Genomic DNA, 135097 nt, shown 5'->3' on the forward strand with positions numbered 1-135097 from the left:
TTTGCAGACTTTTTCCTGTTGGGCTTGTGTGTCCCAAAAGTGGGCCTGGGGACATCCATTCCCTGCACCAGCAGCTCCCCTCAGGGATAGCTCAGGAGCACTGAGCACTGGGTACCAGCTCCTGCTGTGGAGCTTTCTTAGCATCCATTGTCACTGCTCCTAGATCTGCCTCTTCACTTGATCTCAAGGCTTACACCAAACTGGTTTGGGGAACCTTGGTTGCATCTGCCGGCAGAACTAGGCTGGCCACAGAGGTGGCTGCACAGCTGCATGGATGAGGCTGTGCTCAGTCAAGCTGAGTGGCAAACAGCCTTCACAAACAGCCTGATGCACTCAGCAGTAGTAGCCACGGTGGAGGATAGAGACCTCAGTGGTGCTGCTCGTTAGTGTTTTGTTGCAGACAAGCAGTGAAGGTTTAAAACTGCATCTGCCCTGTGTTCTCCACCTGAACCCCAGAGCCATTTTGGTTCCACAAACTGCTGGGTCACAGGATCACAGGATGTCAGGGGTTGGAAGGACCCAAAGAGATCATCAGGTCCAACACCCCTGCCAGAGCAGGACCAGGATGACTTAAGAAGATGCAGCCTGACCTTATCCAAGTCCCCCAGGCATGGGAGCAGGCTGGGGCTCATAAGCCCCCCTCAAAGCAACATACAGTGAGAGAGCAGCTCCTCACCATAGCGTCACACTTCAGGTCCACCTCCTCCCCACTGTACCACTTGGAGACAAGGAGGGTGGTGCAGCCCCCAGGGGCCCTGCTGGCAGCCTTGGCTGGTGGCACAGCTTGTGGTACAAGGTGGAGGGTCTGAGTCCAGGTGTTGCCAGCACTGAAGGCTCATGTATGCTTCTCACCTTAGCAAAACAATTCATTAAGAGCTGCTCATGCCCTATTGCTATCGTCCACACAACCCTGGGAGGCTGGCACGGAGAGAGAGGTGGATTTATCTGGAGAGGAAGTCACAAAGCAAGGATTGCTCAGGCTTCATAAATAGACCCAAGGAGAAAAAAAAAATTAGGTCAAATCACATTGAACTTCCCAGTGAAACAAGCCTGTTTGAGTGCTGGGCCCCAGGGACAAGCAGCAGCCAGTGGGGAGGGGGACAGCAAGCAGTGCACCCTGGGGAAGGTGGCAGCTGACAGGGCAGCAGCTCCTTGGGTTGACAGCCTGAGTCCACAGCTTCAGGGGACATGCCTTCCCCCCAGCCCCGCCTGGCTACAGCCCACCACCCACCCACGCTTGTGCCTAGAGCTTCTCTGGGTGCAGGTGCCAAAGGAGCCTGTCTGGGCTCAGAGTTGGGGTCAGTCAGCTGCAGGAGGGCTCCTGTGGAGGTGCAGGGTTTGAACAGCTGCAGGGTGGAGGTGCCACAGCCTCTCCAGGCAGAGTTTAACCACACTTGCAGGGAAAAAAAAGGTAGTTTCTTCTGTTTAAACAGAATTCCTGTGTTTCAGCTTGCATCTGTCACCTCTTGTCAATATGGCACTGTCCTTGTGGCACCCTCCCTTTGGGTATTCACCTGCATTGATAAGATCCCTCTGAGCTTTCTCTTCTCCAGGCTGAACAGTCCAAGCTCTCACAACCTTTCTTCATGAGAAATGCTCTGGTCCCTTCATTGTCTTTGTGGCCCCTTCTCCAGTACGTTCGTGTCTGTCCTGTACTGGGGGAGACCAGAATGAGAGTCAGGACTCTAGATGTGGCTTCACCAGTACTGAGCAGAGGAGAAGGATCACTTTCCTTGGACAGAGCTCTCGGCAATGGTTTGCCTAATGTAGCCTGGGAGACCCATTCGATGCCTCTGCCCCAAGGGCACATTGCTGGTTCATGGGCAACTTACTTTCCACCAGGGTCTTCAGGCCCTTTTCCACCAAGCAGCTGGTCAGCCCCCAGCATGTACTGGTGCAAGGGGTTATTGTCACACAGGGATGGTCTCTGCAGGGAGAATGGCAGCTCCCCTCATCACATAGCCCTGTGTTCACAAGAGCAGGCCATTCTGTCCCAAGACTTGCAGCAGAAGGCTGGAATGCCCCTGCGCTTGCACCAGAGGTGTGCTTCCCCCTGGCATTGCTGGTGTGCCCTGTCCAGTATGGCCAGAGTGTCCTGCTCCAGCACCAGAGGTGTGCTTCCCCCTGGCATTGCTGGTGTGCCCTGTCCAGTATGGCCAGAGTGTCCTGCTCCAGCACCACCAGTGTGCCCCTCTCCAGCACTGCAGTCCCACCGCGACACAGTCAGTGCCAGCGCGTCGCGGTGGGACTGCAGCATCTCTGTCCATGAATGTTAAACAAAATAGAGCTTTATCTTACGTAATAGTCTTTAATGTTTAATGCTGCTACTTACAAGGAGGGCATTAGGCAGGCACAGCGCATGCACCGGAGGGCTGCCACTCGCTCATCCTCATCCCCAAAGAGGCTCAAGTGGCCTCTCTAATCCCTTCCTCGGGGTCTTCTCTGCTTTGAAGGGTCTTGAGTGGAGGTGTGGCCTCCTCTCCCTCCTTCATCCGGCTCTCACTTCAGCCATAGGTTTGGGTTCCTCTGGCTCAGTTCATCACACCCTTGCAGCAGGCTCCAAGCCATGCATCTCCTTTGTCCCCCTCGCCTGCTTAGACTCCCAGCCACTGGAGGGCTCAGCTCCACCCAGACCCTGATGGGTTTTTTTGGCAGGGCCTCTCCAACCTCTGTCCAAGAGCTGAGTTGGAAGCCAGGGTGCACTCCTTGCTTCCAGCAGCCATTTCCTAGTCCCAGCTTGCTCACCTCTGCCCCCAAAGAGCAGGGTTCAGGGCTGAGATACATTGGTCAGTCCATTGGAGTGGGCTATTGCTCTAATGGCCCTTCACCCTCTCCCCAGGACGCTGACGGATCTCCTGAAGCAGCCAGGCCATGGCCCCTCCGAGCACATGGACGGCCTCATGGGAGGTGTGCAGGTCCCACTGGGTGAGGGGCTGCCCCAGGGGCCCCCCAGGAACAGCACAGGTAAGGCATCAGCACAGTGGGGAAAAATAAGCTCCCTTGGGTGAATGAAGACAGTGAGAGGACACTGCCCACAGTTAAGTCCCCTGCTTGCCTCTGTCCCCTCAGACAAACCACCCCTGAACAATGCAGTGGTCATAGCCCCCTCCCTGGGGCGGCCCCACAGCCACAACAAGCGTTTGCCACTGAGCAGCAGCCTGGCCGTGCCAGCCCCCACCTATGCTGCCTACGCCACCCTCAAGGCTGGAGGTGAGTGCCACTATCACATGGGATGGGAGGGCAGCTGGGGGTTGTGTGCCCTGTGGACCTCAAAGGCAGGTGAGGAGGGGTAGGGGGAAACAGTGCAGCCAGGACAAGCAGCCCAGTGCCCCAGGGCTCCCGGGCGGAGGTAGAGGACCTGCAGCTCCCCCATAGCGCCGGTGACCTGCTGCACTGCCCAGCTAATCAGCACACAGGATCCTACAGGGACCCACTGCGCTGCTCAGCCGTGGAATTCAGGATCCCTCACACACCCACTGCACTGCCCAGCCAGTCAGTGCTTAGGGTCACCCCCAGCCAACCTCGTGGTCAAGATCCCACCTCTCCTCAGCCAGTCAGCACCCAGGATCTCTCCCCCAGCCTCCGCAGCCGCTGCCCCGCTCGGGTTCCCATGCTGGCAGACGGAGGGTGTCCCTGTGGGGGTGACACTGCGCCCCTGTCCCCACAGAAACTGCTCCTGAGGACTTCTACAGGCGGTTCGGGGGGTCAGAAGTACCCCCTGCCAGCACCTTGTCCTTCCCTCCTGCGGAGAGCCCGGTGCTGCCCGAGGGCTGCCCCAAGGTCAAGGGTCCCAAGCTGCCGGGGGGCCCAGCCTTCCTGGGGGGCTGGGAGGGGGCCCTGCCCCGCGGCCCCCGCCGGCCTGGCCCGGCAGCCCTGCGCGGCGAGGGGCCGCCCGACGCCTTCCTGCCTGCCACGCCGCTGTACGGCCAGCCCCCCCGGCACCTCGCCACCAACAGCAAGACCGAGGTCACCGTCTGACAGCCGGCACCACCGGAGACCAGGGCCGGGGCTGTCCCCTCACCTGAGTGTCGCCGACGGCCTCCCACCGGAGCGAAGCAGCAGAGGTCTGACGGAAGCCACGACGGCTGGCCATGGAGCCAGCCTTCCTCTCCTGGGATGGGTGCTGCTGGCTCTGCTTCACCGTCCAGGAGGCGCCATGGGCCAGGCTGTTTCTCTCATTGGGACAAGTTTCAGCTGCTCGCAGCCCACCCCATGAAGAGGCTGAGCCAGGGACACGTTGGTGGAGCAGGCTGCTTAGGGGATGGAAGCTAATGACGGACACACCACAGCCCCCAGGGGTTGGAGGCACACATCCTGCTGGGACCAGGCACTCCAGCCTAGCTCCCACGGCCAGGTCGGGGAAGAGCAAGACAAAGCACTGTCCCATCACTGCCAGCAGAGCCCGAATGGCCTCCTTCCTTTCTCAGCTTCCCCTTTCTCACTGCCCCAGCCTCCACCTTGTCAATAAATAATGCATTAAACTGTATGGCCTTGGTATGGATTGGCTGCGGGACCCCATGCTGCTCTCAACCCCCCATCCCATTTCACATGGGCAGCAGGGTGCAAAGCCCACTCCTACAGGACCCAGGGAACCCCCGCAATGGGGGACATGGTGGGGACAGAGTTTCCAGGGCCAACTGCAAAACCCTTCAAGCAGCTACATAAAAACCAAACAGATCTCCTCTGAAGTTTAATGCTTCTGACAGTTTTACCAGGGGGAGTAGAGAAACATAGATGGAGCGAAAGGACATTGTTCCAAGCAAGGTCAGGTAAAAGCTTTCCTCCCACATAGATGCTCTAAAATTGCAGGCTTCTGGCCCAGCTCTACCTTGCCTGGCTCTACTCAAGCTCTCAGCTTCTTGAGTTGCTTCCAAAGGAGGAGAGATACATCACACTTGCTCCACCAAGGGCCCACCTTCTGTTGCAAGCCACATAACCTGGAAAATACAAGCTACCTGGACAAAGAACAGCTTCTTTGAGGTGCTGGTGTGGTTGGCTGTAAGGATGTTTCAGGCTCAGCAGAGTAGCTCTCAGTGGGGTGAAGAGGACTAAGAGAAAGAGGGCAGACAGGAGGTGGTGGTAATGTTCACCTTTATTAGGTAACAGATGCTCAGGAGCCCTGGAACAGGGTTTTCAGACAGCAGATATGTTCCCTGGGGAATCTCCCCACCACCACTTGCACCTCATTTCACAAAGCACCCCTACTCCAAACTCCATGTGGATAAATATACTTTCTTCTCACAATCCATAAATCAATTTCCTCCCACCCACAAACACAAGAGGTTACAGTACATACACACACATATAAAAAAGTTGTAGGGACAGATGGGCAGCAAAATTAATAAAACAGTATAGAAAAAACAGGGCAAAGATCCTCTGCCCTGGAGGCGAGAGAAGCATGAGCAGTGCTAGGACCCTCTGTGGATCATGCCATTAGCTACCAGGGTTTCAGAAGAGCAGCCTCCCACTCCCAGCCGAGCCAGTACTCTCTGCAAATCATCCCCCAGGACTTCAGTCCACCATTACCGACCAAATGAAGCCTCAGCATCTCTGTGCTCCAGAAATCTCACTTCCTCTTTTACTAAAGCACAAAAGCTCCCACCTGTTGAACACAGATCTGAGGAAATGCAAAATAAGGTGGAGGTTCCCACAGGTAAGGAGGTTCTGTATTGTGGGAAAAGTCCACGCCTGGGAAGACAGCATGAAAGCCATTTAAGAGGAGAAAAAAGTAGGAGGATGTGATCCGCCCCCAAAAAACAGGGTCATTGATAAGCTAGGAAACTTCCCATGGGCAACTGAAACCCACACAGACCCCAGAGCTGTTCTGCACACCCAGGATACCTGCTCAAACCAGTGGCTGCCACTAGAGCATCCCCTACACTGATCAAACTCTTAAAAAAACAACCTCTCACCCCCAATGGGATGAGCTCCCCTCTGACTGCTGACACTGGGAAGAGGGGACCCCCTGCCTACCAGCAGGGTGAAAAGCACAAGATGCTGGCCATTGCAGCTGGGTGTCCACCAACTATTCCCCAAATATAAAGTGGGGCGGGGAGGGAAATATCTTCTGGTCCCCATGCTTTTGTTCACAGCTGTAGCTCAGGATCACTGCTCACAGGCTTTGCAGGGAGACTGGTTCCTCCTGGCCCCAGTTTCCATCTTGTTGAAACCATCTAACTACAAGACTAGCATAACTTGTGTTCAATTCCTGCAGTACAACAAACCCCCCTCCCAGATGCTAAGACTTCATACAAAGCGAGACAACCACCCCCCTCTCTTTTTCCCCTCATTTTGGAAGGAGCTCAAGCTGTCACACCCCTCTGCAAACGCTGGATACAGGCAGAAGGTTCTTGCAAAACAGCGCAAGTTCTGATTTTGCAGGAGTCACTGGGTTGTACTGGCCTGACTGGAGCAGGACAGGACTGGGCTGCTGCCTGCATCCAACTGTTTCTAGCTGCTGACACTGAGCACACACCAGCTACGCACCAGGAGAAAGACCAATGTCTCCCTGACCTGCCAAAGGTTGGTTTCTACATTTGCACAGGCAAGAGGGCAACCACTTTGCACTTCTTTGGAGAGATGCAATAGGAGGGGCAGAGAGAAAGAGGGCAACCCGTTCCTTCCCTGTCCCCAATCTGCCTCCCCCTCTTGGAAAGTCACAGGCAACTCAACACCTGCAAGTCAAACTGTGCTGAATAGCAATGTTTGAGAGCTGGAGACTCACACCCTGAACCAGTGACTGCCTGTCCCTGCAGGAGCTGTTGAGCAGTTGGGGAAGTGAAGGAAAAACACCTGCAGACAAGTTTTGGGACTCGGAGTTGAGTAAAATTAAGGAAAAAAAAAAAAAGTTTCTAAAAATTGTTTCTGCATCAATCAGAAGGCACCAGAGAAGCATCCACCCTTCATGCTGAGTGCAGAGCACCAGATAACCAGGAATGCCTCAGCCTTCCATGAGGCTCTGCTTGTTGTAGGCTGCCACAAACCCAGTCCTCTGCAAAAAAAAAAAAAAAACAAAAACAAAAAACCAGATGCAGCCATCACAGGAAGGAGATGGATGAAATGGAGAGGAAGGGAAATTTGCTGCATCATTCCCTACATTTCTGTAAAGCCACAAACACTCCTATAAAAAAATCCTGTATAAAAACCGTAGAGAAATTTGCTGGGCAGTACTGGCCCCAAGCGATACTCCCAGAGCGCCTCTGTGAGTTGGGTCTGAAGGGCTTCAGTTTACTGACAAGCAGCGCAAGGAAAGAGAAGTTGATGCCTCCCTTCCTCAGGAACAGCCTCAGATCTCAGCAGCCCCATGAGGCAAGGCTTGAGCAGATCCTCTGCCCTCCCCAAAGTGTTTCTCTGCACAGAGGTGTTTGAGAAGGGAACAAGGTGCCCCTGAGGACAGACATAGGATGTGCCACTTCTCTATGTCTCAAAGCTTGCAGGTTTCTCCTGCCAGCAGGGATGGGGGCTCCGGGTCAGGGCAGCACTTCCCAGCAGTCCCAGGCATGGTCACAAACCCCACAACTAGACAGAGATCTGCTCCAGTGCCTGAGAACAAGCAAGGGGACTAATAAAGCTAGACTTGGGGCAAGGTTAAAAACAAACCCAAACAAAATCAAACCCCTCCCTCTCCCACCCCATCATGATCCCACCAGCACAGCCCTAGCCTAGCACTTTTTTTTTTTCTTTTTTCTTCCTCCTCATTTTTAAGCTCCAGAAGGGAAGTCCAGGCTGACGGGTGACCAGGCTGTCTTTGCACAGGGTGACCCCATGCCGGGGTTAGGAGGCAGCGATGGCTGTGCCCCCACTCAGCTTGACGATCATCTGCTGGCAGTCATTGCAGGAGCGTTTGTCCCCCACCTTCTCCAGGGTGCGGGCAGCCTCAGCCAGCAGCACTGCTCGCTGGCCTGGGGAGGAGAGGAAGGAGAGGGGGAGGTGGCGGCAGGCTAGCAGGATGGCTGTCGCTCGCTCCCTCTGGCCCGGCAGCGTGTCCAGTTCCCCTGCGCAAGAGAGAGCAGACAGAGAGCTCACCATCAAGATACCACCTGCAGGACAAAACCTGCCACTATGCAGGCACTTGACCGGCACCAGTCAGCACAGACATCTGTGCCTGGCATCCCCCAGCTATGTCCAGAGCTGGAGCCATCCTTTAGACCCCCAGGCAGGTCCTTTGGGCTAGCAGATGAGAAGAGTCTGAGAGGGATTAAGGCAGGGACTGGCAATCCTGTCTTCTTTACAGAGACTGTCCCTTTAACTTCACTTCCTAAAGACTGGATGAGGCACTTAGTGCCATGGTCTAGTTGATTAGTTACGGTTGGGTAATTGGTTGGACTTGATGATCTTAGAGGTCTCTTCCAACCTGGTCGATTCTGTGTGTTCTGTGTGACTATTCTGTGTGAAGGGAACGATGACCCCTAGGAATGCTGCCATTCACAGCTGTCCATTTTCTTAAAACCCCACAGGAGACAGCACCATGTCTCTTGGCTCTCCCATTTAGGGGTTGGAAGGGATCTCTGTAGATCATCTAGTCCAACCCTCCTGCTAATCCAGGTGCACCTAGATCAGGTTGCACAGAAACATGTCCAAATGGGTTTTGAAAGACTCCAGATACGGAGACTCCACAACCTCTCTGGGCAGCCTGTTCCAGTGCTCTGGTACCCTCAAAATGAAGAATTTTTTCCTTATGTTTATGTTGAGCCTTTTGTATTCTAGTTTGAACCCATTGTCCCTTGTCCTCTCACTGGCCACCAATAAAAAGAGCTCAGCCCCAAACTCATGACCTCCACCCTTTACATTTCTGTGCATTTATAAGATCCCCTCTCAGTCTTCTCTTTTCCAGGCTAAGGAGCTCCAAGTCTCTCAGCCTTTTCTCATAAGAGAGATACTCCAGACCCCTAATCATCCCATGGCCCTCCACTGGACTCTCTCCCATGGTTCTCTGTCCCTGTTGAACTGGGGAGCCCGGAACTGGACAATAAGTGCAGCCTCACCAGGGCAGAGTAGAGCAGGAGGAGAACCTCACTCAGCCTGCTGGTCACACTCTTATTAATTCACCCCAAAGTACTGCTAGCCTTCTTGGCCATGAGGGCACATTGCTGGCTCATGACAAGATTGCCCACCCACACTTCCAGGTCCTTTTCCACAGAGCTTGTTTCCAGCAGGTCAAGCCCTAACCTGTACTGATGCTCTGGGTTACTCCTTCCCAGCTGCAGGACTCTTACACTTGCCCTTGTTGAACTTTATGAGGCTCACCTCTGCCCAGCTTTCCAGCCTGTTCAGGTCTTGCTGAATGGCAGCACAGCCTCATGGCCTGTCAGCTACTCCCCTCAGTTTTGTACCACCAGCAAACCTGCTGAGCACACTGTTCCTTCCTCCTCCAGGTTGTTGATGAACATGTTGAACAAGACTGGATCCAGTAGTGACCCCTGGGGAACACTACCAGCCACAAGCCTCCAACTAGAACCTGCGCCACTGATCACAACTCTGTGCTCTGTCACTCAGCCAGTTCTCAGTCCACCTCACTGTCTGCTCATCAAACCCACACTTCCTCAGGCTCACCTATGAGGATGTTACGGGAGACAGTGTCAAAAGCCTCGCTGAAGCTGAGGTAGACAACATCCACTACCCTCCCCTCATCTACCCAGCTGGTCACACTAGCCTGAATTCTGCCTTTGCATTGACTGCCCTGAACTCCAGCCTGCCAACTATTGTGCATGCATGGCTGCACAAAGGCAGATGTTTTCCAGCCTCTTCCCCAATGCCTCTGGCCCAGGGCTGGCAGCTCATGTACAGAGTGTGGCAGAAGCATTGCTGTGAGCCATAGGCTGACAGGAGCTCCCTTCCCTGAGCCTCACATAGGGAAGATGCTGCAGGTGGTAGCCATGCTCCCCAGCTCTGCCTGAGTTCTGATCCCTTCAAGCTTCACAAGACAGTGGGTGCCTGCCCGGGGCCCTGACCCACCTTGCTTATTGCTCTGTGGTGTGCGTCGCCTCAGGCTGTGCTCCAGCAGCTGATGGGTGCGGGTAGGGCTGGCACCTGCCATCAGGCGCACAGTGGCCTCGTGGAGAAAGACCTAGAAGAAGGCAGGGTGGGGGTGAGAGGCAGGCTGGCACAGAGGTGATGCTGCAACTGAACTCACGTCATCCCTCAGCCACCACATTTCAAAAGCAGAGCACTGACACCTTGACAACAACAGAGACCTACTTCCCCCCTCATCCCTCATCTGCCCACCTGGGGAATTTGCAAGTCAGGGCAACTGTGAGGAGGGGAAGGGAAAAAAAAAAAAAAAAGAAAAAACTTTCGACATGTAACTGTGAGTGGCCTGGAAAGGAGGAGGAACAAAAGCAGAGAACAGGGCATAAAATTGGGAGAGCGAATCCTGGCACTGTGGCCCAAGCTGGCATCTCACCCGAGGCTGCTACTGCAGCACTCTGATAACAGCATCAAACTCTGAAACCCAGAGTTTAGACAATACTAGGACAAACCTTTTCTCCAGAAATGGGACTACACTTCCTCTACAGAGGCTCAACACTACATAGACTAAACAAAACAGAATGGGGGGGAAAAAAAAACCCAGAGAGTCACCTGGGGCTCTAGAGATGTAGAATGCATCTGACCCTCCAGAGCCAACATGGCCAAGGAAGCCTCTATCCACACTTCCTGAAGGGACTGACCCAGTCTGAAGCCATGTTAAGAGACAGGATGCCATTGTATCTGCTTGGCAACACAGCCATGCTGATGGCTTTCTAGGAAGAAACTAAGGTGGGTGCCTTCTCACATGCACCAGACCCCTATGGGAACCCCTTTGTCACCCACCAAGAGAAACTATGGAGGCTGCTGGTGGCAGATCATCCCACCCTAGGCATCCAAACCACTCAAACCAATGCATGCCCTACACTTCCCCCCACCCCCTCCAGGCAGGGCTGTAGGTAAGCTGGAGGTGGAACAGGGCAGAGGAGGCCCTTACCTTGCGATAGGCAGGCCTGAAGCCATGGGCCAGCTTGCGCAGGCTGCCCAGGTCCCGCTGGAAACCTGTGAGCTCGGGGGCTGAGGCATGGTAGGTCTCACCCAGAGCCTGGCTGGCGTTCGCCTGCTTCTGCCACAGGCTGGTGCGGAGAGAGAGCAGCAAGTCACAGGCCAGCAGCTGGATCATCTGCAAGAGCCAGGGGGCCCGGGCACACATGCTCATTAACACAACCCATCAGGTGAGTAGCAGGTCACTTGCTACACAGCTGCCAACGCAGCCCATGGGGAGGGCATCTGCAACACCTCCTCCCCACCCTGCAGGGTTCCCCAGCCCTCCCAGCTGAGTTGTGCCCCACCAGATGCACCAAAGGGAGTAGGACTTTGCTTTCTGCCCAAGTGGTATCTCTGGGGCTTGGCACCAAGAGGTCCAGCCTAAGGAACAAGCACCTGAGAAGTAGCTGTTCCCTCCAGGAGAGCTAACACCTCCACAAAGCTGGCCCAAACCCCACCCCTGACAAGATGTGTCCAAGGGAATATTGGGCCAGCAATGCCCTAGCCTTCTGCAGAGGCTCTCCTACCCAAATGGTGATACTAACTAGTGTCAAACAGCAAAGACAGCCTTGCTGCCTGCAGAGAAAAAAAAAGCAGTCCTGACACAACCCTCAGTGATTGCCCAAATCCCTTTTCCTCATCTGCTGAGGCCCCTGTGCATTGCTCCCTGTCCTAGCTGCTCTTAGAGGACTCTACCTGTGCTGCTGAAGAGGTGAGTGCCTCCGTACTGCACTGCAGAAACATTGCACAGTTACTGCCACTACATGCAATGCAACTACAATGCACTACAGCTGCCACCCAGGAGCGACAGAAGGGACCAGAACCATGTCCCATATGCCATGAAGGGAAGCTCCAGCTTTAGGTAAACCTGGAAAGAAGAAAACCAAGCCCCACACAAACTCAGGAATAGCACGGCACAGTTCCACTTTCGCAGAGGAAGGTTCACACACTTATGAGTGCTGCCTGAAACAGAGCAGGCTCGACTTAATGAGGTCCTGCTTTACAGGTGTCAGCAACTCCATTTGGAGGACAGAGATGGATGGCTTTCTGTGGGCAAAATTCAAAGTTGTTAAAGCACCAAAATGGGATGACAGCTACTGGCAGGAGAGAGAGGAAAGAGAGCTCAGCTCTCTGAGACCATGCCAGGGAAACAATGTACTTGCAGATCCGCTCCTTCACACAGCAGAGGAAGAAAGATGTCAAATGCCCTCTCCAAGAAAATAAAGTTTCCTCTCTACTCCCATAAGACACAGGATAGATGGAGTATGCAGACACAACAGGGAACTGATACACCCCAAGCAAGACCAGCCCTACAACCAAGACAGACCATGGATTAACCCAGGGCTTAGAGCTCTTACGTTGTTGAGGATGGTGCTGGAGACACCACTGCTCATGTTGAGGCTGTTCCATAAGTGACTGCTGGCCCTCTCACAGTGACCCAGGGAGCTCTGCTGTCCATCTGCCTTCCCAGACAGTGAGGCCTGCATAGCTTTACAGACGTAGAAGGTGGCTTTCACCAGGGCATTCCTGAAAGAGAAAGAGAGCACTGCTTTCAACAGTACCACATTATGCTGCCACAGGGCAGCCCCAGGAGCTGAGCTTGATCAAGCAGCAACTAGCATCAGCTTTCACCCTCCTATCTTCAAGGGCAGAGATATCACCATTTCTTAGACTGAAAAAAGGTGACAGTCACCTACACAGACTAAAAGGAAACTGGCAAAGATGCTTTTAATGCAAAAGAGCCAAGATGGTGACACCAGCCTTTCCAGCAGCACATGAGTTTTGCTGCTTGCCTTTGGAAAGCAGGAGAATGTGTAATTAGAATAAAGCCAGAAGACATCTCTAAAGAAGCAATTTTGACACTTCCAGTGCACTTCCAGTTCTAGAATCAGCCTACAAGCCTTGACCTACACATGAACTGCTGAGCACGTCCACATTTGTCACGTTCTTGCGTGCCAGAGCACAAGAGGTGTGCAATTGCAGAGCGAGGCAGGACTAGCCCTACCCGATGGCATTAGGGGAAGAGCCATCCCTGTTCAGAAGGGGCAGAGGTTTGGAAGCTGTAGGAGGGGGCCTACGCACTCTGACATCTCCAGGGACTTTGGCATGCGCTCCACGTCTGCGAAGTGTGACCTCACGGCCGCATCGTCCCCGCGCAGCCAGCCGATCGCCATCGCCACCGCCGCTGACCACCACCGGCACACCACATCGGGGCCTGCAAAACACAACCACAGGAGGGCTGGGGTTGGACAGGACCCTAAATATCATCTAGTTCAGACTCCCTGCTGTGGGCAGGGACACCTTCCACAAGAGCAGGTTGCTCAAAGCCCCATCCAACCTGTCCTTGAACACTTCCAGGGAGGGGGCGTCCGCAATTTCTCTGGGCAACCTGTTCTAGTGCCTCACCGCCATCATTGTAAAACAAAATTATTCCTAATATCTACTCTAAATCTACTTTCTTTCAGTTTGAAACCACTACCCCTTGTCCTAGCACTATACTTTCCGATAAAAGAATCCCTCTCCATCTTTCCTGTAGGCCTCCTTTAAGAACTGGGAGGCTGCTGTAAGGTGTCCCCAGAGTCTTCGCTTCTCCAGGCTGAACAACTCCTAGTCTCTCAGCCTGTCCTCATAGGGAAGGTGTTCAGCTCTCTGATCATCTCCACAGCCCTCTTCTGGACTCACTCAAGCAGGTCTCTGTTTCTTTCAAGCTGGGGGCTCTAGAGCTGAACACCATACTCCCAAATGTAAATTGTAAGCTGCAGGCCAGGAGAGGACACCTGGCTCCATCCTGCTCATCGAAGTGGGCAGGTGTCACCTATCCTTGCCAGTGCCTTCTGCTGAGATCAATGCTAATGATCCCAAACTGATCCCACAGGAATGCAGCCATCCAGGCAAACACTGAAATGTGATGCAGGAACGCAAAAGAACTTGGCAGCAGGCAAACACCCTGCACCTGACTGCAAGCAGAGTTTTCGATGCAGAGTTTGTATCTTGTCAACAAGAGTTTACTCTATCTACTTGTCTAGAAATCTGTTAACTTTCTCCCCAACAAAGATCACCACTCACCACTCCAAAACAACAACTCCACTTGTGTATACTGTGCCTTGGCACTCCTCACCATCAAGCCAGCAAATCAGGTTCCCTATCTAATTTTCTCTATTATTTAACATCCCCTTCAAAACTTCCCAAAGCCTGCCTAGAGCCAAAGCACATCTGCTGTGCTACTCTGTCCTGCTTTTAAACATCATGACACTACTGATCCAAATGTAGACTTCCCTTTGTACCAAAAAAAAATCCCTAGAAAAAGAAATACCTCGTTTTCCTTCTCTGATTGCTCTATACATTTTAGGTACAGCACAGTTAGCCTGTGTCTAAAGCTCCAGCAGCATTCAGAGATGCCCAGGTGCTGTCTGTACCAACACCAAGCATGACGAATACTTCAGCAGCCTGCTACCACCCAAACAAGCTCACAGCTCAGAGGGAGTCTACAGCTCTCATTGTCCTGCTAATATACATGAAAGGAGCAAACCAAGCACCTCCCAGTACATGCCCAGAGCTTGCCAACAGCAGGGACTGCAGATCTCTGGAGACTGAGGAATATACATGACAGCTGCTGTGGAAGTGAGGTCAACCTGTATTTGGTCCAATAGGTAATTAAGTGGAAAACTAAACCACCTTGTACCTCAACTGCAACACTGCTATGCTTATTCACACTCTTTACCCTTCTTCACACTTTGCACTGTCAGGAGCAAACTTTCAGGTGAGGGCACAAGGTTCAGCTTGGAACATGCCCAGCAATGCAAACAGCAGCAGCCCCACCTGAGCACTCAACATTATGACACAGTCAATTTGGAGCCTTCCCAACCACAATCTGAGCCACTGTACCACACTGTGGTGTGCTGCTGCTCAGCAATCAAGTCCCACTCCAGGGACTGCGCTTCTCCTGGCCTGGAATTGGAGAAGTTGTGCTATGTTATCAGCAGTAGCTCCTGCTACTGGGAGAGCTTTTGTTCTGCCAGACTTACCCAGGGCAGACTTGAGTACAGAACTGCTGGCAAAGGGTGGGGCTCCACTTCCCATCGAGTCCAAGAAAGAGTTGAGCAATTTCAGGTACTCCATGGCACTGGAGAACTCGCTGCAACAAGAAGCAAGGCAGACCTTTGGTACATTGCCAAACAGGAGGTACCAGAGCCTGAAGGCATCTCTCAGCAGTCACAAGGCATTTTTACACTAGGTTTAAAACTGTCACATTTGCAGAAAGCTCAAACTCCACAAGGCACACAACACTGCTGGACTGAAGAGACTACCCAAAGAGTGGAAGCACACAGACATGCTCAGGGAGAAACTGCCTCACATCTTCCCATGCAAGATGACCAGCACAGACCTAGAGTCAACCTCCAGAGCCTCACCTCAGCTACAGACATGCTGGACCTGACATATATTGCTCCTGACATATATGGCTCCTTTTTAATCACCTGACATATATGGCTCCTTTTTAATCACCACCTTCAAAAGAAGCTGAACTACACTTCTGTGAGTGACTATTTGCATATATGCAAATACACATGAATGCAAATGAGAACAAGTTCATCGTGTGGCTCAGAGGAAGGAGCACATGCAGCAATGATCTCATTTCCTGCAACATGCTCCAGCAGACCTTGAGCTCCTACCCCTGGAGAAGGGACAAAAAGTCTTGCTGTGTTACTAACGCTAGACCTTCCTATAAGGTGTCAGGACTCCCAGAACTATATTGACAATCCACCTCACTCAGGCAAGTCCTGATACCTTCTCTCATCATCAACAGCAGAATCTGATGGCAAGCATTTGTATTGTGCAGGCAATCAGACCCAAGTGCTGCTCATTCTCTGCAACGGTGCTAGAAAACAGATGCGAGACCGGGGGAAAAACAAAAAAAAGCTAAGCATGCAATATTTCCCTTATACAGATAGGGAAACTGGGTTATCTTCCCATCTGAGGCTTTTACCCACAATTTTGGGGACAGAATCCTTGCCTAGCTTCCCACGGATTTCTGCAGCATTTGCCTGCCATCAGCATATCTGGAGATTAGTTAGAAACTGTGCAGAATCACTGCTAAAGGCTGGGGCTCTGCTTCCCATGGAGCCTACAAAAGACCTGGGCATAGGTCAGTACAAAAAGCTGCTCTGATTCCAACCTATAGGCCCCTTTCATTTGGTCACAGAGCTTAGAGGCTGACAGTCTTGGCCAGCATCACCACTCATGCTCTTGCCACACATCAGTTTGATTTTTCACTGTTGGTAAATGTGGCACTTCGGTTAGGAGAATACTCCTAACACATAAGGTAGTGAGCTGTTGGGGGTCACTATCCAACCTGCCAGACCTTCACACTCTTAGAGCCCTGGATATATGTTCTGGTCTATAGAAGTGGCAGGGGCACATTCATTTTAGTGCTCCTGAACACTAAACTTTTTGTCAGCAGAGAAAGCACAATTCATCTAGCGCGGGAATTAACCAGTGTTATGCCAGCCACCACCAGAAATCCTTACTACACCTGGGTTCACTTTTGGCTTCAGAGGTTTTAAGGTGAAGAGGCAGAACTCACTGTTCTAAGAAGATGTGGTGGTCAGATTTACATTGTCATTTCAAGTCTTCAACAAGGACTAACCACTCAGTTTGCCCCTGAGCACTTGATCAATGGTTATGAGCTCTGCCTCAGAGCCTGCAGCTGCAGCCAGCAGACCCCAGCACAGGACATAAACTTACCATGGCTCCTCCTCCTCTTGTCCTGCTACCTCTTTCCTAGTCTGAGGCTTCACAAGTGAATCCACTGCTCGCTCTAGCAGGTTCTCACAAAATGCCTGATGAACTTGTGCAATAGGATCAGCTAGAGAGGAAGAAGAAACCAAAATGTTTCATTTGAATACAGTGATAGCCACCTCCTGATACAATCAAAAAGAAGAATCAAAACATAGGTGAGGGAAATTCTGGAGGAATTAATCTAAAGACTATGTTTTATGGCCCTTTTTAACCCTTTAATCCATTTATAAAGCCACAGCCCTTGGCCAAATGTCTCTCTGGCACTTTAGCCAAAGGGCGATGGCACGCAGCCAGGTTCCTGGTACAGAGCAAACAGTGATGGCATTTCTCTGCAGAGAATAAATTTTGGTCACCCCAAAGCCACCTCCCAGACATTCAGGGCCACATCCAAGATATGTTTCAGCATGTAAACACAAATGGGATGACATGGCACAATATAAAAAGATAAATACAGCAGGCTCGAGGAGATGCCTCTCAGCTCCACAACCCTTCTTGCCCACCAAGACCATAAGCAGGGTGAATATATAAGAGCACAGCCTCCACCAGAAGTGGAGAGACTGCCAGGCTCAAAGTGCTGGGAGGCCTCACGCTGAGGACACAAGTGGCTCTCACCAGGGTTCCTCTGGGTGCAGTACAGGCTCTCCTTTGCAGCAGACTTCACTGTCCAGCTTCGCTCCACAAAAAACTTCTGTCCCAGGGGGTGACAGAGCCAGCGCAATGAGTCAGGGATGGCACTCCGCTCTGAGCTGCACAGGCTTTGAGCCTGGCTTAGGAAGTAGCTCTGGGGAAAGGAGAGGCTAAGACTGAGAACCGCATCCAGGGAAAGCGACAGACAACAGGGGACAAAAGTCACATCGTAATTACAGCTCATAGTGTAATTGCAGCACATACTATAACTGCAGTGCCAGCAGATGCCCTGAGCTATGGCAATGCCAGCTTTCAGGCCTTTCTAGAGCTCTGCCTGGAGGTGTGACGGAAGAGGAAGCAGCAACTCACTGCCAAGAAGCCAAGTTTGCCTCCACAGCGGGTTTTCAAGCCGACTGCAGCTGTCAGGTGGATTTCTGCCATTGTGCTGGGTGGGATCTTTTCTTCTGCACACTCGGCCAGATTCACAGCACACAGGGCCATATGCAAGCCTGAGTAAGCTGAGCTGGAGGGAAGTTTACCTGCACCAAGAGAGAAAGGAAAAATGTTCACTTTCAGTACAGTAGCAACAGCTACTAAGTGCTGTGGTGACTTTGCAGGGCTACTATCCTAAAGAGACAATGACAGCCTAACTTCTGTTCAGGCAACAGAACAAAGCAACCAAGTCTTTCCTTCACAGATACCAAAGTTAGCACCCACAGCTTCACTTCTCCAAGACAGCCCTGTAGCTAAATCAGTTGTGATAAATGGGCTTGTAGCGATAGGACAAGAGGGAACAGATTGAAGCTGGAGGAGGGTAGATTTAGACAGGATATTAGGAAGAAATTCTTTATGGTGAGGGCAGTGGAACACTGAAACAGGTTTCCCTGGGAGACTGTGGATTCCCCCTCCCTAGAGGTTTTCAAGGTCAGGTTGGACAGGACCTTGAGCAACCTGGTCTAGTGGAAAGCGTCCCATGACCATGTCAGTGGGGCTGGAACTAGGTGACCTTTAAGGTCCCTTCCAACCCACACCATTCTATGATTTTATGAAAATCATCAGCAAATTTTGTCTTGTTATATTCATCACTATGTTAAAACTGAAGTCCTTTGCAGTCCACACCTGGACCTACACAGATGTTAAGGACAACTCCTTATCCCTGGTGGCATGGCTGCAATTGGCACAGCATGATTAGGCAGAAGGAAGTTCAGCTTGGATTTCTGATGTGCTGGGAGCCTATTAACATTGCAAAGTGGTTTGCCAAGGAAATGGCAAAAACAGCCATTCAGGAGGAACGCTCAAGCACTTCCTCGGAACACGTGCACATGCACAAGTTTTCAAAGCATATCAACACCAACTGGCAATCTGCACTCTACACAGCTTGGAAAAATATTTCCAAGCAATTAACCCCAGCCCCTGCCTCCACATCGCATTCCCCAAGCAATAGGGATGACACAAGCCTTTAACAGCAACAAAGAGTGAATGGACTCAATCAGCTGCTGCTTGGGGAAGGCTCTCAGTCACATCTGCAGACTCAGGGACATGCAACTTGTGCCAGGTTACACCCATCCTTGGAGGGGGCTGAAAAGAACCCAGCCCCCAGGTGGACAAAAGAAACCTGGATCCAGATGGGCAGAGAGAGAGATTTGGTCTTCCCCCTCCCAGGGGGAGGGGTCCCCTGGGCCAACGGTCTATTCTACTCCCCCTTCCTGTCCAGCAACCCTATTTAAAGGGGGCCGGTTTTTGGTTCACTCTCTTTCCCCCTGCCTCACCTGCTCGACAGAAGGGTCCCTGCTGCTCCTGCTTCCTGAGTTACCACGTGGCTTGCCTCCATGCTGCATCTGCACTTCTAAAAAGCTGAATCTATTTACATCAAGGGAATCCAATGACAGTTGGGCCTGGTTTTGTATATTTTCCTATTTACCCTTTTCCTTATACCTTTGCAACTTTCCCTGTTACTCAAATGCTATATATATAAATATATATATAGTTAAAATTACCTTTTTATTTCCAAACCAACTCCAGACCATTTCTTTCGTGATTTTACCTTTCCTTTCTCCTGCTTAATTTGCTTTCACCCTACCAGGAAAAAGGGGAAGAAATCTAAATCTGTTCCTTTTGGGCTTTTGGACTCCGGGAAAAGCTTTAAACCACAACACAAGTCACTGCTGTTGCTTCAGTTGTTCTTACAAAGCTCCTATATTGCATGAACCTGTTGGGTTTTAGGAAGTAGCTCCTGAAATGCGTCAGGCTGATATTCAACAGCAGCCCTCCCAGAGGAGAGAGGCCATCATGCTCTCCCTGTATCCCCCAGGATCAGCTCTGAGCCTCCTCATTCAGCACAACAAAGACAGCAGATCTGCCACCCCTGCTCCTACCTGTTATGTGGAGCTGATGGAGCTTGTGGTAGGCCAGAGCCGCATCCCGAGCGCTGGTCTTGGCCTCCTCCTCGAAGGCTGCGTTGGCCTCCCTTGCCCGCCACTGAGGAGAGGTCCTCTTCAGCAGCCACCGCACCAGCGCCAGCTTCTGCAGGCTATAGCGGATCACGTTCCAGGACAGGCTGCAGGCCAAGTCCAGGCGGGAGGCCGGCAGTGCCCGGCCAAGCACTGACAGGCAGGTCTGCAGGTTTGATGCAGCAGCAGAAAAATCCCCCTGCAAACGACACCACAGAAGGGTCAACAACCAGGAGCATCATCACAGAGACACTATGGGACCTCCTCAGCATAGGGAGAAAGACAAACGATGTGCAAACTAGGACAAAATGTTTAGCTGAAGGAAGTCAACACAGTCCTTCCTGAGCAGCATGAAGGCAATTCATAGCAGCTCCATCTGGCCCTACAGGTCTTTCCACACGTGGCTCTGGTCCTGCACTGCCTGTGAGACATCAGCACTGGATGAAAGGAGCTTCCTGCCTTCTCAAATGTGGAAGTTCAGGGTCCCCATAACCTTGCCTCAACAATGAAGAACAACTCCAAGAGGATGGAGACAAAGAGTCACAGTGCAGACCAGATTCTGGACTAAAACCAAGACCTTGCTGCCAAACATCACTACAAGATAACAGCAGCAAGGACAGAAGTTAGGAGGCTCTTACAGTGCTGATGTCCATGACTCACTAAATTAGTCTGATAGAGGACAGCAATCTGCTCAAGACAACCAAGCACCAGCTTCTCTGAAATCAACCAGAAAAATCCACTCAGAGAATATCATGCTCTTGCAAGTGCCAAATCATAAAATCATAGAATTTTTAGGGCTGGAAGGGACCTCAAGGATCATCTAGTTCCTACACCCCTGCCATGGGCAAGGACACTTCACACTAGATCGGGTTGCTCAGAGCCACATCCAGCCTGGCCTTAAAAACCTCCAGGGATGAGGCTTTTACTATCTTCCTGGGCAACTTGTTCCAGTGTCTCACCACCCTCATGGTGAAGAATTTCTTCCTAACATCCAATCTGAATCTACCCACTTCTATTTTTGTTCCATTCCCCCTGGTCCTATCATTGATGACGCCTTAAAAAGTCCATCCCCAGCTTTCTTGTAGGCCCCCTTAAGATACTGGAAGGCCACAATAAGGTCTCCTCGGAGCCTTCTCTTCTGTAGACTGAACAACCCCAACTCTCTCAGTCTGTCTCCACAGGAGAGAAGCTCCAGCCTTTGATCATCCTTGTAGCCCTTCTCTGGACATGTTCCAGCACCTCCAGATCCTTCTTGTAATAGGGGCTTCACTAGTCCACACTCACCCTCTCCTAGAAGATGCACTGGAAGCAAAACGACAAGTCAGCCTTACCCGTGCCAAATCCAGGTCTGCTTGCTTGCGGTGCCTCCAGAAGGTGACCGAGGACCTCGAGTGCAGCCGGGTCACTGGCTCCCCATGCACGAGGAGCTTGATGAACACGCTCAGCACAATCACTCCATTCACAAGCCACAGGATCAGCGTGGGCAGCATCCAGCCAAACCAACCACCCGCATCTGCAGGGGACATCCCGAAAGGGAAGGTAACAAAGCTAATTCAGACACCAAAAGGCTGGCAACAGGATGAACACAGACCCAGGGGGATAACAGAATTACTGAGGCTGGAAAAGACCTCTGAGACCATCAAGTCCAGCCTATGATCTAACACCATGACTTGCCACCAAGTGCCACATCCAACCTTTTCTTAAAGACCTCCAGTGATGGTGACTCTACCACCTCCCTGGGCAGTCCATTCTAGTGCCTAATCAGCCTTTCTGTCAGGAATTGCTTCCTAATATCCAACCTAAACCCCACCTGGTGCAGCTTCATACCATGCCCTCTTGTCCTGTCACTGGTTGCCTGGGAGAAGAGCCTGACCCCCATCTGACTACAGCTTCCTTTTAGGTAGTTGTAGAGAGTGATGAGGTCCCCTCTAAGTCTCCTCTTCTCCAGGCTGAACACCCCCAGCTTCTTCAGTCTTTCCTCTTACAACTTTCCCTCCAGCCCCCTCACCAGTCTCATCGCTCTCCTCTGGACCTGCTCCAGCACCACAATATCCTTCCCGAAGTGAGGGGCCCAGAACTGCACACAGGACTCGAGGTGAGGCCTCACCAGTGCTGAGTAGAGGGGCAGGTGCCTTGCTATGCTTGCCACATGTGGTATCAACTTCTGCAAAGACTGCATTCTGGTGAGGAAATATCTTTGTAGAATCATAGAATGGTCTGGGCTGGAAAGGACCTCCAAAGGTCATCTAGTCCAACCCCCTCTGCAGTCAGCAGGGACATCCTCAACTAGGTCAGGTTGCCCAGAGCCCTGTCGAGCCTCACCTTGAGCATCTCCAGGGATGGGGCTTCAACTACCTCCCTGGGCAGCATGTTCCAGTTCCACTACCCTCATGGTAAAGAACCTGTTCCTAACATCCAATCTAAATCTACTCTTCTCTAGTTTGAAGCCATTGCCCCTTGTCCTATCCCCAGAGGTCTTTGTACACAGTCTCTCTCCATCCTTCTCATAGGTCCCCTTCAGGTACTGGAAAGTTGTTATTAGGTCTGCACAGAGCCTTCTCTTCTCCAAGCTGAACACCCCCAGCTCACGCAGCCTGTCTTTGTAGCAGAGGTTTTCCAACCCCCTGATCATTTTTTGGACCTGCTCCATCAGCTCTTCATCCAATCTCCAAGCCACAACATTCCCAACCAAATATAAATAGCTGTTTTTACAAGACTGATTTCTAAAAACAATGAGCCAGCACTCGGTTTTCCTCAAGTACCTTGTACTCCCATTTTTATCAGGTACACCCATAAGTACTCAATACCCCAATGTCATTTCCTAGTCTTAATTAAGTCTACAAAACAACACTGAGGAAATTTATTTACCAGCCAGGGAAATGACAGGACGCCTACAGCACATCCTGCCCTCCCTAGATTGCTGCACTCCCAACTATGAACATTATGGAGCAAGTTTATTGAACAAGCCCCTTGGAAGACCCTACACCAACAGTGTTTCTGAAGTCATTCTTCACCTATTTATTGTTAAGTTACATAAAAAAAAAAAAAACCAAAAACAAACAACCAACCAAACAAAACCAACAAAAAAACAACCAAAACAGTCAGTTACCTTAAAATATATAGAAAGTGACCATGCTTCAAAGACATGAGGATGCCCCTTACCCTAAACTACTTTTTGAGAGTCTATGCTGAGAGTCCAGGCTGCTGGGCTACAAATGGCTGCCCCTTCTACCTCACCACCTCGAGCAATGGCTGATTTTGTAGGAGAACAGCTCTGGATGTGGATGTAAACTGGAAGTGTGTCCAAGCGCTCTCAGCTGGCTCTCTTCCCAAACTCAGCCCTGCAGTTACTGCCCCACCTCAACCATTAAACAAAGGTCATACAGCTCCTGAACACACAAAGCCACCCTCACCCTGCCGAATCAAACCAACAGTCTACCTTGTGACCTGCAGCTGTGACAGCTGGAGATGGTCTTTAGGGAGACCAAGTAAGCTTGGATGCTTTCTGTGGTCCAAACCATCCTCGTTCATTACCTGACTCAATGGTCAGCACGTTCCTGCCCGAGCCGTGGCGCACCAGGCTGTCAGACTCCGGGCTTCCTCGGGAGTCCAGGAGGGATGTCAGAGGATTGAAGGAAAGGCAAAGGAACGTGAGAGCACAGAGGAGCATGCGAGAGCGATCCACCATACCAAGGGCCACAGGAGGAGAGTCAGGCTCATCTTTAACCTGCAAAGGAATAGGAGTGAGAGAAAAGTAAGAAGAGGGGAAAAAAAAAAAAAAAAAAAAAAAAAAAGACTTCTTAGCATTCTGTAGACCAAAAAAAAAAAGTGCTTATGTCAAGAGAGGGGTAGGAAAGGAGCAGAAACAGAACACATTCTAAAATTTGCTTTTAAGATCAAGTTCAGCAAGAACTGCAGTGAAGCTTTCCCTAGCTCAGTAAGATAAAGCTGAAGCACTTGAGTGCCTTCACCTTCCTTCTGCTCCCAGTCATTTCAGTTATCATTAACTGGGTTACTGGCTTAGGCTAGGATTAACCTTTGCTGCCCTGACTCTTTTGAGGATCTCCCAAAAGACCCATTTCTCTGATATCCACAAACACCTGTCAGCTGAAGACAGCTAACAGCTTTCTGTTACTGTCATTAACTTATGGTCTCATTTTTAACCAAGCTGATGTCACCATCCATTTCAAAGTTCTCTGGCTTTATTCACTGGATATATACATCCCTGGAAAGCCATGTGCTCTTTGGGACGTGAACATACACTGTTAAGTCCACAGAGACTGTACAGGAGCTGAAGCTTAACTACAGTTCCTCTGGCAGCTAAGGTAAGGCACAGATAATACCGCTCAGGTAGTCAGCTCAGTCATTTAAGACATCCATGCACTTTCTCCAACCTTACAAAGGATCTCTGACTCCTACAGATCTACTTGCCAAGATGTCTGTTGGTTCTACTCTTGAGAAGTAGGAGAATTTATATTTTGCCCCTTACATAAGGCTGAAGTAGACATCTTGAATCTGACAAGTGGTGTCACAAATACCTTTGCATCATCAAGGAGAGGGCTTCCTGGCTCCGAATCAATGGAATAGGGAGAGAAGCCAGCTTGGGATCCCGAGTCAGAGGCTGGAGGAGACATCAGCAGCACATTCTGGTTGAATTCATCTATCTTCAGATCCACATCATTGTCAACCAGACTACTTAGGTCAATACCTTTCAACAGCTCTGCAAAAATAAGAGTGCATTATGTCCATGTTTCTCAGCCCTGCATCCTGCCAGTGTGACCAGAGTAAGACTGGGCACTATCAGTGCAATGTGTACATTATCTGCCTCTGTCACAGATAAGACACTGCAGGAGGCATCCTGTGTTCATGCTGACTGCCTCCCCACTGCTGCACAGCCTCCCCAACTTACTGTTTTTTTGGTTAGCCAGCTTCAGAACCATGTTCTCCTGCCTCAGCTTATGGTTGGCCTGCTGCAGGTACTTAATGTAATCAATGGCTTTCCTCAGGACTCCAGACTTGTGCATCTGCAAGGAATTAAGAGGTACAGAAAGTATGTATGAAGAGTGTCAGAGCATCACTTCTGCTGGTAGGGATGCCTCAACTCTTTGTATCATGTAGTGATGGAAAAAAAAAAGGGTGTAAAGGACCACCCAGCAGCTTCAAAGAAACTCACAGCAGGGCACACCATGGGCAAGGTATCCTACTGTGAAAGGCACACAAGGACTGGGGTTGCTGAAAGACCTCATAAAAACAGTACCATGGAAACAGATTAACATCCAAATTACAACAGAGTTCACATCTAGGTTTCAGCCAGAAAGAGTCCTTTGGAAGTCACAAAACCACTGGTTCTCTTCTGGGGTGGAATAAGCTACTGGCTGTTAACCACCATTCACTGTTTAATTCTGAGATAAGTGGTCCTCTCCTTGCCTCATTCTCTTGGCCATCCCCAAGAAAACATTTGCTTCCAGCAGCAGTGGACAAGTTTTGCTTCTAAACACAAGCCCAAAGTGCCATGAATCCACTGAACAGTACAGATGTTTTTAAAATTTAAGCTTCCAAATTCACCCAGCAACAGGAGGTGGCCTCACTAGAGCACACATTTGTACAGAGACCATGCAAGGTATCCAGACTACTACTCCCTGTGAACAGGACAACCCTGAGTATATGGTGTGAGAAACCTAATATTAGAGCAAGCAGGAGTTGTTGCAACTCAGTATCTAAACGAAACAAATTGGAAAGCTCTGTAAATCTTTGTCCCTGCTACAGTCACATGGAGAAAAACAACTTCAATTAAGCAAGCTCTGGTCAGGCAGACTTTTAGTCTGGAGAACAGAAGACTGAGAGGGGATTTAATAAATGTTTATAAATATCTGAGGGCTGGGGGTCAAGAGGGAGGGGACAGGCTCTGCTCAGTTGCACCCTGTGATAGGACAAGGGGCAATGGATATAAATTACAACACAGGAGGTTCCACCTCAACATGAGGAGAAACTTCTTCACTGTGAGGGTCACAGAGCACTGGAACAGGCTCCTCAGAGGGGTTGTGGAGTCTCCTTCTCTGGAGACTTTCCAGACCCATCTGGATGCATTCCTGTGAGATCTGTGCTAGATTCTATGGTCCTGCTCTGGCAGCAGGGTTGGATTGAATGATCTCTGGAGCTCCCTTCCAACCCTTAACATCCTGTGATCCACTTGGGTATTCCATCTAAAGAGCCTATTTAAGTTAGGCCTAACAGATGAAAAAAGGTAAAGCTTCTTTTCAACAAACAGCACAGTAGCACAGGACAACAGTAAAACGACTGCTTCATAGGTGACCCTTCCTGAATACCATCAGCAAGCTCTCCACTGCACAGCTGTCTCTCACCAGCCTGATCCCAACACACATGTGCACACTGCTAACACTTGCATGTGCCCAACTGCTTCATTTGGTAGAGCAACCAGCAGCTGAGAACCAAGCATCCATGACACTACATTTGCTCTTATGCCACATCTTCACCTTGGCATCCGTCCCCATGACGAGGTCCTTCAGCTCAATGATCTTGTCGTTGATGGACGACCGGTAACGCTTTTCAATGATGTTGTGAGTTGTTCTCCTCTCTCCTTCTTTAGGTGGTTCTGGCTGCTTGACACTCCCTGGAACTTGTTTGATAGGCATCTTTTCTTGTCCCACCATCACTGGCATTGTTGTTAAAATGGTCCCATTGCTCCCAACAAGGGTCTACAAAGACCATGTGTAACAGGAATCGTGAGTAATCAGCTGGTTTAGATAAGGGTTATAAAAGGAAATGGAGTAAATGCAAGAAAAATCAGGAGAAGTTTGTACAGCTCAGAAGAGACATGCCAGTTTCCTCCCATCTCCCTTAGATAGCATGAACACTGGCACAGCAGTCCACACAAAAATCTGCCACGCTGCCTCCTGCACTAGTCACTGTGGAGTCAGAGCATCTCTTGCTCTTCAAAAGCATCGACGCTCTTGCACCAATGCCATCTGCTAAACAGAGAAATGCACCAAGACTCCTCCTTGCTCTTAACAATCCTTACACCTCAAGTGTGCAAACCCATCTTTTCTGTGGACAAATATCATCAAATCAGTAACAGGCAATGCTACTTTTAATCTGGTAACAGCAACGTTAGAAGGGACAAGGCTATGGGAAACCAACCTTGACTGCAGCAACACAGTTGATCTGGTTTCAATTAAATGGGAAAAAAAGAAATACATAAGCTCTAAAAATCCCTGAAGATTAGAAACTAAACCAATGAGTGACATACACTGGTGTGAAAAGCTCAAACTGGGATGTTTAGATGCAGGACAAACCAGCTACACCAAACTAAAGCAGTATTTACTCTGTGATAAGAGGTGATGAACCTCACCAGAAGAGTTTCAGAAAGGGGCTCCTAGGACAGTTGGAATAAAAAAAGTTTAGATTGCTTCACCCAGCAAAACAAGGTTGAGAAGGGTACATGTGCTCTCTAAAGTACACAAAGGTTACACACAGCAAGAGTTGTTTCTGTCAAAAGAGAAGGAACTAGCTGTGAGCAACTTCAGGAGCAATTTTGACTCTGAAATAGTCTTCTCATTGGGGTATTTTAAATTAATTTATTTTCATTTCAAGCCGGAACTCCACAAATAAATGAATTTATGTCCTACACCTTTCCCTGGATAATTTCCACCAAATTCCAGTGTGTTCAAAATGCTTTACAGATTGTGTCTACAGACACTATGACATAAGCCTCACCTCTGGGTGAAACGTCACCTAAAAGCAAGCAGCTTAACCAAAGACTTCAGCCTGGCTGCTCACAAGTACATAAGAGTCCTATCGTGCTACGCAAAAGAAGTAAAAATTTCACTCCACACTTGCACTTTTATCTCTCACAACACATATTTGAACAGTGATATCTGTTCAGAATGTACAAAACTGTAAGAAATGTGTCTTTGGGGAGCAAAAGTTTCTCAGAGTTGATAAGAAGTAGAGGCCACGAAGCACAGCTGCCGTCTCCAAGGATTATAGCGAATCCTCACTGCAAATGCCCTCTGGAAAGTGGCTCAATGAGCTTCCACATTCAACATTCTGCTATTAGACACCACTGAGGAGGGCAAGAAATCTCTCAGGTATTCTGAGTGGGTTAGCTTTCCATTTCAAGTATCTTCCAGAGGTTAAAAACCAAATGGAATTTTTAAGGTCCTATTTCTCTCCTTGTAATACCAGAAAAATGTAAACAGAAACGTGCCCTTGGTCTTTGCTTACTGGCCATGGAAGGCTGCCAAACAAGTACAACCTGTGTGTTTAGCCTTGGCAGAAAGAGGGAATTACACACTCTGGATGGATCTACAGCAGCCATCAAAACCCTTCCCATTTGCACCCCAGCAGAAGGTTAAAGCCCAAACCACTTCCTTGCACTAAGAGGAAAGGACATCGGTGAGGAGAGAGGACAACTGCTCGGTACCTGCAGAGCCGTGGTCTGAATGGGAGCAGTGAGTGCTGTCAGCGCTGGGTTCTGTACTGCAGCCATGACAGGATTACCATCTGTTTTCAGGGTTGTCAGCACAAGGGAGTCTGTTTTTATGATCTGAGGTTGGACCAAAACCTAGGTTGAAAAGAGCTATAGGTGAAGGGGAGGTAAGTGTAAGACAGAACTGTAACTCTGTATCTCAATGGATGGCAAAGGCGGGAGGGGTTTCTTTCACCCAGTGCCTTGCATCACCCCAATGGGTTTTGTTGGCCCCTGATGCAAACTCTGACCATGGGACAGTTTGAACAGTTCTGCAGGGAAGAGAATCACCAGGACACTGGTTTTCAAATCAGTTACCAGATGTAAACAAATATGTAAAAAAAAAAAAAACAACCACAGAAAAGCTCCCTTCCTCTCTCCAATTACACCTATAGTTAGCTCTCTACACTATCTGGTTGAGTCTAACACATCTAGGCAGCCTGCCCTGGCAAGCACCTGTAGTAACTTCCTCCCCTCAAATTCACTGAAAGGATCTGTACCATGAATATCAAGCAGATCAAAACTGTAAGCCATGTTGCCATAACACAGCTTGCTCTTGTTTTTCCAAATACCTCAACAGCTCTCAAGTACAGAGAGCACTACAGATGGCACAGTACAACTCAACCAGAGCAACCTTGCCACATCGAGTCTCCTAGCAGTAAAGTTTTTCATCTAGTACAAAGACACAAAATACTTTTTCACTCTTGTGTGTGTTTAAAAAAAAAAAAAAATCACATGACATTATAGCAGCAAAAAGATCAAAGAAACCATGGCAGGAGAAGCAGAAGGAAACATTCCAGTATCAGCCAGCCCAAGCAAGCCATGGTGTTGATGGTGGACTTACAAAGTAGGCAAGAAAGGTCTCCAATCCGGTTTGGCTGCACCATGTTACAAAAAGTACTTCAGACCAAGTTTGGTGATGCAGCTGTTTTAGTGAAAACACCTTCTGAACAGTGCCCACTACCTGAAGCCACATCACAGCTTACATCAGGGACCCTCATACATGACTTGCATGAAGTAAAATGCTTCTAGAACATGGGCTGGCTAGAAATACCTCTCACACAAAAGCCATCCTAGCTAGGATGCCCAGCCCTACAAGCTTCACCACCTCTCCCACAGCAAGCCAGGAGACCAAACCAGCAAAAGCAATTTCTTCTTCTGCTGGATCCCTGAATCACTCCACATTTATACTTACTGGAACTTGCTGGACCTGTGGGGCAGCAACTGTCTGGACTGTGGCTGGTGTTAATGTCTGGATGGTACCATTGGCAGCCTGTGTTAGCACTCGCTGGGCCTGCACGGTCTGCACCTGCTGCTGGATTGTAACTGGTTGAACCTGGGAGGATGTCACCAAGCTCTGGACTTGAGGCTGGAGAACTGAAAATCAGAAGAGATGTCAGGAGTAGCCCAGAGACACAGGTCTCCATTCTGGAACCTGCAAATGCTCCTATGGTGCCTCCTGCAAGAGGACACAGCACCTAGAATAAAAGCCTTCAAGGAGACACAGAGGAGCAGCTAAGAGAAAATTAAGCAAAAGCCCTTTGGTCTGATAGCACAGGACTCATTATTTCAGTGACATGAGACAATTCACCCAATCAGCACTTGCCCACTCGTGCTGATCTTATGGGACTCTAAGGTCCTATTTATCATGTAAAGGACCAACACCTACTGAAAAGAATCAAGACAACTCACATCCAGTCATCATTAAATGTCCCTGCAAGTGTCTCTGCTCAATGCAAGTACTGCACTCAAGAGCTTGGTAGTTAAAATGTGCTTTGATTCCAGAGTGCCACATGGGACAGATTGGAGCTTCAGGACTGGATCTGCCTATTGCACCCATCAGTGGGAAGACAACATTGCCAATAACCATTTTTAGACATACTATCCTCAAGCCTCCCAAGAGGCCATAACAGGACAGCAGCAAGAAGACAACTCTGAAGAAGTCACATAAAAAGACTTAAGATCTCATTTATGATCATTTCTCATGCTCCCCCAACTCCAAAGCCACATAGGCAGGAGAAGGTACACCTCACAGGCAGCATTGAAAGAAAAGGATCATCAGGCATGTTGTGGCCAATAGCACTTCTGGAGACTGAACACTGTTTCACTGTGAGTGCAGCAGGCACATCTGTATCTTGAGCACCAAGAAACTGGAGGTGCACCAGGCAGTCTGAACCCCTTCAAGCACTACCTTGGAAGCTTGTGGCTGCATTCTGGTAGATCACTGGCTGCTGGATAATCCTGGTCTGAGGTGCAGAGCTGAACGTTGGTGCAATCATCACAGCCTGCTGCTGGAGCTGAGGCTGAGGCTGGAGCGGGGGCCGGGGCTGAAGGAGAGGGGCTGAACGTGGAGGGGCTGGAGGTGTTGCCTGTGTCGCTTTGACTGGTACAGTCTGGAGCTGGGGGGAGGCAGGGGCTGGTGGGAAGGGCTGGAGCTGCACCTGGCTGTATGACCGCTGCGGCTCCAGGGTCCCGCTGCTGCTGCTGCTGCTGCTGCCATTGCCCTGGAAGGTGCCACACAAGTGATCCGAAAACAGATCTGGGAAGTCCCCTGTCTGGTTACTGACAAACTGCAGCATCTCTGTAAAAGAGAAGAAATTGCATTTAATGCTATTTTACTGCCCATGCACTTTGACATCTGCCATTACATCAGGACTTGGAGTGATGGGCAGAAAGGAGCTCTGAGTCCTTCAAAAACTCCAGAGAATATATCACACAAACCTGGCATCTGCAGAGAGAAACCAAGAGGTGGCCAGCAGAAGGGCAGGACTGTCCTGCAACACCTTTCCCAGACTACAGGATCTGACCATAGACTAGAACTTAAAGCTGTCTCAAATGTATCTAAAACATCCGAGTCTTGTTCCATCATTGCTCCAGTCTAATCCTTGCAAAGGAAGATACCAAGCACCTCAGCAATTCCAGCACTAACTGATTTCCCACCCAACTTCTAGGCTGCTTTCAAGCCCCTCTCTCTCACCAAGTAGCTGAAAAACTTAGAAACAGGGCAAGAATTTAACTTTTTTTTTTTTTTTTTTTACTTTCAAGCACACCAGAAACTGGGGAAAAAACTCTAAAGAAAACAACATTTTATAGACCTGAAGGCAGGAGAAATCTATGCATGTGTTTAAACCAGCAGAATTTAACTTGTTTGTATTTTGGTGGCTTGGGGGGTGTTTTTGCCTATCTATCCCTCACCTGCAATCACTGCACAGCGGTTTCTCTCCACCCCACCTTCTCCAGGATTGTAACAGCCCACATCAAGAAGCTTCTACCACAATGATACAGCTCTCCCCCACAAGAGGGAAAAACTTCCCAACCAAGAGATCATTGTTCAGAAGTGAAGTTTCCTCTTCCCTCTGTCTAATCCAATTTAATCTGACTGGGCACCTTAAGCCACCTGAATGCTTCCCTTGATCTGCAGGTGTGTGGTGGCATGAGGAGTCAGATCTCAGCCCAGGATCTGCCCATGCAGTGTAGGCACTTTCACAGCTTTTTGAAAGTCCTTTTTTTTTTTCTTCCCTCGCTGCAAAGTAGGAAAAAAAGGGAGGGGACTCACACACATAATAGAGGGTTTATAACTAAATCATAAACTTGGGCTTAGAAAACAGAAAATAGATTTCTCATTTAGAAGGAAAATATGGCGAAGTGCTCCTGACAGCAGGAACTTTCTCACCTACGAGCCCAAGGGATATTGCTGCTGTAGTTTATGAAGGTGGTTCAAAGAAGCAAACTTTTCACCACATGTTTCTATGGAAATAGTCTCAGCAATAAAAGGGCTATTAATTTCCTTCTCCAAAATGCCACTCTCATGTTATCCAATTAACTGGTCTGACATTCCTGAGGCAGAGCAAAAAGATCATCCTCCAAGCTCCTTGCTCCCTTAACAAATGTTTCATCAGACTTCCCTATTTCTGTACTATTACTCTTCCCTTCTGACAGCAAGGCCTCCAAACCCTTCCACACATTCAAGCACTGCTTATGACTGCAGCTCTTAAGAATTCAAGTCTGTTGGATGGAGGAGCTTGGGACATGTATCCTCCTGATCTGTTTGTAGCCCAACACTAAGTGGGGATACGCAGTTCCCCCAGCACTGAGCAAGTCATCCTCAGGGACCATTTGGACCAAACCTTTGTCTCTGTTTTTAAAGACACAAATGAAAGATTTGGTTTTGTTTTTTTTTAATGCAGGGGCTCAATGAACTTTCACAAACTGTCACCAGAGCATGGAGAGCTGTTTAACAGTTCTGCATAGCATCAAGATGGATGTTAAGTTGCTTTTCATCGTCCAACTTGACTAGCAACTAAGATCATTCCAAATAACCTCCAACAGGATAAACCTGATAATCCCAATGACATCCTTCTCAAACATTTGGTGGTACTGATATTTCAGTATCAGGCAGCATTACTGCAAGGGAGGAATAAACACAAATTGGATGAGGCTTGCTCTGGAAGACTAAATTCCATGTAAGAGCCAAATTTCAAGTACTGTGGTTTTCCTTTAAAGAACATTGTGCTCAGTACAGCAGATTTAGTACCTTAGTAAAAAAAAAAAATAATCTACTCTTACTCTCACAAGTTAGATCACATCTTTATCACTGACTAAATGCAAAGAGTCTAAATTACAGAATATTAAGGTTTGGAAGGGACTTCCAGAGATCACCCAAGTCCAACCCCCTGCCAAAGCAGGATCACCTACAGCAGGCCACACAGGTGGGTTTTGAAAGTCTCTGAAGAAGGAGACTCCACAACCTCTCTGGACAGTCTGTTCCTGTGCTCCACCACCCTCAACGTAATGGGGGATCAAACCCCACCTTTTTCAAAGTGCCCAAGAGCTTTCTTGGAAGCCACACATGGGAAATAAAAAGCAAGAGAAATAGCAACATCCAAAATTCAAATCTCTACCTGTTAACTGACCTTGGCCAACACAGAGAATAGAGTGAGAGCCTGCACTGACTGTCAGAAAGCTCAGGTGTTTCTGGAAGACAGCTCTCTATGACAAACCCATCCTTGCAAGATCACCCACACCATCTGCACTGCAGAGGTCTCATCCCCTACCACAGGGTGAGATGTTACTGCACAAAACTATCCCGGTCCAGCCCAAGGCTAAAAAAATGTCAACAAGACATTACGAAACTGAGTCCACCAAGGACATCTGCTGCTTTCATTAGCTCAGCACCCAAATACTGGGCAGAAAGGATAAGAGCTGCCTTTCCCAGGTGGTGGCTCAGATCTCCTCCACGCTCCTTCCTGGATACAGTGCTTTGAAAAACTGAAAGTGGTGGAGATGCCAACCTTGACGCAAACAACCTCTCTGTCCTGAACTCAGAGGTTGATTCGTACCCACAACTGACTCAGACCTCACTCTCCAGCATTATCCTGCCAGCAGAAAGGTGCCACAAAGAAGCCTGTGATGGGGGGCAGAGACAATGATAGATGCCTCCAGCTCAGCACCAGGATCCCCCAGACCTGGAGCACAACCCCAGTAAGCACCAACATCTCAGAGTAATCAGAGTATCCACCACACTGATCAACATCATTCCTCCTCCACCATGGAAAATTAAAAGCCATGCAGCAGGTGGTGAGGGTCCCTCAGCCTGAACAGGAAACAGGAGACAGGCCAACTTAAAAACCAAATCAGAATCCCTGTAGAACTTCAGCCCCTGAAAAGAATCCATGTCAACAGCACACCAAAAAAACCCAGCCTTGTCATATGCTTCCCCACCCTTCCCAGGAAAATCCGCCCCGGGAGCCGGGAAGGAAGGTAAAGCTTTCTCCTAGGTTACTCATTGCTCTGAATCACACCTCCCCTGGCACACCACAGTCCAGAGCCAGCTCTGGGTTCACTGGAATTTGTCTCCATTTCCCTACGGATCCTGAGAAGTGGTGCCTGAACAGGAGCAAACACCACCTTCAAGTTGCACTGGCAATTTTGTGAGCAGTAACTAAATTCTTTCCATCCTCGTAAGGGATATTCTTCTTTTATATATGATAAAGGAAAATAAAAAGTGTAAATTTGTCCCTAAAAATACACTGCAAATCAATTACAGTTATAAACTTAAATGCTCTAAACTGCGTTTTATTTCTCAGCTGATAAACAAGGATGCTCCAGGCATCCCCCGGCCCCGCCCCTTGCAAAGATGAGCTCTGGGATTAGGGCCGAGCAGGGCAGGGGAGCTGACCCGAGTCTCCATCTCCAGCCTACAGAGAAACTCAGAGAAATTAGCCCTTAAAATGGGTTTTCAGGAGTTGGTTAGGAAACGAATAAGGCATCATATTCAGGCTCTTTTAGCTCCCTTTTGGCAGAGAACAAGAATTTTCTTGTTGGTCTGAGCTCTGTCGTTAATGTGGTCAAGTTTTAGGATGACAGAGGATGGGGGAAAGGAAAATTTCAGCAGTACATCTGCTCTGGTAGAGGCGGGCGGAGAGGCACAGTCTCCTCACACGGGCACTACTAGCGACATATCTCCGGCCATCATCTCCCACTGACTTTAAGAGCCACGAGGAAACACGAAGGGAAGCCGGAGGACCACCTCCTGCCCCGCGGCTCTGGGACAAGAAAAGCACGGCAAGACCATTGCCTTCTCCACGACCCGCAAGAGATCTGGGGATCTCCGGACCCCCAACGCATCTTGTTGTAGCGACCCCCACGACTCTCCCCCGCCGTGGGTCAGCCCCGCGCACGTCACCCAAAAGGGCTGCCCAGGTCCTCCCCTCGGCGCGGAGACATGCGTGGCCCTCGCCACGACAAGACGCGCCCCGCACCACCCCTCCGCGCCTTTACCCACCCCGGACGGGGGATTCCCCGCTCCCCCCGAGTTACACGCGCTGGAAACCTGTACCGCGTGGGAGGCGCACTCGACGCAGCAGAGCCGACCCGATGCAGCCACCCTGCGTTCCCACTCCCCACGCAGGGATGGGTGACACCCCACCCAGCAACAACCAAGAACCACGCCATTCACGCACCCTCCACCCGGGGCAGCACCGGCAGCCCCGGATCCACGGGGAGGCCATGAAGAAGCCCCCACACACCCCGTTGAGGGAGCCCACGAGCGCCACCCCCACCCCTCCTTCCGCGGCTCCCACCGTCGATGTCGCCGAGGGTAAGCTCGTCGCCCAGCTCTGTTAGGGTCTCCATGTTCTCCACGCCCAGCTCGCCGCCCTCCATCGCGCAGGAGCCAGCTGTGGCCGGTCGCACCGGCGCATGAAACCCCACCGCCGCCTCGAGTTCTCAGGCGGAGGCTGCCGGCGACCGCCTCCGACCCCGCGCCATCTTGGGCCGCCCCGGCCCGGCCCCGCCCCCACCTGCCCGCCGCCCGGGCCGCGGGGCGCGCGCGCCCCCCGCGGTTTGTTGTCAATGAGACCAGGTCGCCGCCGGCCAATCGGCGGCCGCGGCGAAGCATGGTGTGATGGCGCGTCAGCGATCAGCAGCTGCCATTAGCATGCCGCGCCCCGCCTTCTTATCTGAATATTCATGAGGTGGGTGGACTCAGCTGGGGCCGCTGCGCAGCTCCGAGCTCTGTGGACACGCGTGGGAGAAGGGAGGGCGCTGCCGCCTCCTCCCGCCCACAGAGACACTCGTCACGGGCAGAGCAGGCACCGCGCGGACCCCAGCCCAGCTGAAGCGGAGAACGGCTGGGAGGAACGCGGCGGTGAAAGTTCGGGGAAAGTTCGCGGCGGTGAAAGTTCTTTGCAGCTCCCCACGGACCTTCACTACATGGGACCCCACGACGGCTTCCACTAGGCACAGGAGCAAGAGCCAGGCTTCTTTTATTTAAAAAAAATAAATAATAAAGTCAATTTTATTCAAGAAAAACAAAATGCACCTATCACCACCTCCCCCCTCCGGATGGACCTGGCTCTGCAGTTAAAGTTCAGGACATTTCCCCTTTCCCGAAGGCCGCGGTGCCCCTAGCCTGGCCCACAGCACTTCTGCGTGGGGATGGTTCTTCTGCATGACCCTCATCAGCAATCACAAGAACAGAAGGGTCCCAGGGACAGCTTTGCTTCCGCTGCAGCCCAGATGCTCCAACAGAGGGTCACAGCCCCCTGACTGGCTCCCTCCCCGCTTCAGCCCTGCTGTCCCCATGTGCCTTTCGCTGTCTATCCTCCTGAGAAAGGAATTTGGGGAACTAAATTAGAGAATATCAGCCCCACAGCAGAGGGATGGGGGGCAGGATGGTGTGACTAGGGCACAGGACTGGCACAAAGGGCGTCAGGGCTTGGTTTCCCAGCACCTTCTGCATCAGTGGTGCTTGCACTACAGGCACACATCGGCTGCAATGAAGGCCAAGAGCTCAAATCCCTCCTTCCAAAATATTCACCATACTTGCAGGGATGCCCTATGGTACCCACCCAGGGGAGCGGTATGCCATTGGGCAGGGAACTGGCACCATTTTGCCTTTTCAACTATGGCTGACCAGTGAAACGCACGTTGCTTGGTAAAACTGCTGGGAAGAGGTCTGGCAGAGGTAGCAGCTGAGCAGAGACCAGGTATAACTGGGTTGAGGGGATGGGGGTGGGCAATGAGATCACCAGCTCAGGAAAAAAAAAAAAAAAAAAAGACCAAATCTGAGAGAAGCAGCATTGCTCATGAGGCTGTTTGGCATGATGCACTCCACCCACGATGGAGGAGGCACATTCAGCACAGGGTGCCCTGTGCTGTGGAGGGGAGGGCTCCCTGGGCTCCCCATGGGGCTCAGCCACAGCATGTCCCCCTCACCCTACCTCCCCATGGGTGGCAGAACCCAAACCAGCCCAGGGGATAACCCTGCTGCCTTCCCCTCTGTGCTTTGGATCTGGGCAAGGGGCACGTCACTTCAGCTACCCTGGTACTGTTGGTGCAACCTACCGGCACTGCAAGGTGGTCCCCACCAAACAAAAGGGAAAGGCAACAAAACAAAACCCACGGCACGAACAGAAAGGGGATCACCACTTGGCACCGGCCCGCAGGCCCCGGGAGGCAGGGAGCTGCTCCGTGTCCCGGTGGCACCACCCCGGCCGCGAGGCGCAAGCCCCTGCAGGCTACAGCTCTGACTGCGAGCGGGAGATGCGTGGCCCCTTGCGGATCTCCTTCCGCTTCTCCTCCTTCTTCCGCCGCTTCTCCTCCTCCCGCAGCGCCTTCTGAAAGGTGTCAGCACTGGGGAAGAACTGCAGTGACAGCGAGGGGGTCAGCACGGGGGGACCCCCACAGCCTCTCAGAGGTGCAACCTCTCCAAACCCACCAAAGCCAACACACGAATCCCATGGTGTTGGGAGATTGAGGCTGAATGCAGCACAAAGTGAATGGGGACTCAACATTCTCATGTGGCAGGGGGCCACAGGAGGGGGGAGATGGCACCAGGTACCCAAAGCTGACCTCAGCCCAGCCAAGGAATTCAACATGAATGTTTCAGACATGCTTGCTTCATGCTGGGGGTCTTTGGCTGCTCCCCACCAAACTACACACTCCCTTCCCCAGCCAGCTGCCTAGTGCTGTGGCAGGGATGGGGAAGCCCACAGGGCGAGTGGATGGTGCTGCTGTCTTACCTCAGAGTGGTCTGTTTTAAAGGGGTTGCGGTAATCGGGTGACTTCTCACTGATTCCCAGCTCCTGAGCCATCTGTGGAGCAAAGCAGAGACCATGTTGGGAAGCAGCGTCTCCCACCCACACCCACCTCTGTGACCAGGGTCCTCTCCTCCCAGCCAGCCCCCTCCACACTCTTCCCTCATCCCAAGGATTACCCTCAGACATGGGTGTACACTCCCCCTGCCCTCCTTTTACCCCCCAAAACCACTTGCCCCCAGCCTCAGTAGCAGAGAGGGAATCCAGTGGGGGGACCAGAAGCCATACCAGCCCCAGGACTTGGGAGTGGGGTCCCTGCTCAAACACTCCTGTCAAGTTGCAGAAGCTGATGCCCCAGCGGATGAGGCTGTTCCAGTTGGAGTTGCGGTCGAAGTAGTGGTGGACAATCTTGGGGAAGCGCAGGACGACGTCCCCGAAGAAGGCAGTGTTCTCCACCACGTGGGAGTAGGCTGTGGGGACAGACACCAGCCCCATCACACACTGCCCCATCCCTCTGACACCTACAGCCCCACCAGGAAGCAGGAAGGCTGAGGGCAAACAGGCTCCAGCGCTACAGCACTAACCGATCAGAGGCATAGGATTCCCCCACAGACAGGAACCAGCCTAGGTCTGGGTGCAGAGGGGTTTCATACCCACCCACCCAGTCCCAGAACGAACCTCAGCGGTGCACCAGGGCACTAGATGAGGGATGTGGGTTGGGAACAGAGAGGACCTACCATCCTTTATCTTCTCATCCTGAGGGAAAGGCCCGTCAGGAGGCACATCTGCAGCAATGAGCACGGCCCGGGAGTCCTCCAGCACCTGCCAGAGCCCTTGGTTACTGCCCTGTCCTGCCGGTCCTCCCCTGTACCACAGAGGGGCTTGCTACAGCCACCCTGCTTTGAAGCCCCATCCTCCCTTAAGATCCTAAAGGCATCCTCCCCCAGTTCTCTGACCCCATGGAGGCCCCTCAGCCCTCCCTGCTCCTGCCCACTCTCCCCAAGCCTGGAGGGTGACTTGTGCTGTGGCTCACTTTGAAGAGTCCCTTGAGCATGATGTCGATGATTTTGTACTGCTGGTTGACGTCATTGAGCTCAATCAGGTTCTTTAGTGCATTCATCTGGTCCTTGCGCTTCACCTCAAAGAGCCTCTTATCTGCACTGCTGTCAAGGGCACCGCTGCCATGTTCCCACCATGCTCCTATTCTCCCACTTCATCAGGTGCCTGGCACCATCCCAGTACCCCTAGTTCTCCACAGGGTGCCTGAGGACCAGGGAGCAGTGCCTGAGCAAGGATGAAACACAGGTTTCCAGTGAGCTTTTCTGCCCATATGCCCCAGTGGGGCACTTAACAACACTGGGTGCTCATGAGGAGCCTTCTACTTGCCAGTCCCTGCTCCAGTTGACAGGCTGGAAGATGAGTGTGAGCTCCCACCACCTTCCCCATGCCTGTCTGCACAAGCACGCATACAAAGGTTTCTTCACACATTCCCTGTTCACCAGGGGTGCTGTTGTGTGCTAGGGAGGGCTTGCATTACCCTACCTCGTAACACTGTCTCCTATCATCCCAACTGGTGACTCCAAAGCACTGAGACACACAGGTGTGCTGACACCTAGGTGACCTCACCTGGGGGATGTACTTGGTGCCCACCATCCTGGAGTAGAAAGCTGCAGAAAGTGCTGCATCTATGAGAACATCAGGCACCACCAAAAATCCTGTGTCTACTCCCACACTGAGCCAAGCACTTGGTTAGCAAACCCAGGAGCGCAGCCAAAGCTTTTCTACTGAAGAGCAATGAGGCAACTGTCCAGCAATTCTGAATCCTCTCTCTTCCACCCACCCTGTGTCCCTTTCCATGGTCTCTGACTCCTTCCCTGCACTCGAGCTGCCTCCAGCCTCAGCAGGCATGAACATGTTCGGGGGACACAAGGGGCAGGCTGCAGAGAAGGATACAGATTTCCAGGCCAGAGTCCACCCTCTGTTTCTCCAGGTCTGCAAAGCTGCCCTGGGACACCAGCAGCACCAGCAGAAAGGGGCAGATGAAGAGAAAATCCATGTCAGTCACTGCAGCCTGGAACAAAATGGACCAATAAAACCACCAACCAGCAAGGACACTTACCAAAAGAAGTCATGTGAGCCTCCCAGAACAGATGGCACATCACCTTTGGCACCAAGGTCCCTGCTTGCTTCTCCCTTGTCCCCACAAGGGGTTTGAAGGAGACACTGGCCAGAGCAAGGCCATGGAGCGATTGCTGCAGCTGGCTCACTCTCCCCTGCAAGGGAAGCCCAGGTCTCCACCTCTTCTCTATCTGCCTCCACTCCAGTGCTGGCTGGGCACTGGCTGGGCCCCCAGAGAGCTGACTGAGCACTGACCCAGCAGAAAAATGAAGTCCTACTCCTTACCCCAAAATAAGTCAGCTTTTTGCTTGGTTTGTGAGCTAGAGCAGCCCAGCAACTGAAGCAGAAGGGAGAAGGAGGAAAGCTAAGTGGCTGAAGTCCACCTCTCAACCAAGCACCAGGCTTGATTATCTCACTTCACCTTTTAGGCTGCTGGTACCTGGGACCCTTCTCCTTGCCACAAGCCAGGTGCAAGCTGTGGGTTCCATGCTAAAATGCAGCAGTTGGGTGACCTGGTGGTGGATCTCCCCTTGCCCCGAGTGTGCCACTCCTCAGGTGGTACCTGAGGCTCTGCAGGGATGCAGTTGGCAGAGCTGCTCCTGGCTATGTAGGCCCCTCAGAGACAGCATGCAGAAGACAGGCTAGAGGTCCAGGCTGGTTCCTGGGACAGCCTAGACCTCAGAAAAGAGAGCAGTACCTTGGCCTCCATGCAGTGGGACTCAAGGTGGCCTGTCCACAGGGACAAGGTTTCCACGGAGCCAAGCAGCAGCCACCAACAATTACAGAAGCAGCAGCAGCTCCATCAGGTGCATTTCCCAAGCTGCATCCTGCTCCCAAGGGAAGGCAGATGTGCAAGGCCACCAGAGCTGCCCTCACGCTGCCACCCTCCTCCTCTCCTGAGCCTCAGCTCCCATGCCCAGCTGAGCCTTTTTCTGCAATGCCTTAACACTGGGACAGAAACAAATCCATTCTACCCCAAATCCAGGTTATTTTCTTGTTGTTTTTAAACAAATAAGTACAATCTATTCAACCTCAGGCCCATGAGCGAGGCAACATGGGCAGCACCAGCAGCAGGTATCACTCCTGTCATGGAGCTGAGCACCAGGTGCCCTCACAGCCCTGGTGCAGGCAGGGAAGCAGTGTCAGGCAAACATGAGAAACTCTCTGTGCTATTTTGCTGTTGTGCTTTGCACCCCTGGAAGGGAGCAGAGCAGAGCAGAGCAACCACAACTGGTGTCACAGAGGAAGAAATGGCTGTCCCCAGCATGGGCTCAGCATCACACCCCATGTTTTGGGTGGTACAGAGCCAGGATGGCAGCACAAGTCTCCCACACCAAGCTCAGGGTCTTGTCCCCTCTGCCTGCTGCAGTGTAAGGCTTAAGTCATATTCCAGCCACCTTGAGGGTGGCAAAGCAGACCAGCAAACCGAGGCTGTAAGGAGAAATTCTCTAACTGGGGCAAGTGGGTGCTGGACCCACCAGACTGCTTCACCTTGCTGAAAGCCATGACCCAAGGGCCCATGGCTTGTCTCTATGAAGGGGTGCAAGTCCACCCTCTGCAGAGCCTCCCACAGCTGCTTGCTTCCTCCCAGGCTTTGGAGGAGGAGGAAGAGCAGCAACTCAAAAGCACAAACTGTAACTGTCCTGGCATCTAGGGTCCTGTTTGCCTCTCATATTGGACATGGCCCTAGAGACCAGGCTGGCAATTTGCTGTGCTTGTGGAGAATCAGACTTCAGAGGCAGCTGGTGGCCTACAGACCAGGCTGAAAGGCAAAGAAGAGATATGCTGCCTGCAACAGCTCTGCCACACTGCCTACAGCAGTCCTGGCAGGCCTGGTCAAGGCAGGGATTCCCACATCCCCTACTTCCAATACTAGGTCCAGATGGCAGAAGGATGTCCTGCAGCTGCTCCAAGTTGGAGCTGCAAAAAAACCCTCTCAGGCAGGAGCAAGAGCATGGCTCTCAGCTGAAGTGTTTTCTGGCCAGCTGGTTACTGCAATAGAAAGCCCACCAGCTTGCTTGTCTGCTCCTGAGTCCTGAAACAGGGACAGGCTTTTCCAGAGACATGACAGCAGGTGCTGTGTTATAGATGGGTTTTGTTTCCAGTGAGAATGGGTTTAATGACTTTACAAATCCTCCTGCAGCAGCGCTACAGATTGTGTCAAGGAACAAGGTCAGGACTGGAGAACCACACCGTACCAGGAGCCCATCATCACCTCTGTGTCTGACCCCTGTCCTGCTGACACTCATTCTCACATCAAAGCCACTGACCACTGTGGTCCGTCAGGGCTGAAACACCCCAGTGAAAACAAAGCAGGAACCAACCATTGCCCTCACCTGTAGGGAAAGTGAGGCTGCCACTTGGCCTTATGTTCACATTGCACCACCTTGGCCTTATGTTCCTTCACTGTCCTGCCTATTTCACCCCATTTTAACAGCAAAAGACATTCCTTCCTCTCCAGGCTGGATTGTGGAAGTGCATGGATGCCAAAGCTTCTTGCAGATGTTCCTCTGTGCTTTCCCCAAAATCCCTCTCTCGTGTCATGACACCCAGTGATGAGACACAAAGCACTGCAGAGCTGCTCCTCTCTTCCCACTCTGCTCCTCGCTGAAGTGATCTCTGCCAAAGCCAGCTCCCAGAGCAGTCCAAGGAGCCAGACCCTGACCTGATGCTACAGATGGGAAGGAGTTTCCACCAATACTCCCTGGCAGCCCCAGCCAGCTGGTTGCTTCAGCAGCAAGCCCTTTGGTCTGTCTCGCTGTCTCACATTCTATAATTTAGATGTGTTTTGCTAAAGACATGACAACAGATGCTGTGTTATAGATGGTTAATACTTTCCATTAAAATGGTTTTAATGGCTTTATAAATTCTCCTGCAAGAGCCCCCAGGAACTGAGCATCCCCAGGATTTATTGGCTTCATGAGCTCGCAAGGCAGACCCACGCTGCAACACTTTGGTTGCCAGGAGGGACTTTCACAAGACCCTCCCTTCCTCTCCACAGGGCACTGAAGCACAGGGGGGAATACACCATCAGCCAGCTTGCCTCAGGAATCGAACAAAGAATAAAAACTCCCCAACCCACAAATCCATCCCTGAACGGCTCCTCTGTCAGCAAGACGAGGATTAATCTCTTGTCACAGAAGAATCGAAGGCTTCCTAAGTGAAACATAGGCTGCTCAGACCTCTTCTTGCAAGGAAATGTCTATGTAGGATTTACAGGATCAGCTGCTTCAGTGGAACAAGGGCCATTTACACCTTCTTACCTCCAAAGTCCCTTAACGCCCCAGTGCACAGCCTGCGCACCGCAGGGACGGCCACCAGCCGGGGTTAGGCAGCCCCGACCGAAGCCAGCTGCTTCGCTCCCAGAAATGGATCTGTCCCAGCTCACCTCCGTGCCTCCCATCCTGCTGTAGGGAGTCAACAGCACCCCGAAGGGCGCGGGTGGACGCGGGCACAGGGAAATGGGGATTCACTTTCAACCATCGCAGAAAGTAATGGCAATGTCACGGGGCCAAGGAGGCGTGGAGGTCCCATTAGACGAGACGACCCCGGCCACGCTGCGGGAAATCCACCCAGAGCCGTCTCAAACGCAGCACCCGAGGGGATGCAGAGCAACGGGGCGAGACGGGACAGCCGCCTCCCGGTGCTGCCGCGTCTGCTCTGCCCCGGATCCCGCACCAACACGGGGCTCCGGCAAGGGCGAGGGGCCGGGAGGGAGAGCAAGCGGCGACGGCTGAGCCCTTCGGGTAAGGGCAAAGTCGTTTAACCGAAAGTCTCCAACGAGGCACCTCTAGGGCCATACTGTCCGCCCTGCTCATCGGCCACCCCGGCTGCTCGAGCTCCCGGGTCGCCTCCTGGGTCTCCCTCTAGCCCTTGACCCCTGACCGTGCCCTCCCTGCCCTTCCCTGCTGCCCTGCCACGGCCGGGCAGCCCCCGCTGAGACCCCCGAGGCGAGGAGGGTTCCCGGTTCCACCAGCCCTCCCCCGGCGGCTGCTCCGCCGAGCAGCACGGTCCGGCACGGCCCGGTACAGCGCGGCCCAGCCGGCTCCCCTCACCTGCGAGCCAGGTTCCGGTACCGAGGCCGGGATCGGCGCTGGCTCACGCCCGCCGCGCTGCCATGCCGCCGCCGCTGCCGCCGCTTCCCCGCCCCGCCGTGTCACTTCCTGAACTCCCGCCCCGCCCCGGCACCAGCCGCGCTCTCAGCTCAGCCCCGCTGGGGCTGCCCGCTGCCCTGCGGGGCTGGAGGGAGCAGGGCTCCGCGCCCCGCAGGGCTGCTCCCGATGTGGGAAAGCTCTCCCCGTCCCTTCGAGGGAAGGAGCCTCGTTAATTAAAGCCCCCATGAGAAGGGGCGCTTGCAGCGCTTGGAGGCAACAGGTAAGCGGCAGGCTGGGGCTGCAGCCATCCGCCAGCTGGAAGAACTCTCCTCTTCCCAGTGGGAGAAGCAGCACCTCTGCTTTTCAAGGGGCCTCGTTGGAGACCCCAGCACCCCTGCCATCCCAGAGGAAAGGGGCCAGCCAGCAGCAGCACCACCAGCTGAGCACCTCTTCTATAGCACCCTGCCACCCGCGTCTGACATCGTTTGCACCAGGTAGCTCCACATCTTGGTAACTGAGGAGCATCAACCAAGCTTCCTCCCACACAGAAAAGCAAGCAAGGAGCCACTTCAGTAACTGAGCTTTATAAATTATTTTCAACGAACCTTTTTGCAAAAATGGGCTACAAAATACTTTGTCCATCTTCTCTCTACTCCTCCCTGGGAATAAAGGGCAGGATGGGATCTCCTGTTCCATTCTTGCCTCGTTCTCCTGCTGCATGCTCTGTATCTTCTCATATTAGTCTCCAATGTGTGAAAGGGACACAGCCACACTTCCCAGACATCTGTCATTGGCAGCATGAGTGGAAACCAAAGGGAAGGCATGGCCGAAACTCCAGCACGCTGCAGGAATTCCCACATTTGGCACATGGCTGCCAGGGGCGTTTCATTACTAACCCAACCCTCCCCCAAGCCATGGACACCCACACACACAACATGTATGAGGAACATCAGTGTAGATGAACCTGAAGAATATTCCTTTTCAACAAAACTGATGTCAGAGCTTGATTTTGACCAAAGAAATTTGTCTTACATGTTAATGACTACCCCATTCAGGTAGCTCTTTGACTGTATCCAAAGCCCTTCCTAACAATGAAGACTTGAAGGCTTCTTCATATGTGGAAAAGGCACAAATGAGAAGCAACTTTACCAATGCATCAAGACCTTCTTTTCTCCTTTCCTCAATCCTGCAGAGACAAGAAAAGGCAGCAGAGAGGAACTTAATGGGGCTAGATCATCTCCACCTGCACAAGTTGAGCCCTAAGTGGCCCACTACAGAGCAGTAGTATCAGACTCAGGGTAAGCACCAGGACAAGATATTCCTTATAGTTAACAAACACCTCACCCTACCCCCATACCCTGCACATGGCTGATGACAGTGTCCTACAGTAGAGGAAGTCCCCACCCCAACAGGAAATCACTGCCACAGACACTTCAATCACTGATACCTGTGTGAGACAACACCACATGATGAAAAAAGGCAAAAGCAGGCACTTTGAGAAATCAACAAATCCTATGTCAGGCTCCTGTTTCTCCAGAAATAATCTGGGAGTGGCCCCTGCCTCTATCCCTCAAGAAGAGGAGGGTTAATTTCTCAGGGGACTAAAGTCTCAGGGGCTCTGAGGGCAAGAACGACAAAATTTGGTAACTCCACTCAGCAGTTTCCAAATGCTTGCTGAGCATTTCAAAATGCTCAAGTCATCTGTGGGTTGCCACAACTTCACATCACACTGGTGCTAGTTAGCAGGAGAGAGGTTAAGTGATTGTTCCTCCTCCAGGGAAATCAATACAGGGATCGTTACTGCTTTGAAGTCAGAGGCTGCCTGGCCTGCTCCCCTTTCATCAGACCACCTCCACCATATAGATCAATGCAATCCCAGCAGACAGACCCATCCTTCATCCCAAAGGTCTCCTTCTTCCCCAAATGTCTTCTCAAGTCTGAGGATGATGAAGTCTTTCATCCCCAAAGTTAGCCAAGTGTAGCAACCACTTGAGTTTTTTAATTTCTGTTTGCCTTCAGCTGGAACAAGGGAAGGAGCAGCAGATTAAGTATCCCTTCCACCTCTGCTACTCCTACCACTCTCACATCACTTATCAAAGGTGTCTCTGCCCAGCAAAGGATACACAATGTCCTGATGCTTCATGCACGTAGTCCTCTGTCCTGGCAGACGCTCCAGCAAGGTCTGAATGGTCCCTGACTGCACTGGCTCCATCTGAGAATGACTGCTCTGCATCTGAGCAGCCAGAATAAAAAGGAGGATTTCCAGACCAACAGCAAACTGCTGGGCTTGTTCCTTCATACTTCCCTTCTGCATCTCCACACAAAACAGTAAGACCTTCAAACTTTGACCAGGGAAGGAGAAATTAAGGAGCCACAGAATATGATGACATGGTTTAAACAACTGCTGGCATCACTCCCTGTCTGATTTCACTGTACACCCCTGAATACAGCAGGCCAAGCTAGCAGCTGCAGAATTTCTCTTCATCTTACTATAATCACCTCAAAAGAAGTTTATGGCTCCCCATCAAAGGCTAAAGCAAACCCCTAGAGATTCCCTTCTCATTTGCCTTGGCAGCCACTGCTTCCTTACCTGACAAAGGAAGAGGTGAAGAGCACGAGAAGTGGCCTCAGGCAGCTCTGCTAAGTTGGCTTCTGCTGCCTCCTGAAGAATCTGGCTAATTTCTTTTTGAGAAATAATATTGCTGCTCTGATATCTCAGAAACTTGAACAAAGAATAAAATAAAGACATGAAACAGCAAAAAGACCCACAGAGACCAAGAGTGAATCATCTCCTGAAAAGACCTCTTCTATGTAATGAGATGCTGCAGCACCTTAACCACAGGCCTGATTTTTATACCACTTCTAACAGAAACTGTGCAAATGTCTGTTTATGGTGCTCTGATTTAAAACCAGACTTAGTTTGGTTTAGATTGGGAAGGAACTAAAAAGGAACTGAACTTTATATATATATATATATATATACATATAAATAAAGCAGTTTTGAAAGTGAATTAAGAATAGCAAGTATTCACAGCCCCATCTTGTATTTGGAGAGGGAAGGTTCCTGTTAAGAATTCCTTCCCTTCATCCCCTGCCACGAGGGCTTTATCTTCAGTAGTACTGCTGGGCAGGTCCACATTTCCTCTCTTGCTTGCAGGCCCCACATACAGCAGGGCAGTAGATTGCAGAAACTCTGCCCTGAAAAATCAGGTCTTTAAGGTCAGAGACAGGGAGGCAGGCTGTGATGGTTAAGCAGAGCTCTGCACTTCAGAAAGCTGCAGCATGGTCCCTGACTGGTAACAGTCCTTACATGTTCTCTGTAGGTTTCTCCTCTTCTCCCCAGGGGTCCTAGATGGTATAAATAAATGCTACAAACACCAGAAGAACAGGACGTGCTCACTAACAGCAGTTTCTGCAGGGTGTGGAAGGGAAGTTCACTCTCAAGTATCATTATTACAAGGCACAAATACAGTGGCAGACAAAGCCACAGCAGCATCTGAGATTGTGTATGCATAAGGGGGTAAGTTCCAACAACCAACCTGCATGCACTGTACCAAGATACCAGAACCAATGGACAACAGCCTGTCCTTCCCCTGCTCACCAAAGTCATCAGCCTGAGAACTTCTGGCTGCAGAAAGGACTTCTGTCCCCCATTGAGTAGTGTGAAGAGAAGGAATCGGTGCCAGGGCTGTGAAGCAACATGTAGAGCTGGGAGAGAGAGGAGGAGAAGCCAATCAAAGACAGTTTTAAAACTGGCCAAGTTTTAAAACTGGCTGCACCTGGATAAGGACAGTTTTCAGTATTGACCCCAAGGTTTCTCTTTTGGACTTCATGCTGTGAAACACTAAGGGGGTATTTTGCTCTGTTCTTACTTGGTTTTGTAAACTGTCACTCCTTGGGGAAGAGTTCAGTCATCAGGACAAAGGCTTAACAGCTTTTTAAAGCAGAAAATACATTTTGTCCATCTTTGTGCTGGCACAGGAAGAGAAACCTCCTGGGGTGCATGTCATAAAACACTGAGGGGATATCTTTAGCCCAGGCTTTTAAAAATAATACCCTCTGGTTTCAATATGAGGACAAGTTTCCTGACCACAGGTTTTATTTAGCTGCAGAGTACCCTTTGGGGAATGAAGGAAGCCCTATAACATGAGCTCCACAAACTGAGCCTGGATCTGCATAGAATCATAGAATTGTCAGGGCTGGAAGGGACCTCAAGGATCATCCAGTTCCAACCCCCCTGCCATGGGCAAGGACACCTCACACTAGATCAGGTTGCTCAGAGCCACATCCAGCCTGGCCTTAAAAGCCTCCAGGGATGAGGCTTCAATCACCTCCCTAGGCAACCTGTTCCAGTGTCTCACCACCCTCATGGTGAAGGATTTCTTCCTAACACCCAATCTGAATCTACCCACTTCTAGTTTTGTTCCATTCCCCCCAGTCCTATCACTACCTGACACCCTAAAAAGTGAGAGAATACTATGGGGACCAAGACTGCTGAGGGCAGCAACACAATCAGTAGAGAAAACATTCTTAATGAGGAGCATCTGTGACAAACAGAGGTAAGGCTTGAGGTCATTGTCTGTTACAGCCTGAGTCTCTCACTGAACCCTAAAGTTAAGCATCATTACCTTGTCTTTATTGCATGTTAGGAGCAGAGGAGGGACATTGACAAGAAGTCAGCTGAGATAACTTGTTGTGCCATGGCAACAGAGTTTTAGAAAGGTCCCTTTTCCACTGACAGTGATGTAACCTCCCTGTTGTCACTACAGGAATTTTTAATATGGTAAAACAACACTTTAAAAAAAATGTAGTATTTTGGGGGGCTATCTTTTAGTTGGTGAAAATGAGACAGTATCAGCACTGTGCCTTGGGCCTGCCCTGCACATCTGGAAAAATCTCTGAACCAAGAAAGGGTTTTGGAAAGCCTCAAAGGAGGCAATTCCTAGAGGCAGAGTCCAGCCACTCTTGGCAGTGTTTTCACATCTTTCAATCAAGCATAGCCATGCCCCTCATTCTGCTTGGAATAAGGAGACTCTTGTAATCACTGTTTTGAGCTTCTGCACCACAGGAAGAATTGAAGCAGCCAAAGTGACAGGTTCAGCTGTTGCTGAAGCAGCATTTCATCAGCTTAATCCTAAATCAGAGGAACCTCCCCCCAAACATGCCCCCCACTTTTTTTTAAACCAGCCTTTTAATAGCCTCCCTTCAGCTACTGGCTGTCACTCATCTGCAATATTACATCTTCATTCAGCCCCTTCCTCTTTCCCACTAGTGTCCCTTCTGCCTGGTGTTCATTCACTCAAATCCCTTCTCTCTTAGAGTTTAAAGGACTGAATTGAACAGATCAGGGTGCAGAGAACTTTCTGTCTGTTTTAAGATCAGGGCCAGCATCTGGACGTTTTGTGTCAGGAGGCTGACCAAAGCAGAAAGGTCAATTCTTCCCCCCCAACTCTACAATGCTGTCATATTATGTCATATTGCTAACCTGGTGTACATTAGGTCTGACATGGACTCCAGAAATCGAGGTCTGCATTCACCCCTGGAAGTTGACAACTTCCTGCTTCCATTTCCTATGGTTGCCTAATATCCTGCTCTCCCTCCCCCTCTCTCTGAGGGCCAAACTGTGACCAATGCTGTCTGTGTGGAAGACACATCACATTCAGTTCTTCCCTCCCCTATACCTATGGTCTCAAGGTTTGCTACAATTGGCCTGGAAGTGAAATACTATTCCTAAACTCCTTCCATTCCAAAACCTGTCACTCTTACCATATTGAGGGGTAAGGAATGACTTTTTTCCTTAGGCAAAGCATCCTGGTGTCTATCACCAAAGTGAGGGCTCATGCCTGCAGGGGAGCTAGGCACAGGGATTCCATGCCACAAAGCACAAGATTAACTTTAGGCACACAAGTAATTTTTCTTAATGGGCATAAACTCATTAAGCATCTGCTCCAGGGTGCTACTGGATGGAGATCAAAAAGCTCAAAATTGCTGCAGGAGGGAAATTCAGGAGAAGAAAGAGCAGGAAGACATTACCAGCATCCTGGTTCTTTACATACAGATATTCCACTAAGGCTTCCAGACAGGCAACCACAGCTTGAGAGAGCAGCATCTCTTTCTGCAATACCAAGAGAGGGGGGAAAAGGAAAAAGGGTGAGAAAAAAAAAAAAAGGAACAGTGAAGAGCTATTGCAAGAGGAAAATTCATCAAGTGGCAGGATCTGAAGAGCATGCAGCACAGGAAAATAACACCCTTCATCTCCTTCATGGCATGCAACATGGGGCAAATTACCTGTCACATCAAGAAGCCAGACAAAGGCATGACTACTTATTCTGAGACTTAACAAAAAATTAAGAGCCTCTAAAAATAAAGATGAGAGTCCAGCATTACTTGAGAGAGTTAAATCACACTGTACTACCCCTGGAGCACAACATCACTCGAGCAAGTCACATGTACACTGATGTACTGCTCCCCAAAACCCTTTGCTGGGGGAGGAACTGGGATGTCTTACTCTTTTCCCACCTCTGTCCCTATGGGTGTGGCATCCCTGCAGAGCAGGAGATGAGAAAATAGAGATCATCATTTAGTACACAGAATTTCAGCTATCCAGTTCAGCAGCAGGGAATACTGCATAGCTTGATTTACCTTCTTTCTCACTGTGCCATGCTGCAGCAAGAGCATTATCCCTCTTCCTCATCACATGTCTGGAAGGGGTGGAAAATGCAGGCAGAAGGAAAAAGAAAGGCAGCCCTTTAGGTTCTGCCACAGGGTGGTTTCTCTTTGGGTTAGTGCACCTGCTTGAAGCCCAACACAAGCTTTATTCCAGAAGTTGTGTTTTATATACCTGCAACTGGATGTGCACCAAGAGGTTCTGCAGACTGACAACAAGGGAGAAGATCTGCTGCATAGCAAGTGGGTACAAGGCAGCATCCTGCAGTGATGATGGCTGGGGTTGGACAGCCCCTGGGGCTGTGTTTTTTTCAAGGAGCACCAGCAGAGAGGAGGAGAAGTTCTGTCTCAGGAGAGTTCTCAGGAACTGCAAGATGCTCACTAGACAGGGAGTTAGAGAGGGAGTCTCTTATTAGTGTGTGTCGGTGCCTTCCCCTCTGCCCTGTGTGTTGGTGCCTGTGCAAACGCATGGGGGAGGGTGAGGAGAGAAAACTTGGGCTTAAGGGCCCAGAAGCTGCTGACAGCTGCAGACAGGAATGGCAGCATGAGTTCCCTTGTTCAGCTCCTCCCTGTGAGGCACTATCCCAGTTCACACTCAGTTCTAGATGGCATTACCAACCTCCAAGGAACATAGCAGAACTCCAGACAGTTCCCTTCTGCCCTTTCTCACCACCAGTTATGTATTCCTCAAACCAAACACAGCCAAGCTTCCACATTCCCACCAGGACCTCCACCATCCCACTCCACAGTCACCAGTTCTCCCTTGTTGCCTGTAGCATGGTACTAGCAGCTGCTTTCACTCAGATCCCAGGTAAATGATGCAAAATACCTAACAGCAGGATTGGCTTCTTCTTCCTGAAGATGACAGCATTCAGGACTTCTGTTAGGTCTAGAGAGAGTTTCTGGTGGACCTAGAGGAGAATGAAATAGAACAAAAATATGGTGCTGGTTTGGAGCAGGTAAAATGCTCCCTTACATACTTTCAGTCTTTAGACAATATCCCATGCTGGCCAGTGAAAAACTTGGAAGCAGCAACAGGGTTTCAGGAGTGTGACCCTGAAGGGAGAGTCACATCATTGGGCCATCAAGTTTCACTCACCATCAGCTGCCAGCCCTGTGCAGCTTCCAAAACCACTGTGCATCTCGTTTGCCTGTCTGGCTCTCACTACTCCCTATAGGTCCTCTGGTACTTGACTGTCAGACTGCTGAGCACATGGAGCAGCAGGAACAGCCACCACCAAACACAGCTGTAGCTCAGCCAAGCAGCAAGACTGAGGTGCCAGGCAGCCAAAAGCCAGCACTGACAAGAATCTGTCCCTGCCCTCTGGAGCTGGGGAGCCTGCTGAGAGCTCAGAGGTAGGACTTACAACATGGGTGAAGGAGGCAGAGAAGGTTACAGACTTGGGATCTGAGGTAATAATAAAGTTGGGCTTGACAGGGCAGTCTGCACTGTTTCCTGTTTCCCTCATAGAGCAGCCATCCAGCAGCAATGGCATAAAGCCTCACAGAGCAACTCAGAAGGGTTCAGGCTCTTCAGTAAGGCAGCAAGTTGGCATGGAGAGCAGGCACAAGGACCACAGGGCTAATTCCTTCAATTCTGAAGAGAGAACTGTTCAGCAGGAGAGCTAAGAGGACCTCCTGTAAGAAGGTGACAGTGGTTAGTTGTCTATGAACTGACAAGCAAAGGCTTTACCAGTCTGCCACCTATGACCCATGTTCATCCACAGCCTTCTGCCAAAGCCAGGAACAGTTAAGATGCAAGCTGGCTATGGCCAGGCAAGTCTTTGCTGTTAACATCAGCCAGAGAGGATGTGGCCATTTCTCACAGCCACTGTTCCCCTCTGAAAAAAGAAGCTGAAGAAGTCAGCCTGGAATCAGCTCATATTCACAGCTGCAAAGGCCAAAGGCTCTCCTCTTACACAGGCCTCAAGGGTGCTTTATGCAGCTTCAGCTACACTGAGTAGCAGAAAGCAGCAAGAAAGGAGTCTTCCTCTCATCAGCTCTTCTTTCTCTTCAGCAGCAGATTAGAAACACTGAAGCAGCCTTGAACCACTTCCATTTGCCACCTGTACCTGTAGTTTCTTTCCCCATCTCTGGTGCAAGGAGGAGTCTGGATTGCACAGCACAGCACAGTGAGCAAGTAAGGTAAGTAAACAATGGCTTTATAAGGCACTAGATAATTGCACTTCAAGGATCAATAGCAGCTGAGAGAGTCACTCCCAGAAGTTGAAGCTCAACACTAGCAACTAGAATTGAATTTGGGACTGGCACAACACTGACCACCCAAACACAGCCCTGACTTGGAAACTGAGAAGATAAATTGTGCTCAGCAGTTAAGAGAGCAGGGAAGGCAGGTCTTGCTCTGCACTCATGCATCTGACAGTCCATACAAGTCCCATGCAGACCTAAGCAGAGGCAACACACCCCTCAAGTAACAGGTGCAGACTTGGTCTGGGTTGGGCTCCTGGAAAATGTCTTCCCTCAGCACTGGAAAACCATCCCTTGCCTCTCTGTGCAAATGCAGGTGTGTCCTTGTGCTTTTATCATCTGTGAATGGGTGCAGCAGCTCCCAGAGAACATACTCTGCTGGGAATCACTGCAAGAGCAGAGCTCACAGCTCATGGCATGCTGTTCAGCTCCCTATCAAGAGAGGGAGAGAGGCCTGGGTAGCTATTTCAAAAGGAAATGTTATCCCCTTGTGTTGGCATCAGAAAGTGCTACCCTCAAAGCTGTAATCCCAGTATCAGTTGACAACTCCAGCTTAGCTCTCTTGTCAGACTGCAAAGCATCAAATGCAATGACAGCTGCCCACATTCATAAGAGCTTGCTAATATTGAACATTTACTTGCCAATAATAGGCTTGGATTTTGACTGTTTCACTACTGATCATTTTAGTATCAAAAAAAATCAGTGTCTCCCATCCACAACCTTCCCTTGAGGAAGGCCTTAAAAAGTATTTTGCTCTGTCCTGAAGAAGAAAGTGATTTGGATCAGGAGGGCTGAGTATTTCTGCCCCTCTCTTAACTCTCCAAGGATTTGGGTCTCAGCTTTCAGAACATGACAGCTTCCAGTCCTGCTGGAGAAGCGCAGCAGGGAATAACTTGTGAACAATAACAAAGGAGCAACCAAAGCAAGCAGATTCCAGACAAAGCAAACCACTTTCCCTTGCTAAGGAAAATGATTTGCTTTGTTTTGTTTTTAAAGGTTTTGCCATTCCATGAATCTGATCACTGGAGTGGTTCTAACCTGAGTATTGTAGCGATGCTGATACAGTAAGAGGGAAGCAACCAGCAGCCATCCAGAGCACAGCAAAGCATCCTCAGGTGACAGGGAAGCAGCTTCAGAGGCAGGAGACTGCAACCAGGTGCACTCCAAAACCTTCTGCAGGAGCTCTAGCAAGGACACATTGGAGAGCAGCACAGCCACTGCTATGGGGGAGAAACAATCAGAGAGGTGGATGGGATGGCACAGGTCAAACCAGTTTGACAAGCAGAAGAGAAGGGCAGAGCACACCCCTGCTGCAGCAAGGCAGTCCCAGCTGCCACAGCTCATCAGAGTAAGGCTGTCCAGCTACACCAACATTCATCTCCCACAGCACAAGGAGCCACTCAGCCAGCTAATAAAATGACTGGCCTTCAGCTAACACAGCTGGAAGGTTGGTTAGAGCTGTTCTTGATTACTGTTTCATTTTTTGAACCATGGCAATACCAGGACATTTCAAACAAGGCACCAAAGCCCCACTGCTGTGTTTTATGAACAAGGAAAATAGTTCTGTCTCTCAGCAACCAATTGGCAGCAAAGCCAAACCAAATCAAAGCCCTCAACCTAAAAAAAAACCCTCATCCCAAATACAGTTAGCAAAGACCATTTTGTAATGTTGGAAGGGAGAAAATCCACCTTACCTGCTGAGACAGAATACAGATTCTGATAGCCAAGCTACAACCTCCCTGAGATTAATTTACCAATCAATACAGTCTGGCCTCACCTCTCTGTTGACTACAAGGTGTTGTCTGATGAAGGCTCCAGTACAGAAAATTCAAGGATGGCTGCAGGAGGTCAGTGTCCCTCGGCCTGCATTTTCCACAGAGATTACTGACTGGAAACAAAAGAATGAGCATAACACAGACACCAACGTAACAGAGCACCTCAGCACAGGAAGGAAGTCAGTGGGGAGAGAATCTGACAATGGTAACACAACCTGAAGTGAAAATAAACAGAGCATGGTACAGACAAAGCAACAGGAATCTACCCCAGAGAGCGTTTGCTTTAGACCAGACAATTCAGTGGAGGATGATAATGGGGGGAGGGAAACAGAAAAAGCTGTATTAAAGGGTGTATATCACACTGGGCAGTAAACATCCAAGCACAACAGACTCTAAGTTACCTGTTTCCACAGGTCAGCCATAAGCAGCCAGGTACCTTTCTGACATGGTGACCAGGCTGGGTCAGGCATGGAGAGCTGTGCTCTCCCCTCTCATCACCTCTGCTGGAATTAGCAACAAATGTGCCATGATTGTTGTAAGGGAACACTTAGGAACAATGTTTGGTAAGAGTTAGGGAGGGAAATCCAGGACTGCAGGGCTCAGCAAAGTGTCACAGCAGATCTTTTGAAGAGCTTAAAGTCTGAGTAAGCAATTCTCAAAAACCACACCAACACACCACACCCTTCCCATCTATCAGCTGGCTTCATGTAAGTCTCCTCAGAGGAGAGTGTCCTGCACACCCACCCCTGGAGAACACAGCCTGGAGAGCCAAGCAGGGGACAAAGAGGGCAGGGAGGCAAGGAGAGATTTGTATTGATAAATACAGAGCAGAAAGCAAGAGCAAAAAGAGCTTGTGACTCCTGGGAGCAGCTGAGCCATGCTCTGTAACCACAGTAGCTAAAAAGGGCTGGTATAAAGGGGATGTGCTGCTTCTACATCCCAGGTTCCCCTGGCTAATGAATGTCTGAGAAATGCTGCTCCTTTACAAGGGCAACACAGACAGAACTGAGACATGGAACACTCCAAACTGAAGGGGATAGTCCTTCAAAGTCTGCTGGAGAGATCAATTTGTCAGAGCAGGGAAGAGATGAAAGGACAGATCAGCTGAACTGCTCTCTAGTAACTGTTTTTTCACAGCCTGCATGAATCTCTAATAGTCAAGTAAGAAGGGAGAAGTCACCAAGCAAGGATCACCCGACAAGAGAGCAGGCCACAGTATGGTGAGAAAACAAACACAGCCTGCTCTTCTGTGTCTCTGTGGTGAAGTGGGCAAGTCCTGCAGCTGGTTGTAACCCATATACTCAAGACTGATGCTCCAAGGAGAGCCCAGATTCACCAGGCTGCTGGTCTCTCATGGCTGGTTCACAGGACAGCCCAGTGGCCTGAACTTCACAGGAGTATGTTAGCAAGTGTTGAGGAGGAAGGATGTTTCAGGAAGCACACCAGCAATACTATCATGTGCCAAGTCAACAACAGCCACAGGCCTTGAAATGGCCAGGGGAATACCTTGGCCACCTTGTGAGGTTTCAGACACCAATGTATTGTAAAAGCAAGACAGAGAGAACCAGGGGTTTGTTGACTGAACTGGTAACCAGAGCTCTTCACAATACTCTGGCTATGAAAGGATCACAGCATCACAGGATGGTAGGGGTTGGAAGGGACCTCTGAAGATCACCAAGTCCAACCCTCCTGCCAGAGCAGGACCATAGAATCTAGCATAGGTCACACAGGAACACATCCAGATGGTCTTGAAAGTCTCCAGAGAAGGAGACTCCACAGCACCTGTGGGTGCATTGAAAAGCGTTACCGGTCGTCCATCAACGACAAGATCATTGAGCTGAAGGACCTCGTCATGGGGACGGATGCCAAGGTGAAGATGTGGCATAAGAGCAAATGTAGTGTCATGGATGCTTGGTTCTCAGCTGCTGGTTGCTCTACCAAATGAAGCAGTTGGGCACATGCAAGTGTTAGCAGTGTGCACATGTGTGTTGGGATCAGGCTGGTGAGAGACAGCTGTGCAGTGGAGAGCTTGCTGATGGTATTCAGGAAGGGTCACCTATGAAGCAGTCGTTTTACTGTTGTCCTGTGCTACTGTGCTGTTTGTTGAAAAGAAGCTTTACCTTGTTTCATCTGTTAGGCCTAACTTAAATAGGCTCTTTAGATGGAATACCCAAGTGGATCACAGGATGTTAAGGGTTGGAAGGGACCCCCAGAGATCATTCAATCCAACCCTGCTGCCAGAGCAGGACCATAGAATCTAGCACAGGTCTCCTAGGAACACATCCAGATGGGTCTGGAAAGTCTCCAGAGAAGGAGACTCCACAACCCCTCTGAGGAGCCTGTTCCAGTGCTCTGTGACCCTCACAGTGATGAAGTTCCTCCTCATGTTGAGGTGGAACCTCCTTTGCTGTAGTTTCCATCCATTGCCCCTTGTCCTATCACAGGGTGCAACTGAGCAGAGCCTGTCCCCTCCCTCTTGACCCCCAGCCTTCAGATATTTATAAACATTTATTAACTCCCCTCTCAGTCTTCTCTTCTCCAGACTAAAAAGCCCCAGGGCTCTCAGTCTTGAAGAAAGTATTTCAAAGCAACCATAACTAATGCAAGGTACACCTTCCCTGGAAGGATCTTATGGAACCATTACCACACAGATCAAAGGCCTCTTGGGAGAAGATGGACACAAGAGACTCACCCTGGTGAAGCAGCTTGAAGTCTGTGCTGTCCAGCTCCCGCACACCCTTGCTCCGCAGCTGCACCAGGAAAAGAAGGCTCAGCAAAACAGGCAGGTTCCTGTTAGCTAAGAAGGATACAGACAGCTTAAGCTTGTCAGGGAACTCTAAACTGGAGTAGCTTACAGTGTGCCAAGAACTGTTAATTTTCCACCTGAGGAATGAGGGAGGAAGTATTCCCCCTTTACACTTCCACACCCACTCCTATGTGTAGTCCCAACTCCATTCTCATCTCTACATTCCCCTTTTCTGACACTGTGTGTTTCATGCTGGATCCTTCCATATTGGATCCTGCAAACACTGTTCTAGCAACAACTAGAAAAGAGGGGGGGGAAGGGAAGCTAAGGTCATTTACACCTTTAGTGAACCATTTAAGGAGCGTGGTCACCACACGTGTGTCAAACTGACACCTCTAATAAGCTGGAATTCACTAGCCCTTTGCTGGACTGCCCTCTTCCCATCTACTTGACTATCACTGGCAGCCTGTGCTGTGACAGCAGCCCAGGATCTCAGAGCCCTCAGCTGCACAGCATTTGTTGCCCTCCAGAAAATGCTGGCCATCCCATCCCACAGTGCAGACCAAGTCACAGAAGGGAGTCACCTTGTAAGGAGGCTGAGCTGCTGTCTACAAGCAGCTGCTGGAGAATCTGCAGGAACTGACTCCGGAGGAGGTCACAGACAAGGACATCCTCATTTCTTTCCAGGAAGGTCTTTAGAGTCATCAACACCTTCCAAGCTACATCCACAGAGCTTGAGCAGACCAAGTCCTGCAAGGGAAAAAGCACACCCATTACCCTTCTGCCTTGATCAGGCAGAAGTCACAGCCACTTAATGCATTTATGTTAATCTTGTGCCTTGGGAAAGAGCCTAATAAAGCCCAATTCAGATTAAGGATGTCCTGATTAACTAGAGAACTGAACAAAGCAGATGGGCTCTCATATGATAGGCACCTCTGAGTAATTTCCCACTTAAGAAGGCACTGAGCTATTTACCTCCTTGTAGCTACATTTCAATATCTGAAGGGGACCTACAGGAGGGCTGGGGAGGGACTGTCTAGAAGGGTTTGTAGCAATAGGATAAGAGGCAATGGTTTGAAAGTGGAACAGGGTAGATTTAGGTTGGAGATTAGGAGGAAGCTCTTTACAATGAGAGTGGTGAAATACTGCAAGAGGTTGCCCAGGGATGTGGTTGAGGCCTCATCCCTGGAGACATTCAAGATCAGACTTGATGTGGCCCAGGGCAGCCTGATCTAGCTGGAGGTGTCCCTGCTGACTGCAGGGGGTTGGACAAGATGACCTTTACAGCTCCCTTCCAACCCAACGCAATCTGTGAACCTGTAACATAATTAAGGTCAAGGTTTTAGACAAGTGAGATCCTAAGGCCAAGGCCCTGTTTCCAAGAGCACAGAGCCTATGGCACTTCTGTTCTCCTTGTGGTTTGGAAACATCAGGTTGCATATCAAAGACGCTTACCTAAAATCAGGCTTATGACTCAGTTCCATAGCTACTCATTTTCAACAGGCTGGCAGCCTTGTATCTGCAGCAGCAACATAACAGCTAAACTGCATGAAACAAACCAGACAAGTAACCACTCAGGCACAGAAAAGGGAAGAGTCATGTTCAGAGCACTCAGCCCACGAGCCTGCTTCTTGACTACAGGGTTCCGTCTGGAAGTCTCTCAGCTGGATCCTGCAGCCAGTAGCCTGAATTTGGGCATCTTTTTGTTGTTGCATTGTTTAATATTCAATCCACCTGCACAGCAGAAAATGCCTGGTGGAGCTGACATAGTATGATCCTCTCAGTTATTATTCTGTCAGCACTACCTTTCCTCTTCTCCACCAGTAGTCCTGGCTACTGCATTGCAAATGGTCAGCTGGCAGTGGTAAACAGAAAACTTCTATCAGCAGCCAAGCCTACAGCCTACCAGGACAGCCTACTGCCTTTGCCAGCTGCCTCCCCTATCACACAGTAGTCATGCATCTACACTGGGAAGATGGAGAAGAAATGGCTGTGGGACTCCATATCCAAAAAAGAGGCAAAGGGAAGAACAGGCTGCCTGTGCCAGAAAAAAAAAACCACTCTAGTTCCAAGACTGATTCCTGTCTGTATCTGAGACCTTCAGGAATAAGAGGCAGGGAGGTGTTTGCACAATTGTCTCTGCTGACACAGATCTGCTCCACATGACATTCAGGAACATCATCTAACATCAGCCAGCCCATCTCCATTCTCTGAGAGAGAGCAGCTCAGATCTGGAGCATGGAGAAGACAAGTGGGACAGTGTAAGGTCATGACTATACTCATCCTGAGGTGAACTAAGCCACTAACCAAGGGCCACAGCCCTCCTGGGTCCTGGTAAATGCACCACTGTGTTAACATCTTCCTATTTTGTCTAATCCAGACAATGGTTAAAAGCAGGTAAGCAAATAAATCATCCTTGGAAGGACATTAATTTTTGTTCCACTGTCTCATTCAGAAGCCTTTCCATTTTACTAATGCATTCTTAGGCTGAGGCTGTTCTTAAGTAGTTTTGTTTACATCTGGCAGGATATTTATCCCAGGGTATTGCACTTTTTTATCAGCCCATCTGAAGTCAGATTGATTATTCTCTTCCCCAACTGAAAGGTGAATTGTCAAAGCCTGTGATTTATTACAACTCACTTTAAAGACCAGGACAGAGCTAAATTACTCTATTTCTGCAAGAGCATGTAGTAAGTCAGAAAAGGGAAAACAGAAATGCTGTACCACTGAGGGAAGGAGCCACTGTCTCTCTTTTGCTTATTGATAAATCTGTGATGCAAACATCTGCTTTAGTTTATGGAGTGATGAGTTCCAGAACTACTGCCAAAGGTAACAGGGTAGGCAAGTCTTATGGGACACTTCTCCTCCTTAATTTGTACTGATGTGTCAACTCATTGATCTCTTTTACTAATGCTCTGCAATGGTGGCAAGTGCCTGGATGCTGCTACCTACTCTGCAGTACCACCCTAACTGTGAGAGAACTGCCCCACACAAGGGCCCTCCTGTCAGTCACTTCAGTAACCTGGGACATTAAAATCCATTCCATAGCCTCTTAGATCAGAATAAATACATGTCAGTCTATAATGCTTGAAAATCCACTCAGAATCAAACCTTGTTTCTTCACTGTTTGCTGACCTAAATTTCTATTCTCCATGATACATAGTTTTAATTTCTCTAAGAGGCTGGAAAAGAACCGCCACAGCTTTTAGCTCTTGCCCTTGCAGGAAAATCTCATCTTCTCCTGTGGAAATGTTACTAAGTATTTACTATGTGACTGGCTGAACTGTCATGGGACAAGTGGCCACTGATGGGGAGAGGTGACAGAACAGATAGGAGAGGTGGAAGTGAGAGAAGGCCTCTGAGCAGCCCACAGGACCTGGATTCTGTCATCATTACACAGGTTAACTGAGCCCCTTACACCAGCTAAAGGCAAACACACATCCTGCTACTTCAAGGCCCCTTTCTCTCCTGCACTGATTAATTTTCCCTGTCCCAAGACTTTTTATTTTATCTTTTAAGAATGATAAAATCTGCTATTAGCAGGCCTGAAACCCCAAGAGCACTGCAAACATCCCTGACAAGACTGCAGTTAAAACCAAACAAAATTAAACCCCCAAGCAAACAGAAAGCTGTGCCCTGAAGACCTGTTCTCTGCATGCTCTCTTTTCCAAGTTCTTTGTTCCTCACACCCTTCTCATCTATCCATAGTAAATCATTGCTCCCAAATTGGCAGAACAGCTTCTTGAATGCCTGCCACAGAAGAATCTGGAGTGCCCATCTGGATAGAAAAAGGAATGGGTTTGATTGTTTTTTATTTTTTTATGTCAGCACCCTTCAGATCCTTTCCTGGCCAGGTCTCAAAAGATCACAGTGGATGGGTGACAGAGGAAGAGCTAACACACACACACACACGTCCATATCCTATCAGATGAGAGCCCATCTGCTTTGTTCAGTTCTCTAGTTAATCAGGACATACCTGATCTGAATTGTGCTTTAATAGGCTGTTTCCCAGACACACATGGGCCCTCCTTGCAGAATTCTGGCCTTACAACAGCACTAAGAACTTTGAAAACCAAAAAGGCCCTTAAATCAGGGCCAGGAGAGCAGCCTGTCCTTGTGAAAGTCACATACCAGTAAAATAAGTAAAATGCTGGAATTGCTCTTCAGAATGGAAAGTAAGGAATCAGCACTGCTCAGCTGATCAGACACAGCAAAGCCAGCTTCTTCAGTCTCACTTTGCTTGCAGTCTCCCCAGGAAAACCACAGCTGAAGGACCTGGTGTCCAAATCTCCCCATAAGTTCTGTGTAGTGCAGGAAGAATTTCAGCAGGAGAGGACAATGGACATAGACCAAGCTCAGATCTGGAAGATTATCCAGGATCCTCCTTATGGTACACAACGACCTCTGGTAAGTGTGGGGGAGGGAATAAAATAGAATAAAATAATCACTAGAGAATAAAATAATCACTAGAGACTGAATATCAAAAAGCTGAAGTGAAGAGAGTTTACTGTGAGAAACAGTCACACTGCCTTTTAAGTTGACAACCAAATATATCACTTAAACATCATTCTGTGAAGCCCATTTGCATCACAAAGGCTAAGAAACTTGTAGGCTTTATACAGTGCTCAAAGCTGTGCAGCAGCAAAGAGTCATATGGGAATGGTAGAAAGGCTGCTGCAGAGGCTGTAGATGTGTCCAGGAGACTGAAGCTATGGAACTGATTATATTCCCTACGTGAATTCACAGCCTACCCAACGCTTCCACACTTCCCACACGCACACAAGTTTACTCAGTCAAATCTACACTCCCTAGTGGCTTTTCCCAGTTAGCTTCCCAGAGTGCAGCTGTACTGCACACTCTGCACTCACTCACTGCTCACCACCTGTGTCAAAACACTTTCTGCGAGAGGCTTGATGGGAGTGGGGAGAAGCCTCGCGTTCAAAAAAGGGCCAAGAGGTAGGAATTAAATCTTCTTTTACCGTGTCCAGGGCTTTGTCTTTGTCGTGACAGACAGCAAGGAGGTAGAGTGCAGCTCTGAGGATGTGTGGAGGGGGACAGTCTCCATGTTCCTGTGCTGATAGGAGGAAATTTTTAATGGCCAAAAATAATTCTGCTTCTGGGACAAACCTGCATCAAAGGAAATTGGAGTAGAAACAATGCCATTAGACACGCCTCACCCACCAATACCCAGCATATAATGGCCACAAACCCATTTGTCTGGTATACCCTTGGCTCACCTGTCTCCAAGGGTGTAGGAAAAGTATAGCAGCAGTATGAAGCAGTGTTGGTGGCTACAAAGAGACTGATCCAAAGAGAAAGGCTCAGGGGTTTCAGCCAGGAGGAGAAAGCTTTCAGCAATGGTGTAGTTTAATTGAGGCAGACCCTTCAGCAGGAGTTCAGACATCTCTTGCTCTAGAAATAATAATAAAATGAGCAGGCAGTGATGAGGGAAGTTCACAACAAAGCAGAGGGGAACAGAAGGATGGAAGCATCTGCCTGCCCTAACTCAAGCACATTAAATTAGGGAAGCTCCTGATGTAGGAAATATCAAAGCCAATCTACTACCCCACAGTCTGCATACAGCAAGCACACCTCTGTGAATTGGCACGAATAGAGCTGTGACACCTAATTTAATGGACCTGACTTTCAGGATGTAAAGACACTTCTGTTTGAAGTTCCCAGCTCTTTGCTGATGCTGCCTGTGTGGTACCTGTGGGAAAAGTGGCTTTTGTGATGTGGAAACTTTCATCTCATTTATTTGGGACCTAACTACTATGGAAAGTTACAGTATAGAGAGGAAATCCTTATAGAGTATGCCAGAGGAAAAAACAAAGGATCTTAATCTGCAGGTGACTGTGGCAAGTAATATTGTTTCAATTAAGCAAGGCACAGTTGTGCTAATAAATGTCACCATGTAAACAAAACCATAAGCAGATGAAACACATTCTTTCAGGTAGAGTTCCAAACTCTTCAAAAGGCATTCTCCGGGTGTTCTCTCTTTGCTGGATCAGCTTAAAAAATGTGCGGGGGAAAAAACTCTAAAGAGAGCTGATGTGTGTCTCTCCTCCCTCCTTCTTTGTCCTTTGTTTTAATTCTTTTTGCATCCATGGCCTAACTAAAGGGTGTCAGGGCTTCAAACTAAATGAAGTCCTTTGCCTCCTTCCCCAGACTTGCCCTCCTGAGAAGAAGTTTTCTCCTTCTCTGTGGCAGAATAAAGGTTCAGGCACAAGCTGCAGAGGAAGCTGGAACAGACCTGATTCAAGGCAGGATTTCTGTGAAGAACAGAAAGATACAGTGAAGAAGGCTAGAAACATCCTCTTCATACTTATGACACATGGGCATTTCACTGAATGATCACATACAAGCATGTGCCCCATCACAACTGACTCCAGGAGCCAACATGGGCTTCTAGGAGCTGCCAAAGGACAGTGAGCTCACAGAAGTGGGGGGGGGGGGTGTAATGATGACAATGAACATGTTCACATTCTTTGGGACAATGTGAATACTGTGGGGCAGTCTCACAGTCACCACACCAGTTGGACTCCATGATCTTAGAGGTCTTTTCAACCAAAACAATTCCATGATTCTGTGATTACTGTCTGTACACAGACAGTCCTGTCAGGGCAGAATCCCTAACACTGCAGAGAATGGGAGGTGTTTGAAGGTGGCTCATGGTATCTGATTCCACTGGCAAACACCAGTAAGGAGATTTGTGTAGCAGTGGTGTTTCCAGGGATGAACAATAAAGAATGTCAAAACACTAAAAGGTAGGAACTCTCTTTCCAGGTATTTCTCTCAATTATTTCCTTGGACATAACCAAACATCTCTGTACTGTAACACACCATCCTTGGTGCCCCATACTACTGTACTCAAAAGCCTAGATCACTCCCTCTTCCCTCCCACCATTCACAGGCATCAACATCCTCACTCCTGGACTAGGGGTGCTGTGTATTTTGTTCACTCTTTTAATAAGATGCAGTCACAGTTAAGAGGATGTAAAATACCTCTGCAGATCCACAGAGAGTCTCTCCAACTGTTCCTCAATCTAGAAATCACAGCCTCTGCTACAGAAGACTCTGTAATGGCCACTGCTGATCTCCTCCTCCTCCTCCTTCCCATTTCTACACACTATCACACCATGAGGAACGAAAATAGTGGTAAGATTTGTCTAGGAAGCCATCTCAAATGGAACTGGTGCTACTGTTACTTCATTTCAAGCTATCCACTGGTTTGACTGCTCCAAAACCAGGCTGCTTTACCCCTATCTATGCAGTTCATGACAGAGCACAGACTTCTCACAGTGCTGTGTGAATCCACCCACCCCTACCCGACTGCTTCTCCCTTCTCCCACATCCAGCTCCCACTTCTCCATTGTCAGTTACCATTTACATTTTGCAGTAAGATACAACCACTCTTGAATCTTTCAGGCTCCCATCTTGTCTAACCAGGTGCACTAGATCAGGCATGATACCTGCCTTCCCATCTGGAAGTTTCTGACTTGCTCCCAATACATAATGTCAATACCTTTGTACAGAGCAAAATGTGGCCTTCAGCTCCAGTGTCAGTCGGATGAAGGAGGAGGATGCTAGAAAGAAAGACAAAAATGCCAAAGGAGCACAGAACATGCACAATAAAGGAGGAGAGTAGGCAGGTCCCATAACCATCCCCACACATCTCCATGCAAACCTGATGAGGAGGGCAGACCATCTCATTAAGAATATATTTGTTAGGCCTTCTGCCCCAAAGCAAACTACTCAGAGTGTGGTCTGAAGTGGAGTACCTGAGATTCATTTGTTTCCTCAGGAGGAGATCTGCCAGCTTCACATATTTAGAACAGAGGAATTCTCTGCACTGCCCCTCCAACGTGCAAAGAGTAAGGAATACACAGGGCAAAGAGGATCCACACAGCAAAATCCCACCAACGATTCCAGCATAATCCCTATCTACAGGAACAGCCAATCCTGAATATTCCAGAGGAAAGGGTAAAGCTGTCTCATCACCACTGCTAGACCAAATAACTATTTCATCCTGCTGAACATGACTCTGCACTCTCTTCTTACTCACATAAACATGTAACCTAATCCTCCACAGAGAGGCTCCTTAAGATCACTGCCTCAGTGGTATGCAGTAGCAGCAAGTTCCATCAGTGAAGGAGTACTCTAGAGAACATGATCCCAACACTGTCCCCATACCCAGCTTTTTGGAGAACTTATTCCTCATCTTTGGCACCACTGTGAAGAGGGTAGTAAGAGTTGAGATGAAAACCTCCATCACTGATGGGCTGACAACCCTTTCCAGGTAGCTCTGTGAAAAGAAGAAAAGGTCACAGAATCATAGAACTGTTTTGGTGGGAAAAGGCCTCTAAGACCTTCAAGGCCAACCTTCAACCTAAAACCACTCTGGCCATTAAACCATGTCCCAGAGTGCCATGCCCACATGTTTCCTGAACACCTCCAGGGACAGTGACTCCACCCTATCCCTGGGCAACCAATTTCAATGCCTGACCAAAAAGATCAGGTGCATGACACACAATAAACCATGAAAGCAGCTTTCTTCCAGCCTCCTGCCTGCCCAGAAAGTTAGATTTAGAGCAACAGTTCTTCTCCCAAAATGCCTCCAGCAAGTGCACAGGTTTACAGAGCACTTGGGAGAGCAACTAACACTCTCATCTGCCAACATTATGAGCTGTGCTGCTAACTCTGCAAGACATTACATCAAACAAGAAACTTCTTCCTGATTCCAGCTGGCAACCAGTTAGGTCTTAAAGCACAGTGACTGAGGCTGCTGCCTATGTTGCCCTGGAAGTAAATGCTCTTATGAGTCAGATGGACAATTCCCCAGCGTGGCATAGGACAGAGGACATGTGCTTAAGTGCAGCTGACTTCAGCAACAGCTGTCCTTCAGCTTTTTAATGAATGGGGGCAAAAACCAGATGTTTAAGCTCTCTACAGAGTCCATCCCTAAAGTGTTTAGGATGGAATGACTCAAATCACTCACTGGATAATTTTCTCCTAGTCCATTAGTTTTTACCCAAGTTCAGTGAGCAAGAAACAGCACACAGGTGCCAGCTGTGCCAAACTGGACACACACTGCACCCTCCCTTCAGGGAGAGCATCCATGCCACTGCAACTGCCTGCCAAGAGACTGGTTAGGAAACCGCAAAACATCTCCAAGCTGCCAGCAACTGTAAGAATCCATATAGCCACGAGGATGCTTAGGGGACTTGAGCATCTCCCCTGTGAAGAGAGACTGAGAGCCCTGGGGCTGTTTAGCCTGGAGAAGAGAAGACTGAGAGGGGATCTGATCAATGTCTATAAATATCTGAGGGGTGGGTGTCAAGTGGAGGGGGCCAGGCTCTTTTTGGTGGTTCACAGTGATAGGACAAGGAACAATGGGTTCAAACCTGAACATAGAAGATTTCAGCTCAACATGAGGAGAAACTTCTTTCCAGTGAGGGTGACAAAGCACTGGAACAGGCTGCTCAGGGGGGTTGTGGAGTCTCCTTCTCTGGAGACTTTCAAAACCCACCTGGATGCATTCCTGTGCAGACTACCCTAAGTGATCCTGCTCTGGCAGGGGGTTTGGACCTGATGATCTCTTGAGTCCCTTCCAAACTCTGATATACTGTGAGACTGTGATGTGAACCTGGTGGCAAAGCACAAGCAAGGTTTACCCAACACCTGGAACCACAAGCACAGTCCCACTGTTTGGACAATTCTGCTCCAAGTGTCTCAGTGACAGGTCTATATGGAACACTAAGGCACACATGACTCTCCATGGCTGCTTTTTAAGCCATGTCCCTGGCTCTACTGAGGCCCAAAGTTGAGTACTGCCCTTGCTATGTAGATTAGGCAACCACCTCAGTACCTTCTGGAAAGAAGTGTGAAAATGAAATTGCAGGAGGAAAATACCACTGCTTTCTGGGACACAGGCAAGCTCTGAAAGAGTGGCAGAAAGGGAAACAACACTTCAGGGACTCTTCATTTTCTGCAACATTCAGAGCTGCCATGGATTAGAGAGCAGGGCAGGTAGGCTATGGGGATTGCACAGTCTGAAGAAAGACACTGCCACCTATATGGAAGCTTTATGAATTTCTCCACCCTCTGAGACCATGCACTACTATTTTGCATGGACTGCATGATGCCACATTTGGCTCTGGAGAGGTGGCAAATGCCACAGCTGTTCTTGGTTTACTCTACACACTTTCTTCCCCCCCCAAAAAAATCCTACTTGTGCAACCCACTCTTGGTGGTTGGAAGCACTTTTTCAGGTACTCAAGGAATAGACAAAGTTCAAAGGAAACCCTACCATGACCATGGGGATGCAGAGACTGTCACAAATCCTCAACAGGAACTCAGAGAAATTGCTCAGTGTGTCCTTGCTCTCAGAGTTGGGGGCAGTGAAAGCATTCTCCTGGGCCATGGGGTCACTCTGGAATTCCACTGCTAACCTACAAACACACAGTGGGGACCAGAGGGGAGAGGAATCCTCTGTACTCTGGAAAGGAAGTCAGAAGATACTACATTTCTTTTCCTTTCACCATTAAGGACCCCACAAACAGTCGATAAGTTGGAAGTAGAGCAATCTGGCAATCACAGGGAGTTACCTCCAGAGTGAAGCTATTAAAAGTCAGTGATGTTGCATAACAGTGCAAGTTGGGAAAGGAAGACTTAGCTTCTGTGAAGAAACTATCTGCTGTAGGAAGCCCCAGTGTGGCAAGACTGAATGTTCTCAGCCTAAATGTTCTCAGCCAGGCCAGAGTGCCTGGAGCACAACACAGCAAACATCATGAAAACCACCCAGGGGACCATTCAGCTGACCTAAAAACCATGAGTGAATCTGAGTGCCTTCTGACACCTCCCCAAGACACTGGGTCAGTGCAGACAGGGACACCTGCTTCTGACTGAATTATCTCAGCCAAGCCAAATACATGTGATGCAAGGCAAAAGAACTAAGTGGGCCAGTCTTCCCTAACAACAGATCTGGATTCATGCACAAACTCATCATGCAGCTAAGGGTGAGAGATAGCTCTCAGCCAGCAAAGCAGGAAAAGTTGGTGCCTATAAACCCACGTGCAGTGACAGGTCACAGACACAAGCATCTGGTGCAAATCCACCTTTGTTAAAACATTGATCCCCTCTGCCCACGAGATCACAGGGATATGGTTTCACACACACCTTCCAACAGTTCTTACATGATCAGTATTTTGGCCCTAATTTTTGAGCAGTTCCTCAAAGACCAAAGACATGAAATAAACTGATAGGTCTGAGGAAAATTTCTTAGGAGATGCATACAAGTGTCACAAAATCATCACTATCACTGCCCTATCCCTCTTTCTGCTGCTTCATTGGCAAGAGCCATGCTCTGAACTCACTGTGATATTTCAGTGGTGGGGCTGGGCAGAGGAATTCAGTTACCAGCATGGAAGGATGGACACATGTGGACACACACATCATGCACCCACCCACCTCCTTGACTTGTCCTCACCTGCAAGCATTCCTGAAACTTTCCAATGTGTTGAGCAACATCAGGCCCTGTCTCTGAGGAACTCTGCTGAGATTTCTGTTTGCTGGGTGACTTTGAGACACTGAGAACAGGCCATCACTCTGTTAAAGGAGAGAAGTTTTTAGGTGTTATGTTGACTGTTGGAAAAAAATTACTTTCTTCTCTGATAGCAGCAGCAGGAGGAACAACAGATTTCATTTCACTCATTCCTTTCACAGAATTGTTTTTTCAGCAGTGTGTTTTCCCTATGGAGGGCAGAGTTCAGGAGCTTTTGTGCTCTTCCTATGGAAGACTGAGTTAAAGAGCTACTAGTTCTGCAGTACCCTGTCTTTATAGTCTGTATTGCCATGGTTTGGTCTAATTTGAGGTTCTAACAGCTCAGCTAATGGAGCTTCAGGGAAATCTTGGTATTTTTGTGAATTTGGTTTCTTCCAATTACTCTTCAGACAACGCTGAACAGTTCCTCTCCCTTCACAGCAATGCAGTCTTAGATGTTCTCTGCTTTGGCTCAGATTTGTAAGTAACTATCCATGTGCTAGCTCTTGCTCCCACACAGCATCCTACTGAGTTTAGCCAGAAGCCAACTGCAGTGTCGGAGTTAATCGTTTGCCAAAACTGGGAACCAGCTGGAACTCAAAATCTGCCTTTGAGCCTTAACCTGTTGCAGTGGTTTTCTCTAAATACTGTAGAGGAGAGCACGGTGATACCTTGGTGCCTGGCAGTCCAGAACTCCTTCTCCTCCCTCTCCCCTCCTTTTCCATCTTCTTCATCCTCTCCTCCATCTTCCCCCATCTCCTTCTTGTCCTTCATTTGACACTGAGATATCTTAGTATAGGTATAACCATTTTCCCTTTTTTCCTTTAAAGACAGATGTCCTCACTATCTGCCTAATTTCCTTCCTGTAAAGCTCCTTATTCTGAATGGAACACCAAGTTCTGTGTGCATGCAAACAGACTGACCAACATTTGCTTTTGGGGCAGAAAGCAGTTCTGCCTTCTCCAGGCAGAGAAGACAGACATCTGGTATTACAGAACTTGGGCCTGAAGATCAGGCATGTGGAGCTCTGGTGCTCCAGCAAGATGCACTTGCCACTACTGACATGCAATTCAAATCTACATGGCTCTAAGCCTAGAGGAAGAAGGCTCAGGCCTTGTCTTTTCAATGTCCATCTGTAATGGGGGCTTTCCTCAGAAGTGCATAAGTGCCAGCAGCACATCACACTAGCTACATATTCCAGGAGCAGGAAAGGATTTGCAGTTCAAAGAGTGGCTACCAGCATCCTTGCTGAGGCATCACAGTGCATGATGGCCTTCTTGCTCTGAAGGCATAGCAGGAGATGTTTTTAGCCAAAAAAATAAATTGCCCAATACAACCTACATGGTGGGAGCCTGAAGAAGGGGAAGTTCAAATGACTTCAGAATGCTAAACACATAATAGAGCAGTGTGCTCAAGTGGTGCTCCATAAATCACTGATTTAGGAAGACAACATTCACCAGCATCCATCTGCAGCTAATCCCATGACAAAGCCTGGTACCATCTTGAGGCATGGGGATCAAAAGAAACACCAGAGAACCCAACAGTCAGAGGGGAAGGGATATACAACATCCACATGGCGTGCTAGGAGGATCATCCCTGTGCTGTTTGGTCCTACCAGCAAACACCAACTTTTGACTCACTGCATGACTCTTGCTACTCTGTGGTGGGGCAAGGTCAGCACATCGCTTCAGCACTGCCTCCAGCAGCTTCTGCAGCTCTTCATACGGGACTGGAGGGGAGCTCAGATGGTCCTTCCTGAACAGGAAAGAGAAAGACAGCATGCACATTCCCTGCCAGGGACATTCCACCTGGGAAGGCAATGCCAGCAGAAATAACTCCTTCTGACAGCAATATGCCATTGCCACCTCGCTCCAGCTCAGCACACTAGAGTCTCAATACCTGAGCAGTGCCTTCGTCCACATTTGCCATGCCCAAATGCATCCTCACTGCACTCACTGTCCACTCCCACCAGGGACATGACCATACAGAGGCTTATGCTTGCTCTTATCTACCAGGATGGGGCACAGCAGCTGCAGTACAGGCCTGCCTGGGATGCTAGGTCCTTGCTGCAGTGACTTACTGCTTACCACAGCTTCACTACCCTGGCAGCCTTCTCAGGGTGGTGGGATGCTGCTTTTGCTGTACCCACGCCTGTCTCAGCCAGAAGTCCCACTGCAGAGCTCACCCACACAGCCACAGGGGAGCCACAGAGACCAACATGGAATCAACAAGATCTATCTGAAGAAAAGCCTGCCAATACTTTCCTGCCTACCTCAGAAAAGCTGCCACAGCTCTCACAGCCTCCACTACCACCTCTAGCACTGGGCAGTTCACTGTCTTCATCAAAACATCAATGGCTTCCATGCATGCACCACGGTTTGTGAACAATTTGATTTCCACCGGTTGCCTGCAAAGAGGAAAAGGAGCAAGCAAGGAAATCATTCTCAGAGTTAAGTAACTGTAGTGCCCTATCCTCTCTCCACCACATGGACAGCTGAGCCACATGGCTCCAGCCATGCTTTTCAGTATTCAGAGCCACTGCTCTCAAGGAGGTCGTCTCAAAGGTGAGCAGCTGGAGAGTTTGCTACAAAGAGTGAACTTCAGCAGGTCTGGAGCCCTACTGTGATGAAAAAAACACCCTACAGCCTGGATAACTGTGTGACTGTACCAGCAAACACTGATATGAAAAGCACAAGAAAAACAGGCTTTGCAAAACACAGTGAACTCTCTGCCTAGGACTCTATGCTGAGGCCATCCGCTCTGGCATTTTTAAGTTCATCTGGCAATTCCTATTTCTCAGTGAAAAGCAACCACCACCATCTCAAAACAAGGACAATGCCATGAGAACATCAGTCCTATAGCACCTCTAATGCCAGATGCTGCCAGAAGGATAGGGACTTTCATGAACTTGAAAAGTAATCAGGAAAATTAATACAATCCAATAGTTTTGACAACTCCTCTTGATAGTGAGCATTTTGTTCTGATGGCCTCATGGCTTTGAGCATTCAGCACAAAAGCACAGAGAGATGGCAAACCATTAATCCCATTATTGGACAAAGATGTGTAAATGATGGACTGTGCTCATTTGGCTCCTGGCAAGTCAGGTACAGCTGGGAATGCAGGGGGAAAGCAGACAAGAGTGCCAACAAGAGGCAGCAAGAGCCTGCCAGAGGGGCTCTCCAATGTAAAGCAAGAAAAGCAGCACAGTGTGACAGGAGCCAGACTTGGGAGCCAAAAGTATTCCCTCTTATTTAGTTTTCACAGATGTGCCTGACTAAAGCAAACCAGGAGCACATGCTCTCATGCACTAAAGGGAGAAGAAAGCAAACTTCAGTGGAAATTACACTGGTAGGCCAGCTACAGGGCAAAAAGTGAACAGAGGCAGAACCATTCTGTTTAGTCACTCAGTGGGATGAAGCCCAGCTTGGCAGTCACCTCATGCTCTGCTGCTGAGACAGGCCAGGCAAGTAAAAGGCCTTGTGGAACTTATGTGGAACCTGTGGGGACAGGCTGAGAGTTGGGGCTATTCAGTCTGGAGAAGAGAAGGCTCCAGGGAAACCTGATAGTGGCCTTCCAGTATGTGAAGGGGACTTAAAAAAAGCTGGGGAGGGACTTTTTACAAGGGCTTGTAGTGATAGGGTGAGAAGAAATGGATTGAAGCTTGAGGGGGACAGATTTAGACGGGAATTTAGGAAGAAATTCTTTACAGTGAGGGTGGTAAGACACTGGAACAGGTTGCCCAGGGAGGATGTGGATGCCACTTCCTTGGAGGCATTGAAGACCAGGATGGATGAAGCCTTGAGCAACTTGGTGAAGTGGAAGGTGTCCCTGCAAAAGGTGTGGGGGTTGGAACTAGATGATCTTTAAGGTCCCTTCCAACCCATTTCCATAATCTATGAACTTGGGGACCAGAAGCAGCCTCTGGCCCAAGCCATAAATGATGTGCTGAACTTCCAAGTTGTTTCTACTTAACTGCAATTCTACTAATCCTCTGTATTTCTTTTATTTAATCTCTGACCTTCTGAAGTAAAACACATCAGGAAAAAAAAGCCTTCACTGACTCACACAGGGAGGAAGGAATGGAGGAGTATTGCTGACTCATTCAAGAGGCACAAACCTAAACCCACTTGCAATACGGTATACTATGTCTTCAGGGCCTGGAAGAAAACTGTGAAGGAGAGCACCCTTGCAGCTACCTGCAGCTTCTCATCTTTGGGCCCTAAACTGTGCCTGCCGTTCTGGTCATGTCTGGGACAAGGGGCACTTCAGGGCAAGCTACCCATCATTCCTGACATCCTGCCAAGGGGAGCAGTACATCCTGCTTGGACAACACCAGAATGTGGGGCTTGCTTACATGAGAGATTCCAGCTGCAAGAAAAGTCCAAGAGAAGAGGTTCCAGGACGAGACCCCTTCCCCCACATTACTTCTAAGGCAAAGCTGAGAGAAACAAAATGAATGTGCTAGAAAATGAGAGTAATTGCAGAGTGTTCTCTCTGTTTTACAAGCATAAATGCTGTAATTAGTGTTTCCCACATTGTGGTTTCTCTTTTTGACAGATCCTACACTGGCATCATCACACTGTTCTAAGCGCTGCTGCTTCTCCTTCTCCTTTTTACCCTGCCGCTTGCTACAAAATTGACTTTGACATTTCCAAAATTCAGCTCAAGGGCTCTCTTGGGGGAACTAAGTGGCAAAAACAAGACTCTGTCACTAGCATGACAGGACAGGAACAAGATCATAGAGTAAGAACAGGAAGCACAGAAGAAAAACAAGGCAGGGTATGTTGTTCCTCAACAGAAAACAAGAGGAAAAAAGTGACAGAACACATTAATATTTCAGCCAAGAATTTGTTTTTGCTGTTTGAATTTAGCTCAGGTGATGATACAAGACTAGAAGCCATGGAATTTGCATGCTCTGTTTTGTCACAGAGGTGCACTTAGCAGGAGCTGGCCTGGTCCTTTCTAGCCTTCCCTCCTGCTCTGTCTACAGCTGAAAGGAGATTTCACCTCCCAGGTTGGCAAAAAAAGCAGGATGAGCTGATGGATGCATGCACAAAGAGGACAAGCTGGAATGTTCAGGAACAAACATCAGGCCCTTCTTCTTCAGAGTAAGGGAGATGCATTTGTTCAGCAACAGCTTTCAAACACAAAGATGTAGATGGGGTGTAGATATCTGGTCTCAGACAAAAAACTTAAAAAGCAAAAGCAGCACAGCCTCCATCTGGGGGCACCAAACTCTGCCTGTGCTAGCCTGAGGGGGGTACTCCCTTACCGTTTCAGTATTTCAGTGAAGAGCAGCAGCCCCTGTTTGTGCAACTCCACATTGTTCAGCTGCAGGACATCTTGGAGGCTCCTCACTAGAGCTTCAATGCCTGCATATGTTCAAGGTAAGTCAAGAGAGGGCCTTTAACATAACAAATTCCAGACTGGGAGTAAAATTAATTTTTAAAAGGAAGGAGGATTTGAACAGTTTTTCTTCTCAGCCTCTGACAGAAACAATTGCCCAAAACTCTTGAGTGTTCACTCAGCTCCCTAATAGGCTCCAGCCTTCACTGGTGGATGTTAAGACCAGAAAAACAGAAAGAATTTAGCCTTTCTTCTTAAATTCACTCTTGGCACATTCCCAGAAACACCTAAACACAGAAACACCACAAAGGTGGTGAGACACTGGAATAGATTGCCCAGGGAGGTGGTGGAAGCCCCATCCCTGGAGATTTTTAAGGCCAGGCTGGATAAAGCTCTGAGTAACCTGATCTAGTGTGAGGTGTCCCTGCTCATGGCAGGGAGGTTGGAACTAGATGATCCTTGAGGTCCCTTCCAACCCTAACAATTCTATGATTCTAACAGTAAACCTAGTGGTGTCAGTCATCAGAAGTGGTTATCAGAACAAATGCATGCTCACCAGGAAGCTATTAGGACAGTGACACTCTGAACTCAAGCTATGCTGGCCATCATAAACATGTCTGATAGGTACTCATTTTCAACCCTCCATCCATCCTGTATGTGTATAAAGTGTTGAAATTCAGCTAGAGGCACAACAAATGCCTGCAGTATTACTGCAGTCACTCTGTCAGAGAGGTTGGTGACTCACCATAGACTGTGTGACACTTGGAGAAGAAAAGGTGCTCCTCAGTTAGCAGCAGCAGGCAGCAGTACACTGACCAGATGAGAATTTCACTGTTGCATGAGAGACACTCAAACAGGAATTCTGCAAACACACACACACACAAATAAGGTCACCCTGGTAAGAGGCAGTCTGCTCACAGCATGGCACAGCTGCTCCTAGAACAGAGCAGAGGAAGGAGGAAAGGAGGAAGCCTAGCAACAGCCACAGCCACGGGGAGATGAGTTGTATTATGAAATGGCAGGAAGGGAGAAAGCAGCAGATGCTGGGGGGTATGGTAGCCTTCAAAACAAGGTGACTGGAGAGCAGAGTCCCACAGGCACCTGCTCAGACTCAGCAGCAGGAGCTGAAGTGTGGCTCTGGCCTTTGGCACAAACGAAAAGCCACAAAGCAAGCTGCAGCACAGATGCAGTGGTCCCTTTTTTCCCTCAGAACTTTTGTATCTCTCAAAGAATTTGGAAAATGGAAGCATTTCTGTCTTTTGAGATTACAGAGATACCATCAACCATTGCCCACAGCTGCATCTTAAAGCTAAATCCTAGACCAAATCCTGTGCAAACTTAATAATATTCAGTGAGGCAAGATGGAACCCCAGTTTGTTTAGGCCTCTAAGACCCTGCAAGAAGGACCTTGACCTCAAGGACTTGTCCAAATTCTTTCTGTGGAAACTCCATTCTGACTACAGCCAGCTGCTTCTATACTTTCAGTTGAAAAGTTTAGGAATAGAAAAGGACAGTAAATCACATTAGCCATTTTTACTGGTCACTGCATTCATGTCATCAGTGGTTTCATGGAGCCAGACTGATTCCTAAAACAAAGAGCCAGGGAGTGCTTTGATCTTGGGAGATGAACAGTAAGATGCTACTACATTTCTTCACCTGGGACATCTGCATGGATAAAAGCAGGAGCATATCTGCTGGGAGAGTGAACCAGCACTGCAGCCACACAGTGAGAACTTGCTGCCTGTAACAACTCATCTCTGGTCAACAAAAGCTGTTGGGAAACAAAAGTCAAAATGAGAGAGGAAGTCAACTATGCAGAGTTTCCTCTGCATTTTAAAATTTAAAACATAAACGAAGATTTGTCTCCTCTGGCACATATTTCACAGATGAAACTTGCTAAGGCAAGATAAAACATTGGACCAAATACACTCAAAAAACACAAAATGAGAACACCAACAGAGAAGACTATGAGTAAGAACAGCTCTGCTGCCATGCTTAGTCATGCTGGCACTAAAAGTGCTGCATCAGATCTCAGCTGTGAGTGAGTGAAACCAGCTGAGGCCAGGACTAAAATTTTCTCCCTCCAGCATTCAGGAATGAGGTGGTCTATGGGGGTGCCCCCATTTCTCACTGCAACCTCCATTGTTGGTGCTGGCAACAGCATACTCAAATGCCTCAGATATTCAATATGGGCCAGCAAATTCTTTATGTCTACCAACAGTTTACTTCAGTAACCACCTTTTTGAGAACAAGTGGCAGTGGATTTTCCCCTTCCAAAAAGTCAGGGTTCTCAGACTCCTCCTCTGTCTTTGAATTATTCATAAGAATGGATACAAAATGGTCAGATTTCAGCAGCTCCTTTAGCAAACCTGCAAAAGAAGCAGCAAGAGTGAGCACCATACTGGATGTAGCAAGATTGTATTAACACAGGAGCATTTACAGACTAAGACTTGTTGACAACTCCCTCCCCTTTCCTGCACTTCTAACAAAGGCTTTCACCTCCACTTTAGAGAGCTTCTTCTCACTGCATCCCCACACACTGCCATGAGCCCTGTGTCTTGCAACAACTTGTTGCTGATGCTTTTTGCTGGGTCTGGTCTGCTCCTCATTCCGTCTCAGTCATGCACGTGCACTGCCAGATGATCTCAGGAGCACTCTACTTGCATCATCTTCTGCACTCCAGTACCCACTCCTTAAACTGTTTCTTGGAAGAGCTCTTCACCTCCACTTTTCTCCAAGTTACAATCAGTGACCCAACAACAACCAGACATTTTCTCTGGAATGCTTCCTGGGAAACTGGCATTTATCTTCTCCCTCTGCTTTCACAGGCTCCTATCAAAACAGCTGTATTTACCTAAAAGATATCCACTCACACCTAAAAGCCCTAAGTATAAATGGGCAGAGCCCTGCAGCAGGCATTGATGTAAATCATCAGGACATGGCAGTACAAATTCACAAGTGGTTATTGCCTGAGCTATAGAATTCTACCTTCAACGAAATCACCATCCATTCTAGCAGCTGAGTAGATGATCTGAGGAGCAATCCAGTTCCTGCTTACCTCCTACAACAAACAGGAATTCTCTGGATAGTTTACAATGCAGGCAATGTCAGAAAGGCTGAAATTGTGCTCCACAGCAATGGCTAGTAAGTGCAGCTGGAAGCATAAATGCAAGGCAGTGCCAGTTCCACACTAGCTTTCTAATGGAACTAATATGATGCCCCATATCTGAAGACCATAGTCCACAGACTTCATCCCACTGCTCTCTAAAACCCACCTGTCCATGCATAGTGTTTGCATTCAGGCATTTTAAGGTATGCTCTGTTCCTAGGATGAAACATCAAACTGAGACAGGCCAGGCCACAGTGCAAGCTCTGAAGAGACTCTGCTGATTAGTCAGTGCTGGGCAAATGTGGGGCTTGAAGGACAATGGAGGGCTGGGGGAGCTCAGCAGCAGGTCTGGGCCATGGAGGAACAGAAAGGATTGACTGCTTCAGACAAGCAGCAAAATGTTCCCTTAGGGCACAACCACATTAAAGCATCTAAACCAGCCAAGGGTTTCTTCCTCATTCTGAGCCTTCCCTTGCACCCTACAGTTTCTCTCAGCATCACCTTACCCAAACAATTAACCTGCAGCTCCTTTGTCTGTGCACATCCTAAGGTATTCAAGAAGAGACCACAGAGCCTTTCTTCAAAGTGTGCTGAGAGCCTTTCTGTGCCAACAGAAGAGGAGTACAGCTTGCCATACAAGTAGCAGACAGCAGCCTTTATGGCTTCATTTGGGTACATCAAGCCCATCAGCAGATGATCCACTAGACTACCTAGAGTGAAGAACAGAAGCAGAAAACATTCACACCAATGAACTGCATTTTTTAAAGCACCAACCAATTTCCCTTAAAAACCTGCAAAAGGCCACTGGGCAGACTGGTGCATGCAGATTAATAAAGGCAAAAAAGGTGATGTACTCATCACCATTTGTCCCTCTGAGCAAAGGCACAGTAACAAATGGCTAGAGGAGCTTACTGTTCACCATATGAAGATCCATCATTCCAGCTGCTTCCACAGACTACTAAGGTTGCTGGTTAGGGGCTGGACCAAGAAAACTAAATGTACGTTGCCTGTGAGGCAGACCATAAATCCCAGTTCACAAAGGCTGGTTTTGCCAAGTTGGCAAAAAGCATAAAGACAAGCCTGCTATGAAGGCATTGACTTGCAACCCAGGAGACCTGAATGCCACTCCAACTTCTGGAGGAGCTTCTTGTATGACCTTCATGAATTCACAGAGGGGAGTACAGGCATGCATATGTGTGTTAGGGCTGTGAATAGGACTCTTCAGTAGGTCATGACACACTACTCACTGTGCTCTACCACCAGTAGATCAGCAAAGCCTGGGATAGCATCTGCCAGCTTGCCCAAGAGGCTGAATGTGGGCAGGCTGCCTCTCATGCTAGTTGCTTTGCACAGCTGTAAAGGAGACAGAGAAAGGAAATATTTCACTGGTGAAGACATTGTCCAAAGGCAGAAATGCAGCCAAACCAGCAAGCTCTTGGTGATACATAATCCTCCAGAACAGGCTCTTTTCCTGAGCTGGGTTGTATTCACCACTTAATGTACACCACAGGAAAACCCTGAATGCACCACTAAGTCTCCAAAATATCTTTTAATTAATCAAAACACTCTCTTTCTTTTTGCTCCTTTTCCTCCCTCTCCCTTCCAGCTCTTACAAGAGCAGAGGAACCAGCTGAATTTCTCCCCACTTTCACTACTTCCCAGTTTTTTGTACCCTATGAGACCACCACAAACTTAGGAATGAAAAGAGCAGGAGCCCACAGCACTGTTTGGGAAGGTTCCTCATATCACTGAAACCATAAGATAGGAAGAGAAGAATCTGAGAGAGCTACACAGCTTCACAAGAACATCCTGAAGCCATATGGCTGTAAGGCATCATGGGAACAATAGGAAAACTCCGTGGTTGACACCATCGCTGCCAAAATCACAGCAGGGGAGTTGGCACTAGGACATCCCACTGCAGCAGAGGCTGTATCCCAGCACAGTAGCTGCAGACTTGCAGTGCTCCTCCTTCCCGTGTCTTCAACCTCTGAGGGACTGAAAGGAAGGGCAGGGAATTCATCTTCACTGACCTCTTTTTGGCTTTCATCCAAAATGCAGCCTAAGTACTGTTCCGATTTCAGCTCAACCAGAAGCCTCACCAGAACTAGGCAGAAGAAACAGGATCAGTAATTCACACCCAGGAGCAGTCACAATCCATCTTCCACAGGGCTTTAGCAGACCAGTGAGCAAAGAGCTTAGAAATTAAATGAGCATGGAGGTGCTGAGTGAGCAGGGTAACATTGGCATTCCCAGCACTATTACTGCTGAGAGCCCAGCCCAAGCTCCCTGCAGCAGTGACAGCAGCCCTGTTCTAGCTGCACTACAAACCAAGCATGGAAATGAACTGCCAGTGACAAACTGAGCATCAGCACACCAAGTAAACAAAAGGAATCAGGAAAGGAAGGGAAAAAAAGCCCTAGATTAAAAGCATAAACATTTCTGGTAACTGAATAGCATTTCTTACAGTATGAACAACGACCTCTACAAATAGATCTTTCCAGAGGAGATACCAGAAATGAAAGGCTGAGTATCCTTAGATGTAGATTGAGAGCCTCTCCTCCAGCTGCTACTGTCTCTGAGGTTACAGTGCAGCCATTCTTCCCTGCTACAGATATCCTATAGACCTTGCCAGAAAGCAAGGCCTCAGTCACCTCTGTGGCACTGTTCACCCCCTCAGCCCCAAGCAAGGGCTGTCATTCTTGGTTCACTGCAACCTTAAGAACTTTGACTGCTCTGCCTTGACACAAAGAGCCAGCAAGAAACTGTTTACCAGGCAGTGGCTGCACATCACCTGGGTTTCCCTAACAAAATCACGACAGAGTTGCCCGATCCTGGAAGGCTGCCTCTGCCTCCACCCCTTTACCAGTGAACCAGTTTCAGGAAGCAAAGTTCTTCTTCTGGTATTTGAAGAACTTGGTCAGCTGAATGTTCAGCAAATAAGAGTTTGACAATAGACCCTTTACAGAGACACTGTACAGAACATGGTTATACAGGATTTGGTATGGCTGTCTTGGATGTATCTTGCTGTCATGGCAAGACTCCTCTGGAAAACACACTCTTTTCTTTTGTGTTCTAGGAGAATATCATAAAAAAAACACCACCAGAGACTTCTCTTGGTATACACAGGACAATACTGGAGGTGTATCTAGCTAAAGACCTACTCATCTTAGCAGAGATACATCTTGAGGTGATTTATAGATGGTTTAATGGCTCTTTTTTGCCCTGAACTCTCAGAATCTCTGAAAACTTTCAAGAGTTAGGTTGTTACTAAGGTAGAACTCCACTCTTTGAGAGCATCCAGCTCTCAACAGACTGATAACATGACAGAAAGACTTGTCACCTTTTCAACACCACTTCAAGCAAGTGCCTGAAAACTGAGGGAGCTGGCCACACCTCCTGCCACCTTTCATGGATGGACAGGAGGAAACCATTGCATAGTTAATATCACTGGACTCAGCAGAGATGCCCAAGGTTAACTGGACTGCAGAGATTCCCCTGACAGCCCTGAATGTGTTTCCTTCAGATTTCAAATGAAGGACTGCACACAAAGAGGACTCTGCAGCCTGTACAGATAAATCCCAAATATTCTCTGTCCTCAGGAGCAAGCACTAGATCCCCAAGCTCACTGAAGCCTATAGGGAGATTTCCATTTGGTTTGAGGCTTCAGTCAGGTCCAAAGATGACAAAGACAAGATGTTGTTTACTGTTGTTACCCATCATGGCACAGAACCTGTGAGAGAAATGCTAAATATTTACACCTGCAGGCACTCCTCTGTCCCCAAATGTTGGAACAGTCTGCTTGTCACTGCTGCTCTGACAGAAAATAGCAGCTCTTGCCAATTCAAGCTGTGCAGAAGCTGAGCATCTTATTATAGTTATCAAACAAGACACAGCCTCCCTTTTCAAACTGTCAGTAATTGAGATGTGGCATCTAACTCTCACCTTCTGCAACTAGGTCCAGGGCACTGCTGTCTTCCACAGTATGCAACATCCCTAAAAGATAAACCACAGTCATGGAACTCATTCCTGCTTGTGACTGCAAGTGCTGTAATGCCTTCTTGTAAAAAGGGTTTCTAATTTTCTTTTCAGAACAGTTTTGTTTTCCCTGTTTCACAGGGCATCAGCCTGGCTTTGTCAGAGGAAGGATACTCTCAGGGAGTACAGCAAAAGGCACCTCCATAAGCAGGGAAAGAGTACAGGAGGCATTACTCGGTTCTCTTGCAAATTTTGCCTGTACTGCAGAGCTGAAGTCAATGGCTCCACCTATGCAAGCAGAAACGTTACTGCAACCATCTCACTGCTCGTACCCAGCGTCAGACACCTGAAGCAACCCTCCAGAACGGCAGAAGTCAGAACCCAGCTCTGACTTGCCATTCCTATCTTCCATTCACACCAGTCTCCTCCCTCCATAGCACTGAAAATCCTCAGATCAAATCTGAGCATTGAGTTCAAAGCATACAGAAACGATTCCAACGTTAAGTTGAACCTGAAGGCACCACTTTCCAAGTCATCTGCACAACATGAGGGTAAGATTGGATATATTAAACCAAGCCACTGCCTACTACAGCACAACAGACTAGAAACTCTACCTTCCAGTGCCTTCCAGCTACAGGTACCTACAGCATCAGGCATCTGGTTCAGACCCCCACTCCTGCCACACCAAACCACTTGTTTCAACATACCCAATTAAATTACCTCCCCCCTGACCTCTCAGAAATTTGATCAACTAAAGCGATGTCTTGACACTGCAGGTGAAGAAATTACTTATTTCCTGCCTCATCTGCCCAATCCCCATTAACATCCTTACAGTTTGGAAAAGATCTGCACACAGGATTAGCTAACACTGCAGTAAAATTCAGGCTTACCTGAAATTCACCATCTCCTCAAAGACTGGGTATACTTTACACTACACGTCTTCACATTACACTTCTGTCAACCCTCTTTCTTCTGACTGAACTTATCCTAATATGCTCTCTCAAAAATTCCATGTATTTCCTAAACTCACTATTAATCATAGAATCACAGAATGGGTTGGGTTGGAAGAAACCTTAAAGATCATCTAGTTCTAATCCCCCCACCATGTGCAGGGACATCTTCCACTAGACCAGGTTCCCCAAGGCCTCACCCAACCTGGCCTTGAACACCTCCAGGGAGGGAGCATTCACAACCTCCCTGGACAACCTGTTCCAGTGTCTCACCACCCTCACTGTAAAGAACTTCTTCGTAATACCCTCTCTAAACCTGTCCTCCTCAAGCCTCAGCCCATTCCCTCTCATCACTACAAGCCACTGTAAGAAGTTCATCCCCAGCTTTCTTGTAGGCCCCCTTCAGGTACAGTAAGGCCACTATAAAGTCTGCTTGAAGGCTTCACTTCTCCAGGCTGAACAGCCTCACCTCTCACAGCCTGTCCCCATAGGGGAGGTGCTCCAGCCCTCTGATCCTCCTCGTGGCCTCCTCTGGGCCTACTGCAGCAGCTCCATGTCCCTCTTACGCTGTGGATACCAGAGCCAGACACAGTGCTGTAGGGGGGGATCTCATAAGACCAAAGCAGAGGGCAAGAGTCACTTCCCTCATCCTGCTGCTTACACTTCTTTTGTTGCAGGATACAGTTGGCCTTCTGAGCTGCCAGTAATCATTGCTGGCTCATGTTGACACCCCCAAGTCCTTCTGCTCAGGACTGCTCTTGAGCCATTCCTTGCCCGGCCTATATTTGTGCTTGGCATTGCCCCAACTCAGGTGCAGGATCTTGCACTTGGCCTTATTGAACTTCATGAGGCTGGCTTGGGCCCACCTCTCAAGCCCATCCAGGTCCCTCTGGATGGGATTTTCTCTCTTGTCTGTACAAATACAAATCCTAGAGTGTGCAAGTAGTCGTATATTGTTGCTGAGGAAATCCATCATAGCTCCTGCACAGAAAATAAATTTTGCAAAGGGGTATGCTGAAAACCTCTGCACTTCATGCAAAAGCAATAATTGCACTGCTTTCACCCTTATGTCCCCTCTGTTGTCTTTTTGTTGCTTCAGATGTGGAGAAGCTTCACATGTACACAACTATCCAAAACCAGGTAACTGCCTTTCCACTGCAGTGAAGGCTGTGGCCCTGGAGCTCTTACCAAAGAGTGTTCCTATCAAATGAATGCAGACCCTCTCGTCTGGTGCCAGCAGCTGGACGACTGGCAGAGCCTGCCAGGCCAGGGCATCATGGAGGCGGGAAAGGACATGCTTCTTGCGCACCAGCTAGGATCAGACAACAGCCAGTTAGTGCTTAGGCACAAGCCACCCTGCTGCTCCTACCACCGTGGGCACAGGGGGGGAAAACACCAGGAGAACGCAGTGCCAAGGTGATACTTAGCCAAGCACCACCATACACCCAGCCAGGGCCCAGCCCCAAATTCAATGTAGGAGAGGGGCCACCCAAGCAGAATTGCAGTGCCAGCTGTGAGGTGCCAAGGTGCCAACGGCTGGCAGAAGCAGACCGCTATCATGGAATCATAGAACGCATTGACTTGGAAGGGAGCCTTGAAGGTCATCATGTCCAACCACCCCTGCAGTGAGCAGGGACATCTTTTAACTAGAACAGGTTGCTCAGGGCCCCATCAGGTTTGACCTGGACTATCTCCAGGGACAGGGCCTCAACCACACCTCTGGGTAACCTGCTCCAGTATTTCACTACTTAGGAACTTCCTCCTAATGTCCAACCTAAATCTACCCTGTTCTAGTTTCAAACCACTGTCCTTCTTCCCATAGCTACACGCCCTTCTAAACAGTCCCCAGCTTTCTTCAGGTACTGGAAGGCCGCTATAAGGTCTCCCCAGAGCCTTCTTTTCTTCAGGCCGAACAGCCTGATCTCTCCCAGTCGGTCTTCCTCCAGCCCTCTGATCATCTCTGCGGAGAGCTATGAGCGGGAACGGGAGACAGAAGCAAGCGCTGCCCACCGAGGCACTGCCTTCGCCCAGGGTCTCCACAGCGCAGGCGAGGCAGAACGGCGGCCGGAGCGGCACAGCCCAGCACCACCCATGCTCGCCGCAGGGCTGGGCGGCCGCCTCCTCCATCACCGGCCGGTCGCCGCCGCGCCTCGGCGGCCTGCGCATGCGGGAGAGGAAAGGAGGAGGCGGAGGCGCCACAGAGGGTCCCGCCCCGCGCTCGCGGCCGCCTGACTTCCGGCGTGGAGCGCTCGCACCTCCTTCTCGTCCACGCACTCGGCCCAGAGGAACGACCGGGCCGCGACTATGGTGAGTGGGGCTGGGCGCCTGCCTCCTCCTCAGGGAGCGCCCTGCTGGGGGGCCCCGGAGTGAGGAGATGCTGCCTCCCCGGTGGCCGCGGGGTGGGGAACACATGGAGGCCTGGCGGGACTGTGGCCGGTTGTGGGTCTCCTGCTCGACACGCTGCCCCGCAGGGAGGATGCCCAAGGAGCTGGCGGCCCTGGGGGTACCTAGCGGCAGGGGACTGGGCTTGCCGGCCCGGCCCCACGTCCCCAGCCCCACTGTGCCCGGTGGGGAGCGGGAGCATGTGCTCGGCAGCCTGGCCAGGGCTGTAGCCGCGTGTGAGGGCGGGCGGCAGAGCGGCGCAGCGTGGGATCACCGCTAGCCGGTGCCCGGAGCGCTTGCCTTGGCTGCAGTGGTAGGAGCTGGAGCCTTTCTGCCGGTGCCGCTCGTTAACGCGGCTTGTGACTCCGTTGCTGTTCCACTACATCACTGATATCAATATTTAGAAGCCACTTGCAATTTTTAGAAATAAACCTGACACCTGCTCTTCTCGGATCACTTTAAAATTCATGTCTGAGCTTGTTAGTTTGCAGCTGGCAGGGGCTTTTTCCTTGTGCGCTGAAAGGCTGCATTTTATGTAGTATCCTTGGTAGGAAACGCCCGAGGGCTGCCCTGTAACTTCACTGCTGCTAGTTTGTGGGGTGTGACTTGGCTGTGGGAATAGAGATGCTGCCTACTTTGAATAAGAGAAAAACCCATTGTTCTAAAATGCAGTGAGATTTTCAATGTATGTGCAGAGCAACTGAGAACAGTGAGGTGACTTCAGTGGTCAATACATGTGGTGTACATTATGACTGTGTAGTGTTGTTAAGAACAAAACCCTCTTTGCTACAGTTGTCACACTCTCTTTTTCTTTCTCTAGAGTGAGGCAGAAGTGAATCCCAAAGCTTACCCGCTGGCTGATGCACAGCTCACCAAAACACTCTTGGATCTTGTGCAGCAATCCTGCAACTATAAGCAGCTACGCAAGGGAGCCAATGAAGGTGAGACCTGCGTGTTGCAAAGTGTGTTAGCAGTCATAGCAAGGAGTCTGTGAGAAGCTGTGGCTAGAGTTTGCCTTTTCTCTGTAGTGATGGGCCACTAACATTACATAAATCTGGATCTTTCTAATGTCCCTCTGTCCTCCTTTAGGTAGCCTGCAGGTGTAATCTTTGTAACACTTGCATGCAAGTCTGGTAGATGCCCAGGCAGTTCCTGGTAAATGTCCTGTGTTCATGCATACGTTAGTGCTGTGGTATTGGGATTACCAGATGTCTAGAGAGTTCAGAATTATAAAAAGATTTGGGTTTGAGGGGACCTCTAGCTCAGCCTGCTCCTTCTTTCACAGTTGGATCAGGTTGCTCAGGACTTTACCCAGTCAAACTTTAAAAAAAAAATTCAGCCCCCAGGATTAAAAACTTGATAGTCTCTCAGGACTCGTGTCCTGTGGCTGAATCTCCTCTCATAAGGGGGAATAAAATAAAATTCCAGTGTGTGCCTAGAATCTTGCTGAAGCAACAATTACAGTCTGTACCTTGTTCTTCCTGTGGACCCAGAAGGATGTTCTGGCTCCATTCTCTCTGCAGTCTCCTTAAAGTAGAAGATGACAGTAGGCGTATCCTCCCCACTGCCACCTCTCTTCTCCAAGCTAAACAAACCCAACTCCCCTGGTATCCTCTCATCTGTGGTGTGCCTTAGCACCCTGCCCATCAGCAGCCCTGGGCTGGCCTTGTTTCCTTGTGAGTCTCTGAGCTGTGCTTGAGGGCAGCACTAGGCACCGTCGGCCAACCCTGCAAGTAACCCTGTCTTTGGCCCTAGAGCTGTCACCTTCCTTTGGCCTGTCCTCATGCTACCCCTAGATCTCCTTGCTCAGGCCAATTTCAGCATCTCCTCAAGCTGCTTTTTATGAGAAGTGCTTCCCAGAAGGACCTAGACTTATTCTTCAGTTTCTTTCATAGCCACAAAAACACTGAACCGAGGGATAGCGGAGTTCATTGTGATGGCAGCAGATGCAGAGCCCTTGGAGATCATCCTGCACCTCCCTCTCCTCTGTGAGGACAAGAACGTACCTTACGTGTTTGTGCGCTCCAAGCAAGCTCTGGGCCGGGCCTGTGGCGTTTCCCGGCCTGTCATCGCCTGCTCCATCACCATCAAGGAGGGATCACAGCTAAAGCCTCAGATCCAGTCTGTCCAGCAAGCTATAGAAAGACTGTTGGTTTAAATACCCGCAAGTTTGTGTGTGGAATAGGAAGGTGGAGTCAGAGGGAATTGATGTCTAGCTTCAGTTGAAATTATAGTTTTGATACTTGTGTTTCATTTCAAAACACCACGTGAATTGTTTAACTATGGATTAATTCTTAAGTGTTTCTGCCTCTCTTCCCCCCTATTTTCTGTTACTCCATTCCAACACATTCATTCTCATTGTATTACTTCTTGAAAAGTGATTTTACAACTGTATTTCTTATATTTGATGTTTAAAAGGAAAAAAAATCCCATCCTTATCTCCATGTGTGTCTGCTCAGGGCTTTTTTAACCCTCTGAGGAGCTTCCTATGTGTTGCAGAATTTCTGTTAAGCTTCAGCCTCTAACAGGTGTGAGTAACTTTCTGAATGGTTGTCTACTGAGGGTAAGGTGTGGTGGTTCCTGCAGTGGTGCGTGCAGGCAGCTGGAGTTTTCAGTGATGGAGCAGCCTAGAATTGTTGTAAAGCAAACAGCAGCTACTGCATAGCAGTGAACAGAGCCAAGGTCAGTACACATAGCACAACCTTTTTGCTTCTTGAAGCCAGAGAAGAGACTTCTGTAAGGGGTGCACAGGGAGCAGAAATCTTACAGCTGTGCACAAAGGGAAAATTCTTATCTCACTTATTTTTGAATACTGACTTTTTAAGACAAATAAAATTGCTGATGAAGCCAAATGTAATTGTGATTCCCTTGGCGAAGCATTTGCAATTCACTGAAGCGTTCCTAGGTGTAAAGCTGAACTGCTCAGAGATTGCCTAAAGGCCATAGCAGTGCAGTAGAAGACATGGCCAAGACAACAGAGAGCAAGTAATTTTTCAGAGGAATCAACCTGTGCTTCAAGAAGAGAATGCCAAATAATGTCATGTTGTGGAAAAGCATGAAGCACAATAGTGTTCTGGATTTGTAGTGGTTTTGTGGAGCTAGCCTTAGTTAAATGCATATTGTATAAAAAAAATCCACTTTCTGCTCTGAGCAGGGTAGTAAACTTCTGTGTTGGAATGGGTTAGATCAAACCTGTCCTCTATTGCAGGAAGCCAAAGCAAAGTAAGCATGGAAAGACCAATAGGTTCAACAGCAGAAGGGAAAAGTAAGTTCTGTAATGTTTCTCCAGAGGCACTAACTTCATACCTGTAGTGCATTCAGACTAGATTAAATTGGCTCACCAGAGACTGAAGAAAAATCCCATCTGTATTTTTCTAAATGGCTGGTAACAGTAATACCCTTATGGATGTGAACTTAATACAAAGATTGAGTCCTTCTATTTGTATGAGGCTTGGAAAGGCTGCTGTGCCTTTCTACTGATGCTGACCGTTCAGATAGTTGTGTTTAAAACTATGACTTTGCCAAGGAGTTACCTTGTTGTACCATGCCAAGACGGTTGATGTAAGACAAAGCACACAAGGAGCAGAAATAAAGGACTCTTGAGCAAGTAAAACTGTCTTAATTTTTCTGCTCTGAAGCCTTCCATCACCATCCCTTTTAAACTTCTACTTAATGTGGTAGGAGAAAAAAGCCTAAGAACCCAAAAGCTAATAAACTATACAAAGATGCCACAATCATCCAAAGCCTGGAACATACTGTGCCTGGGGGCTAGCAAGCCAAGAGAGAAGTTAACAAGGGCATTTGGGGAATGAAAATTCACTAAATTAAGCACAAGAGTCTCACTATTTTATTGAATTCAATTGTGTGTTAAGTCTCACTAAGACAAGCGTTGACAGTAACTTCTTTGCCAAAGGGCAAAATACATTGATTGCTTAGACAAATCTTTATGAAAAGTAACTACTATAATGCAGGCTGAGTGGAAGCACAACAGACTTCTGTAGTTTCAGTACAGGAGAGTTCAACAAGGTCTAGCTGTTCTTTGAGGAGGAGTTGTGGAGGTGGAAGTGAGCAGCATGCTGGCACAGCTATGGTGCACACAGTGCTGAGAGAGTGATCACAGCTGGGTCCACTGTGTCCACACTACAGCTCAGGCACAGCCTTCCAAAGACAGGAGTCCTTGAACACTAAAGTCATGCAGGCCAAAATGTATTCCCACGTTTGCATCCCATAAAAAGTGAATTTAGCTAAGCTATTTGTACTGTTTCCTAAAGCAAGGGCAATGACTTGGTTTTGGTCACCTTGTGCAGCAAGACAAGTGAGGCATGCCCGAGCAGAAGCTTGAAATAAAGCCCCAGATGCAGCCTCCCTAAGTATGGTTAAAAAGATGGAAATACTGGAGGTAACAAGGACTACTCTCCACAGCTTGCTATTTTTCTAAAGCACAGCCTGAGTACAGCAACCTGCACAAGAGTCTGCCTCACACTGGCAAGAGGTGAAAAGGCTCTGTGCCCTCTCAGTAATTTAACTGGGGTATATCCTTCAGCTTTTCAGGGAACGGGATTTTTTTTTCCTTCCTCTTTTAAACCAGCTTTTGCCATTCCTATTTAAAACTTAGAAACCTGGCTGTGCACCTTTTGAAGTACTGGCTTTTTTGCCTGAAGGATTGGCTGCTGTTTCCTAGTAATGATTTTCTCCTTTACTACCTGCTGGTAATCTTTGTAATGCCGAGAGCGGAAAAGACCCCAAGTACTGATACTGAGCAGCTGTTCTGGAGAGTAAAACACCACATTTATACCCTCAGTTAGCACAAAGACTTGACCTGCTTCTTGACTTCCTGTGGTGCCACTAACACAGATGGTTCTGCTTTCTCATTGAAGTGAGTTTTGCTGTCTATGATGCAAAAGTAACAAGTCCAAAATAACTTTTATTAAGAAACCAGGAAGGCACAACAGTGTTTGCTTGCAGTGGATGACCCGAGTTAGCAGGGAACTTAATTCTACCTTTGGCTACTGCAAACAGAATCCAACTTTGCTGAGGTGTTTCACAACTAAGAGTAAAAATTTTCTCCATTGCTAGATTCAGCAACGTTTAGTTGCCCTCCCCTCCACAGCAAGATTAAACAGACACAGCATCTACATAAGACAACCAAAATTTTAAGCAGATGGAAGTCAACCAGGGCTTTCTCATCCTGCTCAGTGATCATTAAAGTATTCAGTTAGAGCATCCATGAGCTCTTGCTTCTTTCCCTCACCCTTCAAGCCACAAAGCCTGCATGCATCCTTCAGAATGGGTACAGTGAGCTTGCCTAGAGTGCCCTTCTGCACGTGACCCCGCAGCTCATCTTTTGAGACTATTACTTTGGGCCTCTTCTCAGTTTGACCATCAGAAGCTAGAAAGACAAATTTTACATTAACACAATTTTAACGTTTCTCAATAAAAAAATACATCACCATTTCTTACACACACCACACTTAATAGCCACTAACAATACTTCAACAGGTACCTACACACTCACAGACCTACTTCCACTTTCTTTTAAGTAGGTGTCACTCACTACGTGTAGTAAGGCATGTAGTACTTCCTTGATAGGAATGATCTCAAACTCAAGTGTGAAACTTTGTGTTCTGATGGGAAAATTACTCCCAAATGAATCTTTTAAGATAGCAAAGTGGAATGATTCCATAGGAAGCTCAGCTAACTGACACTCCCACTTCATGCAGAGTTTCAGACTTTAGCAATACTTAGGTATTTAGCCCTAACTAAGCTCATCTTGGACTTGCTATACAGCCCACGCATAAAAGTCTGCTTCCTCACCAAAATGAACTGAAAGCATGTAAAACCCAAGGTCATTAAATAAGAAAGCTTTTAAAACAAATAATATTTTGCAGTCATTTACCTGCATTGCTTCCTATACTTCACTGTGCAGCTTCCCATTCCAACAATACTCCAACTGGATACCACAGTATCCTCTACTCCCTAAGGATCATCACTGGATAAATCCACTTTGTTGTGGAGATGACTGAAGAGAGTTGTTGCACAAGTGGCTTGTTTAAACTATCAGACAGATACTTCTCCACAGAGTAACAGACACCACATTGTGTATCTGCACCATCATTCCTTACTTTGTTTTCTCTTGACAGCCTTCCCATCAGGATTGTAGTCAGGGGGATAAACCAGCTGCTTAAACTCCTCCACCAGGTTGCCCAGCCTACGGTTCATCTCTTCCACCTTTGGCACTGTCAAAAGACAAAGATTTGCCCTCTCAAAAACAGAGTAATCACTGGAAAAATCTAAATGAGGTGATCACACCAGAGGCAATTGTGCTTCTGTAATAACTCGCATGCAAGCACATAGCAAGCATGCAAAATGCCAAGACCTGTGTTAAGACATTCACAGCTCTTGGTAACATCAGCAGTGTGCACTATCATATGTAACAGACTTGCACATATCCCTGAACAGGAAATACATATGCAGAACAAAAATGACACAGTGGGTGATGTAGAAGATCTCCTACCTGGCTGGACTGTTACTTAGGTCTCATCTCAGACATTTAAAATACAAAATGTTGCTATGTCAGGATGGGAGTAGTTTGAGCCAAAACAGCTTGTTTCTGTAATGTGTTATTACGTGTTAGGTATCACTTGAGAAGAGACAAATAGTTACTCTAACCCTATTCCTGGAGCACAACATGTATTTTAAAAAAGGAACTTGCCCTCCAGTAGCAGCTTTCTGTCCCTTGGCAAGATATTTTGATAGAGAAACCCTCACAGCCACAAGGTGGCATCACTGCCTCCTAGTACAATAAATGCTAAGGAATTACTAATTAGACTCTTGAGAAGAATTTCAGAGAAAAGATTTGTCACCATAGACAAAAGGTGATTCAGTTTAAATTGTGGAGGGCAAAGTTTTTTTTTTTGTTTTCCTTTATCTTAGAAGTGACAGCAATAGAAAATAAGATTTCAATATTTCAGAATAGGCATATCCAGAATTCTATATCTTGGAACTGCAAGCACGGAAATATTTTTAAAAGGACATATGTAGTAGTACATCTCTGACTTAGAATAAAGTCAAGAATCCCCTACCCCACCTCCCTTTGCACCCACCAGTAATTCTCACTTGTAAGATCTTCAGCTTTTTCTGGTTCCATCATATCCAGTGCCAAAGCTTCCAGATTCCTGAAGTGCTGCTGCAAAACTGGGTTCTCAAAGCCGTCAGCCCTGTCAAGAACCTCCGGAACGTTAATGCATGCTAACAAGACAGACAAAACACACAGCATCTACCACCAACTTAATCCAAATCTTTCCCACACAGCAATCCATCTTAGAGGAAGACCTGCTTTTCCTCTTTTCAATTTCCCTGCTGAACCACTATGCTGCCATGAACCAACTGCATTAGAAAGCTGTGAGAGACAAACGGAGACAGTGGTATTCTGCTGAAACAGCTATGCTACTTTCCACATACCTAGGAGAAAAAATCTCCCATAAATCATAAAGTGATAGAATCACTAAGGTTAGAAAAGACCTTTAAGATCATTGAGTCCAACCATAACCCAACTACCATAACCACTAAACCATATCCTGAAGCGCTACATCTACGTGTAGGGATGGTGACTCCACCACCTCCCTGGGCAGCCTGTTCTAACACCTCACCACTCTCAATAAAGAAATTTTTCCTAATACTCAACCTAAACCTCTCCTGGCACAACTTAAGCCCATTTACTGTCATCCTATTGCTAGTTACCTGGGAGAAGAGACCAACAGCAGCCTACTACAACCTCCTTTCAGGTAGTTGCAGAGAGCAACAAGGTCTCCCCTTAGCCTTCTCTTCTCCAGACTAAACAGCCCCAGCTGCCTCAGCTTCTCCTTGTATGACACTCTCCAAACCCCTCCCCAGCCTCATTGCTCTTCTCTGGACACCCTCCAGGACCTCAATGTCTTTCCTATACTGTGGCACCCAGAACTGAACACAGCACACAAACTGTGGCCTCAGCAGGGCTGAGTACAAGGGCACAAACACTTCCCTACTCCTGCTGGACACACTGGTTTTGAGACAGGCCAGGGTATCTTCTTGGCCACCTGGGCACACTGCTGCCTCCTGTTTAGCCAGCCATCAACCAGCACCCCACAGATCCTTTTCCACCAGGCTGCTTTTCAGCCACTCTTTCCCAAGCCTGTAGCACTGCTTGGAGTTGTTGTGACCCAAGTGCAAGACCTGGCACTTAATCTTGTTAAAGCTCATCCCACCTCCTGAAATTGATCCTACCTATAAAGAAAAAGGCCTAATTAGTCTCTCTAAAGTGCTCTCATTCAAACAATCTGGGTCTGATTTGCAACAGATTGGCAGAACTACAATAAAATATGGTAACTCTGCACAAATGACAGCAGTCCAGAGAACAAGAGCAAGTCTATAAAGAACTCTAGAAACTGCTACATAACACGTGGCACCTGGGTATCAAGTACGATTAAGAATAAGGTTTGGATAAAGCTACTGCAAAGGGAAACAGTTTGCATCAAAACACATTAAAATCTCATCTTGTGGATACCACAGCTGAACAGTGTGTGCAACAAGGTAAGGGGTGTGGTTAATCGCTTGAGAGAGGTTCTCCTCTCCTTCTCTACTCTGCCCTGGTGAGGCCACATCTGGAATACTGTGTCTAGTTTTGGGCCACTCAGTTCAAGAAGAGCAGGGGACTGCTTGAGAGAGTCCAGTGCAGAGCCACAAAGATGATGGAGTGGAACATCTCCCTTGTGAGGAAAGGCTGAGGGAGCTGGGGCTCTTCAGCTTGGAGAAGACTGAGATGTGACCTTATTAGTGTTTATAAATATCTGAAGAACGAGTGCCAGGAGGACAGAGCCAAGCTCTTCTTGGTGATGCCAATGACAGGACAAGGGGCAATGGGTGCAAGCTGGAGCACAGGAGGTTCCATGTGAACATTAGGAAAAACATTTTCACTGTGAGGGTGACAAAACACTGGAACAGGCTGCCCAGAGAGGTTGTGGAGTCTCCTTCTCTGGAGATTTCAAAATGCAGCTGGAAGTGTTCCTGTGTGACCTGCTCTAGATGATCCTGCTCTGGCAGGGGGGATGGACTGGATGATCTTTCGAGGTCCCTTCTAACCCCTAATGTTCTGTGATCCTGTGAACAGTGTTGTGCTTTCTCCCCCTGCACACTGTCTCCATGTACCTGTATTTGAACCGGAGTTTCTGAATGATTTCCTTCATTTTGTCCACCTGCTCCTGACTGGCTGGCACCTTCTCTGTAAAATCCACCTTCCGTTTGTCATCTGCGTAGGGTAAGAAAACGACGTGGAAACCTAGAAAAGAAGAAGGAAGAGAACAGGTACACAAAACAATAATTTATGGGAAAGATCAAGATGCTTATCTAGGTCTGAGGACTCCATAGCTAGCTATTTTGTTGTAAACAACACCAATCCATAGTATTTCCCACTCCCTACATTATGACACTCAATCCCAGCATCAATGTCTATAACCAACACCACCAAAGGCTTTCTGAAAGATTCAAACTAAGAGCTGGATACTCATGACTTGCATTTTATCCAGGAGATCAACTTGTTCACCTTCTCCAGCTCTTCCTGGATATGAGTTTGAAAAAAATCCTTGTTTGAAAATGAAGTAAATGCCTATGTTTTTCTGAAATGTTTTCTCCTGTACACAAGCAATGTTATTTCCCTACTTCACATTCTCCCAGAAAAGGGTTTTTCAGTTAAAGAGGTGAGAAAAAGCAAAAGAGCAAAGGTCTGCCTTTGCTCCCTAATCATTCCCCACTCAGTTGAAAAGGTGTGAGGTTCAGGATATGAGATTATTTATTTAATACTTTAAAATGTATCCAAGGATGTAATAAAATTCAGGGCAACACATTCCATCCAGTCAGCAAACAGAATTTAAAAGCTTTTAAAATTTTTAGGTCAGTTACTTGAATCCTCTAAAAAGAGGTAGAAAGCAGGGAAAATACTGCAGCCATGTAATATCTAAGCAAGCACTGGTGCAACTGGGGTTTTAAAAGACAAAAAAAGGAAAGACAAAACTGAAGAAAGGGATGTTGGAAAGCACTCTCTTCAGTTTTAAGGCGAGCAGCACTAAGAGTATTTTCACACAACACAAGATGCTATTATGTTGACTGCATCCAATCATGCAGGGAAAGGCAGCCTCTCTTCCCATACCTGGAGGGGCTATCTGCACTTTCTGCTCATCCAGCTCTTCCTCCTGGGGAACCAGGGCCACGAAGCGAGGGGGAGTGTTCCGGCGGGCAGTGTATCTGCACAGTGCCATCACCTCCCTCTCCAAGCATTTCATCAGTAAGGCACTGAACAGCGTTGTACTCCCTGCAAAGGAAAGACTGTCTTGGTCAGATGGACAGCTCTACTCAAGAGAGAGCTACTAGGATGATTAAGGCACTGGAGCACTGCCCTATGATGAGAGGCTGAGAGCCCTGAGGCTGTTTAGTCTGGAGAAGAGAAGACTGAGAGGGGAGTTAATAAATGTTTATAAATATCTGAGGGCTGGGGGTCAAGAGGGAGGGGACAGGCTCTGCTCAGTTGCACCCTGTGATAGGACAAGGGGCAATGGATATAAACTACAACACAGGAGGTTTCACCTCAGCATGAGGAGGAACTTCTTCACTGTGAGGGTCACAGAGCACTGGAACAGGCTCCTCAGAGGGGTTGTGGAGTCTCCTTCTCTGGAGACTTTCAAGACCCATCTGGATGTGTTCCTAGGAGACCTGTGCTAGATGCTATGGTCCTGCTCTGGCAGGGAGGTTGGACCTGATGATCTCCAGAGGTCTCTTCCAATCCCTAACATCCTGTGATCCTGTGAACCCTAGATAAAAGATTATAAAACCTGTGACTTCTCTGAAATGCTTCCAACTCTGCAGAAGTAAAAGGCAACTTCTGGAAGGGGAAACCCTTGAAAGTAACAATGTTAATGTCTCTCCAGACCACAGCACTTAGTGATCTAGTGAAAGAAATGAAATCACTAGCATCTGAGCAATGCAATACAGGTGAAAAATTGTAAACAGGTCTCTGCAAAGCCTCTTTCTGGACTGGTGGGACATCATAGTAGCAGAACATCACAGAACCTTTTGCAGAATTCTGACTGCAGTATTCCTCTCTTGAGACACACATTTGCTTTGTATTTTACCAGATACAGTGATCAGGAAAAGATTGACAGCTAAGTAAGGTGTTTGATTCAGGAAACTGCTAAGCTGGAGAAGCAAGTGTAAAATCTTTAGTTAAGACACTGCAAAGCATCTGGTCATAATTCAGCCCTCTTTATTCACTGGGAGATTGAGGAGCTATAGTTTTTTTCTCTACTATTGCAGCTTGGGATAGATTAATACTGTATTTCTGGATAAGCAGACTTACATAAACAGATAGAAAATGAGGAAAAAAAGCAGTCCTAAGCATCCTCACCTTCCCTCTTCACAGTGCTAATAATTCAACCACACTTTCCAAGCATTATGTTTTCATTCCTAGCTGATAGGGACTTAAAATCAGCAATTACATTCACTGATTCATGGTTTGGGTTTTGTTTTTTTTATTTAACCACCTTCCTGTCACAGGTACTAGGATCCTTTACTTTCAGGAAGGATAAAACCAACTATTTTGAGACTATATCTGCATGGCTGATCAGCTGCTTGCCCTGACAAATGAAACACAAAGCCTAATCAGCAATTCTGCTATTGGAGAAAAAAAAAAATGGCAGCTGAGAGGGTTGGTAAGAGCTAATTCTACACTTTATTAGCAAGTTTTTAAGTGACACAAAGACTTCACACTTAATGATCCCCACTCAAAATACACGATGAATCAGCTGATTACGCTGATGCAAAATGGTGAATCTTCTCTTGCCATCTTTACTTACCACTTACTAGGGATTCCTCAGGATAGATGAACTGGGACTGCCTGATGTGGTGGTGCTGTTTAAGCATTGAAAGGGGTTTGAAGCCAATCAGAAACAAGCCCGGAGGACCAAACCGTTTTAATTCTTCTGTCTCCTCTTTCTCCAGCACGATCTGGCGGTTTCCATATGTCTAAACCAGGGAAGAGCAGACACTGGTGCTGCTAGCATAAAAAAAATTGTGGGGATGGTGGGGGTGGGAGGCAGGAAAAGGACTCAACTGATGTCTTTCACTACTGAAAAGTGGGTTACAGGCAAGACAGAGCAAACTCTCATCATTAGTGCACACTGAAATGGCAAGTCACAATCTGCAACCACTATCCCAAAGGAAATTCCATCAGGGCATTAGCAAAATGCACTTTCCTAAGACAATGGCTGTGCCCTGGCACAGAGAGGCTGTCACATCTCATTCTTGGAGTTCTTCAGAGATGTTCCAAGTAAACTGTGAGCAACCAGATCTGGTTTTGAGAGTCTTGCTCTGGGCTGGGTTGGACTAGACATTCTCAGAGGTCTTGCCTGATTCTAAGCTTGCTTCAGCACATCAGCTACCTAAGTCCTGGTAAAAACAGTGACTGAGAAACAACACTTTCGACACATCACTCATACATCACAAAAATGAAAGCTTATTGTAGTCCAGCTGCTAAAGGTATGTATCAGGACTTAATGCTCAGCTTACTGTTCATCGCCTCTATTTACTTTCCAGTATAAATAAACTTATTTATATTTATTTAATCTCAAGTATTTAATCTTAAAACAACAATTTTAGGAGCCTCTGGCATGGAACAACACCCAGAGTGCACTTGTGACAAGACACCTAGCAACTGCATGTCCTGCTTTGAAATAAAAATGTGACATTCAATCATCAGCCAAACTATCAAGCAAAGAACAAAATAATAAACCCCAAAGATAATATGCCCTTTTTTTGTTTGCTTGTTTGTTTGAATAGAGCTCCAACCTGTCCCCACTCCATGACTCACATTTGTATGTTTAATAAAATGGACAAAATCTGTCCAAAAGAAAACACCAGCAAAGATTGCACAAGGCCATGTAAGGTCAGGCTGTGGCAACCTAATTCTGCCTTACAGAAAGAAATGGCCTGTGTTCCTGAGGACACTTCTACCAGCAGCTCTGCTTTCCCTTGACAGACATGGCAGAGAAGCAACCCACTCTCACTCTGTGTAGCTTACAAAGTGACCAGGCTATCCCCAGGGGCATATGCATGTAAATATTTCTGCATCTTGTCTTGACAGTGAAATCAAACAAAAGCAGCAAGAGAATCAGCATCTCACACACACGTATCACAGAGACAGGAAACAGCAGGAACGTGATCAGTACTTTACCTGAGCCCTTTTTGTGTCACTAGGCAGGAGCAAGCTGCCTGTTTTGCCATTAAAGGTCCTCGTTTTTGTTTTAACTGGTTCATTAGTTTCCCGATAAAGCTTCACTGGATATGGCTTGTAAGCTTTTTGAATAAGGTTGTAAACAGCAACAGAAAGTGACAGATCTTTGTTCAGATACAGATTTAACCTGTGTAAAAAGGCAGATACAGACTTGAGACTTCTAAAACACAGAAGTCATTTTTGCAGAAGGAAGTCATCTCCTCAGATAAGTTATTTTCTCTGACCTTCTCTTACTCTCCTCCCCACAAATCACACCCATCTCTGAAAACATACTATTCTTTGCACCATAATCTCACTTGTATAAAAACATTCTTGCAATGCTGTCATTTCTGGCCATAAAAATGATTTAAATGTGAATAATTTACCATATTTCTTTCATCTTTTTTTCAGTCTGGAGCTATGCTCAAGCAGAGGACAGGACAAGTTCACATTTGGGCAACTCATTTGTGCTTAATGCAATGTGACCTCTGAATTCACACAGCTGTTCAGGCTGAAGGCAAAATTCCCCAGAAGAATCACAGAATGTTAGGGGTTGGAAGGGACCTCCAGAGATCATCCAGTCCAAAGTAGGATCACCTAGGACAGGCTTACAAGAACACATCCAGGTGGGTTTCGAAAGACTCTAGAGAAAGAGGCTCCACAACCTCTCTGGGCAGCCTGTTCCAGTGCTCCATCACTCTCACCAATTAATACCACGATTTAAGAACACAGATTATCAGAAATTAGAGAAAAATTCAGAAGTAAAGGTATAAAATTGGAGATAATCTTCAAGTTCTGAGAGCAGAACAGTGACACTTCCTCTCCTCAAAGAGGTATCACTGGTACAGGATTCTTCCTCCTCAATGATTACAAAACTTGAGAAACGTTCCCAGAAGAGGAAAAAAAAAAAGCTGTGAGCAGAAGCTCAAATGCCAGTGACAACAACTGAGGTTGAGATTTTTTTTTTTTTATATTAAAAAAAAAAAAACCACTAGACTGTGAAGTTCATTCCCTAACTATGCTTCCACACCATTCTGCCATGAATTCACTCCTTAAAAAACCCAACTGCTACGGAGTATGTGATTCTGAAAATACTTTCCATCTGCTTTGTTAAGATCCCTTTAATCTCTTTGTAAGTATCTCTAATCTTTCAGGGGGTGACCAGAAATATCAAGGCTGTGTGAATTCACACCAAGTGCTTAGACAGACTGACCACAAGTAACAATTTAATAATAGAGCAAAATAGAGTATCAATGAGCTGAAATTTGTCTAAGTTAACACTAGTAAGAAAAAAACTCATTTCAATCAGATTTCACTAGAAACTACCATTTTACAGGTTGCACTTTTTTTTTTTTAAGTATTTTACTTGGGAATAATGTCGTTTTTCAAAAAATGATCCTTTATGGCTAAGATAAATCCAGGAGATGTCAGACAGAGGGGAAAAAGGAACCTTAGCTTTATTCTCCACTCTTCTCATCCAGCAAGGACAAACATCATCGAGCCTACAGAAGAAACACTGATCTTGTCCTATGGAATCAAGATTGAGGAATGCAAGCACTGATGGCTTTACAGACCAAGTATTCCAGAAGAGGAAGGTGAGATGCAGTCTAAATTAACACCAGGTGCCTCCATGAAATGAAACATAACCAGGCACAAACCTGACCATAGCCCGCTTTTTTGTCTGCTTTGCTCGTACTTTCTTCATGAGATGTTCCAGTTTCTCTGACTCCTTAGGCTGGATCCCAAGGTTCTCATCCTCTGCTAAGTTTATTATATCCCTGTAGAACAAAGACATGTTGAACCCTCCAGGCTTCTTCAAATGCATCAAGTCCAGGATGATACCTAGAAACAAAATAAGAGATAAGAGGAGGATCACAGAAACAGCTTGTTTCTCAGCACTCTCAGGTTTCTCTAAGATTTTAAGCACGAATAAGCTCCAAGTTGTCATCTGCACCAGATGTGAAAGCTCCTAGGGCAAGAGGCAAAACACATTCATCAACTTCAGTCAAAACAACATAGCATAGGAAACATTTTTCTCCCTAATAACCTGGACAACATTGCTTATGAAACAGCTCTGACAAGCTCCTATAAAACATAACCTTACTTCAGGCACAGAGGGAAACAACGAGTTCAGAAGTTCCCCCCCTCCCATTTGTAAGGGCTAATGAATTAAAGAAGCCTCACAGTTTCTAGATCCAGCACACCCGAACTCCAAAAACACTTGTTATCTGAGCTACATAGTTGAACCACTGAAGCATTTGCTCTCTCGTCTCTGAGGTCAGGTTGCTGTTCTTCAGCTAATTCAAAATGGAAACATTCATTTTCCTTTTATGTTAACTTAGTGTTATTTTCCCCTTCCTGGGAAATGTTGGACTCATGAAACAAAGCAGTTTGACTTACACAATTCAATTTCTGATTTATGTTATCAGAGTAGAAAAAGAGATCTTAGAACATAAGTGTTAGTTGCTGGATACCAGATTAGTTAACAGATTTTCTCATTTAGATCACAGAAAGATTCCCCGGTTCAGACAATTTTACATGCTTCCTCCATCACAAACACACAATGCAGATAACCTTTGCTGCAAGGATACACCTGAAATTAAAGACAAAAATAATCACCTGTGTCTCTGAGATCACCAGCTCTGGTCCTGGCCAGCTTGGCTTTAGCATTGTCATTGGCATGAGGGTCATCCTCATTGGTGAAGAGCATGATCCTTTTGTGGCTCAGTCTGACTCGGACATCACTGAAGAGATTAGAGCAGGCCCAAAGTGCTTCACCCAGTGAATAGTCAGCATTGTGGCCAAAGGTCTCACGGAAGAGTGCTTGTCCTTCATCTCCCATGTACTGGTCTAGCTCCAGAACACGCTTTGCACCTAACGGGGACAACAGCATTCCCATGCATCAGAAAGTACCACAAAACCCTTCTAAATATGCATGGAGTGTCTGTCCCTTGCAGCTGACATCTGAGTAATACCCCTAACAGCTCTGTGGCAGTTCCCTTCCAACACCTGGCTGAGAAAATTGTTCAGCATAGCCTAACATTTGCAACAACACAAGCTGGATACCACCTGAAAGCACCTACTCAGGCCAAGAGGACACAAAATGCCTTAACACCAATGTGGGGCTCTTCTTGTTGAGAGATGGAAACAGGCAGGGATCAAAGTATTGCAAACCCTCCATAGTGAAATGGCAAGTGCTCAGCAGGAAAGGACAGCTGTGCCACCAGAGAAAGGAGAGGAGCCTGAAATATATCCTGCATCTCCATGACACATTGGAGAGGTGGAGAATTCCTCCTGTTCCTGTGCCACTCATGTCAGATAGAATCAACCTAGAGGTTAGATGCAGCCCACAAATCACCAAGTGAAGCACAGCAACATTCAGGGCAGCTGTTGATGGCCTTTTTAAAGCTCTACAGGTTACTCTAGCCCAACTACAACTCCTTTCCCCACCTATCTATCAGCAGATTCCATTTTCTCTCTTAACTGTACAAAGAGAGACAATATTTCATTTTTCAGCTACTACACTCTGCAGAGCTTCTTCCTTCACTCAAATTCTATAGCACTTTTGAAATCTCATCTGAAAATGTCTTTCCCTCCCTTTACTATTTCATTTTCATCTTCCTCAGATCCCATTTAATTAATAGCATAAGTGTGCATAATTACATATTACATAACAACTAACTTCTTTATCCACAGCAGTCTGCTTTCCAGGGGCAGCAAATACACAATTCTCTTCCCTTTTAATAACACCCACATTTCATCTGCACTGTTTTCATCAGCACAGCAAAGCTACTGCCTCTAACACAGGGAAAAGGGCAAGCACAGAAAAAGGGGAGAAAAAAGGTGGAGTAAGAAGCCTAAGGTGCTTGCTGTCAGAAAAGGAAGAACCTAAGCCTGTCTGATCAGGCCCTCATCATAATTAATTCTGAAACTAGGATAAAGCATAGCTCTTTCAGGAGAGCCCCATGTGTTATTAAACCAGCATCTCCTAGGTAAAAAAATTAAGCCAAACTTCCTCAGAGACCCAGGCTGCTATTAACAGCTAGTAGACAAAATCCTCCAATGAAACTCTGCTGTCAGTGAATTTGTCACCACTAGCATGCATTCTTCACACCCTTCCTACTACCTTTTCCAGTTCAGCAACAGGGACTCCTTACTAAGCAGATGCTAGGTAAGAAATCCTAAGAAAATGAAAGAGCTAAACCCAAGAACTGCAAAACAGGTTAACATATTGGACAATCTGTTCTAGCTGATCCTGCTTCAGCGGGAGGATTGGACAAGATAACCTCCAGAAATCCCACCCAATCTCAGCCAATCTGTGATATTCTCCATCAGGGGGAACCTGTGGTGCCTTAGCATGTGCATGCATTTTTCTGAAGTGCAACAGACACATCATGAGCTTTCAAGAGCGCAGTTCAGGTCCTCTTAGGTTTAGCAGAGAGTAAGTGAACCACCACTTTGAAACAGCAGACAGAGGAAAGGGATTTGAACCAACTAGAACAGAAAAACTAAGCTCCCACCAACTTTCCAAGCTTTCAGTAAACTTCTAAAGCTACTCCCACCATCACCAATACATCTCAGTAACAGGAATTTTGTTTACCTGATAGCTTTCTGTTTTCAGAGAGATCAGCTAGTGACAATGCTACTACACAGATTTCCTTACTCCATTTTTCTATCCTTCCTACCACTTCAATGCCTTTACCTGGGTTGTCCAGGTCCTGGAGAACATAGACATGCTTGAAATCTGCCGAGTTCTTGCTGTTTTCTGTACCATAGAACACAACACTTAACAGGTCTTTGTCACTGCTAATAATTTTGCTGGTATACACATTCCGGATGCACTGAAAAAAAAATGCACACACATCAAAAAATGAAGGAAATCAGTTGCAACAAGGGTGCAAAAGTTTTGTCTCTGGCAACTAGCAGTTTATACACATACACTGGCAAACAGTAACATTCTTTAAGCTGAATTTCACCTGAATGAAGAATTTGGGGTCTTGTTTTTCGAGATTTTTACATTTTTTTCAGTATACAGCCTTAAATATTGTTCATGAACATTCCGGTTTTTAGGAGCAAGGCCAATAGAATAAATGTTTCTTAAATAAATCGCCCTGAGTTGGTTTGGTTTGGTGGCTCATTCTATAAAGGCTTCCCTCACTCAAGCCTGGACACGGCCCGTCAAACGTCTTCTCAAAGGCACAGCCGTTCAGCAGTCCGAGCTGCTTCCGTTTCACAGCGACCTTACAGCAACAGACCGGGCATAGACAGATCGGGGGCCGCAGCCGCGGAGGTGCAGAAGGCGATCCCCGTCCGTTAGCGAAGCAGCCCGCGGATCCCTCAGCAGCCGTACCTGGATGGTCATCTCAAAGGGCGTCATTCCCTCCTCATCCGACTCAAACATGGCCTTGGAGGCATCCACTAAGAAAATGAGGCTGTCCCGACCGGAGAACCTGTAGTCCCCTACGGAATTGGGGGGAAACAGTTTTAGCAGCGGCCTCCTCCGCCCGCTGACCCTCGAGGGCAGCGAGCCCCAGGCTGCAATCCGTGTGGGGGTGGTGCGCCCTTACCGACCGCCTCAGTCCCCTCCTCCTCCTGCTCATCCCCCTCATCTTCCTCGGGCCCCTCGCTCCGGTAGTAAGACACCCACTCCGACATGGCTGCCGGCGCCGCGGTAACGGCCCCACAATCGCGCGCGGAGAGGCAGCTCCTGCCCACACCGGACCCACCGCCCACCTGCCCTGAACGAACACAACCAACCACAGCGGCCACTCCTCGGGGGCCCGCCTCTCATATTAACTCTGACTAATAGTGAGAGAGAAAGGGAGCCGCGCCCTGTCCCTGCCACCACCCCTCTGCGCGGATTGGTTGCAGGGACGAAAAGAAGGTGGGAGCTCTGCCCGCCCTCCGCGTGGCTCTGCCTCGCAAGCCGGAAGAGGCGCCTCAGCCAATGACAAAGGGAGTTCCCCGTCCCCGCCCGGCGGCCCTGGCTCCGCCCGGGCGCGGCGACGCCCGCCCCAGGCCGGAGCTTCCGCGCTGCATAACGGCGCAGTGACGGGGCAGCTTAGCCGGTTGCCGGCTGCCGCGCATGCGCAAAGGCAGCGTCGTCCCTTCCGTTCCGTCTGTCACCTCACACTTAGTGCCGCCGCACCCGGCGAGCGGTAGCGGGACCAGCATCGGGGTCGCCCTTTCCCATTCCCTTCTGTTTCCCGCTCGGGTGGCGGGTGTCTGCCAGAGTTCCCGGGTGCTGCCCGGCGGCTGTGTTTGCACCTCCATGGAGGAGCCGCTGTCCCTGCACCCCGTGAAGCTCTATGTGTACGACCTGTCCAAGGGCATGGCCCGGCGCCTCAGCCCTCTTATGCTGGGTAAGAGCACGGCAGGGGCATTGGCACCGCCTCGCCTCCGCGCAGGGCCGCGCTCGGCCCGGACCCCCAACTCCTGCCGCTTCCCAGGGGCTCGACTCCCTTCACCGACGGCTGCGGCCCGGCCCAGTCGCGCCGGGAAACGGGGGTGAATACGGCCCCGGGAGTGGCTTTCTGCCGCTCAGTACCGCTCTTCCGAGGGAACGGCCCGCTGGGGAAGGACTCCCTGAGGAGACGGGCAGTGCTTGGCGGCTCCGAGCAGCGGGCCGCAGTGGTGGCCGATGGCTGGAGCACGACTTGGGAGCGTGCGGGGTCTGTCTTGGGGGTCTGATGGTGTGGGCGCAGAGTGGGGTTTGTCAGCAGCATCCCTGTGTTCGTTGGCGGGGGAACAAGCTTTGTTGGTACGGCAGCTCCCAGTGATCAGGGTCATGTTCTTTTCTCTCAACTGACCTAAACGCTACTTAAAAGTATTAATTAGCCCCCAAGTGAGGGAAAGCTCAGTTGCTGACACCCGGACTGCGTGACACCCTGGCAGGAAGGCCAGGCTGGAAGGAAGCCTTCTGCTGTTTACAAGGTTATTGAGCTCGAACGACTCCATGTTGTGGTGAGGCTGGACAGGGCCAGTTGTTGGGCGGTTCGTGATGTGCAGCTAGCCGCCTTCTCCTTCCACAGAACTTGTGAGCTTTTGGGGTGTGTTTTATTGGGAATGTGTGCATTTTTCAGCTGAACATCAGACTGGGGATGTGAAGGAAACTCGGGTTTTGCTTGAAGTTTAGGAAGCATGAATTAGGAACACAAGAAGAGAGGAGTTTATGCCTGTTACGTGTAGACTCTGGCCCATGTCAGATCAGCAGTCTGTGTGAGATGAGACTTCTCAACAGGCTCAGTACCCGAACAGATGGCTTCGTGTAATCTTGTTCTACAGTTTGTTGGCATTTGCTTTGCTCATCTGCCCTATGAGAAGATTCTGTGTTTTCCTGCAAGCTTAAAAATGAAAGTCCAGATAATTCTTAGCTTGAGGTTTCACGCACATCAATGAGAGGCATGCAAAATTGAGAAGAAAATATTAGAGATTGTATGTGATGTTCCGTGTTAGCCAGACAGCAACAACAGCTTTGAGAGATGTTTCCCATGCTGCATAGCTTCAAAACTTGCTTTGTGTGGTCAGAGTCACTTCCATTATAGCCCTCAGGGGAGTAACTTTTCACCTGGTTTATCTTTTGCTAAGGGTTACAAGATACAGGTTAGATATGTGCATGATTTATTGTGTTTGAGTGGAGGAGATTTTAACCAGTCTTTTATTTCAAAGTGTTGGTCCAAGCCATTTATCTCCATGCCAGTCTTCACACAGATCAAGTAAAGTCTTTTTAGCTGTATTGTTATCCCCAAAGTCAGTCTTGGAATGTTGTAGCTCTTTGACTATCACATAAAAGCAGTTCAGTGTGTGACTTCATTCCCGGGGCTTTTTATGTTATCCAAAAAATAATGTAAAAAATAACTGTGATATGGAGTTTGCTGCTAAATTTCTAGAAGTCTGAGTAACAAAAAGGAAAACTGAAAAAAATCTGAACACATGTCTTGGTAGTGTGGGAAGTGGTGTTGTTAGTACTGCCTCCTAACTATCTGAGCTCAGACGTGTTTGTGGCACAGGGCCAACTAGGCCTGCGTGGTCACAGTGACAATGCAGACTGCAGAATGTTTGGGATTATGTGAATCCAGCAATTGTCCCTAAAACAAATCGTTGTTCCTTTTGTTGTCCTTCAAGTTAAGTATCTTCTGTTCATTTGCACTCAGCTCTGTTACACCTCCAGATGATTTTAGAAACCTCCCCAAGAGCAAAATCGTGGAGAGAATACTCCTCTTGCCTCATGTTCACACGTTTGTTTTTTTTTTTTTCCTCTTGAAGAACAATAAAAGCTGTTGCTGCTTCCTTGTACATCAACTTTCAGGTGGTCAACAACTGTTTTTCTTTTTTCTTTTTTTTTGTCTTGTCAGTGATAGCCATAAACTGTATACTACCAGGGAAACTCGTAGAAATTGGAGAGGAAAGCATTTCTTCAATGATTTAGTGCTAAACATTTGTCATCTCTGCTTGTGGGATTCTTCCCCAAGGTGCCAAGTTTCATTGAAACACTGCTCTTGCTTTGAGTGATTATTCTGTAACATCACCTGTATTGAAGCACATGTTTTTGGAGAGAAGAAACAAATACAATAATTGATTGTGCTAAACTTAATTCCTAGCATGCTCGAGAGCAGAAGCTCAGACACCCCTGCCAGAGGGCAATAAATCCCCTCATATGGGGCTGACTACTGCAGGAGCATCACCACGTGGTGCCTTGAGTTGTGCCTGTAGGATCCATTATGGATAATGTCAGCACAGTGTTCAAGGATCAGCTCTCACTGCTAAACTTCATCCTAACATTTTCAGTATCAGTCCTCTCCATTGGAAGGCAGAGCTAGAGCTGTACAGCAGTGTTCATAGTAGATTTTAGAATGACTTAGTTGTGCCCCTTGGGCATATTTTCACTTTTCCTGGCAAGTTTACTATTTTCCCTCTCAGACTGCTTTTGTCTTTACTTTTCTGCAAGCATCCTGCAAATTTTCAGCGACTATTTCTAAAATATATGTGACCAAATATTGTAGTTCAGTTGCTTTGATAGCAGAAGTGGCATGTTTAATTTTTGTGTGCAGCTGTCTGCATGCATATTCCCTACAGGTACTGTTCCCCTTCTCTCCCATTCTCAGTCTGTGTGACTACATTTATCTGTCCAGCTACAAGCTCTAGCAATAACAAATGTTGACCTGAATGCAATGAGATTTGTGTTTTCAAGACAGAAAACGTAATCCACCTGATCTTGTAGAGGGTTAAGAAAACAAGAACCCTTCAGCTTGCAGTGCTAATTTTGAAGTAGATGTCTAAAGGTGCAGAGAACTTTTAAGGCAGATTAAAATCCTCGTGCACCATGGACTCAAAGGAAAATGTCTTGCAGCTCTCCAAGTTCCCCTGTCCTGAAACTGAGGTTATTGCTCATATAGAACACAGAATGGGTCTGTTTATTCTGGAGAAGACTGAGAGGGGGTCTTACCAGTGCTTATAAATATCTAAGGGGCAGGTGTCAAGAGGATGGGGCCAGACTCCTCTCAGCAACAGGACAAGGGGCAACAGGCACAACCTGGAACACAAGATGTTCCATCTGAACATGAGAGGAAAAAAAAAAAAACTTACTTTGAAGGTGGTGGAGCAGCACTGGGAGAAGCTGCCCCTACTTTTCTGTGATTCTGTAGTGAGCAGGAGTTTAGTTTACCACAGCAGCTTTGGCTTAGTGTATAAATCAATGGTGAGTTGCCTGGGATTATGCACCAGTTGACATTTTCAAGTGGTGTGTTCAGCTGTAGGGACTTAACAGCCCAGAAAGAATTAGAGCAAATGGTAACTGTAAAAGGAGGTACCTTCTGCTTTGTTCCTTTTTTTCCAGACCCAGTGCATTGCTCTGCTTCTCCTCCATGTGTTCTGAAGAGTTCTGCATTGCAGCAGTGTGAGATTCCATCAGCTTTCTACCAGAGCGTTTGCTAGAGAGTTCATGAAAATCAATTGCCTGACCCCCTCCCCCAGTCTAGCCTACTTATTGATCTCTCCAGGTACCTCAAGAAGAAGGGAGCTGAAGCAAGCTCCTCCCTCTATGTTAATTTCTTTTGCTTCAGTTGAGTACCCTAGGTAGCACCTGGGAGAAGATGCTTGACCAATTAGGATAATTTTCAGTTCAAAAAGGGCAGGAATCTTAATGAATTGGCCTAAGGAAATTGCTACAATATGCAAAGCAATGTGCTGCTAGAAGTATCCACACTGGTTGATAAAGTTCTGTTGGTTCCAGTTCCACAGGAGACCAGTTTGCTATTTCTTTGGAGATATTTTGGGGTCTTCTAGGGCTTGCATAGCCATTGTAGAACACAGATATGCTGTTAAAAATGTTAAGCTTCCTGTTATTTCTTTACAGCTCAGGAACAGGTCTTGTTCTTGTGCTAAGGGATGGATGGCCTAAGCTCTGAATGGGGTAAACAAAGTGTTTAACTCCTTACATCATTCCTTCATGTCTCAGAACTCTTCTGTCCTTCAGTCTAATAATTTGGATTAATGTGCAAATGCCACTTTCATTTGATATTTAAAATGCACAGGAATGAAGTATACCACGTGGCCCTCAAGATTAAGACATTAACTGTGCCAGCAAAATGGTGAGCATCTAATCTTCCTTTTGCTTGGCTAAATCCAAGCATGGAAGTAATCCTGTTTGATTGTATTCTAAAATTATATGGGCTTGGTTAGTTCTTTCAAAATACCCTCATAACCTGACAATGACAGTCTCCTGAATCAGTTGTACAGCAGCAACAATGAAAAAACTCTTTAACTACTTCATTCTCCACATTCCTGTGTCTAAGCTGAGGATCCTGGAATTATTTAATGTGTTTTAGTGTTATGTTTTGCTCATAGGTTTCTGGCTTATGTAAGCAGCATGAAAATATTTGAGCTTTGACTGTTATAGAGAAAAATAACAGCAAATAAAAACCCCTTTGTATACTTGCCAGGTGATACTCTGCCCAACTCAAAACACTTTGAATCTTTGAGATGCTTAAGCACACAGATCTATGCTGAAATGGCATCCTGTCCTGAGTTCTAGTGAGTGCTTTCAGGAGAGATCCATTTAAACACCTTGGCAAGCAAAAAGAAAAAAAGAAGACAAAAAGATCAGGTATGTGATTGGTTTTCCAGAGACTGACAAGCTATCCCTCTAAGCTCTCACAGTAACTTTCCTGTTGTTGTGGTCTGTGGCAAATGCAAGGCAGATTGATTAGCTCATAATGGGAGATGATCAAATTAAGCTGAATTGCTTCACATTTATTCAGGCTGAGAAGCAATTATTAGGTGTGTATGTCTAAATTTGCAGCACTGTTTCCTGCTTCACAGCCCATTATCCTTTGAAATACTTCAAACCTTTAGGCATTTTGCTGCTCCTCTGTTTTACCTAAAGATTATCATCCCATCAGGCAGTTCCTGTCCTGTGCTACATGCTTGCACATCATTTGCTGTAGGTATTGAGTGAAGGGTAGTGCTTGCAATTTAAAGGCTTTTGCACCTCAATTAAAATCTACTGGGGAATCAGACTTTTCTCTGTAGCTGCAGACAGCCTCAGGTTATGAGTAAATGTGTTGGGTTTGGTGGCAGTACCAGCCTATAGTTGTGCCCACAGTGCAGTGTTCCACAGGAGTATGGGTTATTGTGGCAAGGAGGGGATGTCTGTCAGTATCCCAGATGGTATTTGCAATCCCATCTTCTAACCCATCCAGTGATTACAGGATGTAAACTCTATTGCTCTGTAGGATTATTTGAGGAATCTCCCTGGCAAGCTTGACCTTCTCTTTTTTTTTTTCTTTTTTTTTTTTTTTTAAGCTGGACTGTGCTGCCAGAAGCACTTTATTGGAAAGTGTTGCTGCGAGGCCTGGAAACAACTTGTGCTCTTGCAGTGCTACAGCAGTACTGCACTCATGCTCTCACTGGGGCAGCTGGCTGTGGAAACAGGGTAGTGCCAGTCCTTGCTTGGCCATACTGCTGGGGTTGGTGTGCATCAAGCCTTCAGATGCTGCAGGCAGTGTATTTTGTGTGTAGTGGAGCATGTCCAGCAGAAGGCAAGGTGTAACTCCTCAGTGCAGGCTGCCCTGATTGCTTCCTGTGAGCCTGTTAGGAGTGGCAGTGCTTGTGAGCTGTCACCTGTTCTGTACAACGTTTGAGAGAAGGGCAACAAGAGTCATCTAGGATACCATCAGAGGCAAAACTCTGGGGGGAAGCTTATGGTGTTCACAAAGGTCTATACAGAACCTCCTATGTGATGCAATAGACATTGAGATTCTTGCTGAGCAGCAGGAAAGGAAGCTGTCCAAGTTCCTCAGAATCTGATGGCCATTGACTTATCCCTCGGTCAGTCAGGTCTGGGGCAGAGATGGTGGCAGCCAGCTGTGCAGCATGGGAAGCTGCAGCAGCATACCAAGAGTTCTTGGTCTTGGATGTCTCTGGGTGATGTGTGTGTGGCCAATAATGACAGGTTTCTTGGGCATGAGATTCCCCAGCAGTATTTTCATTGGAGAGGCTTGTACTGTGGCAGAAAGGGACTTTATTTTGTCTGCAGCAGACTGGAGAGCTACCGTGGATGCCCTGTTGTCATCAGTGCTGCAGATCTAGCATGTGTTTTCCACAGTGCCAGCCTGGTTAATGTCTCCCAGGAGCCAGGTTAAAATAGCAGGTTAGCAGCTCTGTTGAGATTATCAAACTGGTGCTTGGCAGCAGCTGACCTAGCTGAGCAGCCTCAGACAGACCTGCTTTGTGAAGATAGGCAGCTTCACTTGCCAAGAGCTGCTCTGTTACTGCCCTGGCAGTTGCTGCCTCTTGTTGGCTATGGATTTTGTGTGTAGCAGCCAGAGAGGAGCCCCCCACGGTTGAACTGCAGTCTGATGCATGCAAAGTGCTTTCCTGAATCCTCTTTGGGTTTGTTGATACACTCAGCCAACTGCCTTGATGGAAAGGGGCCTCTGGAGGTCCTGCTCAAGGTTAACCTGGCAAAAGCAGATTCTTCAGGGCCCTGGGCAGCTGAGTTTTGAGTATCTCCATGGGTGGAAATTCCATATGCTTCGTGGACCTCTGCCCCAGAGTCTGACCACCTTCATGGTATTTTTTTTTTTTCTTACTGATTTGGGAATTTCCCATTTTTCAGCTACTGCCTTTCACTGTGCACCTCTGAGAAGAACCTACCCATGAGGTGCTTGTAGACAGCACTAAGGACTCTTGGCCTTCTCTTCTTTAGACTGAACAGACCAGTTCTCTCAGCCACTCATCAATACAGCAAGTGCTCCAGCCCTTCAGTATTTCAGTGCCTTTTGTACAAGGGGCACTCAAAAGTGGCACAAAATACTGTCTCACAAATAGGGGAAAGGAGTCACTTCAGCTGGGAGCTGCAGTCTTGCTGGAGCAGCCCAATGTGTGGTAGTAGCCTTTGCTGTAATGACCTTTTCCAGTAAGTGTTTTAAAGTGGATGAGCAGGTTCCCAGCACCACCTGTGATATTTTCAGTACCTGCTGTAAGTCTTTCTGCACACAGAACCTAGGTGCAAAGTGGCAGCTTTACAGAAAGCCTTTCATCATCATTTGCTAGAAATGTTTGTGAAAGTAGCTGTTAAGATGTTCTTTTTCTGCTGAGCATGCAAAAGGGCAGATACAGTTTTTAGTATGTGCTGCCTTTGAAACAATTTTCCTCCAAAGAAAGTTCAAGTTTCTAGTGGACAACAGTGATTGATTGTGAGCTAATGAGGAATAGTTTATTAGGAGAGATACAGAACACTAACTGTGCAAAGCCAGGCTTGCAGCAGAGCCCATGGGTGGCCAGCTGCTAAAATTAGGGCAGTGTGCTGTACCCTGGAAAGGTGAAAGCTCTTATGGAGAAGGTGTGGAGCAAGGGTTAGAGGATCAAGGAGCACAACACAGTAAAGGGGCAGCAAATGCTTCTGAGATGCTGCAACATGCTGCTCCACTTCTCTCATCATTGCTGCTATCTTTTGGCCTTCATCCTGCTCCATGGTTAACATGTCTGTGTAGAGGGTTGACAGTAAATATGCTTGCTGCCTGGCTGTGGTCCATGGTAGTGACAGATGAGTCTACCTACTTCAAAACTGAATGTGCTTGCTTCAGCTGATGTCTCTACTGGTACAGCAGCCTTTTCCCTGCCTTTACTTTCCTACAACCCTTGTATCATACCCAGGTATCTATCTCTGTGCCTGTTTCGCTTCAGACTTGAGTGGAAAAAATAGGGTAGTGATTATTTATTCCTTTCCTGAATGCATAATCATCCTTTTCTCAGCACTGTGAAAGGGTTATCCTCATCAGTTTCATTCTTCTCTTTTATCTAGGCTTGGTCATGACAGAAAGTTGGTTTTCCCCAAGAGGAAGAACTCAAAGAGCTACTGCTGCTTTGAAGCAGCATATTTTACCCCTGACACTCACAAACCAGAGCAGCCCTTAGAGAGGAGTGGGAGGGGATAAATACCTCAAGACCCTCTGCCTTTCCCACTCTATAGGCAATGTTTCTGCCACCTTGTAGGCTCTTGATGCTGTGGTGCTGATCTAAGAAAGGACAACTGGAGAATGTTTTTTCACAGGGGACAATGTAACCTAGCACTCCTACTGCACTGAGCATCTTAGGAGAAGCTGGACACCACCAGAAGAAGAGTGAGCCCTAAGGTTTCAGCAGGGAAGTTAGCATCCTGGAGGGATGAAACATTGCACTGCCAAAATACCATTTAGGATTTTCAGAGGCATCTGGGTACATTGGGTAACATTCTGCCTCCTCTTTGGGTATCATGGGGGAAGAAAAGGGGAACACAACTGAGCCAAGCTTCATTTTTACCAAACTTTATTAAAATGAGTGGAATAATTTATTGTTGTTCTGAGTACCTGATTCCAGCCTTTGAAAAGCAATCACAGTGCACTTCCAGTATCCCAAGCTGTGGGAATACAAGCAGGGTGGCTAGTGGAGTAGCTGCTAGGGAGAGTCACAGCTGACAGTGAAATGAGGAATACAGCCAAATCTTGAGTTAAGGTCAGAATTCAGGAAACAAAATGGTCAGTGGCTAGCTTTGGGAGGCCTGAGGCCAGTGTGATGCAAATAGATGGTGACCAAACGAGAGCAAAGCCACTGCTGTGGCCAGAAGTTAACCCATCAGTGCTTTCTGAACAAGGTTTTGCTAGCACAGCACCTCTCATGTTCAAGTGGCTTTATTTTATCAGGTCTACAGTGGGTTTTATTTATATCTGGGAAACCTGCAGATGACTTTAGCAGATCATCAGATCACATTCTGATACCTAAAAGCTGGACAATAACAGCAAAACATCTTGGGAGAGGTGCTGCTTGTATATAAAGGATAGTGGTGTAGGAAGTGGTCTGCCTCAGGGAGCACTTACACATAGAGGCTCACTTAAAAGGATCAGGAGCCTGCTGCAAGCAAGCAGAAGCTATGCAGAGGAGCACTCAGTCTGCTGCTTAGATTCAGGAGAATACCAGATGTTGATGTGCACTCAGGTTTTCTATTCTGAATCTACTTTGCTGGGTGTTGTGCACCTTGCTTAACAAAATTAAGTTACAGCACACCTGTTGTAGCATGCAGTTGCTGCCTCCAGGTTTACAAGGGAGTATAATACCACAGGCCAAGCCTTTAGGTTGTGATAGATAAAATAATTGAGCCTAGAGCAGTAACAACTCTGAACCTCTGAAGAGAGAGGTTTGAGGTCAAGGGAGGTGATTCTCCCCCTCTACTCCATTCTGCTGAGACCCCACCTGGAGTATTACATCCAGTTCTGGAGCCTCTATTACAAGAAGGATATGGAGATGCTGGAACATGTCCAGAGAAGGGCCACAAATATGATCAGAGGCTGGAGCTCCTCTCCTATGAAGACAGGCTGAGAGAGCTGGAGCTGTTCAGTCTGGAGAAGAGAAGGCTCTGAGGAGACCTTATTGTGGCCTTCCAGTATCTGAAGGGGGCTACAAGAAAGCTGGAGAGGGACTTTTTAGGGTGTCATGTAGTGATAGAATCAGGGGAAATAGAGCAAATCTAGAAGTGGGTAGATTCAGACTGGATGTTAGGAAGAAGTTCTTCACCATGAGAGTGGTGAGACACTGGAAGAGGTTGCCCAGGGAGGTGGTGGAAGCCTCATCCCTAGAAGTTTTTAAGGCCAGGCTGGATGTGGCTGTGAGCAACCTGATCTAGTGTGAGGTGTCCCTGCCCATGGCAGGGGTGTTGGAACTGGATGATCCTTGAGGTCCCTTCCAACCCTGATTCTATGATTTTCAGATACTACCATGAACACAGATTGGTTTAGGTTTTCCACTTCTAAGGACCTGGAAAGGCATTTTAGAAAGGACTTTTTCTCTAAGGCAGTGATTTTATCGTCCTGAAGCAAGTTATTGCAGCTATGTTCTGCAAAACACAATTCCTGAACTTGCATGAATTTCAACCCTGCACTTCTCATATCAGCACTCCCATTTAAACTCTCTTCTTTTCTTTTTTTTTTTTTTTTTTAAAGGGCATGGGGGGAGGAATTAAAAGAGGAAACCATGAAATAGACAGATTCTCATCACAGATCCTATGCTCAAGTTAGATCTCTCATAAGTTAGTGACAAAGAAACCAGAATGTTCTGTGCTGGCTAACTGTGCAATTATGAAATCAATGTAGAACTCACCTCTTCTGGTCCTGACTGGAGTCTTTAATTTTAGGAAAAGGTTTTGTTTCTTGGTCTGTAGACAAAAGCCCAAGGAAGGTGAGCACTGGCAGAATGTAGGATGGCATTACCACCTCTGTATGCAGAAGAAGTACTCTGCCCTGGTGAATGCTGCATCCAGTTTTGGGCTCCCTGGTTCAAGAGAGACAACTGTTGGGGAGAATCTAATGGAGAGCCATGAGGATGCTTAGGGGACTTGAGCATCTCCCCTATGAAGAGAGACTGAGAACCCTGGGGCTGTTTAGTCTGGAGAAGAGAAGACTGAGAGGGGATCTCATCAATGTCTATAAATATCTGAGGGGTGGGTGTCAGGAGGAGGGGGCCAGGCTCTTTTTGGTGGTTCACAGTGATAAGACAAGGAACAATGGGTTCAAACTAGAACATAGAAAAATTCAGCTCACAATGAGGAGAAACTTCTTTACAGTGAGGGTGACAGAGCACTGGAACAGGCTGCCCAGGGGGGTTGTGGAGTCTCCTTCTCTGGAGACGTTCAAAACCCACCTGGATGCATTCCTGTGCAGACTACCCTAAGTGATCCTGCTCTGGCAGGGGGGTTGGACCTGATGATCTCTTGAGGTCCCTTCCAACCTCTGCTATACTGTGATACATCAGAGGTGTGAAAAATAGGAGTTCATTTGAAAGAAAAACGTTGTGTTTCCTTGAAAGCAGCTCTGGGATCAAATCTTACAGTGAGGTAATAAGCACGGGACTGACAGAAGGTAGGCTGAAATCTGGAAAGTCCATTGCTAATAACTCTTCTTTTCTCTGCATACAGGTAAACAGCTGGATGGCATCTGGTAAGTGGATAGATCTACATTGCATAGTGGGTGCTAAACACTGTGTGGTATAGGAAGTATTTTCAGTATGATATTATATATGCTTCAGATCTTAACATTTTGGTGCTTCAGAGAGACCAAGGCACTGTTTCTTCCTGAATGCACTAAGATGATGGACAGTCAAGTGCTGGTTAAACTTCACCATTCAAAGCTTAGTGGACCCCATGAAAAAAAAGGTGTTGATAGCAGTTGTTGCATTTTAGTGCACTTGTGCACCTGCTTTTTCAGGGGTAAGATGTTGTCCTTCTCCCAAGCACCTGGATTTTCTAATTACAAGCAGAATAGAAGAGTAGGTGGGAAGAAAGTGCTAGAAAACCTGGTTCTTAATACCTAAGAGCAGTGGCTACAGGAGGTTACAAAACACCTCCCAGTTTGCTATAATTCATATAAAGAATTTTAAAATAAATTTTAAAAAAATCAAAGCATTGTCCTCATCCATTTTCTTTTTTATTGATCCATCTCTAGTGCTTGTTCAACCACCTTCTTGGTGCCTATCAGACATGCACTTCTGCTAGTGTGGTAGGTCTCTGTGTAAGGGGGCCTACAGGAAAGCTGGAGAGGGACTTCTTAGGGTGTCAGGTAGTGATAGGACTAGGGGGAATGGAACAAAAATAGAAATGGGTAGATTCACATTGGATGTTTTGAAGAAGTTTTTCACCATGAGGGTGGTGAGACACTGGAAGAGGTTGCCCAGGGAGGTGGTGGAAGCCTCATCCTTGGAGGTTTATAAGGCCAGGCTGGATGTGGCTCTGAGGAACCTGACCTAGTGTGAGGTGTCCCTGCCCATGGCAGACGGGGTTAGAACTAGATGATCCTTGAGGTCCCTTCCAACCCGAAAAATTCTATTATTCTATGATTTCATCCTCAGCCCTTTAGCTGAAAGAGTCTGCCAGGGACCTCATGCTGCTGTGGAAGTCCCTCTCTTCCTATGTCCCTTCATGCTTGGGTGCCAAGCTAAAGATGTTCTTTCCCCACCACTTACAGAATTAGCAGTAGGCTTGATAATCATTGCTTCCATATCCATTCATGTTCCAGCAGATCCTATTTCTACTCCCAGAAACACACTGCCCTTTTATTTCACTTAATCACTTCATGATGTCCTTGAGCACAAGATTTACCAGTGATTTATGTGCAGGGTTAAATATGTCCTCTGTTTCACCTGTGTTTTGTTCTCTGTGGCAGGCACACCTCCATAATAGTCCATAAGGATGAGTTCTTCTATGGCAGTGGAGGAATCTCCAGCTGTGCACCTGTAAGTTAAACTTTTTTTCTCTTTTTTTTCTAGTGATTTTATGATGGCATTACCTGCTCAGAATTGCTCAAGTCACTGTTGTTTAGAAAAGGTATAAAAAAGGCTTCTGAATTTGGTCAGAGGTGGCAGCTTGCCATAGTTGCCCAGGGCATCTAAGGAAAAGGGAGCACTGACAGTGGATTTAATCCCAACTAAATACAGGTTGAGGGTTGCTACTGCTGGTAGAGTCTATCCACAGCACCTGCTGTAGCCTAATTCTCTGTCCATAGGTATTACACATGCAGACTTGGCAGCCTAAGGCATCCTTTCTAAGACTTAAAAACAAAAATGAACTCAGGATGTTTTGTTAGATCTTTTTATGTTCTTGGAAAGTCAGAACTGATTTTGCCATAGCTTAGAGCTTTGAGCACATAGCCAAGTATACAAGCTGAAATACAAGCTGCATCTTACTTCTCATTCTCCAAGTGCAGAACTGAGAACTTTTTGCTTGACAGACACCAAATGCTCTTCCTCTTCTGCAAGCTCTATTCATTAGAGTCCTCCAAAAGAATTTAGTCTGTCCATTGAACATTGTCTTCTGGCTGTTAATTTTTACAGGGAGGGACACTTCTGGGCCCTCCAGACACAGTTGTTGACCTGGGGAACACTGAAGTCACCGAGGAGATTTTTCTGGAGTATCTTTCCTCGTTGGGGGAATCCATGTTTCGGTAAGTAGCAGCTTGTACTGTGAAACCTGTACAGCAAAACAGCCTTTAGGGGAAGAATGAAGGAAGGTATGAAACCAGTCCTGCTCACAAAGCTTTGTCTGCTTAGTGTATTACTTGGTAACCACCAAAACTGAGGCTGGTACTGATGCACCAATACACGAGGAGCCACCAGCTAGGCAATGCCCTGGTGTGCCAGCCTTGAGCTAGGCTGGGAAAGCAGCCTGCCAGGAAGCCATTCACACTGTTCTTCATGAAATGGACTAATGCTTGGAATGCCTTTGAGAGAATCACCAGGGAGGATGAAGGCACTATATAAAATACTTCAATAAATACTGCTTTGCCTCATGAGTTCATAGGTGAAGTGTTGTAGTAAAAGCTGCCAACTTTCAGATGAGTAAAAGCAAGGTTTTACTGTAAGAAGGGTCTAGTCTGCTTCTCAGAGAATAGGAAATAGTAGCATTCAGTGTTCTGACTATATTTCAGTGTCAGTAATTCCTGTGATTTCTTGTTATGCTTTCTGTGGTTTTAACTGAAGAAACTTGACCTCACTTACCCTCTAAAGTACCATTGTATAAAGTCGGTATAAATACAGAGAGATGTCATTTTCCATCCTGGTTCAACTGAATTTGAAGGTGAATTGATGTCTGTCTTTTATCTACTTGCCTTAGAATTCTTTGTGGGGGGAAAAAAAAGTGCTAATGTAAGGAGATTTTTTTTTTCATTAAGGGTATAAGATTTTCTGACTGCTAGATTTATTGCTTAGTGTTTTTTTTTTTTTTTATGTTTCAATTCCTTTCCTGTGGCACAGAGGAGAATCTTACAACCTCTTTGAACATAACTGCAACACCTTCAGTAATGAAGTGGCACAGTTCCTGACAGGAAGAAAAATCCCCTCCTACATCACTGACCTTCCAGCTGAAGTTCTTGCCACGTGAGTATGCTTTCCTCTTCTCTCTGGTGTATTGCTTCATGCTAGTGCCTAAACACTGGACAGAGCCAGCAGTACCAGTTTCTGTTGTCTGCCTCTGAGAACCAGCATAAGATTAAGGAGAGGATTCTGTTTGTTTTACTTCAACAAGTAGAACAAGTGCTGACTGGCATTACAAAGACAGAAAAAAAAAAAAGGTTGTTCTTCTGTCTTCAATTTAAACTAGTTGTTTTGTGATGATCTTTTCTATGTGACTACAAAACCACAAAGTTTCAGAAAATGGTGCCTTTTTTTTTTTTTATCCTATGTATAGGAAAGCAGTATCTGTTAAAGGTCACTTCTCTTATTCCAAACATTAATTGCAGTGCAGGTGTCAGCTTTGATTGTGAAGAGAGAGCTGAGATGTAATTCAAAAATTAATGCTGCAGTTTTAAAGCTGGAACTGGATGGGAAAAAGAGGAAATGAAAAATTCATGTCTGGTTGTTCAGTTCAGCTATTGAGTTTTTTGGGGCTTTTTTGTATCTATTTGTTTGTTTTCTCAGGTTTTTTGTTTGTTGGGGGTTGGTTTTGGTGGTTGGTTGGTTGTTTTTAAACTCCTAGCTAGTGAGGATCCCAGTGGGATTATTGGAGCTTTATCATTCAGATCTTACTTCTTCTAATGGTCTACAATGTAATTTGAGAGACATGTGGGCTCTGGGCTCTTATTGCCTCAGATCTCTCAAAATCAGAAAGTCTGTACCAGAGTGAGTCATATTGAAAGATAAATCAGGTGCTACAGATTGCAACAGAAATTATTCTGTGAGTGTTGAACCATTGTCTTGTCAGGGAGCTAGAGGCTATTCTTCTAGCAGTCTTTAATACTGATGAGGTACTTAATGAAGCACTGCAGTTGCATAACAGGGATTTCATTCACACACTTAAGTAGAGTGAATTGCTAAAAGCCACCTTCAGACACAGAATTACCACATTAGCAGTGTGGGCATGTTAGGACTCAGAACTAGCTTATGTAAAACCATGTTTACAATTCTTACTGATTGAACAGTAAGCTCTCTTTAATAGGTTACATTAGTTTTGCTTTAGTTTGTCAGGGAACTCTGTTCTTCCCATTTGGTTCCATGATGCTGCTTCAGTTGTGCTCTAGGAAGTGAGTGCACTTTAGTAGTTATTGGGAAATTCATCAGGTAAGCTGCTTGGGATGTTTATTTCTTTACCTTTTCAGACCTTTTGGACAAGCTTTAAGGCCCCTTCTGGACTCCATCCAGATCCAGCCACCCGGAGGAAATACCTTCAGCAGACATAATGGACAGAGCTAACAGGAGTGACCCAGTGCCCAGCCTCACCAGGCCTCTTCCTTTTTAAACATGAATCTACCAGATTTCTATTTTGTAATTTCCCATCAGAGTTAACTCTATAGGTGTTGCAAGACAAGTTTTAAAATTTCCTAGGGAGAGGATTTATCAGGGTGCATGTAAGACAGTGCTACCAAAAAGATTGCCATAACTTCTAATAGTGTTGTACTAATTTATGAAGATTGTCTTGTCCAAGTGGGCTGACACTTTCTAAGTAACTCCTGGGCTGGTAAGTGGGAATTAATTTCATGAGCATTCAAGGACCCATTACATAATTTGGAGTAAATAAGGTGATGTCCTTGCTATCCCTGGCAGGCTTGGATCTCCTTCTGTCACTGCCTATATTGTGAAGGTATTTACTGAAGTCTTCAGGAAAAAGACAAAGGAAGTGTTGGTAGCCTAGGAAGTAAAGGTGTCCCAGGAATAGTCTTTTGCATATTTCATGGGTATTATGTAATTCACTCAGGGGAAAAGCTCAGCTCATCTAATTGGAGTATTTGCAGTGGCTCAGCTGTGTGGGAAAGCTAAATTATGTGCCAGAGAGAGAGGCTGGAGCTGAAGGTTGCTGGGAGCCTTTTAATTCAAGAGTTATGGGAAGCTACCAGCTGAAAGAACAGAATCTCGTGAGCAGAAGTGGAAACAAACATCAGGTGTAAGTAAATGAAGTGAAATGTTTCCTTTCCTCGCATGTAAGCTTCTCTTCTCAGCAAACAAACAGCATCTTGTTGCTGTAAGAGCTGTGATTTATTTTTCTTTTTTCTTACCAAGCCAGAGTGGCAGTACAGCAAGACAGGAATAGCAATGGCAACTGCACGTCAGTTCTGCCTTCAGTATCTAGTTGCAGACATGGCAGGAGTTCCAATTTTCTTTGATATTTCTGTCCTTTCCAGAGCAATCAAGCACATCACAGAAAGGGCTCTGCTTAAGTGTAAGAGAAATAGGTGGTAAGTCTCCCCAGAGGTAAAGAAAATGAGGGAGAGTAAAATTAGGCTTTTCTGTGGAGCAATGGAGTTTATTGGCATACATGCAGAAGGAGTCCTGGCCTTTGGCATGAGATTGTATCAATACTCCATCATCTGGTTTAAAATTCTTGTAGCTTTTGCAATTATTTGCAGGGGGAAAAAGGATCAGGGGAATGGAAGAATAGGCACATTGAATTCTTTTCATGCATGTATATAAAACTAGTTTCCTGAACAATTTTTGTAGCAGTTACATTTAGGAAGGAACACAACGAAGACATCAGACAGACCCCAAAACATTGCTCCATAAGTTGGAATTGCACATCCCAGATGCTGTGAAAAGGCATCTATGCCAATACATAACCCATTGTCCACTGCTTTCATGTGAAATGTATTGCTGCAAGCTCAGTCCTGCATCTCAAACTTCCTGCAAACCCAAGGATGTCTTTCCTCTACTGGGCTCTTTTTCCCAGAATAATGCAGTTTGATAGGTTTCTCACAACATTGCTCAGTGTAGAATGTTATGGTTCATATTTTTGAGGAGGTGGAATGAAGGAAGAATGCAGTTTAATCACTCTTAAATAAATACTTTGTTGCCCTGCACCTTGTAGAGTCACTATGCAAGTGGAACTAGGGTACTGTCAGTCCATTTTGCAGTTTTGTGTGTACCTGCGCTCAGTGTACAGGAGTGGCTCTTGCAGCCCAAAATGTTTTATTTGTTTGTTTGTTTTTTTTTTTTTTCCCTTGTCATTCTCTCCTTGTGCCATCAACTTTTCCTTTAGCATTTTATTTGAGGGACTGGACTCAGAGACAACTCTAGCAATTAGCACTGATAAGTTTATACAAAAGCTTTCAGTCTTACCCCATCAAAATGTCCTGATTGTAAAAAGCATTCTATAATGAGTCATTGATGGATGCATCTGGAGGAAGGATTGGTAGGTGTTTGGGTTTTGCCAGGCCAGAACTCAGTTTTTCTCTTCAGTGTATATCCTCTCCAGTCTGTTCCCATACCTATTCTGTGAAGAGTAACCAGTCTCTCATCTTAATACACCTCTGCCTGTGCCACAAAGTGCTGTAGAGATCTTGGAGCTTCCTCAGTTTAACAGGTATACTCAAGCTGCTAGAGTGCATCCTGACATCTCTGTGTGCTAGTTTGGTGCCTGCAAGCAGCACAGCTATGGGTGCTTGCCTTCCAGCAAGCTATCACTTCAGGCACAGCTGCCTGCAGTGGAAGCACTGATGCCACAGTTTCTGCCCCACACTCTAGCACAGTGTGGTCCTGAGCCTAGTTTCTGCTTTGCTGCCTGTTTTGGGACTTGTTACATCCTCAGGAGGTAGGAAAACAAAGCCAGGTGTTCAACCCATGCCTTTTGCACCCTGCCTTTTCCCATCCTGAGCAGCCTCTTAGCAAAGACAGTGTTGTTACTCTAAGGTCATTAGGTAAAATTTCACTTGGCCATACACTGTTTGCAATAGCCAAGGAGCTCCTGAGGGTCTCCTGGGCTTGGCACCTACTCTGTGTTTCATAGTAAAGGAGCTAGTAAAGGAACTGTAGGAGAGAATCCTGTTTTCTTGGTCTTACAGGTTAAGAAGACCTCTGTACCCTTTGGGCCTCTTAGGAAACACATTTTCTCCAAAGATGGTTATGTGTAAATTGCAGGGCTGTGCCCCCACCCTTCCACCTAGCCATACCTACTTACAGGAACATAAACTAGACTTGAGAGGTGTATCTAAGTGTATATAGGTGACAAACTTCAGCCAGCTGATCGACAAAGGGGCAGGGAAACTGGACTCCTGCAAGGGAACAGAACCCTTTTTGCCCACACTTACTATGCTATATTGTATTGCTGGGGTTCTCCCATGCCATTTAAAAATTGTTAGTGAAGTCCTTAGGGGGAAAGTGATGTTTTGATTTATTTGTGGGTTGTTTTTTTTTCTTTTCTATTGCAATAAAAAGACATACAGAAAATGTCCCTGTTTGAATTTGTGTCCATGCAGCTGACCAGAAATCCTTGTCTCCACTCTGATCCCAGCTGGAAAGTGCAAGGTGAGAAACTGTCCAAGTAGTTTGCACTGGATATTGCTGCTGGGAGTAGCAGTGGCTGCTGCTCTTTGCTAGGACTGGTCACAGTGCTACTTAAATTCTTACTTAATTTACTTAAATTCTTACTTAAATTTGGCAAGATTTCTCTTCTGTAAGCACAGTGATATCTTCCCAAGACAACACTCCTGAGGCTGGTTGGATGAGGTGTCTGAAGGCTCTGGACAGTAGGTGTTCAGTCAGCACAAGTTTTGTGCAGCCCTGAAGTGTGCAAGAATTAAATGTCTCATCTGCTGTTGAAGAAGAGGCCCAACAGTGCTTAAACAATGGAAAAAGGCTCTAAGCTTTTCCTGATTGTCTTGATGCTGCTACTTTCAAAAGGGAAAAAAAAAAAAAGCAGGTTTAAGTAGAGTTCATGCCTGGGTTCCTCTGGAGTTGCAGAGGAGGATATCAGTGAGGATTGTGTGCCACCACCCATAGTGCCTTTGCCTGTTGACTCTTGAGGAGCAGAGGAAATATCTGACTGTGGGAAAATGAGTTCTGCTTGGTTCAGCATTCTGAATGCTTATCAATGGCATCCAAGTGATAAACCACACAGTTCACTGTTCAGTGAACAATGTTCAGTGCTTGCATCAGTGTAATACAGAAGAGGGCTTGTAACAGAAGGGGACTTCAACAAAGATTCATGATTCTGGTTGGTTTGGGCTGTGTGGTGCTTGTTTGCTGTCAAGTACCAGTGCTGAGCTCACATAAAATACTTGAGAACAGGTTGCCCAGGGAGGTTGTAGAAGCCCCATCCCTAGAGGTTTTTAAGGCCAGGCTGGATGTGGCTCTGAGCAACATGATCTAGTGTGAAGTGTTCCTGGCCAAGGCAGGGTGGTTGGAATTAGATGATCCTTGAGGTCCCTTCCAACCCTAACAATTCTATGATTCTACAACATGTATAAAAGGAAAACCTTGACCTTAATAGCAGCCCTAGACTGAGAGTAAGCCAGTGCTCATAGCCACTTAACCTTATAAACATCAAAGTATTTGTGCTTGCTGCTGGTAACAGATTTTATTCAGGAGCAGCAATCAAGGGCAGGTTATCAATAATGGTTTCAGTGCAAAGTATTAAATAACCAAACCATCTACATCAGCCCTGTTGTCAGAGCTAACCCAGATGAGGGAACAAGCACAACTGGATGCAGCTCTGCACTTCACCCAAAGGCTGGCACACGCTTTAGGGAAACCAGAATGGCACAAGGTCTCACTGCCTGATACCAAGGGGCAGTTGGGGTGCTGGGAGAGATGTTGGGACTTAAACTGAGTTTCTAGAGCAGCATGACAAATAAGCTGGAGAAAACACAGCAGGTTTGAGAGTTTTGAGAAGCTCTCCGGTAGCATAAACTCGATAGCACTGTAGGAGTGCAGAAAGGCGAATGCTAACCTGTATTTTAGCTGAATTCCCAATTCTGGGAATTGCCCCGAGGTGGCACTGCTGCCTTGCAGTGCAGGGACGCACCTGAGGCTGTAGAGAGCAGGTCCTGCTCTTGGGATGGCCAGAGTAATGTCGAAGCAAGAAGGAAGATCTTTCCCAGATGAGAAAGCTGCAGGTAGGAGCAGCTGGGAGGTGAGACCATAGGGCAGCTTGGGCTACCACGAGAACTGCCTGCTGCTACAGTGCCAGGGCTACAGGAGTGAGCTGGCAGATTTTCCAAACACCATGCCTCTTCCACCCAGACTTGGGAGGTCTCATCCTCAACCATATCATGGCTCATGAAAAAGGAAGGCTTGCATTCCTGAACCCCCAGGAGTTCATCATGTGTCTGGCCCCATGGCTGTCTTTTGGGAATCCTGGGCATTAGCTCATGGCTCTGCTGCACAGAAGAGCAGTTCTTTGGCTTCTGGTAGTCAGGCAACCTGAATCCATGAAGGCATCGCTAGTTATTCTTCAGCATGACATGGTAGACACACTTTGAAGTATTCCTATCCCAGATTAAGCATCCACACATTAACTGAGCAGGGAAATACATAACTGCACTTAGGCAAGCCCTAATCATGAGCAAAACCCTAAACCGAACTGAAAATTCAGCTCTCCGTTGCATACTAAGCAGCTGGGTGCTGAGCAACCATTCTGGGAGCTTAAACCGATCTGAGAAATGAGCCCAGCTTTTTCAGGGGAAGAAGCTCATAACCAAGGTCTGATCCAGAAGGGTCCAGAAGCTGTGATTTTGCAGAATCTTCAATACCAGAGCAAATACCATCTGTAATACCCACCCAAGACTACCTTACTCACTGTGTTACAGTGGCAGCTCACAGAAATGATGTGGAAATAGCTGTCTTGGTAGACATTAACTGGTGGACACATTGAATGCTTCCCCAGCAAGCAGCTGAGGATGTTTTGCTAAACCTTGTCCAAGGCAAGGGTACAAAGGTAAATTATTAACATTGTTTGTGTACATCCCCCTCTCCTTGAGTGGGAGCAGAAAAAACAAAAACCCAGAACCTGTCAAGCCACCCAAAAGCTTCATTTTGAGAGGAATCTGGTGGAAAACAGGGAAAGGGTTTTGCACAATGCCCTGGAAGCAAATAATATTCACAGGGGAAAAAAAAAAATACTGTAAAAAAAAAAAAAATCTCCCCCCCTGGTTCTAACTTAGCTCTGCACACTGAGCACTGTCTGGGGTAGGAAAGCAAGCTAACACCTCAGGAAAAAAAAAAAAAAAAAAAATCAAATGTTCATGTAGGTTGTTCCATGTAAATATGAAAATAAATATAAAGCCATGTAGATGTGGTGCTTGGGAATACAGCTTAGTGGTGGGCTTGGAAGAGTAGGGTTAATGGTTGGACTTGATGGTCTTGAAGGTCTTTTCCAACCTAAATGATTCTAGGGTTCTATGATCTGACCAGATGGTCTGATTAAATCCTAAATGGCTTGTGGGGTAATTGCTAAGCAATCAAGTCAAAGGTTACGGCAAGAAATAGATTTCTGCAGGGGGTTGGAGGCTGAAAACTACACTTCTCCAATAAAAATACTAATTGTTAACAGCACCCATTTATTGATACTGGTTATTGATAGCAGGGCACGTGGACTGACTAGGGCAAATGCGTGCCGCTCCCGTCCCCTTCGTTAAGACACAGAAAACCCCAGAGAAACAGCTTCCCAGGTAGCTCAGTCCAGACCCCCAGTCCCTAAATACAGGGGGACACGGCAGTAACGTTGTTGAAAGAAAAAGGTTAGCGAGTCACCGAAATTCCGGGTTTTGAAACTAAGTGAGTTTGTGTGGTTGTAGAGGGGGGGGTGCGAATCAGACCCTGGCGGCACCGAATTAATCGCAAAGCCAGCAAGAGCTTTGAGAGAAGAGTAAATGTCTGCTTTCATATGTAAAGTCAGGAGCGCTGAATGTTCTTACTCGTTCTTATTTTGTATGCAAGACCTGCCTTACGTCTCAGAAGGGGTGCTGGGTTTGCAAATCGTCGCCTGGCACCCTTTCCTGTGCAAAAACGGAATAAACCAAATATCTCGTCTCCGTGTGCCGACTGGCTGTCACACAGAGAGTGAAAAACCCAGATTTGGGACGTCGGGAGCAACAGCAAATGTGAAGACATCCCCCAGACTCGTTGTCGCGGCTTCAAGGCAACGGATGTAACGAAAGAGCCGAAACGGGGAAGCCGTTCACGACCGGTAGGTTCAGGCTGCGCTGGAAGGGCTGTGGGAGACACGGGGGTACGGAGGGAGGACGGGGGGTGGAGGGGCAGCCACGGCAGGCTCCCATCTCCCCGGCCGGGGGCAGGCGCGGCCGCCATCGCCGCCCCGGCGCGGTCCCGCCTCCCGCTTGCAGAGGCCGGATCGGCGGCGGGGATGGCGGCGGCAGCGCCGGCACGGGGTCGGGTGCTATGCCTCTTCGACGTGGACGGGACCCTAACGCCGGCTCGGCAGGTAGCGAGGCTCGGGGGCGCGGAGCTTTGGGGGCGGGGGAGAAGGTCTGCGCGCCCCGGAGTCCGACCCGCCGGCTGCGGCCTCACCCGCTGCTTCCCCGCCAGAAAATCGAGCCGGAGGTGGACGCGTTCCTGCGGGAGCTGCGGGAAAGGGTGCTCATCGGCGTGGTGGGAGGCTCCGACTATGCCAAGATAGCCGAGCAGCTGGGGGACGGGGATGAAGGTGAGACGCGGCTGACGAGGTCTCCCGGGGGGTCACCTGTGTCATCAGTCGGAGCCCTAGACCGCCCTCGGGGCGAATGGCCCTGCCGTGCCCAGGCGGGAGCCGCCGCCCAGCTCCGGGAGGGCAGAGTGGGCAGCCCGGTCCCCGCTGCTGCCAGCCTCGGCACTGGGTTTGTACGAGCTTCGTCTGGGGCTTGACAGCATCCCCCCGACACACACACCTCCGGTGGGCAGGAGCCCCTTGCAAATTTTGCCTCCCCGCTGCTCCGTGGTGGGGTCTCGGGGGGGCTCCTTATCGTGTTTAGATGGGAACGTGGGGTAGAGGAGGGAGTGGGAGGGCGAGGGAGCAGCCCCCGCTCCCTCTGCCACGTTTTCCTTCGCTGTCACGGATGACAAGCACGGCATCTGAGCTCTGCCTGCTTATGCTGAGAGAGGCCGAGAATTCCCGGCTGAGGCTGATGGCTGAGTTGGCAGTGCCGTGTGTCTGAGTTGAGAGGATCTGGAGTTAGATAACCAGCACCTGCATCACCCTGAGGAGAGGAGAATGAGCAGAGGAACATGCACGTGGTTGAAAGCCTGACAGTTTTGAGTCCTTATCTTCGTGGTGCCACTGATTCAGGCTGTGACCTCAGTCAGGTCATTTCCCCCCACGTGCGTCAACTCTCCACCTGTGAGCAGAAGATAATCTCCTTGCCCACTTTGTGGAGAGCAAGGAGAGTTGCTAGCACTTTGCAGAGCATGAGAGATGTGGAAAGCACAGCACTAAGGAACTGGGAGGATGGTTCATTCAGTTCTGAGACCAGCCCCTTTGGACCCTTTTCCAAGGTACTATTCATGTTTCCTCTTTTGTCTCCTCCCCACTCAGTCGTTGAAAAGTTTGACTACGTCTTCGCAGAGAACGGCACAGTGCAATATAAGAATGGGCAGCTGGTCTCCAAGCAGGTAGGTACAGCTCCCATAGCATCCCTCTCTTTCCCCATCCTCATGCCCCTGTGCCCTACACAGTGTGAAGAGCAGCATCTGGCCCCAAGCAGATGGGCAACCTTGCCTCTTCTCCCCAGATGCCAGCTGTGAGTATCTCACTCTTCCAAGTCATGTTCTCAGGTGAGCTTCATGGGAAGGCAAGCATCTTCCTCACTCCCTCTTCTCTTCCCACAGGCCATTCAGGACCACTTAGGGGAAGAGCTGCTGCAGGATCTAATCAACTTCTGTCTCAACTACATGGCACTGCTGAAGCTGCCCAAGAAACGGTAACAGCCCAAGGCCTTGCAAACGGCAGTCGTGTCCCTGATTCCTAGTGAGCTTTGGACTCCAGAGCTCCCCTCAGAACAGCTGAGCTACTGAGCTTGTCTCACTCTAGGTTTTCTCTTGGTGTCCAGAGGCCCTGTGTGGGATCACTGTCCCACTGAGCTGGGCACTGTGGAGGAGAGTCTTTGTTCTGGACAGCCTGCACTATTTTTTAGCATAATGCCTGCTCTTTTGCCCCTTGAATTCTCTTCTCTGGGAAGCAAGGTACAGCCACTGCATGCATCTTGCTCACAGGACAATGGTACCAGCTTGTTACTGGTCCAGGCATCAGGCATTGTCGATCATATGAGTTTCCACACAGATGAACAATGGCTTTTAAGATGGAAGTCCAATGCCTGAGCACACAGTGTCACACTGTTTCTGACACACTGTCACTTGGCACCAGTGGTAACAGGGCTGGCCCTGCTCTCCCCACAACTATGTATTCCTGTCTGCTTCCCCACATGAGAGATGCAGCAGCCACAGGGTGAGCTGGGTTGGTACAGCTCCTCTGAAGGATGACTAGGGCACTGTCAAGAAGGAAAAAGGTACTTTGCCCTTGAATCAGCTGGCTCTGTTACTAAAGAAAGGAGAGAGAGGAAGCAGAAGGCATGAAGGTAGAAGGGAAGAGCATGAGGACCCCTTTCAGAGGCAGTCTGAAGTTAAACCAGCTTGGGTGCAGTGTCAAACCACCCTTCAGACCACATTTTCACAAACTTGAAGCTGGTGGGAGCCAGCAGGGTTGTTGACAGCAGTGGCTCATCCCTCCCTTCACCCTGGCTGGTTTGTTCCTGCTCTCCCCTGTGTTTGCACAGTGTACCTGAACAGGTGAGTTGTCTTCTTGAAGTTAAGCTGGTGAAAGCTGAAAAACTTTGATCCAGTTGCTTGATGTGAGTCACCATATGGTAATAAGAGGACTGGTAAGAGGGGCCAGGATGCAACAGGACTGCTGGCTGAACATGCCCCAAAAAGTGTGGGCTGGGACCTAGAAGCCTCAAGGTTGTTTCGTTACCTCATTGCTGTTTGGTTGCCCAACAGTCTGGCAAAATTTCGGCTCCCAAGTGCCTCTGTGGATTTAGGCTCATGGGTTTTGCAGCAAAGCAAGGACTTTAACCCACTGTCATGCTTTAAACACACCCAGCCAGCACTAAATCAAACACACCCATATCTGAGTCTTGGCCTGGGGCATGACCCACCAAACCCTCAGGTGCTGTAGAGATGCTGCTCCCAGCCTGCAGGCGTGGCTGCCCATGTGTCAGTTCCCCATCATGTTCCTCACTGTGTTAGGAGACAAAAGGTGGAGATTTTTTCCCTGAACTTGGTGCTAAGCACCTTATAGAGAAACAGCAGGCAGGGCTGGGAGGGACGTCAGAGAGTTAATGAGCTCAGGGCTCCTCAGTTGGATAGAGAAGAGGATGTCCTTGCTCCAGCTAGATTTCTGAAAGAGTTTCAATCTGTTTTCAGATTGGCAGTGCTGCCATCCCCTCTTGTTTCTGCCCCACTAGTGCTGGTACCTGTCTGACCTGCCGGTGAGCCATCCCAAGGTGATAAGCGAACAGAACCGGCTGGGTTTATAGCAAAGCAAAAAGGAGGGAGTGCCAGTTAAGTGCTTTGAACCAGCCCACTGAAGAAACAGCAAAGTAGTGATCCCAGTGCAAGATGAGGGTGACAAGCAAGAGCTGGGTCCTGTCCATGCAAGCGTAGGTGAGAGCTGCAGTCACCACAAAAGGTGTGGGGGAGGATAAATAGGAGATACAAAAGCCATATGTATCCCACCTGATACATGAGGAGGTCCTGATTGCTCACCAGGCTGCCACAGGATATCAGCAGTGAGTCCCAGTGACATACTCCATCCCACTCCGCCAAGCTACTGCCAGCTTCACCCAACCCACCACAGGACATTTCTTACAAGCCTCCAGGGGTGGAGATGTCAGTCTCACCAAGCAGATGATCCAGTCCAGGCAATAGCTGTCCTTGCAGTTATTGAAACCTTAGAAAAGACTTTTTGTTGTGTCACCTAAGCTCATTGCTTCCAGCCTGTCCCCAGGACACACAGGAACTCTTTACTCCTCTTCTTTTACAGTCTCTCCTTATAAAACTTTGAGCCCCTTGGAGACCTGCAGAAGAATTGTTGATGCCTGGTCTCTGCCTGGCATGAAGCATCCATGAGTGGGCATAGCTTCTCTCTTCCTTTGTGCCCCTGCAGAGGCTGCATGCCTCACTGAGCAGGCATTCCCCTATTTTCCTCACTCTGCTCCAAGTAACCTTGTGCCCTTGCCCACCCCCAGAGGAACCTTCATCGAGTTTCGCAATGGGATGCTGAACATCTCCCCCATCGGCCGGAGCTGCACCCCGGAGGAGCGCATTGAGTTCTCTGAGCTGGACAAGGTACACAGGCCAGACTCAGGCCTGCCCTCCCCTCTGCTGATTTTGCACTACCCCACATCTCAGCTTTTACCTCCTTTCCCCTCTTCCTAAGGAAAAAGGAGCCCAGCTTCAAGCTGTGCCCCAGGCCAACACATGCAGCAAGGCGGAGATAGGGCTGGGGGTCAGGAAATCCAAGGAGAAACAAACAATGAATGGAAGAATTTGACTTCACCAGAAGCTACTGATGCAATGGGGTGGTCAGCAGGATTTCTTGTGGGAGAGCCCCAGAGAATAAGGGCCATCTCTTTGTTTACAGTAACCAAAGATAGAATTTCACTGAAAACATCAGAAACCTGAACTTCTCAGGTTGTGCCATGCCTCCAGGCTGGCCCAGCGGCTGTCTTCTCTCTCTCACACTCCCCAACCTCAACAGAGCTGGAACTAATGGACACTCCAGACTGGGGAGGCTACAGTGGATTTGCTGGCAGATCTTTGCCTGGCATGGGGGAATCTTGGGGTCCAGAGGCTTCAAGACTTTGCAAGACTTTTTAAGTAAAGCTGGAGACTTTGGGTTATGAGCTGGACTTCTGGGAAATCAAAGGAACTGCATTTCATTGCCAAGGAGGGACTGGGATCTGCTCTTCCTGGGAGCCTCCTGGAGCTGCCCTGAGCTGGTGCTATGCAGACCCTCAGCAGGTGAAAGCTGGCTAAGTGGCATTACACTGGGGCTTGAGGCAGGTGGGAAGGGAGCAGAGCAATAAGCCAGAGTTGCCCAGTGGGTAGTTCACAGTGGATTCTGGTAGACTGTCACTCTCTGGGCACTCAGACTCTCTTTTCTCCCCTCTCCTCCTCCGCAGAAAGAGCGGATCCGGGAGAAGTTTGTGGCTGCCTTGCAGAGGGAGTTTGCTGGCAAGGGCCTGCGTTTCTCTCGAGGTGAGCTGGTGGGGCTTCCCTGGCTTTGCCCTGGCCTCTTCAGCCATGTTTCCCATGAAATGCTGGGAAGGGGCACAGGAATCCTGGCTGTTCCCTGCAGGGGCCTGGGGACCCTGGCAAGGGCACAAGGAGCTTGTTCCTGGAGAGCCACCCTGGAGGCATCACGCTGGCATTCACAGCAGAGTGACAGCAGAGAGTAAAACCTGCTGTGGATTTGCCTCCTTGGGCACCAGCCAGGCTTCTGTCCCATGATGTTATCTCTGCCTTAATTCCAGTTAGCCCTGTGGAGCCCATCCCTGCCCAGGGGGTGTATTCTTGCTCAAGCCTCAGCAGAAAGGTGACTAGCAGAGCTCTAGGCACACGTAGCCCTCTCTGGCAATACTGTGGTGTATGGGAAATGGCTGGCTCAAGGGTGTCTTGGCTCTGAGTATTTTTTGGGAGGGTTTGCTACAGGGAAACATCTTTCTTCCTGGAAAAAGAGGTGCCAAGAGGAAGGGAGTTTGCAACTCTTACGCCATGGCCTTCTTCAGGACCACCTCTTGTGGTGGAGGTGTGCTCTTGCAGCTGGCTTAATGAAAATGAGGATCCAAAGCAGGGTATCGAGGAGTCCCTGGGGGTCTGGATAGGACAGGGAGGAAAATGAGGGTGTCTGAGTGGTGGGGCTGGAGTGGAACAGTGGGTATGTGTGAGATAAGAAGGTGCAGTATGGCAGCCTAGCCAAAGGTCAAGGGGATGACAAGGCTGGGAGGTGGTAGGTGACATCCAACTCTTGCACCCAGTTTTGGCCATTACCAAGGGTCTGGCCTTCTGGCTCTCCAACAGCTTTCCTCCTGAGAGCTTCCCTTTGCCTTCAGCATCCTGCCAGGGGCAGCCTGTGCTGCCTACAGCACTGACACACACCGTTTGTTACAGCAGAGAAAGACAAGGTCCCCACCACTGTGTCCCTGCAGGCACAAGGGATGAGAGCAGAACAATGGGCCTTTCTCTTCTGACTTTGGGAAGCTGCCATGGAGAGCCCAGGCCTGTTGTGTAAAAGCATGAAGACAAGAGGAGCTGCAGGCCCCCCACTTCTCCACAAAGAAAATATAGGGTGTCTGAGGTCAAGCATCCCAAAACAGTGACAAGTGGAAACAGGGCTCTTCTGCCAAGCTGCCTCCATGTGCCTTGTCCCAGGCTGTGGAGGACAGAAGTCCCAGAGGTGGTAGATGTCCCTGCAGCCTCCCAGACCCATGCTCTGCCTAGGCAAGGGAAAGTGCTGGCTGTCCTCCACACCACCTCTTCTGCCTTTCATTTCCTACCCTTTCCAGCTGGCATCAGGAGCCCCTTCTTGCTGCCCAGCTCTGTTTAAAAGGCCAGAACACAGCAAAGTGCAGGAGTTTTGGCTTTGGATACAAACCCAGGAAGGTTTTTAATGAGGTCACCCACGTTTAGCTCCTGCTATGAGCCTGGAGGCATCCCCATCCCTGAGCTCATAGGGCACTTGCTCCCATCTGTGTTGCAGTGCCCTCCTGTCTGGTAGTGAATCCTCTGCCTTGAGCTGGGCACACAGGTTCCATCCCTAGCTCCTCAGGCTTCAAGGTTTGGGATCTTTAAACCAAGAGGGACACTTCAACCAACCAGGGAAGAGAGGAGCATGGCATCAGGATGTACACGTTTGAACAACCTGGGGGATCAGTGCCTCTCTTGCAACAGAGACCATTCCCTAGGGGTACCTGTCCACTCACCCCCTTCCTACAAGAGGCAGTGTTATGATTTACCAAGAAGGAGAATGTGGAACTCCAAAATTTCTGGTGGCCTGGAGAAGCACAAAGTCCCCTTGAAACCAGGAAGAGCAGAGACCTTAACTGGCAGGAGGATACCCACCACAAATCAGATCTGCCATTCCTCCCACTCCTTCTCCTTCCTCAATTCTGTCTCCCTCCTCACGCCCTGAGTGAGACACAAACCTGCATGCACCCCAAGTGGTGAACTTTGTTTTGGAAGGAACATGCCACCCATGTCTGTGCTGGGATAAGGGTCTGGCTCTGCAGCCTGTGCATGCAGCAGGGTAGCTTGAGAGGACAGGGAAGGGTGCTGTCTGCAGGCACTCCCAAAAGGCAGCACAGTGCTGGGGTAAACTCTGTGCAAGCTAAGAGCAAGGGCTAGGAAGTTTGTTAAGCATTGGTGGCTGTGGGTGTTCATGTGCACGCCTACCTCTGCATGCTCTCTGAGAAAGCTCTCTGGGAAACCTCTCTCTGTTTGCCCCTTCTGCCATCTCCAGATGTTGGTAACCTGCAGTTGACTCTTGTGGCAAGAGGTGACAGGCCAGGGCTGAGGGTTCGTGGTACCTCCATGGCAAGGTCCTTGGTCCTTTCTCAGCACTCAGAACCTGCTCGAGGTGGGCAGCACAGCCAGCTGGGACCCCTGAGCTGTGTGGTACCTGGAGTTTGCTCTGTCTGTGCAGGGTGCTGCGAGGCCCTGGTCCCTGCAGGGCTAAGGAGTGTCAGCACAGTGGGAGTGGAAGGGTCAGCATATGTCCACACAGAGCCTAGGGGAGATCTGGTGCCAGTCTCCAAGGACAGACATGCTGATGTTATCTGCAAGGCATGACTCCATATCTCCACCAACAGATGTATCTCTTGGGACCTTCCCACCTCAGCATCCCACTGGCTCCTATTTGCCTGTGGGCAGGGGAGCTGAGCTGCTATCACCCCACCCTAAAAAAGTCCCTCTCCAGCTTTCTTGTAGCCCCCTTCAGATACTGGAAGGCCACAATAAGGTCTCTTCAGAGCCTTCTCTTCTCCAGACTGAATAGCCCAAACTCTTTCAGTCTGTCTCCATAGGAGAGGTGCTCCAGCCCTCTGATCATCCTCATGGCCCTTCTCTGGGCACGTTCTGGCACCTCCAGATCCTTCTTGTAACAGGGGCTCTAGAACTGGATGCAGTACTCCAGGTGGAGTCTCACCAGAGCAGAGTAGAGGGGGAGAAGCACCTTCCTCAACCTGCTGGCTATGCTTCTCTTGATGCAGCCAAGGATGTGATTGGCTTTCCGGGCTGCAAGTGCACATTGACAGCTCACGTTGAGCTTCTCATCCACCAGCACCCCCAACTCCCCCTCCTCAGGGCTGCTCTCCATCCAGTCACTGCCCAGCCTGATTTGTGCTTGAGATTGCCCCGCCCCAGATGCAGGACCTTGCATTTGGTCTTGTTGAGCCTCATGAGGTTGTCATGGGCCCAGCTCTCCAGCCTGTCAAGGTCCCTTTGGATGGATCCCTTCCCTCCAGCCTGTCTGCTGCACCACACAGCTTGGTGTCGTCAGCAAACTTGCTGAGGGTGCACTCAATGCCTCTGTCCATGTCACCGACAAAGATGTTGAACAAGACTGGTCCCAGGACTGAGCCCTGAGGGACTCCACACACATCCAGCCCTCTCCCATCCTTTTGCCTGTCCCAGGGTGGGCAGCACCCTACTGGCTCCCACCAGTGTTGCCTGATGCCCTCCCTCTGCTGGCAGGTGGCATGATCAGCTT

The 135097-nt window shown here is 48.1% G+C and overlaps 8 protein-coding genes across 9 annotated transcripts in view; 4 read left to right on the forward strand and 4 right to left on the reverse strand.

The window, feature by feature from the left end:
* Positions 1 to 3978, forward strand: part of SHISA8 (shisa family member 8) — an 8929-nt gene extending 4951 nt beyond the window's left edge. The window contains exons 2-4 of the mRNA XM_054387035.1: positions 2840 to 2964; positions 3070 to 3210; positions 3668 to 3978. Coding sequence (XP_054243010.1) covers positions 2840 to 2964; positions 3070 to 3210; positions 3668 to 3978 — 577 coding nt within the window. The remainder of the gene's footprint in view (positions 1 to 2839; positions 2965 to 3069; positions 3211 to 3667) is intronic.
* Positions 3979 to 7649: 3671 nt separating this feature from the next.
* SREBF2 (sterol regulatory element binding transcription factor 2) lies at positions 7650 to 35535 on the reverse strand. The gene is made up of 19 exons (XM_054387051.1): positions 35454 to 35535; positions 30563 to 30952; positions 29567 to 29748; positions 28322 to 28467; positions 26378 to 26600; positions 24793 to 24907; positions 24422 to 24603; positions 23418 to 23610; positions 21215 to 21396; positions 19809 to 20082; positions 17803 to 17972; positions 17419 to 17587; positions 16753 to 16873; positions 15036 to 15145; positions 13093 to 13225; positions 12369 to 12537; positions 10961 to 11146; positions 9955 to 10066; positions 7650 to 7994 (listed from the first exon to the last, which is right to left on the reverse strand). The coding sequence occupies exons 1-19, from the start codon at positions 35533 to 35535 to the stop codon at positions 7774 to 7776; spliced, it is 3360 nt and encodes a 1119-aa protein (XP_054243026.1). The 3' UTR covers positions 7650 to 7773.
* A 1856-nt stretch (positions 35536 to 37391) lies between these two features.
* CCDC134 (coiled-coil domain containing 134) lies at positions 37392 to 39993 on the reverse strand. The gene is made up of 6 exons (XM_054386971.1): positions 39864 to 39993; positions 38944 to 39065; positions 38648 to 38732; positions 38199 to 38380; positions 37896 to 37967; positions 37392 to 37517 (listed from the first exon to the last, which is right to left on the reverse strand). Exons 1-6 carry the CDS (start codon positions 39964 to 39966, stop codon positions 37392 to 37394), a joined length of 690 nt encoding a protein of 229 aa, XP_054242946.1. The 5' UTR covers positions 39967 to 39993.
* A 4867-nt stretch (positions 39994 to 44860) lies between these two features.
* Positions 44861 to 84605, reverse strand: MEI1 (meiotic double-stranded break formation protein 1). The gene is made up of 31 exons (XM_054386802.1): positions 84450 to 84605; positions 83628 to 83751; positions 81457 to 81507; positions 79545 to 79618; positions 78762 to 78867; positions 78021 to 78224; positions 76644 to 76774; positions 76062 to 76176; positions 75151 to 75267; positions 74332 to 74431; positions 71332 to 71466; positions 70700 to 70814; positions 69006 to 69124; positions 67827 to 67968; positions 65711 to 65822; positions 65043 to 65103; positions 63692 to 63789; positions 62755 to 62929; positions 62497 to 62644; positions 61649 to 61921; positions 58102 to 58267; positions 57464 to 57568; positions 54774 to 54884; positions 54035 to 54216; positions 51618 to 51699; positions 50964 to 51169; positions 50156 to 50237; positions 47724 to 47830; positions 46713 to 46844; positions 46246 to 46355; positions 44861 to 44906 (listed from the first exon to the last, which is right to left on the reverse strand). The coding sequence occupies exons 1-31, from the start codon at positions 84603 to 84605 to the stop codon at positions 44861 to 44863; spliced, it is 3885 nt and encodes a 1294-aa protein (XP_054242777.1).
* Positions 84606 to 84712: 107 nt separating this feature from the next.
* SNU13 (small nuclear ribonucleoprotein 13) lies at positions 84713 to 88423 on the forward strand. The gene is made up of 3 exons (XM_054386710.1): positions 84713 to 84746; positions 85642 to 85762; positions 86717 to 88423. Exons 1-3 carry the CDS (start codon positions 84744 to 84746, stop codon positions 86977 to 86979), a joined length of 387 nt encoding a protein of 128 aa, XP_054242685.1. The 5' UTR covers positions 84713 to 84743; the 3' UTR covers positions 86980 to 88423.
* A 1468-nt stretch (positions 88424 to 89891) lies between these two features.
* Positions 89892 to 103770, reverse strand: XRCC6 (X-ray repair cross complementing 6). 2 transcript variants are annotated; one of them, XM_054387134.1, is made up of 12 exons: positions 103683 to 103770; positions 103466 to 103575; positions 102818 to 102833; positions 100735 to 100989; positions 99774 to 99957; positions 98077 to 98263; positions 96701 to 96869; positions 95002 to 95163; positions 94005 to 94134; positions 91938 to 92038; positions 90944 to 91057; positions 89892 to 90210 (listed from the first exon to the last, which is right to left on the reverse strand). In XM_054387134.1, exons 1-12 carry the CDS (start codon positions 103768 to 103770, stop codon positions 90014 to 90016), a joined length of 1713 nt encoding a protein of 570 aa, XP_054243109.1. In that variant the 3' UTR covers positions 89892 to 90013. The 2 variants fall into 2 exon arrangements, with proteins under 2 accessions (XP_054243109.1, XP_054243108.1); XM_054387133.1 differs by having other exon boundaries at positions 102818 to 102956.
* A 430-nt stretch (positions 103771 to 104200) lies between these two features.
* On the forward strand, positions 104201 to 121531 carry DESI1 (desumoylating isopeptidase 1). The gene is made up of 6 exons (XM_054387135.1): positions 104201 to 104477; positions 115562 to 115583; positions 116805 to 116874; positions 117472 to 117581; positions 118390 to 118512; positions 119730 to 121531. Exons 1-6 carry the CDS (start codon positions 104201 to 104203, stop codon positions 119821 to 119823), a joined length of 696 nt encoding a protein of 231 aa, XP_054243110.1. The 3' UTR covers positions 119824 to 121531.
* A 5172-nt stretch (positions 121532 to 126703) lies between these two features.
* PMM1 (phosphomannomutase 1) overlaps positions 126704 to 135097 on the forward strand; it is a 9390-nt gene continuing 996 nt past the window's right edge. Inside the window, exons 1-7 of the mRNA XM_054386683.1 lie at positions 126704 to 126781; positions 126886 to 127003; positions 127868 to 127944; positions 128161 to 128252; positions 130578 to 130677; positions 131514 to 131589; positions 135082 to 135097. The exon at positions 135082 to 135097 is cut by the window's right edge and continues 100 nt beyond it. Of these exons, the coding sequence (XP_054242658.1) occupies positions 126704 to 126781; positions 126886 to 127003; positions 127868 to 127944; positions 128161 to 128252; positions 130578 to 130677; positions 131514 to 131589; positions 135082 to 135097 (557 nt within the window). The remainder of the gene's footprint in view (positions 126782 to 126885; positions 127004 to 127867; positions 127945 to 128160; positions 128253 to 130577; positions 130678 to 131513; positions 131590 to 135081) is intronic.

This window comes from Indicator indicator, chromosome 14 (assembly GCF_027791375.1).
Source record: "Indicator indicator isolate 239-I01 chromosome 14, UM_Iind_1.1, whole genome shotgun sequence".
NCBI classification, from domain to species: Eukaryota; Metazoa; Chordata; class Aves; order Piciformes; family Indicatoridae; genus Indicator; species Indicator indicator.

Excerpts from the sequence above, each read along its gene's own strand:
- SREBF2 (XM_054387051.1), bottom strand. The coding sequence starts at position 35,535 with ATGGAGGGCGGCGAGCTGGGCGTGGAGAACATGGAGACCCTAACAGAG. Across the intron at positions 20,083-21,214 it reads CAGACCTGGATTTGGCACGG|GGGGATTTTTCTGCTGCTGC; the intron begins GTAAGGCTGACT and ends TGTCGTTTGCAG. Across the intron at positions 17,973-19,808 it reads CCATCAGCTCCACATAACAG|GTAAACTTCCCTCCAGCTCA; the intron begins GTAGGAGCAGGG and ends CTCTTGGTGCAG.
- CCDC134 (XM_054386971.1), bottom strand. The coding sequence starts at position 39,966 with ATGGATTTTCTCTTCATCTGCCCCTTTCTGCTGGTGCTGCTGGTGTCC. Across the intron at positions 38,381-38,647 it reads GGATGAGAAGATAAAGGATG|CCTACTCCCACGTGGTGGAG; the intron begins GTAGGTCCTCTC and ends CTGTCCCCACAG. Across the intron at positions 37,968-38,198 it reads ACTCCCAAGTCCTGGGGCTG|ATGGCTCAGGAGCTGGGAAT; the intron begins GTATGGCTTCTG and ends TTTGCTCCACAG.
- MEI1 (XM_054386802.1), bottom strand. The coding sequence starts at position 84,605 with ATGCGCAGGCCGCCGAGGCGCGGCGGCGACCGGCCGGTGATGGAGGAG. Across the intron at positions 78,868-79,544 it reads TGGATGAAAGCCAAAAAGAG|CTGTGCAAAGCAACTAGCAT; the intron begins GTCAGTGAAGAT and ends TCTCCTTTACAG. Across the intron at positions 65,104-65,710 it reads TAAGTTCTCCAAAAAGCTGG|CATCCTCCTCCTTCATCCGA; the intron begins GTATGGGGACAG and ends CTTTCTTTCTAG.
- SNU13 (XM_054386710.1), top strand. Across the intron at positions 85,763-86,716 it reads ACGCAAGGGAGCCAATGAAG|CCACAAAAACACTGAACCGA; the intron begins GTGAGACCTGCG and ends TTTCTTTCATAG.
- XRCC6 (XM_054387133.1), bottom strand. The coding sequence starts at position 103,770 with ATGTCGGAGTGGGTGTCTTACTACCGGAGCGAGGGGCCCGAGGAAGAT. Across the intron at positions 95,164-96,700 it reads TGAGGAATCCCTAGTAAGTG|GGAGTACAACGCTGTTCAGT; the intron begins GTAAGTAAAGAT and ends TTTCCTTTGCAG. Across the intron at positions 94,135-95,001 it reads AGTGCAGATAGCCCCTCCAG|GTTTCCACGTCGTTTTCTTA; the intron begins GTATGGGAAGAG and ends CTTCTTTTCTAG.
- DESI1 (XM_054387135.1), top strand. The coding sequence starts at position 104,201 with ATGCGCAAAGGCAGCGTCGTCCCTTCCGTTCCGTCTGTCACCTCACAC. Across the intron at positions 104,478-115,561 it reads CCTCAGCCCTCTTATGCTGG|GTAAACAGCTGGATGGCATC; the intron begins GTAAGAGCACGG and ends CTCTGCATACAG. Across the intron at positions 118,513-119,729 it reads CCAGCTGAAGTTCTTGCCAC|ACCTTTTGGACAAGCTTTAA; the intron begins GTGAGTATGCTT and ends TTACCTTTTCAG.